General features: G+C 30.7%; 15 protein-coding genes across 15 annotated transcripts; 7 read left to right on the forward strand and 8 right to left on the reverse strand.

The window, feature by feature from the left end:
* Nucleotides 1-13,118: 13,118 nt before the first annotated feature.
* Nucleotides 13,119-14,795, reverse strand: HELRODRAFT_168397 (hypothetical protein; the record flags this gene model as incomplete). Its single annotated transcript, XM_009014259.1, has 1 exon — nucleotides 13,119-14,795. The coding sequence occupies one exon, from the start codon at nucleotides 14,793-14,795 to the stop codon at nucleotides 13,119-13,121; it is 1,677 nt and encodes a 558-aa protein (XP_009012507.1).
* A 13,259-nt stretch (nucleotides 14,796-28,054) lies between these two features.
* HELRODRAFT_168398 (hypothetical protein) lies at nucleotides 28,055-30,936 on the forward strand (the record flags this gene model as incomplete). Its single annotated transcript, XM_009014260.1, has 4 exons — nucleotides 28,055-28,139; nucleotides 28,219-28,291; nucleotides 29,557-29,642; nucleotides 30,764-30,936. 4 exons carry the CDS (start codon nucleotides 28,055-28,057, stop codon nucleotides 30,934-30,936), a joined length of 417 nt encoding a protein of 138 aa, XP_009012508.1.
* A 1,242-nt stretch (nucleotides 30,937-32,178) lies between these two features.
* HELRODRAFT_168399 (hypothetical protein) lies at nucleotides 32,179-33,740 on the forward strand (the record flags this gene model as incomplete). Its single annotated transcript, XM_009014261.1, has 3 exons — nucleotides 32,179-32,330; nucleotides 33,439-33,560; nucleotides 33,637-33,740. The coding sequence occupies 3 exons, from the start codon at nucleotides 32,179-32,181 to the stop codon at nucleotides 33,738-33,740; spliced, it is 378 nt and encodes a 125-aa protein (XP_009012509.1).
* An 855-nt stretch (nucleotides 33,741-34,595) lies between these two features.
* HELRODRAFT_168400 (hypothetical protein) lies at nucleotides 34,596-36,239 on the forward strand (the record flags this gene model as incomplete). The annotated part of the gene is made up of 2 exons (XM_009014262.1): nucleotides 34,596-34,735; nucleotides 35,174-36,239. The coding sequence occupies 2 exons, from the start codon at nucleotides 34,596-34,598 to the stop codon at nucleotides 36,237-36,239; spliced, it is 1,206 nt and encodes a 401-aa protein (XP_009012510.1).
* Nucleotides 36,240-48,954: 12,715 nt separating this feature from the next.
* Nucleotides 48,955-51,427, reverse strand: HELRODRAFT_109648 (hypothetical protein; the record flags this gene model as incomplete). Its single annotated transcript, XM_009014263.1, has 9 exons — nucleotides 51,321-51,427; nucleotides 51,017-51,163; nucleotides 50,663-50,758; nucleotides 50,337-50,480; nucleotides 49,892-49,994; nucleotides 49,763-49,825; nucleotides 49,526-49,627; nucleotides 49,165-49,260; nucleotides 48,955-49,033 (listed from the first exon to the last, which is right to left on the reverse strand). Coding segments are annotated over exons 2-9 (819 nt in total), but the record flags the coding sequence as incomplete, so codon positions are not given.
* Nucleotides 51,428-53,599: 2,172 nt separating this feature from the next.
* Nucleotides 53,600-55,402, reverse strand: HELRODRAFT_156457 (hypothetical protein; the record flags this gene model as incomplete). The annotated part of the gene is made up of 6 exons (XM_009014264.1): nucleotides 53,600-53,647; nucleotides 53,826-53,922; nucleotides 54,373-54,458; nucleotides 54,688-54,840; nucleotides 55,035-55,181; nucleotides 55,322-55,402. The coding sequence occupies 6 exons, from the start codon at nucleotides 55,400-55,402 to the stop codon at nucleotides 53,600-53,602; spliced, it is 612 nt and encodes a 203-aa protein (XP_009012512.1).
* A 3,189-nt stretch (nucleotides 55,403-58,591) lies between these two features.
* HELRODRAFT_73772 (hypothetical protein) lies at nucleotides 58,592-64,483 on the forward strand (the record flags this gene model as incomplete). The annotated part of the gene is made up of 11 exons (XM_009014265.1): nucleotides 58,592-58,645; nucleotides 58,909-59,039; nucleotides 59,124-59,241; nucleotides 59,378-59,429; nucleotides 59,786-59,886; nucleotides 60,146-60,205; nucleotides 60,370-60,609; nucleotides 60,946-61,021; nucleotides 61,810-61,905; nucleotides 63,907-64,034; nucleotides 64,373-64,483. Coding segments are annotated over 11 exons (1,167 nt in total), but the record flags the coding sequence as incomplete, so codon positions are not given.
* Nucleotides 64,484-70,873: 6,390 nt separating this feature from the next.
* HELRODRAFT_168404 (hypothetical protein) lies at nucleotides 70,874-71,778 on the reverse strand (the record flags this gene model as incomplete). Its single annotated transcript, XM_009014266.1, has 2 exons — nucleotides 70,874-71,111; nucleotides 71,699-71,778. 2 exons carry the CDS (start codon nucleotides 71,776-71,778, stop codon nucleotides 70,874-70,876), a joined length of 318 nt encoding a protein of 105 aa, XP_009012514.1.
* A 779-nt stretch (nucleotides 71,779-72,557) lies between these two features.
* On the forward strand, nucleotides 72,558-77,084 carry HELRODRAFT_190489 (hypothetical protein; the record flags this gene model as incomplete). Its single annotated transcript, XM_009014267.1, has 10 exons — nucleotides 72,558-72,957; nucleotides 73,628-73,757; nucleotides 74,095-74,176; nucleotides 74,687-74,772; nucleotides 74,867-74,982; nucleotides 75,228-75,314; nucleotides 75,537-75,699; nucleotides 75,851-75,907; nucleotides 76,070-76,246; nucleotides 76,890-77,084. The coding sequence occupies exons 1-10, from the start codon at nucleotides 72,890-72,892 to the stop codon at nucleotides 77,082-77,084; spliced, it is 1,161 nt and encodes a 386-aa protein (XP_009012515.1). The 5' UTR covers nucleotides 72,558-72,889.
* Nucleotides 77,085-83,743: 6,659 nt separating this feature from the next.
* On the forward strand, nucleotides 83,744-86,846 carry HELRODRAFT_168407 (hypothetical protein; the record flags this gene model as incomplete). The annotated part of the gene is made up of 6 exons (XM_009014268.1): nucleotides 83,744-83,803; nucleotides 84,846-84,953; nucleotides 85,433-85,494; nucleotides 85,950-86,086; nucleotides 86,549-86,598; nucleotides 86,742-86,846. The coding sequence occupies 6 exons, from the start codon at nucleotides 83,744-83,746 to the stop codon at nucleotides 86,844-86,846; spliced, it is 522 nt and encodes a 173-aa protein (XP_009012516.1).
* Nucleotides 86,847-86,870: 24 nt separating this feature from the next.
* Nucleotides 86,871-89,999, reverse strand: HELRODRAFT_109653 (hypothetical protein). Its single transcript, XM_009014269.1, has 6 exons — nucleotides 89,699-89,999; nucleotides 89,359-89,603; nucleotides 89,062-89,181; nucleotides 88,761-88,936; nucleotides 88,275-88,406; nucleotides 86,871-88,109 (listed from the first exon to the last, which is right to left on the reverse strand). Exons 1-6 carry the CDS (start codon nucleotides 89,881-89,883, stop codon nucleotides 88,017-88,019), a joined length of 951 nt encoding a protein of 316 aa, XP_009012517.1. The 5' UTR covers nucleotides 89,884-89,999; the 3' UTR covers nucleotides 86,871-88,016.
* Nucleotides 90,000-99,692: 9,693 nt separating this feature from the next.
* HELRODRAFT_73826 (hypothetical protein) lies at nucleotides 99,693-101,177 on the forward strand (the record flags this gene model as incomplete). Its single annotated transcript, XM_009014270.1, has 4 exons — nucleotides 99,693-99,836; nucleotides 100,351-100,470; nucleotides 100,664-100,804; nucleotides 100,986-101,177. The coding sequence occupies 4 exons, from the start codon at nucleotides 99,693-99,695 to the stop codon at nucleotides 101,175-101,177; spliced, it is 597 nt and encodes a 198-aa protein (XP_009012518.1).
* Nucleotides 101,178-103,489: 2,312 nt separating this feature from the next.
* Nucleotides 103,490-103,651, reverse strand: HELRODRAFT_153783 (hypothetical protein; the record flags this gene model as incomplete). Its single annotated transcript, XM_009014271.1, has 1 exon — nucleotides 103,490-103,651. A coding segment is annotated over one exon (162 nt), but the record flags the coding sequence as incomplete, so codon positions are not given.
* Nucleotides 103,652-103,781: 130 nt separating this feature from the next.
* HELRODRAFT_73566 (hypothetical protein) lies at nucleotides 103,782-104,221 on the reverse strand (the record flags this gene model as incomplete). Its single annotated transcript, XM_009014272.1, has 2 exons — nucleotides 103,782-103,968; nucleotides 104,079-104,221. Coding segments are annotated over 2 exons (330 nt in total), but the record flags the coding sequence as incomplete, so codon positions are not given.
* Nucleotides 104,222-104,445: 224 nt separating this feature from the next.
* Nucleotides 104,446-105,003, reverse strand: HELRODRAFT_73497 (hypothetical protein; the record flags this gene model as incomplete). The annotated part of the gene is made up of 2 exons (XM_009014273.1): nucleotides 104,446-104,556; nucleotides 104,926-105,003. The coding sequence occupies 2 exons, from the start codon at nucleotides 105,001-105,003 to the stop codon at nucleotides 104,446-104,448; spliced, it is 189 nt and encodes a 62-aa protein (XP_009012521.1).
* Between the last annotated feature and the right edge of the window lie 10,733 nt (nucleotides 105,004-115,736).

A 115,736-nucleotide genomic window follows, 5' to 3' on the forward strand; every position in this document is an offset into this window, starting at 1 on the left:
ATTATCTTATTTTTCTCTCTTATTTAAACACTATCTCTCTCTTCAATTGCAGAGCATCGCTGTATATAAAGACCGTTGGAAGATTTTTTCACCAGAAAATTATAGAAGGTCGACGCGTTAATTTTTTTTTTGTGAAGAACTCTGGTCTATTCATAACTTTTAAGAAAAAACTATATAAAAATTATACAAGTCCTAGATATCTTAACATGTATCGAATAAAAAATAGTTTATTGAAGTTTGAAATGTTGTTCGTCATGGCGGGGGCACTTTGTGCCATCTCCTCCACGGACACAAGTTAGTCTCAAATATTTTTTTATAGCGGTTTCTATATTTAAAAGTTATTTCGATTTAATTAAATAAATATTATTTTGTTGAATTATTATAATTTAAACGATTCTTATGTTTTATAAATTTTCATACAATGAATAATTTGAAAAGCATTTTCTGAAATATGAATTTTATTTTTGTGTTTGCCTGGACGTGATGAAGAATTAATTAAAGGTTTTGTGTTGTCTTTAAAATAAGCACTCAGAAGAGCGATGTTTAAAATGAAATTTGAACGAACGTCCAAGGGTGCTGATGAATGTGTGCATATTTTTTCTAATTAAATTAAAAATTATACGGCCGTACGATATCTCTGAATGAAAAAAGTTCTCATTAGTTTCGATGTTTTAGTTTTTGAGTTGATAAATTTAATTTGAAATCGATTGAAGAATTTGCACACGTGTTTCATTAGATTTTCCTAATTAGGAAGGTTCGTTTGAGATTCGCTAGAAAAATTCAATTAACCATGAATCAGTTTCGCTCTGCATTCGTCAGTCTGTGACGTTTCTTTCATACTTCTTTGTTTTTGTTTGTTAGTTCCTTTGTTAGGTATGTTTTTTTCTTTATGTTTGTCAACGTATCGATACTTATGTAAGTGATTTCAAAGAACTTTCAAAATCTAATCAATATTTAATACGAAACATGTTTATAAATTTTTTTCAATATAACACTTTCATTCATTTTTTCTTATCACATGCTTTCCTGGTCCAAATGTTCAGTCACGTTTATTTCATGTGAAGTTTGTTGAACGCTCATTTAAACATTCATAAACGCTTTAAGAGTGTTCATGTTTCAGTTTTCCGAAACATTACAGAGCGCAGTATCAAGAACAAGACATGACATGGCATCCATCCTGACTGACCTCACCTGCCGACAACCGTTGAATTCAATCATTTTTTATTGAAAATATTAAAATATTAAAAATATTAATTTGCAAATTGAAATTTAAAAAGTGAATCAGTGAATGCCTGGTACAAAAAAATCTTTTCTAAAAGATAAAAAATATCCATTTTGTTTAAAAGATAAGAAAAACAATTGAAGAGCTTTTTTTGCTACACTTTGTTTACATTGCTACTTTCTTGCATTATCGATCTTACTTTCTGAGAGAAATAAATACTGCAGCAACAAATATGAATCATAATTTATTTGAACTTGAAAGTTTCAAACGTTTGTGAAAAGTTAAAGCGAAATATAAAGAACTTGACCTTTTAAAAAATAGACATAAATTTTTAAAATAAAAATTTAACTAAATTCTTGAATGTTGGGATAAGGTTCATTAGAAAAAAATCAAAGCCAGCTAATAATTGTTAATTCAACACTCCTTTTGCTAATTCACCACGGCATTTAGATGTTGTCATACGCACACACATGCAGTTTGAAAACAATTCTTATAATCATATTTTTGTTTCTTTATTTGGCAACTCGTTGAATCCTCATTTAGAAAAACCAGATATAATATTATCGTAATTTATATTTAGATTCACATTTCAACTTTACAATTAAAAATTACTTTTGATAGCTACACCTCAATATGTTTGAATGAACCAATGATGAGATTCTATCATTTATGAAAGTTCAAGAAAATTTAATTTGTCTCAGTAGTCATGATTCATTAGAATAATAAAGACCTGTGCACTGCACAACCACAGACCATCATCACTTTCCACACTATACAGCATTAACAAATCACAAAAACAACCACAACAGCCCATTAACACGCACCATCACGCAAACGAAACAACAGCATTAGCAAGGACAGTCAACGACATGACCTAACAATATTTTATGAGCAGGAAGAAATCAGTAAGAAAAAGGAGCAGCAATGTACCAGTAAGGATCGTAAATAATTTATAAATTACGTGCACGGTGAATGTGTCCATTTTTCCTGCCTGCCGGTTCACGCGCTTGATCATTGCGCTAACAGATTGTAATACAATCGACTGTATAATTAGCATTCAAACTAGCATTATTCATTATAATTGTTTTGTTAAATTTTACAAAATATACATCAAATTGACATCTTTTATGACTGAATGGTTAAGCTGGTTGTTTCTTATAGTGCACTGACTGGTTTCGAATGGAAAGAGATCCATTCTCTTTGTGTGTGATGGTTGATTCATGTATAGTTATATGCAGCGCTGTATGTATTGCTGATGTTTCTGGAACTATTTTGAAAAAAAAATAAAAATAACATCATCAATAATATATAAATCATTGTTGAAAATGTATTGTTTTCCTTCACGTTATTCCAAAAAAGTTCTGTTCATTTATATGTCGTTGAATTGTCATAAACTTGTTACAAAGTAATCAGAAATCCTCATTCATATCACCTTCACCTTGAGTTCTTATTAATTTGTTATCACTTTAACATTATTGTCCTTATCAGCCCCATCACATCATACAATTATAATATCATAACAACATACCTCCTCTTTACCAATCATCATTTCAACATCAAACATTATCCATCATTCATTAATCACCACGCGAATTTATCATTCAACGCAGTAATTAACCACGAGTGTTCATCACCATAATCGTCATTGTTGGTGAGGTGATTATTGCATTCATCACCTCAATCAAATTTATCATATATCTCCAGCTTACATCCACACATCCATCATATATCATTAGCCAGGGCCACCATTGCGAATCAATGTTAATGTGGGTTTATTTGCGTGTGTGTGTTTTGTATGTGTATGTTTGTATATATGTGTGTGCGTGAGAGGGAGAAAAAGAGAGAGAGAGAGAGAGAGAGAGAGAGAGAGAGAGAGGTGGGGGGGGGAAGTTTCATTATTGTAGTTGTTGTTTTTCTTGTATTTTCATTATTTTTTTAATTATTTTTTTATTTTGTTTCTATTAGTTGAAATTATGAAGAATTGACAAAAAATAAAAATTTTCTCCCAACATTCGGAAAAAGTAAGTTTTATTGTTTTAGAAGCTGTAAGCACATTGATTAAAAAAATTACGCATTGTATTGTACTGTACTGTATTTTATTATATTGTATTTTATCGTATTATATTATAATGTTTTGATTGTATTGTTTTGTATTGTACTGTATTGTATTGTATTGTATTGTATTGTACTGTATCGTATTGTATTGTATTGTATTGTATTGTATTGTATTTTATTGTATTGTATTGTACTGTATCGTATCGTATTGTATTGTTTTGTATTGTATTGTATTGTATTTTATTGTATTGTATTGTACTGGATTGTATTGCATTTCATCTTTACAACGCTCACAATGAATTATTTTCAGGTATAAATATTATATTAAAAACAAAATATAGCTGGTCCTGGTGATCATCGATTACGTCGAAACAGCATCTATCCATACAGGCTTTCCGAAGACACGCTGGCATCTATTCATCAGGGAACACCGTGACGTAATGTGTAGGGCGCTACATAAATAACAAATTATTTTTTACCCATTTCTATTATTAAATTCATCTTTTTTATTATTATCTTCATCATCGCCATCATCATTTTTATCACCGTCATCATCATTATCACCATTATGTTATTAACATGTTGCTGATCAACACTTATTTCCCTCCCTCTCTCTCTCTCTCTCTCTCTCTCTCTCTCTCTCTCTCTCTCTCTCTCACGTACGTACAACAGACACACATGCACATATATACCTCACACACACACACACACACACGTCTCACAAATACACGCACACACGCCTCACACATACACGCACACACCACACACACACACACACACACATCTAAAAAATTAATGATGGCTATATATCGTGACAGCAGCATGCGGCGGAAGGAACATATCAAGTCTCTTGCGTGACGTCATAATTTTGTTTACCTTTTTCATATTTCGATGAAATGTCTGTTAACAAAACAACGTGATTATTTAAATTGAAATCAAATAAACGAAATCAAAAATGTTTTTGGTAGTAATCGTCACGGCAGTAGCAGTAGTAGCAGCAGTAGTAGTAGTATTTTAATACTGCTATTTCATCATGCATTTCAAGTTTTTTTTATGTTTGATCTCCCTCATTAAAAAGAAATAAGTTTGTCCGTGATATATTTGCAAGCATGTCTCCATAGACCTCACGTAAATTTTAACAATATTTTTTAATCTGTCTTCTCCGCAAGGATGAAATATTTTTAAGAGTAATTCATTTTGGTATCAATATAAATAGTTGACATGTTTGAAGCTAGTTGGTTTGTTTTTACAAATTTATTGGACCTTATAGGAGGGCAAGCAATTGGGTCTCCAAACAATTTGAAGCAGGGCAAAATATGTATTTTGGCTTCAGCATTCAAAAATATTTACAATAGTTTATGAATTTTTTGCCACAAAAGTGATTTTGAAACATTTATATGAATATTTTTTAATTTTTTCATTTAATTTTTATACACAAAATCACAAAATATGATGCGTAAGTGAAAAATTTCATTCATATCAATTATAGAAAAAATTAAAAAGTAACCAATTATAGTTCCGCGAATATTTCTTAATACTGCAAACACACAAGCTGGCCATGGTCATTCAATATCAATCATAGCAATAATCATTTCATACGGTTTTAGATTCCTTATTAAAATAAAACTCTATTTTTAATTTAAACTAACTTGCGGTGAAAGTCATGACGTATGCGTTGGAGAATTTATTATAAGATCTCGCTACGATTTTAAATTCGTATTCTGTTAAGTGTACCTACGATGCAATAAGTGATAATGATCTAAGGATTGAATGGAATCATCGCACGCTGAACTCTTGAAAATACAAATCTGAATATTTCTACCAAAAGTAATTTTTTAATTATGCAAGTATGTGACCTTTCGTCTTTTAAAAGTTTTTGATTGAACTTAAAAATACTCAGCTTCAACAATAAATAACTTAGAACCTAAAACATGTGTCTCAGCAAGTTCATCAAATATTCCCAGCTTAGTTACTGAACTCCTGCTAGCATTTACTAAACCTTCTGTAAAACATGAGGTATTAAGCATATTATTTTTGATATTTTCAGTGGACGAATAAGAGACAGTTGAAACTCCGAATATTTATCATTATTTATTTGATTTTTTTTTGATTCTCTGGTCAGTCATGGCATTTTGACTGCTTGTCTATTATTTTTCTATATATTAGTTATTTTTCTTTCGTTACTTAAGAAACGTACATATAAGCGAAAAGATATAAAGGCACTCCATACACACACACACACACACAGACCACACACACACACACACACACACACACATTTGTTAAAACAAACAGACTGACACATACTCACAAACACACCTACTTACACACAAACATATATATATATATATATATAGAATGAATGAGGTATATATCGTTATTTACCGAACTCTTAAAGAACGTGCACATGAGGTGAGTGAGATTAAAACCATCAGAAAGAAAGATATGCATCACCTTACCGTATTTCTTACGCATAAAATATCTACATGATGAAGCATTAAATGACAATCCCACTCAACATTCTTACTTGCCTTTGTTCTCTTACCACCGATCATTATTGTTTTTCTGTTATTATCTTCAATTTTAGGATCACATTTTAATGTTGTGTCAATTCCTTTTAATACTTTTTTCAAGTAACAGTTAGTTTGTCGTTACAGATTTCATTCGCCCTGACAAACTTCTAAGTTTTCCTTATTCAATTAAAATTTTATTGAAATTTTGAAAAATGTTTGATGTTTCTATGCAGATTATGTTTTTATTCAAAGATAAAATGAAACAAATTAATTTGTTCTTGCTGCAATGGAAAACATACAATAAATTTGTCATAATTCAATTTGAATGCAAGTTCAATCAATTTTTTGCAATGACAAGGTTTTCCAATTTGTTATATTTTTCTATCAAAAAAACATTCTATTTTTGGTGGTATCGTCTCGTTTCGCACTCCACATAGCCGTGTTATTTCGAACTGCAATGCTGAATTGTCATTATCCAGCGCGTCAATAGCACGGCCCCTCAACCATTACCAAAATCAATAACCATTACCATAACCACCATTAATCATAATCAGGAGGCAAAAACTCTAGAGAAACTTTCACCACAATCATTGATGATGACGTGGTTGAACCATTTTAGACAGTTATGCCCCCGCGAATAGCAACTTCATTTTTTTTATAATTATTTCTCAATTTGGACATTGCTGTCAAACATGTAACTATTAAGAAAATTTTAATAAGATTTTTTTTTGTTTCTGTTTTTTAAAAGTAATTTTTGTTTGTGAAATATTTTTGATGGTTTTTTTCATTTCGAATTAATAGGTTGACGACATTATGACAAAGCATATTAGTGACGATGCAATTAATCGGTGACATCATTTAGTTTCAATCAGTTTTTTGATTGTTCTTTGCATTTTTATACTTGATTTAATAATAAAATTTGAATAAAAAATTACTTGGTATTGTTTTTGTAAAACATTTGCATGAAACCCTTTTTGTAAAATGTATTTTGCATAGTTAAACAACATAAAAAGGCAAATAAAAGTAAAGATTTTATTAGATTTTACATTACATTTTTTATATTGCTATTAGATTTCAAAAAAAATTTTCAACATAAAATTATTCTATCCCATAAATTTCCATGGCCTGTAATTAAAAAAAAATGTCACAGATGTGAAAAAAATTCAATAAAATGCTTGACTATTCTTGCTCCATTAATGACTCCCAGTACAACCCCAGTACTACTTTTATTACTATTAAAACAACTGCCACAACTGCTCTACTCGCACAGCCATTACTGTCTTTACTACTACTACTAATAGTGTCTACTCACTGCTACTGCTACTACTGTGACCACTACATCATATACTGCAACTACCACTATTACTGCTACTACTACTACTGCTACTGTTGTTACATCTACTACTAGTACTACTACTACTGCTACTGCTACTGCTACTACTACTACTACTACTACTACTACTACTACCACTACTACTACTACTACTACTATGACCACTACATCGTTTACTACAACTAATACTACTACTACTACTGCTACTACTACTGCTACTACTGCAGGTGCTGCTGCTGCAGCTAACTTTACTACTACTATTTCTCGTAATACTACTGCTAAAACCTAGTACTATTAGCACTGCAAATACTGCTAAATACCGTTAATCATATTATTAGACACATTAAAATTAATTTTCTAAAAGCATTTGGTTGCTTTTTAGCTTACCTCTCCTTTTTGAGAAAATAAAATATTTAAAATTAATATTACTTCCACTACTACAAGCCCTTCCAGTACCGGTACAGTTTCAACATCATGCAAGCAAGGTATTAGCGGAATACTTATTACTCTTCCTTTTCTTCAATGAGAATAGAATGTTCATGACACCATAGGTATCACATAATCGCACACACTTTCCTTATATTTATATACACATAATCTACATATATAACAATGACATATAAAATAACATCAACATTAAAATAACATCAATATTATAACATTCAAATTCAATTCAAAAAATCTTTTATTCAGCAAAATACATATAACATATGTATAACACAATATTAAACACGTTATATATTTATAATTATATATTTATAGTTTGGTAACTGTACATTAACGTTAATATTTTTGTAAAACTTTAATGGGTAACTTTTGGCAAAAAACTCACATCATCACATACTACCTGACCTCCATCATCCATGCAACAAACAACGTGAAGAATTGATAAACAAACGAACGAACGTCACCTCGTATCTGCCAGTCGTTATGTTGTTCTGAAAATAGTTTGATGTTTATTTGCTATGCATTCAGTACCTTTTTATGGCTCCCTTGATGTCTCCATATGTGCGAGCGCTAAATCATAACACTACGACGATGTATAAATATATACACTCATGAACGTTTATTTGGGTTTCGTTACGTTGTTAATATATGCGTAAAAAATACATATACATAGGTATAGATATAAGTATATAAATATGTATTTTATGTATGCGGGCTTTTAGTATTAAATATGTGTGTGTGTATGTGTGTATATATTCGTTTGTACCTAAGCAGTGCGTGTGTGCTTATTATTTGTAACAACAAAAATTAAGTTCTCTCACCTTAGATTATGCAGTATCTTTTAATCAACTTGTTCTTAATTTATCATCCTTCTTAAATTTCGTAATAAACTTACTGGAATGAAAATTGTAGAATAAGTGAATAATTTCTGCAGCGCTATAAATGTTTTAAAACGCAAAAACACAGTGTGTATGAATGAGTATATTATATACTTTAAGGTTAATCGAGTTAGTCTGTTTTGTTATTTATATAGTACATTGGATATATACATGAGTTTTGCGTAGTCAAATGTGGATGCGCTTATCTGGCAGAAGACGTGTTTACGACCGGTTGGTCGAAATGACCTCAATCACGTGATGTCTTCATTTCCGGTTTTATTTGATGAGAGTCCTTGTCCAATGTTAAGTTTGTTGGCTCGGCTTCGACAGACTACCGTATGTGCGTGTCAATAATAATCTGAATGTGTGTGTGTACGTGTGTGTGTGTGGGTCTGTGTGTGTTTGTGTGTGTGTGTGTTGCTTTATGAGGTCATTCTGCCATAATGATAGTTGTTGCAGGATCAGTTTCGGTTTCGCAAAAATCGACCATTCAACATTTCTTTTTATAGGAGGGTGTAGATGTGGTATAAGAAGGAATAAAAATAAAGTATGGAGAACGAGCATAGTAATGTCTTCAGACTGAATTAAGTTTGAATTAAACAAAACCGTAGACACGCACGCACACACAAACACACACACACACATACATACACACACATAATTTTGTTAAGTATTAGTTTCTACATCTCATCCGACAACGCGTAGACTAAAAATTGTACAGAATAAATGTAAGAAAGTCTCTTTAGTAATTCAATTCAGTTAGAAAAATTACGTTTACCAGAAAAATTATCCCAGCAACAGAATGTGACGCAATAAAAAGTTTGTTGTTGGACAACACGAGTACCTTTGCTCGATTCATTATCTTTTAAGATGACGTTTAAATGACGTCATATCTTCATCTCCTACTACATGCTGGCTTGGCTTGTCCGTGTCTTCATTATTTGCTGTTGTTGCATTTGTTTACAGCCTATATATGTATAATTGTATAAACATAAAAATAGCGTTTGTACACACTTCTTATTTATGTTATTTATATATTTTAAATAAATTTTAATTCTATTATAAATTTTAAGATAGGGTGCAAACATCAAAGTTTTTGGGATAAACATTTAACCAAACTGGTCCAATCATGAAATATTTTTAAGAGTTTATTGTTAAAATTTGATATTATTTTTAGATTTTCATGTACCACAGTCCCCTGAAGAAGTCTACATTTGCATCCAAACAAAAAAAAACAGTAGCGTTCCGATAGATTTTAGCATCTGTGTTTCTTTGAAATGTTTCACACTAATGTTGTTAGTTTTGGGATAATTGATTTTTCATTTTTTCATTTTCATTCATCTGGTCTGCCAGCAACTTGTTTATCAGATTTTTTGCTGACAAAGTAAAAACATGAAAAAAAAAGAGAAAAAATCCTGAAGAAAGAATTTTTCAATATACTGCTTGTGACAACTAAATAGTTCAATCTTAAGATACGATCAACATTTCTAAACATAACTATCATCTTCACAATCTAATTAACTCCACATAATTCGGCTTCACTTATTTCATGCCGTTAATCCTAGTTTTAACTTTGCAGCTTGTTCCTCCAATAGATTTTCATAGCTGTTAAAAGGAATTGTAACAGCTCTGTTTGCAAACTATATGACAGATATTCAACAATTTGCACTCCAGACATTGTTGCCATGGTGACTGTTGGCGACATGGTGACGAGTGCATTAGGCTGCGCATACGTGCTTGTCAAGTCTAACGATGCTTGAAGTGAAGTTTCTTTTAAAAAATGTGTGGAAGAACTAGCAGTGATTTGCTCCACTGCCTACTCATGCATAAGTGCCTTCATGCTTTTGTGCATGTGTTAATATATCAGTCGGTAGTTTTGTCTGGATGCCTCGAATGCATGCATCAAAGTTCAAGTGTGCTTATGTGTATGTTTTTAAAAGTTTTTATAGATGGATACGTAGAAAGGTGTGTTTGAATACTTTCCGTTTAGTATTTATTTTAGAGTTTGGAGTTGTTATATTCAGAAAAATTTGTTATAAATTGCAAGTTACATTTGTGTAAATGTTTATAAAAATGATTGATTATTGAACATACAAACAAATTTTGCGCCTTCCCCATGCTACATTTTTTTAAATTTTTGTAAAATGTGAATGGTAACAAGTGAAAAATGTTTTCAAATTGAAAAAAATTACGATGTATTTTTTAATCTACTTTTTCTTAATATTTTAAAACGCTTATTATGTTTTTCAATTTTGAAATTTTATAAAAAAAAAATTTTTTCAAGTTTCTGCATGAAACGTTAATGTGTTGGATGTTTTTTTTCTTTCAACAAGTCGGCTTGTCCTCATCATATGGTTGATGTGTTGAATCCATTACTTTTTTTGTTAGCGCTCTCTGCTGGGAGACGTAACATTGTTTCTGTTTTTTTTTATGTAATTTCATTTTGTTTACCGTCTCATTAGGATATTGTTGACTTTTTATTCATAACACAAATAAATTGTTTGATTGTTTGCTAGTTTTACAAAAATATTTTGTTAACTGCATTAAACATTAAATTATCTTGAGTAAATAAATAAAAATCTTGATTAAAAAACATACTTTTTATAGTTTTTAAAAAATTAAATCCCCAAATGATTGAATAACCGAGGTAAAAAAAATGGGTCTAAAAATTAAACTGAGCAGGTGTGGTTGTTTTTAAATTGCACAGCTCCTGGTAAACGTTAAAATTTGGCACTCACATAAGCAGGTACTTTTTTATATTAAACCTAAGTGACCAAACTAATCTAAGCGTAATGATAATAAATGGGAGATAATTTTGTTGATGATGAACATGACGACGATGACGGTGATGATGTAACCTTATTATCGGTGTGCTGATAATGCTGATAAATAAAATAATGGTGAAATAATGTTAATAGAAAAATGATAGAGATGATAACTAAAAATCTAATAACAAAAAAATGAAGATGATGATAACAAGGATGATGATGGTGATGATGATGACGATGATAGTGATGAAAACGACGCCGATGACGATGATGAAGAAGCTCATTATTTCACAAAGTAGCTTAACTCTGAGTAGGCAAATTATTTAAATTGCTCTAAAATTCACAAACTGCTCGTAGTTTCTAAGATTAAAAATTTTCAAAAAAGTCGCAAAAATTTAATTCAATTTTTAACATGAACGCTACTTAAATTTTCAATCTTTTAATTATTTTTTCAGAGGAAAGGCATTTGAAAAACATAGAAATGGCGTCAGAATACCTTACGGAGAAACTAGGTCAGCAATTTTTTTTTTCATTTTGTTAACTCAGTTTTTAATTAATTTAAACTATTAGGTACATCTTCATCACAGAATTACTTATCAAATTTTATCCTTAGTTGCAAAAATATTTTGTTTTATGTTTTACAAATTTTTTTTCCGAATAAATGTTTTTAGCTGTTTACAAAGTTTGTCATCAATCAACGCGGAATAATAAAATCGAATGAAAATTAACATTCATATAAATAACATGCATAATGTACGATGGTAAAAACTATTTTTAAAAAAATTGTGTTCTTCTCTCTGTAGGAAGAGCAACACTAATTTTCAATGGTATAAAGTGTTATGATGTTAACTTGAAAGATTTATAGGTTCATTTCAGGTCTCCACGAGATAGCAGGTTACAGAACAACAACTTTGTAAAGGGTATGGTCTTCTCAAATGCGTTCATAACTTTTAATAAATTGAAGATTTTGAACTTCAAGGCAGTTGATTAAAATACACCGCTGAAAATTTAACATTTAGTTTCTTATTATCTTTCTCACTTGAACTCAGAAATTTCTGACGTAAAATTAATTATAGGCTATAATTTTTCAATGAAATAATTTTTTAATTTTATTTATAAAATAATTTCCAAAAATTATTTAATAATATTTTGAGTGATGACAATGACAAAACATCAAGACAAATGAGTCTATATTGATTTTGTTCATGTTTTTGTCATTAGCTACTATTAATCCAGTTACGATATTTGAATGGTGTTAATGCGTTAACAGTGTTAAGTCGTCAATAAGATTGAGCTGTTTTTGTTTTGGCTGCTAAAAATAATAAGTTTGGCCACCTTTTAATAGCTTTTCAACTCGCGGCACAGTTTGTTTTCTATGAGCAAACATAGGCAGGATGCAGTTATACCGATGTTGTCAATCCCGTTCATCAGACGTACGTGTTCCATTTTAGGCTGTTGTTTGGGTTGTTGTTGTTTTGGCTGTTGTTGTTGTTTGAGTCGTTGTTGTTTTGGTTGTTGTTGTTGTTGTGGATGTTTGATAGGGTTGCTATATTAAGGACATGATTCTCATGTCCTTAATATATTAATTAATGGGTTGCGCCGGTTTGCTTAATAAATGTGCGATCGCTTTATCGATTACACTATGCAACAAGTTTTTTGCTACTCAGACTTTGTTAGTTGTTCTAGGGTAATTTGGGTATGCTGATTACAAATCTGCTATTCTTTTTGTCATAGGACGTCAGGTTATAAAGTTACAGCTAAAAGATTGTGAATTTTAGGTGCTAAATTAGTCCATTTTCAGCTGTGCTCAAGAATACTCAAAACCAAAACATATTCATAATCTGATTGTTTTTTTATTTATTTAAATCAAAATTATTACATAGGTAAAGTCTCAAAGTTAAATTAATAAAAATAATTTGTCGATAATGATCTTTTGCGCTTATATTGACTTTCACTTTCACGCTGTAGAAACCAACAGAAATCCCCCATCATGTTACTATCAAAACGACCCTGATACCGGTGTTCCATAACAGAGATTTCTTGATGGAATCTTTCTCCCTGTTCATCACTGACAGCTCCTAAATTGGCAGGAAAGAAGCTAAGGTGGGAATGGAGGAAATGGATTTTTAGGGACATTCTACAACCCATGTTTTGGTATGCCATTATGAAGTTTTCTACCAAGTTCACATAGTCTTCTGATCTGTGGTTTCCTAAAAAATTCTGAACCAGTGCCACAAACGCTTCCCAAGCCAGCAACTCCACAGGCTCTAGTTGTAATTTGAAATTTGGGTCACGAATAACTTCACGTATCTGTGGTCCAGTAAAAACTCCTGCAGCTATCTTTGCGTTTGTGAGAGTGGTTTTGAATTTATCTTTAAGATAAATAAATCCTTTCGAATCAGTAGGTAGCGCCTTGACAAAGTTTTTAAATATTCCTAATTTGATATGAAGAGGAGGAAGGAAGATTTTGTCAGGATTCACCAACGATTCGTGAAGAATGTTAAATTGTCCAGGTACCGGATCAATTCTCGCAGGCCAGTCTTTGACGAGATAGTGATTTGCATCATCACGACTGTTCCACAGACACAAAAAGCACATGTGTTTCGTGTACCCCAATTGCATCCCAAGAAGAAGAGCAACAACTTTGAGATCCCCACTGATATTCCAGTTGTGATCAGTGTACTTTATAACTTTAAGAAGTGTCTTCATAGATTCATATGTTTCTTTCATACCCACTGCATGGGCTACAGGAATGGATGGTTTAACATTTCCGTTATGTAGCAGAACTGCTTTTAGACTGACTTTACTAGAATCAATAAACAGACGCCAATCTACAGGATCATACTCATCATCCAATTTTGTCATTAATCCAGCAATGTCTACACAGTAACATATATTGTCCTCTTTGTTGTAAAATTTTGCAAATTCGGTGTGCCGGTCACGAAAATGGGATATTTTAGTTCCTCTGTCCAGTAAATTCCATTGCTGTAATCTAGACCCCAGGAGTTCTGCTTTATTTTTAGTTAACCCAAGGTCCCTTACCAGATCACTAAGTTCTCCCTGCGTGATCATGTGAGGTTTATCTTTGTCGTAATCTGGTTTGTATTCAACATCAACCTTTTCATCACCACTTTGTTCTTCTTTGCTATAAAGAACAGTGTCTGTAGGAGGAGTTGGAACAGGATATTCAACACTGTGGGGAACTGGTTTTATTGCAGATGAACAGTTAGAGTACACAATTGATGCTTTGGTTTTCTTAGAATGTCCTTGTATATTTGTCATGCAAAAGTAGCAGTCTGAATGGTGATCTCTTGGCTCACGCCATATCATTGGAATGGCAAAAGGTATTTGCTTTCTTTTCCCATTTAACCATTGAGTGAGACCTACGTAGCAAACACTGCAGCAAATATGTGGAGCCCAGGTTCTTTCTTGATCCGCCACCTTTACTCCAAAGTAATGGTAGTAGGCAATCTTTATTCTGTTTGACAAATTTTTTCGCTGATCACGAGGTGTAAATTGCCCACAAATATAACAAAAATTGTCTGGTTCATTCAAACAACTACGGTTAGATTTCTTCATTTTTATCACTGGATAAATTTAAAATTAATTTAAAATTGTATATTTATAATATAGTTCTGGAATAGTGTATTTATATAACAAAATTGAACAAAAAAAGAATAAAAAGAAGAGATGACTAATAAAATTTAAGGGAAACAAAATAGATTCAAAGAATAAAAGACAAAGATAATAAAATAGAACAAAGAAAAACATTTAGATATTTAAATTTGGTATGAAAAACTTGAAATTGAACATTAAATACAGCAAAATTTAAAAAAAATAAAAAAAAGAAATAACTAAAAAACTGTATGTGCTACAAAAATTCTGATTACATATTTGAAATCAGCATCAAAAACCCTATATGGATAATATAATTTTGCTCAAGTAGCAGACACAAAGTTAAAATTTGTTGTCTAGTGTTATGTTGTTATTTATTTGTTGATGTTGGCCGTGTCAAAACGGATTTTTGTTTGTGCAGTACGCTAATGAAGTTGCGGTAAATGTTGAAGCTGCTGAATTTATAGTTTCATTAATATTTGATAATTTGTTTACACCAAGTTGTCGTTGCGAACTTTTTATTCAGCAATATAGGCTAGTTTTTGCCAGCCAGAAACACACGAAAGATTCAATGCAGGTTCCAGGGACGCTGTGGATAGAGTATGAAGATGACGTTGCAAATGATAATGTAAATGATAAGATGATAATGATTGCAATGTTATTAGTGATAAAACAATGATGATAACATTATTTATAACGATGATAAGGTTTAATAAAAGAACAGTAAGCATGGCAACACATGAATGTTAAAAAAATTGGCAGAAACTTACAAATTACTCAACTCAAAAAGACAAAAGAAAAAATGTTCAAACAGTAACTTCCAACGTTTGATCATAAAATTAATAATATCGGGAAAAGTCAAACACGTAGATGATGGTTCTGGAGTGAGGTAGAAGAGGACTTAGATGGCAAAGATTATAGGAGGTGAAAATTATATTGTAATACCATTCACAATCGTGACATATGGAATGAAAACATCAATTATTAAATTATAAGTTATTTTAATTTTTGAAAACTTTTCGAAAGTTCTTCCAAAAAAATATATTTATCACCATGCAGTTTTTTGTTGACTAAATGTATGAATGCAATATTTGAGTTGGTTTGGTTAAAAGCAATGAAAGAATCGTCATGTTTGTTCACTGATGAAACAAAAAATGAGCAAACACCTGTTGGAAAAAGTTAAAAAGACAGCATACGTCATAAACAATCATTCCAACTCTAAATTTTTTCAGACGTTAACTAACCGGAAATGATTTTGAATTCATCCTGGAGCGAGTTTTGTTATTTGTAAGTTGAAAAACATCGAATAACAAAATAAGTAATGCAAAATCTCATTTCCTGACGTGAATGTAAAAAAATTCGCAACCAGGTTCAATAAATGACAAAAAATAAATTTATTTCGTCGTTCTTTATGATGAAAAACAAAATGAAAAATAACGGTAGAATAGAAAATAAAAAATTATTTATTTACAGAAAAGAACAAATGAAAATTAGAAAAAAACAGGCACCAGCCTGGCCTAATGAAGACAAATGCAAAATAAGCGGAAATAATTAAGAACTGTGCTAGCAAAACATTCAAATAAATTAGGAAACACGCTTGTTAGAAAAATTTTCATTCCCGTCAAATAAGAAAAAAAATATCATTCACGATAAATAAATAAACAAAGAAAATGCATTGAATTCAAACAAAGGATGGTATAAATCAGAATGTTAATTTCTTGCCCTGTCAAAGCACAAATCACGTTTTATATTTTCTAGTTTTTTATTCAAATTACCTATGTAAACATTGAACAATATATGGAAGTAAACAGAGTAAAAGCCAATGTCACTGACGAGGCAGATGGTTTGATTTATGTCATTATTTTATAAATAAAAATTGAGAGCTCAATAACAACAAATAAATAATTAACACCATGTTAAACGCCATTTCAAGTTGAAAAAGCATTTAATGGTATGCCTTCACAGTAAGCTAACTGACGTTTTAGCAAATTAAAAAGATTAAAATACTAAGCAAATATGTTGATGAATCTTATTTTCAGATACCAATTTTCGAGTTTTAGCTGTAAAACTATTTTTTGAGCCAAGGGAGAGAGTGTGCCTTTCTAAAAATGTACGGAGCCACCAAATAAAAGTAAAATTTTGAAAATGCAATAACTCGTTAGTTTAAAGATTTGTGTCTTAAAATGGATTGAATGTTTCGAAACCTAGGCTCTTTTCCTTCGACCTGTCGTTTTTTTATTCATGTATTTGTTCAGTTTTTCAAATAAATGTTTAATAATTTTTTTTCACTTAGTAAAATTGTCAAGTAAGGTAATATTTACGACTTTAGAGTTTGATTTATTGACAAAGTTTGAATTGAATTAAGTGCCTTACAAATCTTAATGTAGTACGTACGGATGGTAGTACCATAGCTTTGTTTGATGGAAACTTTTTTATATGTGCGTGTCATGTGTTATAGTTATCGAAAATAATTAACAAATTATAGATCAACGAAACTTTTTAACAACATCTGGCTCAGTGTGGAGGATTGCAATGATTGTTTGTTTATCATTCTGTTTGTTTATATGTATTCGATTCCGATTCATCTGTTTATCAAAAAATTTGTTATTCATTCGTTTCTTCGTCATCGGCTTTTATTCATTTATCTCGTTACTATCATCTCAATATGATAATTTAAAAAAAAGATTATTCTGCATTATATATGATGAGTGATGAGATAATGTCTGTACCTACATAAGATGCCCTACAAAACAGCATGCGGGCATTAGATAAATAGCTCCTGATAAAAACATTGACTTGCTTGTAAACAATAAAAAATATATGTATCAGTTTTCTGATGATATATTTTGAAATTTAGATATATAATTGTTTGAAATGGTTTTAATAAATGGTTGGTTTTGTGATTTTGATGTGATCAACAGCTTGTGTGTGTGTATTCTTGTGTCTTGTGTTTTTTTTACAAGAAACGATAGAAACTTTAATGTTATTCCTCACATTTTAATTTAACATTCGAACAACAGTAAGATTAAATTAAGTGAAAAAGTAGAAAACATTTTTTGATGAATGTTTTGAATTTCAATTATTAAATTAGAATTTTTTGGATCGGACATTTTTTGTTTAAAAAGTTAATTATGATACTTCATTTTTATGTAGTCAGATTAATAACTCCATATTATGTTCTGGGGTAAAAACCAATTTTTCAAACTTTTTAATTAAATAATTTGCTCCTGTCTTCTGTTAGTCTAGTATTTTATTTCATTTGTTTTATCACAATTCCCTATAATTTTCAACTATTTTACAAACCTACAAACTTAAATAAACATTAAAATTATTATTAATTAATTATGATTTTATTTAAATCTTCAAATATATAAATTTTCATTTATTGCTTGTTCATCGATTCACGTCCTTGCAAACACAAGATAACACTGATAGTTAGTTACCCATACACGACCAGCAGTGTTGATGAATAAAGTTTCTTATAAGCCTTTTAAAAGGCATCAAATGAAAATAAGACCGAATGTTTAAAGTAATGGTTTCGAATGTTACAAATCATCTCTTTTTGCCAATTTCTTACTGAAATTATACAAAAAATTATTACTTCGAATTAACTTATATAAAAATTACAAAAGTCCTAGCAGTTTAAAAGTTTATATTTTATAAAATTTAATTCAACCAAAGAGTTTTGTTGAAACAAGGAAACGGTTAATTTACAACGACAAGACAGATAACAAACTAATTTCAAGTCTTAATTAATTTAAAAAAATTTCACTCGCAAATATTTTGTGAATATTTTTGCAAATATTTCACTCGCATAACAAATGATGAAATAAAAAGCAAAAAAGGGTCAGTTAAGTAAGCACCTTTCCACTAATTAAATGCATCATGAAGGTGTCATTTTCATTCCAATTCCTACGTTGTTTAATTGGATCCATTCAATTTTTTTTATCTTTAAAGTAACAATAGAAGTAAAATATCCTCATTAAGGGTAATCGTACTTGAACGTGCAAATTGAGGAATGAACGAATGCATGAGTTTGAAACATATGTCTCAAGCAAATTCCTTATAAAAAAAACATTCAGAAATTTTCTACTAAATATTTCATAAAAAATATTTCTTTCTGAGATTGTCAGCCTAATCTTATTATCAATCATTGTCAGTTTATAATTAAATTTTTTATCAATTAAGAACTTTTTAGCTGTTTCAAACGGCTGACCTCAAAACTTTTTATTAAACTTGATATGTCATTAATTTTGCTTGAATGCATTAATTATTCAAACTGCTTTGTCCTTAAGGAAAAAATCCTACTCTAAAAATAAAAAAATTCTTCTGCAGACATGCGCATGAACGAGGAACGTTCTTTACTAACAAGCATTCCTTACAAAAAAATCAAGCCCAACTAGGCCCAAATAAAACAGACAAACATTGAAATAATAATTTTCTTCAATCGTGGGATAACACGCATGGAAAATTGAAAATAAACAACCTAACAAAAAAACGAGACCACTTTTTTTCATCCGTCTAAAATATTCTCACTAAAAATATTCTAGCAAACTGAAAACAACAAAAGAGTATAAATATAAAGAAACAATATCACGAAGGAAAGGAAAGGAAATTTAATTTATTGGAAGCACTTGAAAGAGAGCGCCAAGGTTCTCTGACTTTCAACTATCCAACATCAATTGAGCGTTAGTTGTTTCAGACGCAAAAACGTCGAAAATAGATATGTGCGAACTTGCAATAGGCTTTTTCTTTGCGTGTACGTGCAATTTATTTTGCTTTCATTTTCAAATTTGCCAAAAACATCATTGACAAGTGCAACATGTTAGTTTGCTTATGTCTTCGTACAGTTGATTATATTGTTTGAAAATTATAGTAAAGTAAGTGATAGAAAAAAACAACAAACAAATGGAAGCTCATAATCTCTACCGTCAAATTGTTGTAAAATAAACAAACGCAAATTTATAGATCATTTCAAAGAATAAAAATTCCTTAAACTTTGTTCAATTCAAACCAAATGACGTCTAAAACAGAATTATTCCAAAAAAAATTCAACTTTTTTGAAATAAAATTCATATGCCTCTCAGAAAAAATTATGTTTAGTATAATTTTATTAAAACAGTTTTATAATACATTGCAATTGTCAATATTTTCTTTTGTAATAGTTAGAAACAGAACTTTCTTAATGCAGTCCTGCACCGTAATTTACATTGGAATATGTGCAAATGCATATGCAAGCACGTCTGTATGTATGCAACTGCAGCAAAAACATGTATAAAGTCGAGTGAAGATAGCATATAAATCAAACATTATCTCGCACCCTTCCATACATCCTTCACTGAAACTCTTTGATGAGAAAACGTTTATTGCTGGCTGTAACATTGGCTACAATCGTCTACGTACGTATGTAATGCTCTGTAAACTTTATCTGAACCTCGCTAATTTTGGAAAATGTTTAAACTTCTGAATATTATCATTGAATGTTTAATATCAGTATCTCTATATATTATAATAATTATAATAATATATAATAATAAATATTATAATAATGTTTAACTTTCTATTCAAAATATTTTCATTTGTTCGTCTGTTCAATTAGGATGTATAAAATAAATATCGCAACGTGATAGGATGAATATATGTTGTACATAAATCAAACAATTAAACATAAAGTTTCTATTAAATTTGTTATTGTTTGATTGTAATATACCAATACATATTTCACACGAATGTGCTTTTATATAGTAGTAAAATTGTCAAAATTTATAAACGATAGCTTCATGTTTGGCAGTATATTGTGTTATACAGATTCAAGATTTTTAAATAATTATCAGAAAAAAGTTCAGTCTCCGATTCAAAATTATTTATGAGCCAACTCTTTCACTAACACAATTTGAATCAAAATAATTGCGCATCTCTTCGTAATACTTTAAATCTTCTTGTTCCCGGCATTGCTTGCTATCGCATCACAAACGCAAACAGAAACATCTAATGAGTTCTCAAAAAAAATCTCGTAAAGATTATTAACTACAACACAGGACCCAGAAAACGAGATGTATATGTGCTTGCATGTAAAAATATAATTAACTTTACGCTTGTGAACAGATCACAGATCAGTTTAAAATATAATTTGTTTTCAATAAGATTTATACTATACTCATTTTGGCAAAGTTAACAGTTCCGAATTTTGCTTTGGTTCTTAAAATATCATTAACAAATCTTAAATCGTTTGAAAGGTAGAATTTTATGTAAATATATGCGTAACTAAAAAGTATACATAGTATAATACTATTTTCATTGCAGATAAATCAGCATTCGTTTTTTTGAAGTTAAAATATAATTCATAACTTTAAAGATGATTCAGAATGATGGTTTATTTGAAGTTGGCAAAAAATATACCAAATAATTTGAAAATGATTTGTGTTTTTTATAAATCATTCATTCATTCACTTCGTTTGTTGATTAAATTTGTATCAAACTTGTCATCAATTAATAACAATTTTTAGAGACATCTGTGTGTGTGTGTGTTGGGTGTGCGTGCGTGCATGTTTGTATGTGTTATTTTAAATCATTGGAGTATAATAGTTATCTTTCTTGTTGTAGCTTCTATCTTAACATCCTAAAAAATATATGTTCTTTAGCATGGAGCATGGAAGATTTTTAAAGAAATAAAATTAAATGCACAACCAGAATATTCCTTTTTACTTCGAAGCAGCTTCTTTGTGGAACAGTTTAAACCACCAATTTCTTAAACCTAAACCTCTTTTAAAATGTAAATTTTTGTACTTACAACGTCAGTTATTGTTGATGTTTCTATAAAACTGCATACTCCATTATTATGTCAATGTAAATTTTTTTAGTTTTTAATTTTCAAAAATTATAAAAGTATTAGAAAGATGTACAAATGATATACACACGATATTGGCTCACGCTCACTTACAATACTTATGAATGTCACTTCGAATGAGGAAACACATTTTTCTAGGCAGAAATAAAAATGTTTTCATTACCAAGTTTATTGAATTTAATTGTATTTTTTTTGTTATTTTAAGCGTTCACTTCGTCAGTCAGTTGAATGTGCAATAAGATGATATTTATGTGGAGGTGCATCTTTTATCGCATTTACTGGTACTTCCTTCATGATGTTATGTGGAGAAGAGACATTCATGTATGTATTTCTGTCCTTTCATCTGTCTTTGTTGGCTGGCTTTGTTTATGTGTATCTTTGTGTAGTTCTGTCTGTCTTTGTGTATTAATTGCTGCGTGTTTGAATGTGTACATGCCTGATTGTTTTTGTTTATATGTAAACATTTGTCGGTATACCTACCTGTTTCATTTGGTGATTGTTAAAATTTTTCTCTGAGTTTTAGTGCGGTTTTATGTATTTTTTATTTCATGCATGTGCATTCATGCGTCAGCTGTTTATCATATCGGAATGTGAACGTCTATTTCAAACTGCCTCGTATCAACATTTTTGTTCAAACTGGAACAATTGCTTCAGAGAGGTTCATATGCAGCGAGTTATATCACACTATGGTCTCAAATTTTGAATGTAATGACGACTTAAGAATAGTTATTCATAATTTTTTGAAGTACGAGGTAGGAATGTTAAACGAAAGCGCGTAAACATCAGCGTCAATAAATTATGCTCCAATGTCTTCAATAGTTCTCGACAGTTTGATTAATTAGTGTTACTCCCCAGGCCAAATCAACAGCCAGACATGAAAAAATATGAATGGTGTTTTTATTTCTTTTGTAAACAACTAGTTCATCAACATGATAGCTGTAATCAAATCTTAAAATAAGGTTGTGCTATTTACAAAAGTATTTGATGAAGATTTTCTGAAAAATATTTGAATATTCTATCTTTTCTTTAATTCAATAAAATATTATTGGAAAAATGTTGTTTTTTTTAAACACACTCACAGGCAGATTTGAAACATGCATCACACACATACTAAGTTACTGAAGAGCTTACAACAAAAATGAAGAACGCATACGTGTTAAAATTTTGAAAGAGCACGTGGGCCATCATACATGATGAATGATTGATTGTTACAAATTTGAGTGAGTAGGATGAGTTTTGATTGACAGCTGATCGTTGTGAGCATTTGCAGTCTTCCACATAACAGCATGCCACTTGTAACCTTTTGCGGGGCATTAGGAAATTTATGACACAGACCACGTTTGAACTGACCTTCTAACTTACGCAGTCCACCATTTACTTTGTTGTTGTTAGTGAAAGCTCACAATTACAATTATATTTGTTTTCTACTAAATGTATTTTGTTGTTGAGCTTCGTTTATATAAAAAAAAACTTATTTTTTTCATAAATAAATTATTCATGAAGAAATTTTGTTTAATGTTACAAATATTATGGCAAATATACTTAATAATTGAAATTTGTTGAAGAATGACAATTTACTGAGCATACATTAAACTATTTGTGGCAATATTATTTCTAACAAAAAAATTTTATATTCAGGCCAAAAAATCATTTAAAACTTTTTTTTTTAAATTATTGTTCTTTGGATGAAAATAAGGCAGTCACATGGCAAACATGAAATCATTAATGTACGTGAGATAGAAAAAATTAATTATTTTTTGCCTTCTTTTTCTTCGATCGAGTATCTGATGGCAAATTTGACTTACTTGTCGCCAGGTGCTAGAGGAAGGTGTTGGTCCATATGTCCTTCATCTCTGCATCCTGCTGCTGACTTCTGTTATTGAATTTCATTTATTTTGTTGCGTTTCATTATTTAAATTTTGGTGAGTTTTATGTGTTTTAGCGGATTTTCAGTTATTTTATTAAAAAAAGTAGAGTGTTACAGTATAAATATTTTTGAAACTGAGTAATTTTACACCACGCTGACAAGAAACTGCTGACAAACAGGCGGGAATTATTAACAAATATTTAACGCCATCTGAAAAAGTGGAAAAAATGATTATACAGGCAAAAACGCACAAACGTCTGGAACGTCAACCAGTAAAAAAGTTAAATTTTTGGAAGAAAGAAAGTCATTCTCCTCAACTTTGAAACAGGTTGTCCAGAGTAACGTTACAATCTTTCTTAATCTTCATAACCATTGCCGTCAGAAACAACATTTTCGCTATAATGCGTTTGTAACAACAGTATATTAATAATATGAATAATAAAATGAGTTCATAAAAACTTATAATCTAAACTAAATATCAAAAAATGTAAGCAATTTTTCAAAAATTTTAAATTTTTTTTATAAATTGAACATAGTTTTAGTCACTCAGCGTATCTTTTTTGCGTCTAAATATGATTCTCCGGAAGAATATTTCTCAATCATTGAAAACAGTTTCTATAACTAAATATGTAAATTAATAACATATTATGTATGTTTTTTTTCAAAATAAAAATCTGAACTTTCATGGCCATTTCAAACTTGACATTGAGTAACAGATAGTAGTGGATGATTTGTTATCATGTGCTGACTGGCTTATGGTGCTCAGTTTGTGAAGATGGAGATAAAAAAAATCCCACCAATTATAATGATGATTTTTATTTATATAATTGAAATTTATGATAACAAAATGCATTGAGATGATAGTGAAGATGATAACAAAAATTTTCTATTTTTATATTTATCATTTCCTACAAAACCTTAAAACTACATAGGTTTGGAAAAATGTTCTTCAAAGGTAGTTTTCTAACAAGCGTTACTTTAAAAAAAAGTATTATTTACTGTTACCTTTCATTTGCTTTTGTAAGAAAATGATACAATTGTTTGAAAATAACTGAAAATACTTAAAAATGAAAGAATATTTGAATCTATATCTGATATCATAGTGGCTCAACCTTGAAATACAACTCTTTAATCATAGTCAGTTTTTTTTCACTCTAAACGATTAACTGCTGAACGTGAAAGTTGATTGATTTGTTTGAACTCTTGTTAAATTTTCTAAGCATTGTTAAACATGCATCCCACACAAATGCTGCTAAGTATTGTAGTTGTTTCATTTGTTTGTAATGGATATTATTAAAAATAATGAACATTGTGAAAGTTCATGTTAAATCTTTTTTAATTTTATGTTTTTCTACTCTGTTCACATTTTTACGCTCACCTCAACGAGGATTCACAAGGATGATGTAAGTTGATGATGACGACGATTCACATTCACAATGATGATGTAGGCAGTTATACTCTAGGCGGCAGTTAATCAATTTCTAATGCAAACAAATCAGGAATATTAATAGGAACGTAACTCTTTCGCAGGAAATGTAATTGTGTAAACACAGTTAAAGGTAGTTAGTTTAATTTTGAATCCATCTCTAAATTTGTGAGCATGTAGTTTTTATATATCTGTCTGTTTTTACTACATAATGGAGATAAATTATTTTTTATAGAACGCATAAAAAAATAAGAGAGGTGAACTTAAAAAAAATGTGATAGCACGACAACTACTTAAAGCTCTCCACCAGAATGTGCTCACTTGGGTGGATGGGTATCAATCATTTAGCGTTCAGCCCACGGATGCAAACAATCCATTGAACGAAACGCGATGAAAAACTCATTATTCATTTTGTTTGCCCGCTTGTTGGCTAGTTGCAAATAATTATTAGTTGCACACTTCATGAGTATTGTGTCTTTGAGGGGCTGATTATTTTTACTTGGTTTTTTCATAAAAGCGCCCTATTAGGCATCTCACTGAACAAACAGGCTCTCAATGCAGCTCACATTGGTAAGGATTGAAATAAACAGATGAATTTGTTTTCAACAGTTTTCAAATGTAAATCAAACATTTCAAGTTTAATCTCGTCTCATGCACGTTTCAAAATTTTAATAAATAAGTTTTCAAACAAAAGTGAAACAATTGAATTCGCAAAGAAGTTTGTCCAAAAAGAAAATATCTAAAAATTTCAAAATTTGAAGATCGTCTGCGAAGAAATATTTTTGTAGTTTTACGTTGCGAAGCACTTTTTGATGTTTGTTTACTCTACTCGACAGTTTCGATGGAAAGAAAAGCTAAAAGAAGCCGTTGAATTTTTCTTCAAACGCATAAATTTGTTTAAAAATATTTTTAAGCATATTTTTTCTTAAGATTTCAAAAGAGTTTTCATGCATTAACTGCAAACATTAATGAGAAAATTCAACATTTAGCAACATTTCATTTGCACGACGTTTCCCAAGGGAAGAACGTGTAAACAAAAAAGAAGACCCATATGTTTTTCAGCCATATTAATATGCTCATCAAACAAAATGTGATTCGACAAATTTCTCGGTATATTTAATTTTAATTTTTCCTTTTGTAACACAAACTAACAATTGTTTTTATTAAATCAATGTATATTTTTTCAAGTGTTGTTATCTACAAACACGTAATCAGATTTATTTGGCTTGTCATTTATTCAACATCGTTTACAACTTCAAGTTTGTTTGGATCGGTTAATTGATAAGAATTTTTCTTTAAATAGTTTTTTTAGTTTCATTTATAAAAATTTGAAAATTTAAAATTCAATGAGAAGAAAGGCAATACGGAATAAATATGCACCTCTATTGAGTTAGAAAATTAAATAATTTCCAGACTTTTCCAGACCAAGTGGCTTTTATATTCTTTTTTAACAAAAATTGAAAAAAGATCATTATGCAATTGTGGGTGAATTGACGAATTTGAAAATTTTCCTTCAATCAATTTTTTCGCTTTTTTATGGAATTATTACATTCAATATTTTGTATTCTTACTTTATGATTTGCTTACAGAAACATTTAAAGCAAACAGTTTACTATTTTTCCAAATATAGACAGAAATGCTTAACAATTTAGTTTATGTTAAAAATGTTGTCTAAAAACGCCGTAATCATAGAATGCATTTCAAATGATAAGACAGTTCTTAAAATTCAATTTTTCTCTTCAAACCATTAAACAAACATTTTAAATATAACAACGCTATTTAAAAGTATTACTACGCAAAGTGCATGATTCATACAAAAAGGCGATAAAGAACTACGAGAATTTAAATATAAGATTCAGGTTGTACATCTATTTGCTATTTATTTCAGCTGTTTACATCTTGAAATAGTTTTAATTTTTTCCTGAGTCAGCTGATTCATACTCATTATATTTAATTTATCAATTCATGTTTAGTCATTTGCATATTTTTGCAGTTAATAGAGAACTATATAAAAATCTGTAGTAGAACTAAGTAAAAAACATGCAAAGGCAAACGTACAGCCATACAACAACATGCATGTTGAATTTTCATTAAAAATTCAACAGTAAAAAATACCTCCCAAGTGTAATAATGAAAATTGGCTAACAATGCAGAGTATTTTGCTTGTTGGTTGAGTTGGAATGGTCGTTAAATTGCCCAATTATTTGCCCATTATCATGTGTTATAAGACGAATTTGGGTAGTGGGCCCTATGTTGCGGTAGAGTTTTTATTTATGGTCTTATGTTGGATAGCGAAAATCTAGTGTTTAATTTTTTCATGCTCTCTATAACACCAATCCAACTATACATATTCAACATCGGCTCTTAAATGGATAATTTTTTAAAAAATGTATAATTATTTCTATTTTACATAATTGAAATAAATTGTTCATTTTTAAACGGTCGTCAAAATTTTTATATCAATTACATGCAGACTAATGCCATCACATAAACATGGTTTAACGTCACTTCTCCATTTAATTTGCAGCTATAAAAATAAATGATATACACAACACATGTATGTGTGTGTATGTGTATGTGCTTGTGTGTGCGTAAATACTCTGCACATGTTTATGGTTATCTATAATTGTTATCATAAAATGGAAAATCAAATTATTTTAATATAAAAAGTAAAATCTTCAAGGGTTTTAAATTGTCTGGCCGCTATTTAAAAAAATTCAATTAAGTCCAAGGACACAAACCTATTGTCATCTTGTTGATATAAAAGCGACGTTCATTGTGTAAATAAAATGTCAATCAACATCATCACACGCATGCAGAAATAAATAAGGAAATTTTTTCCACACACACACACACACACACACACACACACACACACACACACACACACACACACACACCTACATCAACCTACTCACACATACATATACACACACACACAGTATCAACTTGGACTATAACAGTGTCAGATTAATTTACATTCAAATCCTGTCCTCTCTACAGTGCATGCTTCATTTTGATGATATGCCAATAGTGAAAGATTTATTTTTGGATTTTTATATTTTATGCGATAAGTATAAAAAATGTTTATTAGTATGAGCGTCATTTTTGTCGTCAATGGAAGAAAAATGATTTCTATTGCTCAGCGAGTTTCGTTAACAAAATTATGTTAGTCATTAATTAATAATGTTTATGTCATCGTCAGTATGATTTCGTTAACGTCACGACCAATTCCAATGCACTGCAGATAGACACGATAACAATTCACAAAGTATGCTTCTTCCCTATTTCGATGATGACCAGATGGATTATTTGTGTCGGTGAGTTAACTTTCATTTCTCTTTCTACTCATGAATTGGTAGTTTAATTTCTGCTCTGAATGTGCTATGTGTTACATTATCTGGTCTGGTGTTTGTGATAAAAATAATTAAACAAATGAACAGATGATGTCAATTCATGTGTTGTATTTCATTTTAGCCATTTCTAAAGTGTGTTATATAATTATAATGTATGTGTTAACTGAATAAACTAACTGATTGATTTATTGATAAATTACTTGAAAAGTTCAAATTAGGAAACAACTTGTTTCAGAAAAGCGATTAATTCCACGCCAGCCCAACCGTCAGGCCTCCTATAAATAGAGATGTTCATTTCGTTAGGAGAGCAATCAATCAATCACCGCAGATTGCATATTTATTGCAAACATGCAAAATGCATGTACAGTACACGGCACACGCACAAACACACACGCGCACACACATAATTGTAATATATAGCACGTACGTACGTATACACTCACAGGCAAACACACGCACACGCACATTTACATATATGTATACATAAATATACATGAATATTTGTACATTTATTTACATTTGAATTTATCAGTACAAAATAAAATAAAAAAAGGTATCATTATTTTATTGTTGTCCTGGGAATGTTCAAAATGCAGTTGTCCTACTCATCGTCTTAATGGGATAGGATATTTTGAGATGGTTGTTGACGACAATTAAAGTTTTGTAAATCATTATTTACATTTGTGAATGTGTGTGTGTGGTGTGTGTAGTGTGTGTGTGTGTGTGTGTGTAGTGTGTGTGTGTGTGTGTGTGTAGTGTGTGTGTGTGTATGTATGTATTTGTTGATATAGAATGACAGGTTGTTGTACATTGAAAAATTACGCCAGTTCTCTATTAGGACAGTTGATAGATGTTCAACAAACAAATTATTAAGTGGAATATTTGCTAAGAGAAAATTCCAAGAATTAAAAATTGAAAATAATGACATTGTTAAATTCGTTCAAATGAAACTTTCATCTGTTGAAAATGTTAAAACATTTTAAATAACATGAAACTGACAATTATAAAAACAAATTTGATGAGAAGATTTTGTGAAAAAGAACACAAAAAAATAATGGAAAAAACCAACTAAGTCATTTTTGATTGGATGGCTGGCAAAAATAAGTAATGGGATGTAGGACTTTTTTAATTTATTCTTTAATAACGGTTTCTACAACTGTTACACACATACACACACAAACACACGCACACACTCAGACTCACACACACACAAATGCACATTGACGCAGCATAGTACGTAAAAATGCAACACTGGAGGAGTTCTGTAATGGAAAATACCAATCCGCATTCTACTGGTGCTGCAACGAAAAAGGTGGTTTGTTTTGTTTCACCATCATTTTGTATCACACACAAACACACTCACACACACACGCACACAAACAATCGTTTAATGCTGATGTTACCTTTTTTTGCTATGAAAATAGTGTTAAAAGTGTGTATGGAAATTATGATGTGATGGTGTTAACATTTTGTATCACACGTCACACACACTCCATGCATGCATATGCACTTAATCATGAAAATTTTAATATAATGTTGATTTTAGATTTTAATTAACTTCGGTGATTATCTGATAATATTATCATCTGCATGTATAATGTCCCATCAATGTTATTTGCATGAAGCACATAACTTGGTTATGTTACCATTTGATATACAGGCAGATGATGATATAAGGATATTGGTGGTGATGCATTTTCTGCATCTATAACTATGTAAAAGCAATTGATCATATTTCTTAAAGTTTAATAAGAACAGAAATATGGATAAAAACAAAAAAAATAATTGCGTTGAACAATAACATGGCAATAAAACATCTATACTTACATTACACTACAACAACTACTGTTAATAATATCTTTATAGTGTGGTTGTAGGTTAAGCAGAAATAAATTGAGCTGTTACCACAGCACGTGCAGATGAGTTAGTGGCTTCTGCCCTAATAGCACGCATGTATCTATCTATAAACCAAAGCCGACCGTGGAACGGGTGTGCGTGTGTTGAGAGTATCAATTAGGTGTTCTACACGCGTCTATGGATATATTTGGCCTACTTGTAGGGTGTAATTTATAGATGGGATGTTAACGACTAATGTATATAAATCATTTGAGAAAAATAAAAGTTGAAAATGTGATACAGTCACAAATTTTACCTGTTAAATGTAGATGGTTTGTAGCCATGGATTTACATTATAAGAAATGCCATATCCGTTAAAAAGTTCATTTTAAAGCGAGATCTGTGCCGATGCCACACTCTTATTGTTGTGAGCTTCCCAGTTAACGTTTTAGTTTAATTACTATAGTTCAATTTGCAGGTTTTTGTTTGAAATTGAGAAAACTTGAAAATAAAGTGATTAAGTCATAATAAAATGACAAACTAAATATAAACATTACCTTGATTCATTAAAAACTGATAGCTTTATCAAAATGTCACCAGAATACAAAAATGTTAGATGGTGTTTTGCGAAAGAAGAGCTGATCATGGATTTAAAGCCCTGTATGAAGAGATACCAGAGGGAGCTCTTGAGACTGATACTGAACGATAGTAGCATGAGTTCCAGGGAAAAATATCGCAAACTTTGCAAGTATGATTTCACATTTTTCAATTAAATTAAATTAGGTTAAATTAAGTTTTATATTACATTTTCAATATAACACTTACTGATTTTTCTTCAAGATGTGAAACATTTTAGTCTTTGATGTGATACAGTTTAGTCAGACACATGATTTATGAGAACGTTATTTTATTTTTCACTAAAATTTGAAAAAAACGAAAAAAATCAAGTTTTGTAGAAAAAAATTAGGTTGACATATGGGTTTGTTCCTATCCAACTCTATTTACTCCGAGAACTTTTCATTGACAAAATTTCATCGGTGATATTTTTATTTTTTCAATGAAAAAAATTTTTTAGGTCAACAAAATTTGTTATTTTGTTTAAATGTCCAAACACAGAAAAGTAGCCTAAAATACAAAAATAAGCTAAAACATTTTGGTTCAATTTCAATTATTGTGAATATTATTTTACAACTGGCGTCTGCTAAATATTTTAACAATTATTTTAATCATCGAAAAGTTGTAACTAAACTTTCTAAAGGAAACATCAAAATTAAATAGCTTGATTTAAAATTGCTTACATTAAAAAAAAACATTTTTTTAGGAAAATTTATTTTTATTAATTCTTCACCAAGCCTAAAAGACATAAAAGGAAGTGGCATGATCAAATGAATCAAACGCTCCCACCACCATCGTCGTCATCAATTCATTCTCTATCGTAAATTATTTCAATTAAATTTTCACACATAAAAAAAAACAATTAAATACTTTTCCAGCCGTGAAGAATTTTTCCCAAAAGAAAGAAAAATTTTTTAAATGTTTGACATTTGAAAAATTCATCCTTGAAATTTTAATCTATTTTTAATTTATAATCTATTTTCAATTTTTAAACTATTACACATTATAAGGTGAATTATGGTTCTTAGTATTATCAAGTTTGCTGACGGGGTGAGAGTTTAGTGGCGCCGTTTAATTTTATTAGGCAATACAAAGCTGACTTTTTGTCAAAACGTCTCATTAAAACTTCAAGACCATTTACGCTTCATGTGAACGCCTATTACTATTGTCCGTTCGTGTAGACTAATAAAGATTTTTTTATGGAAAAAATTTCTTCGAGAAAATTTTATAAAAAATATTTTCAGTAAAGGTAAAAAATTGTAAATGTTAAAAGTGGGAGGCATCAATCATGATATATAAACGAAACGTTATCGTGAAGAACATACTTTAAATTCAGCGAAAGTTAGTTGGAGCATGTTTTGCTTGATCACCTCTCTGGGAGTAAATGTTTGCAATTAAAAATGGATCTTCATCGATTAAAATATAATCAGTCAGAAAAGTCAAATAAAAAAGTTGAATATAACAAGAAGAACGAGAATGAAAATAGTTTTAGTTCGAAAATCAGAGTTTTTTGTCACCTAAGCACTTGCAAACTTGATCCAAATGATCAAACGTGTTAAACAAAACATCGCAAACAGAGGAACCATTAAGTCACAGAAAGATTCAAACTCTCTTGCGATAGAAGATTTAGTTTGAATCTTAAATAGAGAATTTGCATAAAACAAGCGAGAATGTATTGACGGGCGGGCATTTTACATTTTCCAGTTTGCCGATAAATTGTTGAATTATACTGTTTAATTCGTTCAAGTGCTATCGTTTTATAACGTTGAACGCTGTTGCTTCAATTTCTTAACTACGAAATGTAGAAATAAAAAAGGAGTCGTCTTCTTGGTTTGGTTTGTGCTGGAGCATAAAACAAGGTTAAGGTAAAAAATCCAACGCCTACCGACAACGTTATGTACGATCTATGTCGATGTTTAGCGTACGAATATCTAAACATACGATCAAGGTTTACGTGTACATGTCTTCATTTTTTTTTATTTACCTGCATGTATTTATTCGGCGTGCAGTTGATCAATTGGAATCATTCATCTAACCGATTGATGATCTATTACAAATGAAAATTATGAAGATTGCAACGGTCATGATGAGCGTAACAATGCGAATGATGATGATAAGTATGTTATGATGACGACGACGACAATGCCGACGATGAAATTTATATGGATGGCAATCTTTGTTGAAATAAGTGATAAAAATTTGGTTGTCATATTGGATAAATTGGCGGGTTTTTTACAATTAAATGGATTTTTATAACAAAAATAAATTGTTCTTACACTCTTCAAAATAGTTTCAAGACTAAAATTTGAATTAGGAATTGAAATTGCATGTTATGCACTGTAAACCAGTGATACAAATTTGATAATTAAATTGACTCTCGAAAATGTTGGATTTTAAATGCCAATTTTCCCTGTTTCTTTGGGTTGTTCAGTTTTTAACTATTTTATTCAATTTTGAATTAGTTTGTTAATTATGTTTATATATTATTTGCAAATCGGAAACAATTGAAGATTTTCAATAATCATCATACATGAATGAAAAAAGTAGTAGTTTAAAAAACTAATACACACATAATAATTATAACAATCCCACAAAACCAACTGCACACAAACGATCCATTTCGAGACACCCATCAACCATCACGTTTGACATTAAATCAGGATCGATGACTTGAATATAAATTGTCAGTTGTCCGCCATCGACAAACATTGTGGTGAGGCCCCAAAAAAATGGGCCAACAATTATTATGCTCTCTTGAAAAACATGACTTTCAATTGTGAAGGTTACCAACTTGTTATTGTTATTAATTTTTTTTATCTTTTTTAAGATACATCAACAACACACACACACACACACAGCGCATGAATCCACAGTTCACACATTACACAGATATCATGTGATAGATTTGGATTTCTTCTGTATTCGAACACAGTCACTGCAACATCATGGTCAGGCATCATAATCATATTTATTGTCACTTATTTGTTAATTTCTAAATTATTTCAAAATTTTTTAGGGGAATTCTTTTATAAATTTTAAAAATTTACTAACAATGTTAAGGCCGATATTTCATGTTAAACTTTGCAAATACTTTTGTAGAGCAATTGTAATGCTAAAAAAATTGTTCCATTTAAAAAATTATAGAAGGTTGTGTACCCGAATTCTTTTAAATTGAATTAGAAATCATATAAGAAATAAAAAAGTTGTAATCAAATAAACAAAACCGGCTTCCGCACAGTCAGTCCTATCGAAGGACAAACAATGAGTGAGTTGAGTGCATTGGGTTAAATGTTCTTAATGCATTACTCTGTGTTTGCGTGTGTGTATGTGTGTGTTTGCGTTTGTGTTTGCTAGCGTGTCTGTGTGTGTGTGTTTGTTGTGCGTGTTTGTTTGTATGTGTATGTATGTTTGTCGCATCAATTTTTCACCCGGCAAAAAAATGTTGGGTATACAAAAAAAATTGATTTGAGATTTGAGCAAAATGGAGCAAAATTGTAGGTGTCGTTGTATAAGTAATAGATACAAACCTTCAACATTTATAAAGCTATAACGATATAATACTGCAATACATTCTTCATACAACAAGTTGCAGAAATACAAACAAGCAAATGAATCAGTTAGGTCAAAGAAGCTTTACTACGATGAACATTTCAGCAACATTTAATAAACTGACAATTAATTTATGTCATTTTACTGAACATAAAAAAAAACTCTTGAATTGAATCCAATTGAATCGATCATGTATCAAATTACATTAATTTTTTAACTATAATAAAAATTTACAAAAAAATTGGTTTTAGAAATTCATGAGCAAAAAATGAGAACGTCCAAAATCTTTTTCATCTGCTTGCTGGTCACCATCCTCATCATTCCGTTGTTCCTGCTGCTCTGTCTCATCTACTACCGACACGTCAGACTCAAGATGGCCAAGAGTAACAGCAATTTGGTGCCAAGCAAGTGAATGGGATGATGGGGATGGTGATGACGATGAAGATTGTGATGACGATTGTCAAGATGAGGATGGTGATGATTGATGATGAAAAAAAGGAGGAGAAGGATAATTGATGAGGATGATGATGAAGATGATGATGGTTGTCATGACAGTGTGAACATGGTGATAATATGAGATTTTGAAAATGATGGTTGCCATAGAAAACTTTATTAATAAGGGCGAGAATGAATTCTAACATCACAACATTTTCATATTAAATAATGCATTACACATTTGTTAATAATGTGAAAATTCATAAATTTATATATCACGCAAAGATAAAAAAATTATATAAAATAACGCGCTTCAACAAAATCTGCTTGTAAGCAATTATTGCGATCATTTAAATTCAACGATACATCAAAACTATAATGATATAATCAACGACATTCCCATTTTGTCAGAGCCAGCCGAACATCGCTAAACAATTCAAGGACGCGTCTCAACAGTTCGCAGAGGAAAGCAAACAATCAAAAACCACAATCAACACTCACTCCATCCAACAGCAACAACAGCAGCAGCCACAGCTACCAGCAGCACCACTACAGCCACAACAACAACAGCACTGACGAATACAAAGATAGTATCAGTCTTGGCGGAACATTGAACAGAAGCACAGACAAAACACTTTTGAAGCTCACCCTTTCCAGACAGCATTCCTTACAACATCAGCAGAAAAAAAATTCCTTGAAACGCCAAAGAACGACATTTTCTGTCGATATGAACAGTGATTCACAAACGACATCCTCGCCACTAATACTACCACTAAACGCGGACCACAACGAGACGCAACCACAAATACCACAACCACAATTACCACAACTAGAAGTACCAGAATTACAAGTACTACAACTACAAATACCACAAATACTCCAACCACAAGTACGACAATATCCTACACAAGAAAATGAACAGTTAGCCCTATCACATCAACCGTTACCGAAAACGGACGAGGTTGGGATGAATTTGCCGCGGAAATCAGAGCTTCAGTCAGACGGGAAACTTGAGAAGAATAATTTGGAGGGTGACAATGAAAATGTAAAGGAAAAAGACACTAATATCACCATCAACTTCGAAGTGAATGATCATAATGAGGAATGTGAAATTAACGCTGACGATGTTGATAAGGAGGGGGATGAAGCTGGTGCTGAGGTGTGGGGGAACCCTGCAGCAAAATATGGAACAGTTAATGAGAACAAAAATAAAAAGGCTGATACAACCAACAAAAACGACTGTTCAGCTGGTGACGAATGCACCGCTGAAAATGAAAACCAAACTGATATAAATAAGAAAAAAGAAATGAAAGGTAACGAGATCACTAATGAAAGGGATGGTGGCTCATTCCTTGAGGACCCCACGCCTGAGTACGTCATTCAAATTGAGAGGTTCGATATGCCTAATGGCGGGAGACCACTGATAAATGAGGAAGCCACTAATGTTCCTGCTTCGATTCCATTCTATTTCGTTTGAAAAAAAATCATTCATCGCGTAAGTACGCACGCAAGTGATGTGATGATTGCATGATTGATGTGATGATTGCATCGCATAACGTTCAACGTTTTCATTACTAACTCCATCGTCGAACATTTTTTAAATCACCTAATCGTTCATAAAAAGGAAATTGTTCGAATTTATCTACCTAAAAATTGGTTTAATAAGTTTGTGTAAATTTTATAAATAAGCGTGTGTGAATATCTAATCATGTATTAATATGAATTTTTTGAATATATAATTAATTTTATATGAATGAAAATACCAACACACACAACACACATACATTGAGCCAATTTAAAGTTGATGAATAATCATGAGTTGCATATTTAACTGTTGCTTGTTAATTATCCACCACCACACGTAAGAAGCGACGAGCGAGCGAGAATATTATGTGGCCCATTTATTAAACTTGAATTTTTGTGCTATTGATTTTGTGAGTGAATATTGTAATTTTGTCGTTGTTTCCATTGTTCTTGTGATTCAGTTGTACAGTTTAAATGAAAAAAACATTTCCTTAAAGACTGTCAACTAAATTTTTTAAGCAATTATTATAAGCTTCGTCAGCATCATGGATTAATAGAATTACAAACACGTCCTTGCCAACATTTGAATTTTCAAAAGCGGGACATTATATATATATATATATATATATATATATATATATATATATATATTTAACTAATGAAATGAACGTTAAGTATTCACTTTAAACAAGGAATTAACATTGTGGGAGACACAGTATGTATATATACTTGAGCATTCGGCCACATACACAACGTATCAGTTCGAACATCGAAGATGGATAGGTATACCAAAAAAGCTTTTTTGTTCTATCATGCTTAAAATAAAAGTTTTGGTTTTGAACCCAAGAAACTTAAAAATGATTTACGATCTACTGTTAGAAAATCGAAAAGAGAGAAGATTTTCAGTTCGTTCAGATGATACGTCAAGAGTTCGTTTCATTTTCTAGTAAAAATTTAGATATGATAATCGCAAGTTATGGCTTTTTATGCTGGTTAGTGCTATGTGCATGTTCTTTCTTTACGTTACAAAATGTTAAGTATTAATATTTGACACTCGTGGAAAATTGGGACGCCCCAAACACACCCGAGAAGTCATGGCGGTTATTCTTATGCAAATAAGTAGCATACATTCCGCAAAGTGAAAATCGCTTTTCACTCGTGAAGCCGCATAAATATGAAAGTATTATACGCTTAACTGTAACATCCACTTCAGGGTTTTATTCATTAACTGTAGCCATTCTTTAACTTCAATTCAAATAGAATCAAATTGAAAAAGTCAGACAGGAAAGAAACCTCCGGAGATCATAAATTTTCAATCTTTGTTTCAACTATTTTAACCACGATTAAAAAAATTATAACCAAAAAGCGCTTATTACAACTGGTGATTAAATGACAACGAAAATGAGAATTTATTACTTTCAAATATACACAGATAAGATTTACAATAATAAGCATACAATGAACATCACAAATCATTCATATACACAAATTATAAAGTTGTTGAAAAACTGTGATGAAATTCAATTCAATTCTTCAACCTGTTATATAAACAATTAAAACATATAAACATATAAACCGACAGTTTGTTCACACTCTTCGGTCTAGTCAACACAATGAAAAATGAATGACGAAAATTAAGGTTGAGTCCTATAGCTGTCGTTTCACTACAAGGTCTGTTTAGTTACTTCACGTTCGTTTCAATCTTTCTCAACTATTTCGATCGGCGGATACCACATCCAAATAAAAATAAATAATGAATGAAATAACTTACTGATTCAAAATTAGAAAATAATATTGGTAATAAATCAAATAATTGAACGGTCATAAATATGCACATCGCAAAAACTTGATTGATGTTGTTCGTGATAAATAAATAAAAACAATACTTATTCAGCAATAACTTAGTTGAAGAAGGTTTCATAACAACATGAAATTAAAAAAAATCGTACAATACAATATGGAAACAATAATCTGACACAATACATCGCGACAAAATAAAAAGTTCCTGGAAATTCCATGAAAATGTCACTTTTCAAGAGGATCAATAATTTCCTTCGCCAGCAATACGAGGGATGGGTCGCTGAAAAGAATAGAAAATAAAATAATTTGCACTGCTTGAGCGGACCACACAGGAAACAAATTTACAGACTATCTATTATTAAACAAATGAATCTTTATATTAAACAAACTAATCTTTACAATCATTTAATTGATCATTAAAGTGTAATAATTAATTCTTAACGTGCATGCATCGTTAACCTGGTAGAATTAGCTATGAAATTCAACGTTTGAAACAAAGACGAGGTCTCCTTGTTCTTTTTCAATGCATCAAGATGAGTTTCATCAGTCTTCATCTTGAATTAAAGAATGTTTGTTTGAAAATGAATTTTTCTAGTTGAATTAACTTCAACTTTTATAAAATGGAGGGTTTAAAAGTATTTAAATAAAAACCATCAATAAAACAAAGTTGAGCATTGCACAAAATAATATCTACATACGCATGGAAAAGAAGTTGAACTTACAAATCTCCTGATAAATTTTAAGACTAGTTTCTTTGTTTTCACATCACACTTTTGTAAGTATTTGCTGTAGCATTCCTTCAAAAGCACAAAGTTATACAATTCATTCATTCGCTAAAGAACAATTGAGATAAAAAATTAAACAAAATATATAAGAGTAAGATAATCTTGGTTAAAAGTTCTAAAAAAGTGATAAAATACTAACTTGATTGTCAAGACAGAGTGATTGTTTGTGCTGTCCGCCATAAAATTGAACGAGGAATGCCAAACATTTGAGAGCCTCGGTCGATACCTTTTCATCCTCATGTAGCAACTTCCAAGTTTCGATAGATGGAAAAAATAAAATCAAAAATGTAAGACCAATAAAATTCAGCTTAATATCAATAATAGCAACAACATTATAACAGAACAAGACGATCAATCAGACAATCAGCTAACAACCAATCAGCTACCAACCAATCAGCTAACAGCCAATCAGCTAACAACCAATCAGACGACAACTTACTAGATGTGTGAGCAGTGGCACGAAGATACAGAACACCTTATTTCTCAATAATAACTGTTCGGCATCATTTTTTGCCGAAGAAGAAGAAAAGGAAGACGGCGTCGTTGATTCACACGTCGGTGATACAATAGGACTTTTAACCTGGACGTATTCATTTAAAAAAAAACATCCCATCAAGGTAAGGCGACTTTGGCATATCTTACATTATTTAGTATCATCCGAGCTCATCCGTTTGTTTGAATGAAAAGGCTCAGCAGATATAAAATAAAATACGGATAACACTATGATCCCTTTTACTTCCTTGCTTCTAATACACCTTAATCTAATTTTAAACCTAATTAAAGTAAAAAAAAATAAAAAGTTTAAAAAATGGCCACCTCTAAAACATTTTTTATGACTTGAGAAATTTTTTTCAGAACAATGTGCAGTATGTTTAGAAGGTCTAATAAAATTTCTACGGCATTTCTGTTAGACGTATCAAAGCCGACATCGTCGTCGTTGTTGTTGTTGGTGGTGGTGTTACAAAGTTGGGAAATATCATCAACGGCGTTATTATGGTAGGATTGTATGCCCTCTGTAACGTGAGATTGACGCTGCTGTGGTTGCTGTGGTTGTTGCTGCTGCTGCTGTTGTTGTTGTTGCTGCTGTTGTTGTTGTTGTTGGGTGTCTTCGAGAGCTGACAAGCAAACTGAACTTAGTTGAATAATGGAGATAATAAGAAAGTCCGCGAAACCTTTGAAAATAAATTTTAAGGCGTTAAATAACGCATTATATGAAAAATTAAATTAAAAAAGTTAAAACAATTAACACAAAATGAAAAGATAAACTAACAAATTTACAGCAGCAGAAACATAAACAATACAAAACGCAAATAAAAGAATAAATAAATAGGCAATAAGATGAGATACAATTAAAATTGCACAAACCTTTGTCATAGAAATTGTTGACGTCAATCAGCTTATAATAAATAAGATCTTTAATGATGGAGACTGTTATTTCGACTTGATCTGTTACTAGGTCTGCTTTGTTTTTCTGTGGTGGTGCATACGCGTCATATTTTTGAAAATATAGCCATTTATAAAAACTTAGAAATGAAAAGAAAACACTGATAAAACTGTCAGCAAAACTTTGTCTCGTCAAAAATTATTACTGCATTATTTTCAGATAACCTCATGATATGTTATACAATCACTTATTTAACCAATATTCTTTTATATCAATAAAATTGAAAGATTTATAAAAAAAATAGTTATACAAATTTTAAAATATATAAAAAACGTCTTTTAACTAGCTTCAATTATAATTGGTTTTCTAATTTAATTAATAATCTAAAGTATTTAATAATAAGCACTTAATGAAAGGGTTTACTTACATTGATAATATGGAAAAGAGAAATGATCAGTTCATCCGGAAAATCTACGCAGCTTGGAAGGTTAGTGTTAACAAATAAAAAATAATTCAGGCTAACAAGGAGATTATCTTAACGAAACAAACTTTACTAAACTTTAAGATCAATCACAAACCATTTATAAATAATATATGAAATTCGTAACAACTTTTTATTTAACTCCATAACTGGATTTGATATAATTTGTTTCACCTTATAATTAAACAATCCTTCTAACAAATATATAGCCAACTTTTTATAAAGGGAAGACTTTATAATGATCCTGTCAACTATGAACATGAAGAGTTTGACTGACTGACTGGAGCAATACGCATCAGAACTCAACAGTAATTCTGTTAAACTACAAATTATATTGAATAAAATATTAAATATATATTTTGCACACGTAACTGTGTGTACACACCTGTCACTCAATTAACGAATAAATGAATTTAAACAACAGGTTAGTATGAATAAAACTGTAGTATTAATAAAACCATTCACGTAAAAAAAAATAATAACTAGAAAAATATTTAACAGGAAAAAATTCATAAACAACGTACACACGTACCTAGGCATCAAATGATGGTTGATTACACGACACATAGCTCGTCTGTGATCATCAGTGACAACAAGATCACCAGCTGTAGCATCATAAACGCCATCAACCACAACAACATCATCATCATTGTTGTTGTTTCTACTATCCAATGTCGATTCAGTCTGCTCATCACCGAGGAATAAGATGATCATATCGCATATCAAGGCAAACAACATGCACCTTAAACCACCTGCTTGAAAGTTGAATTTCGACTATGAGAATTGATCAAGAGAAATAATAATTATTATAATTATATTAAATATATTATTTTATATTATATGTTATAATAATTATTATTTCAATAGCACAAATCAATGAGCAATGACCCTGCAACAAAGCCAACAGTCTGAAGAGTGTAACAATTAGTCCATTGTGAACATGAAGTCCTCTCTTAGGACTGGCCGATGAACATGAACCCACAATATCATGCATTTGTCCTCTCATGTAAGATGGATGTTGTATGAATGCTGACAGACAGGCAAACAAGGAACGTAAGAAGTTGTTACAGTCAGTCTGGCCTTCGTTGATTGACAGATTAGTTGATTGAAAAATAGGTTGATTGAATGATTTGTTTATTTACTGAGTGATTTTACGATTGATGGATTGATCGACTGATTTTGTTCAGTAAATTTTTAAATGAATGAATAAGTAACAGTAGCTGATGATTATTTTAAATTTACTGCTTACATACAAATCATCAAAAAGTCAACCAGCCAGTCAACCAGCCAGCCAACCAACCAACCAATCATAGCATGCAACTTAAAAGGTCCTCGTTCAATGTCCACCAACACACTCAACATTCCAATCATATCTCGAGCGAATGTGCAAGGCATAACCATCCTTATGAATGCCTCTGCGTTCATCATCTGCTTGTTATTTTGAAAAGTGTAATATAATAATCCTTTATTATTATTATTATTTAATATTACTATTGTTAAATATTATGATTTATAACAAATGTAAACACACCACAAACCACAACCACAACAAACAAAATGTAAATCAAAACAAACCACACTAACATCAGATAGAAGTACACACTGAACAGACTCTAGAAGCACAAGTGAGGATCTGATACGACTTAAATGACCACCTGTCCAGGGTCTCCTTACTTTACTCCCTGACAACTTCTTTAAAGTGGTTTCTACATTTCCTTTAATGTGGTGATGGTTGTTAGATGGTGTTAGGTTACTGTTTTTTGATCTTTGTTCAGACTTTTTGAATGCGAAGTTTCTTTGAATTTCTATGGACAACAGGCGTACTTGCGTTTATTTAGTAAGATACAACCATAGTTTTATTGCTTATGTTCAATAAATAACTTTAAGATTATTGCTCTTTTATTAATTTTTAAGAATTTAAGTTTAAACGCATTTTAAATGGAGGTAAAATACTTGACATTGTTGAAAATAAAAGGCATGCAAAAATTTTCATGTAAGATTGTAAATCAAAATTTATCTTTAAAGTTGGGAATTTTAAATCGAAAAGTAAAACATCCACTGAAGAAAGAGACAAAAAACAATGAATAAAAATGAAAAACGAACTGATAATCAACTGAATCAATCTCTTTAAACTCTTCAAGAGTAATCTCAAACAATCAATTAAATACTGTTGGGGTTGATGACTATTCCGTCTTGCTGATAGACTTAATTGCTGTTGTCGTTGTTGAAATGTTTGTTTTTGTAGTAATAGTTGTTGTTGTTGTTGTGAGTCTTGCTGAATGAGGTTAGCGTATGGAGTATTCATACGACTGTTTGATATAAATCTCGTTGTTGTTGCTGTATTGACTGTTCTATTTGTTGCAATAGTTGCACCGGCAGCAAAAATAAAAGCGGCAGCGGAAATATTAGCAGCAGCAAAAGTAGCATCAACAGCCGCAGTGGTATTGGTAGTTGTTATTTTAGCTGTAGTTTCTTGGAATAGTTCGTCATTCCCCACTCCTTTCAGGTCATTTTTAATCTTTGTTAGTAGTCTGTTTAAAATTTAAGACAACGTTTACAAACATTTATATAAAAGAGAGTTTATACTCATGTGCAATGTGGTTAAAAATCCCATAAAAATAGTTTTTACTTTAATTAATTAATGTTATCAATAAATGATTAGTTGATTTAAAAATATAATTTTACATGATTTTGCATAATTAAATTACGTGATTGAAATTATTTCACCGCGTACACACACAACTCAAAAATTATCTAATGAATTAATAAAAAAATATAATGAAATGTTGGAGATGCTGTCAATGTTAATAATATTATAAAAGTTATACAATAAGAAAATGGAATTGATGGTGATGACGACGACGATGATGAGATGGGCTGGAATGGGATGATGATAATGTTAATGATAATGAGCAGAGCATCTAACTTGTTTTGACAGGCAAACAGTAGGAGATCCTTGTGACATTGAAAAATGACATTGAGAGTGAGGTAGAGCTTTCCTTTGATGATGGATTTGTTGGAAGAATTTGGAATGTTGTTGTTGATGTTGTTGTGGATGTTGAGGTGGTTGTTGTTGACAACAAATACACCGCTTGGACGTCTGCTATTGTTAGATTCCAACATCCTCAACAAACATTCTACAAGTTCCTGACAGGAATGTAAGTAAATGGAATAAAACTTGGTCTAAATAACCAGATGAATATTATTTAATCTAAATTTATATAGCGGTTTTAAATTAATGGAACTGAATTACTGTAAAGGAAGAATTATTTGCAAAGCTTGTATTAATATCATAGATACTAGTATTAACAATTTCATCAAACTATTAGCAGTAAAGTAAAGATTATTACATTTTAAATACAAAAGTTAATAAACATCAGCTTACATTCAAAAATCTATTTAAATTTTCATGAAATCATAGGTCGTTACATCAAGTCAAGCCAAACCTTTTTACACATTGCAGTCAAAGTAGCAGCCACCCTTGAAGAAGATAGGAGCAACAGTAGCAATGTAACAGCTGACTGTTGCATTTTGTTGCTAGTTGATAATTTTGATATTAGCAGAAGATTTATCAGTTTGTTGGATTTTTCAAAATATTTCGTAACAAACTGCTTATTCAGTTGAGCCAGTCTTAAAAGAGCCTGTAATGGGAAATAATTTGTAACTCAATAAATTAAAAACACTCAGAAACCATAATAGAAAAAGAGAAGAAGAAATGATATGATTGTTTGATTTACAAATACATGAAGCAATGCAAACAAAATGTTAACGTTAATAGCAGAGGCTTTCAAGACTTCATAGGAAATTCTTTCATAAACAGACCACAATTTATCTATTAAGGCCATCTTGAGGAATTTCTAAAAACAAGATAATACACTGAAATAAACCAAAAAAAAAAAAATTCTAAATTTATTTAAATTTACGAGCAACTATAAAATCTACAGTCTATAATGAGTTTCATAATGGCTATACAGTGCAAGTATTAGAAACAAAGATAAAATCTAACATTAGAATGTCTGCCACTGTACAATGCAACCTGCTCTATAATACTACAAGCATATTCAACTGATGTATCTGAACTCTTGGGAAATTTAAAAATTATCAATATCATGATTCAATTATCAATATCATAATCAAAATGTAATGTTACAATATATCAATGAAATAAATGAACTGCTTGCACAGATAAATTATAAATTAAAGGAAAAGTGAAAGTGCATGGCATGCATGTAAGGTGCTCCGTTGTTTTTGCAAAGATTTGAAACAACCTATCCGTCGAACTGACATCAACAGCAGCATCAAAATTAGTCATGATGCATTCAAGAAGCAGCTTATAAACCACATGTTCAACAGCACAGAGTCAAAAACACGCCTCAAAAGTTTGTTCATAAAAAGCGCCTTACAAATCTTGGATACGATGCGATAGGAATTTTTTTGAACAGTGTGCTAAATTTAAAGGCTGACTTTGGCGGATGTGTAACCTGCTGTCCGCGATGAATTCAGTTGATTTAGGATAGATAAACGTGATAAGAAAAGTGAGACAACTACTACATTAATAATGTAATAATTTACATTAACATTACATTAACAAATATTATCACCTGTAAAAAACTTTCAACGAACGAATGAACGGTGGGGGGAGATGAGAATGTAAGCCACGAGACTGAGGCGTCGTTCTCCTACCACACATTAATAATGATTAATTACTTTTTAAATATTAAAAATAAAATTGTCTTAATTATCATCAAACAAATTATTACAAGCTATATCACATTTTGAATTGTACCGTACTTGAAAGTTTTTTTTAACGGGTAAGTGACGTGAATTCTATCTAATTTCATTTAAATTTACATTAACAAATATGAAAAAAAACAAATAAATGCACTAGTAGGCTTAACGTTCAAAATTAAAAATTAATTACAATTAGTTAAAAAATTAATATTTAAAATAAGAAGATGAATGAAAATGAGAGCGTACATATTTAGCGGCAAAGAGCAGTAGATGTCCAACGGTGCAGAGGAAAGCCCGTGCCAGATTGGGATTCGTTCCACTACGCCGACCTCCATCGACCAGGTTGGAAAATATCTTAAGGGGGTTTCGTTCATTTGACCGAATTAGTGAATGAAATTAGTGTAAATTAGTAAATTAGCAAATTAAATTATTATAAACGTGATTAGAAAAACCGTAGACCACCAACAAAGAGAAATAATTCACGATGCCAAATCATTGAGTAATTAATGAAAAATAAATTTAATGTTATTAAGAAAAGCAGCAAAGATAAAATCTTAACACTTATAGTTAAGCCCTACATAAATTAAGATTAATAATTCTATCAAATCTACTACAAATCATTCGTCGTACCTCAGTTAGGTTGATATCTTGAGTTACCTTCGTAGGTGTCAGTTTCATAATTATCATCATTATAATCTGACAGGATAGAAGCTGGCTGGAAAATAATTAACAACTCTAGATGTGGAAGAATGTTTTCCACACATACATACACACGCGCACGCACGCACACATACACACGCGCACACAGAAACGCAAGCAAAAATAAATCTAAACAAAAATAATCACTTGGCATCTCTGGTTGATTCCTTAGCAAACCTGGACAGGAGTGAAAGCACTTTGGCACCGACCATCCAGTCACAGATCTCCACAGAACAGCACACAACATGACCAACGTAGTTTAATATTGACAACATCCTCTGCACTGATGTGTTGCTTTTACTTTCGGCGATGTGTTGCGTTAGATTTGTGTGAACGCTTTCCAAGTGGCTGTGAAGTTCTTCAATCTCAAGTGACTCTAATTCTTCCGCTAATATTGAAACAAATTTTTTTTGTGTTAAAGTTTTTTTTAATTTAAATAAAAATCATATTTTTCATTTTTTAATTTATTCCATATATATTTTTAAACAAGAATATGTTACACATTTAAATAAGATGAATTTACCTGTGTATGCGGTAAATGGAAGCAATTTTGGATCAAATTTAAAGTTGATTTGTTTCGTGAATTTCTGTGGTATAAAAAATATAAGTGATATTCAGATTAGTTTAGCTGTTTTTCATATAACCATAAATATAACGCTCATTTATATCATTTATTCTGTCTTTCTAATTTTCAAAGGTATCAACAACACACAGAAACCACACATAGCATATGATAGGTATGGATCTTTTTACAGTCGAACCCAGCGACTACAACAACAGGACCGGACGCCTTAACCACTTAACCATTAGACACAATTATTTAACATACTAAATTTCCCAGAATTACTAATATATTAATTCATATATCGATAAAAATTATTCACAGACCTTACAAATTGGATATGATATAAAATCAGTTTGATGAAATATCAGAGATAGAATATCACTATCATTTTCATTATCATTTTCATCATCATTTAGTTTCATTAGATCCAAATCATAGTCAAAATCATCCATAACTTCATCACCACCACCATCATCGTCGTCGATGTTGTATTCATCATCCACACCGTTATAAGTGGTCATGAAAGAGTCAGTTATGTTGATGTTGCTAAATGTATAATCATCAATTTTATTCTCATCATCATCAACATTATTATCATTAATGATATCACCCTTATTATCATTAATGATATCACCATTATTATCATCAAATATATTATCATTGTTACAATTTACATTATCTTTGACGTTATTATTATTACTATTAGGCTCATATTTATATTCAAATTTTTTTTCATAGCCAATATTTTTATTTTGGTTACCAGTACCGTCATCTTCATCACTATCATTACTATCGATTTCGATATCTTCCATGATATCTGGACTCTCATCCTTAGCCCCAGTTTGATGATTATGATGAGGAGGAGGAATTTCAGAGGTGCATGATATGATAGTTGTATCAACGTCATCATCTTCATCATAATCCTCATCATTACCATTATTATTATTATTATTATTATTATTATTATTATTATTATTATTATTATTATTATTATTATTATTATTATTATTGCAATAAACAATAACAGAATCAGTAACTTTTTCGAATTTGTCATCACCAATAGACACAAAAGTTTCAGAAGTTTTAGAAGCATCATTTTGATTCAATAGAGACTTTTTAGTACAATTTTCAAGCCCTTTTAGCTTTTCATTTATTCGATCTGATGAATGCTTGCAAAACGTTCCACTATGATATGATGTATAGAGATATGGATTAGTTGTTGGAATGGACTGTTTGATGCAAGCATCTGTAATGCTTGGAAGTGAATGCCTGGATGTTCTACTTCTCTGTGGTGTTTCTGGTAGTGTTGTCCTTGTTGATGTTATTGTTGGTGAAGATGTTGTTGTTGTAGATGTTTTTGTTGATGTCAATTTTGTTGTTGTTATGGCTGATGTTGTGGTTGTTGTTAATTTGTTTGTAGTTTTTTGTTGGACATCCAAATTATGAGATGAATACTGTGTTGAGAATAAGTTACAGTTGTTATTGTTTAATTGTCTTTGTTGTGTAAAATATGGGTTTTCATCTTTTATATGTTTCTGTAGCGGTGGTCGTTGTAGATTTTGTGGTGGATGTTGTGGTTGTTGCACGATATTCACGTATTGTAGTTGCTCAATATTTGATGGTTGACGTTTTTGCTTATTGTTTATGAATTGCAATGAATCAACATTTGCTTGTTCTTGCCATTTTGGCTGCGGCTGTTGAACATTATAAAGCTGTTGTTGTCGTTCTTGTTGAATGTACATTTGTCGCTGGATATCATAATCATGTTGTTCTTCTTTGTTACAATGCTGATATTGTTGTTTATTACGATGAATATTCTGTTGTTCATCATTATAAAAATATTGTAGTTGTTGTTGTTGCTGCTGTTGATTAGAATCAGGTTGCCCACCTAACTCTGACTCTTCATCAACCCCAACAAACCCTCCTCTTTGCCATTGTGGTGCAAATTGTTTTTGTCGTTGTTGTTGTTGATGGTGGTGGCGAGAATATTCAATTTGTCTGTTGTTCTCTTCATACTTCCCACAACATCCAAGCATCCTTCTATTTCTTCTATTCCTATGTACAAGCAGTACAGATCTATTCAACTGATCATCATCGGCAGTTTTGGTAAGTAAGGTAGGTAATTCTTCTACGTAATCATCTCCAATAACTTGAGACCTCTGCACCAAATGGTCCAACCTACCCTTCCAAAATGGATGACGGATGACGATGGACCAGTCAAATCTCGCATCTTCATCCTTGCGTAGTAGGCCTCTCATAAGATCAACAGCATCAGATGATGGAGGAAGGTATGGTACAGCGGCTGGAGTTTAAAGTTTCAACAAATTCTCAATTCATTACACATATTTAAAATTCAAATACATACCTGCATTACAAATAAATTTCAAACTAACAGTGAAAATAAAAAGTGGGAAAATTTAAAAGTAGATGAACCAGAAGACATGGAAGAAACTTGTGGATAGGGCATTTCATCTTCAAGAATTTTCTTTCTCAGCTGCTTGTAAGTGTCAGCAGTGAAAGGTGGATGGCCTGTCCATTATTGTACATCATTATTTTATTATTTTATTTTACTATTGATGTTTTTCTATTCTTATAGTATAAAATATTCATAAAAAGTTATTACATTGTTAAATTTTTTTCAATAAAATAATATTATTTGTTTTCTATTCATCTGTTATTTATAGAAAAATTATTCAAACTTATGCCAAGAGATAAAAGACGAAGAAATTTAAAATAACAAAGAATATTATGCAATGTGAACAAAATACAAAAAAAGACAATAATATAATAATACCAGAGAACATATGATACATAATGCAGCCCAAGGCCCACAAATCACTGCCCTTTGAATGCTGATGCCCATTTAATAACTCTGGTGCCAAATATTTCACATTGCCTAATTTTAAAAATCATCTCGTCAGTATAAAATAATGACAGGAAGAAATTAATAAAGCAAAATTAACAAGAAAGCCAAAAATAGAATTTAAATTTCGTACATAAAATAATAAATAAAGTTCAGTTATGTACAAACCATAATTGCTCAAATAATTTGGAAGATCAGGATACACATTGTCTGTGTTCCTAGACAAGTTGCCTATTTCAAAAAAATATATAAAAATTTAAAAATCTTATAAAATAATGTTTATGGCAATTTGTGTACCAGATGTTGAAAATGAGTTGAAGACTTGCTCAAAACTTTCATCCTCCATCTTGCTGAGACTGAAGTCTGCTAACTTCAAGACACCAAGGCTGTTGAGCCAGATCTGCATATGAAGACCAGTTGGGCATCCATTATGATGCTAACCAATTATTACTATTACTAATTATTACTAAATTGATTGACAATGTAATAAATTAATTTTTATATAAATTTTTATTTTAAAAAAGCGACATCTTAAATGTGGGGTAAAACAAAATTTCAAACTGAAAGTATCTTATTCTACAGCGCTATCTATTTTGTTACAATTTTACGAGCTTAAAACTGAAAATTATCTACTGAATTGAACATGGCCAATATGTTTATTCACATTTATTACCAAACATTATCATTGTTATGAAAAAATTGACTAGGTTACAAATTTCAAATCATTAGATAAGGAACAAACTTTGGATGGCTGCAGATCTGCATAGATGACACCTAATGAGTGGATGTAATGCAGGCCTTCTGCAATGTTCACTGCAAAATCTCTCACACACGACTCTGGTAAGCATTTATCTTGCTCTATCACCATGTCAAGACTGTCTCCTGTAGTTTTATTAAATTTTAACAAAACATAAATTTAATAATAATTTAAAGTAATACAATTGGCAATTCATGATTTGAGAAAAAACACTTCAAAGTAACAGTAGTTACAAATAAATAATGAATGATAAAAGATAGCAATTATGACTCACATAATAACCAAAGTAATATAATAGCATATAAACCTGCACATAGTTCCATAATAAGCCAGTAATGCTTGCTGGTCTCATACCATTCTTTGAATTCAACCACATTTTCATGCTTCATACTCATCATCAACCGAGCCTTCAAGTGTTCAATTGTTAATGTTTCATTAGTATAGTGAAAAATAATACTTGATGATTATCTTAATAGCTGTTAACACACAATGTAAGTGCTGAATGATAAAAAATGTAAATTTGTTATGTAGAGATTCAAGATAACTATATATAAGAGTTAATTAAAATTAATAATTGTCATGCATGGTGATACATTCAGTGTAACCCCCAAAACACTTGAGTGACTGGCTTTAAGTAGCAAATTAATGATTCATAATTAAATTACCATGTTGTTGATGTAAACTCCAAGACATTTGTCAACACATTTTATTACCAGGTAGGTTATGGTACCTTTCCTTCGTCCTTTGTACAAAATTGAATGCTCTGTCTTTTTTATTTCATTATACAGAACAAAATTCTCCATTAAGAACAGCTGATCAGAGTAATTTAATATTTGAAAATCAGCCATTAAAATAAAAAACATCAATCAAGTAAGTGCTCTTTTTAAAAAAATTTCAAGTAAGATTTATTTCTGATGTTTTTTTTATTAAATAATCTAACTAACTAAAAATAAGATAATAAATTTTTACCTCTGTTTGTACTTATTATTTCATGTTGCATAAAATTATTTAATTAAATGAAGCTAATTCTTTGATAGAATTTCAAGAAAAATAAATATCACCCAGTTGCCACTGAAGCTAAAGTTGTCAACGAAAGTTAAGTTCGCAAAGATGTTTTAATGCGAGTATCGGTTCCATGCTAGGTATTGTGCATCATTTAAAAAATCGTGTTATTATGTACCAGCGCTGGTTTACAGGCCCCTATCTTGGATCTTACACCATCTCACCAGAGAACCGCAATAATATTAGATGCTTATAAAAAAAATACACCTCATATGGTTGAAAAAAAAGATAAATAACACGAGAAATGAGTGTGAGACAAAAGTTGATATCAAGAAGGAACGTGATTAGAAACGACGACTGTAATACAACAACACACGTTTAGACGGCATTTTCCCAGAGATCGGGGGTTGCCGTTTGGCTACCTATGATGAAACCGAAATACCCCTCGACGCCATCCACATCTGTCACTCGCCTCAGTATCACGCAACCCCGCTTTCACCCTGTCCTTCTCCACCTGCTCTCTCCATCCCAATCGCGGACGACCCCTTCCTACCACTCCTTCAACCTCGAACTCCAACGCTCGCCTAATCCCGACCCTTTCATCCCTTCTCAACACATGTCCATACCACCGCAGTCTCGATCTCCTTATCAATGTCACAATGTCCTCATTCAGTCCCATCATTGACATCAGCTCTGTCTACTCCTCCTATCCTTCACTTTAACCCCACACATCATCCTCACCATAGCTCTTTCAGCCCTCTGCAGTACACTTTCCTCCTCTCACCTCAACACCCAAGTTTCACCACCATATACCATCGCTGCTCTCACACATGCTTTATATACCCTCCCTTTCATCTTCACTGACCATTTCTTTCCACACAATACCCCACCCAGTTCCCTAAATTTCATCCATCCCACACGAACTCTAGCCGTAACTGCGCTCAAACATCCTCCATCCGCATTCAGCTTATCCCCTAAGTAAACAAAGCTTTCCACTCTTTCAATACCACCACTCAACCCCGTCCTTGCGTCCGTCCTATTAATCACACTATGAACACATTTCTTACATTTGAACGTGCCTTCCACCTTTTTCAGTGCCCCCCTCAAACCACTACATCTCTTATGCACCCATTTCTGACATCCTATACACAACACCGAGTTAGCCTTCACTCTCCTGTCACATACCCCACAGGGGTCTATTTTACTTATCACTCGCTCCCCACCTTCCCCACTCACCATTACCTTCGTCTTACCAATATTAACTTTTAACCCTTTCTTTTCAATAACACTTTTCCATCTGTCAAATTTTAACTGCAATTCTTCCATGCTATCAGCCATCAAAACTAAATCATAAACGACGACTGTAATAACTAACTACATACACGAAATACATGTATCTTACTTTAAAATTAACAGATAGGTGTTAGAAATGGCTTGTTTAGCAGCTCAAAAAACAGTTGGATGTCGCTCTTTCCATATAACAGACGAATTAGATTGTTTGGAAAGGATTGCGGCATTTCAAACGCTGACTCAATGATACACTGGAAAATAGAAACAAATAAAGAAAGCTCGATTGATAAGTAGCTCATGTGGATAAAGATGGAATCCTGTATAGATACATATGTGTAGGCAATGAAAATGTAAACGCTGAAAATGCGGGCTTGATAAAATCGGTAGGTCAAGTCTTTCCTGGTAGATAATGTTTAGTAGGCAGGAACGAGGACACCTAACCTTTGCCAAAAAAGTCCTAAGAGCTAACTCTTTATCTATTATTCCTTTATTTTCTTTAAAACTTTAACTGTTTGTTTTAACTGTTTGACTTGAGAAATATGAAATAAAATATAGACAGGTTTTGGAATAGATAGGTTGCAATTGTGAGCAGACATTTTGACCTCTGAGCAAAACTTTGAAAAACTCGCTGGTGATGATTTTTAATAATTTTATAGATAGTCATTGAACAAATTTGTTTGAATGATGCGATGTATTCAGAATTCAAGTTCCATGATTAATAAAAAGATACAACTAAAAACAAATGCGTAACAAACTAATAAGTTAAATATTGAAAGCATGCAAATTTAAACTGACCACTGAATTTGATAAAAAGTTAAATAGAAAGACCTGAACAAAATCAATTCAAATGAGAAATTTAAAATTAGACAGATACACGCCGTTACTACAACCCCAAATTAAACTATTAAACAACTACATCAAATTATAAGTGAACATTTTCATAGATTCCATCAATTTTATTTCTTTTTCAGGCCGACAAAAATTTTCCTAACATCCTCAAAAACCTGTTTAGTGAAAGTGTTACAAAATATCTAGCTACAGAAAATAATAAATTACGAAAGAATAAATCTTAAAATCAAAACAATAAACAAAATAATAATAACAAAAATATTATAAATTTAATAAAATAATTGAATAAAGAAAAAGAATTTTTTTAAATATTAATAAACGCAAAACTTCAACCTCATCAGGACTCCTACTGCCATTAACTTTCCTGACCAAACCTTTGGCTTCATAGAATTCAATGATCGGCTCGGTACTGGATATATGTGTTCTTATTCTAAGAAAATGAAATAAGATCTTAACTATCCCAAGAATTTATTAGACAAAATTTTTTAATCAGTTGTTTAACATAAAAATCATGTCACAAATCAAAATGTGATCAGTAATTTGTCTCCCTATCTCTGACACTGTTAAAACAATCCATACGCTGTCACACTTATAAATATAGTAACATTTCTGTAGTGCTCAACGACGATTTTCCACTTTTTACAAATACAAGGCATATATATGCACTGTGTATATGTTGGAAAAGACATCATAAGCATTTTAGCCATTTATAAGAAGATGGAATCTATTTGAAATCAAACCCGATCACTACAACACCAGACTGCAGGTTCGCCATAACTCAGCAATAAATGTGATCTGAGATGCAGTGTGTTGGTTTTCAGTAGTAGAATATCTCAAAAATTAAACTATATACAAATTATGATTATAATATTTCAAACACAGTTGCCTCTTTTGTAAACTTTCGATGTTATCATCAGTCCTACCACTGCCTGCCTCTCCCCTTGATAAACATCTTTCAACACATTCCTGAAAAATTATTTAATTATTCATACAATTTGAGAATAATTTCATAAATGTAGCCCTAAAATCTAAACAACCCAATATCTATTTATAGAATATCTACTTATATATTTTGTCAAATGTGATTTTCACTTGGAGAAATTAAAGATTGAAAAGCAATAAATGAAAATACTCAAACTATAATACACAGCTTATAATTCAAAACCAATCGTTTTAAAAATAAAGAAGTAAATACCTTTTCAGTGCACTCAAAAATTAGGACAAATTGAAGATCAGTCTTGTGTGACATTTCCTTCTGCCATCCATCCATGTTGTTTTTGTTGCGAGGGAATCCATCAATTAGAAATGTATCTTTGGCTTTATCAGCTTCCATTTCTTTCTTCATGGACTGAATTTCATTAAAAAAAAACAAACCAGGCATTTTAAGTATCAGCTAACTTTCAAATACTTGAAATAAAACTTTTAAAAAATTATATATTGTATAAAAGAAGTTTTTTTCATAACTAATAAATAATAATGAATTTAAATAAATAAATTTTAAATATATAAGTCATGTCATGAATAAATAAAATTATTTTAGACCTGTTCGAGAAGACTGCATGTAACTTCCACAGGGACAATAGTTCCTTCTTTGATGTGCTTTTCTATCATTTCACCAAATTGAGAACCAGGCTTGCTCCTTTCAATTCTCAATAATTCTCCAGCCGACAAGTGTACACAACCAAATTCCTGACCAATTTTAAACCAAATTAAATAAAATTCACTTATATAAAGTTATGAATATAAGTTCTTTTGTAAAAAAAAACATCTTTAACACAATAAAAACTATGAGAAAGATGTGGAGGAAAAAAAAATAAAAAAAATCTGACCTGAACAATCTTCTGGCATTGAGTTCCCTTGCCTGAGCCTGGCAGACCAAGGACAAAAATGACTTTTGGTAGATTAGTCATTCTGGTTTGGATCTGATTTGTTATTGTTTAAGTTGAAATAAATGTAATTTAATAATAAAACAACACAAAATGAAAAATTTTTGTAATTAAATTGATTCATGTAATAAACAGGTACCATTCTAAAGAAGGACTGAATCATGATTTTGATTGGTGCTGCAATTAATCTATAAACAAAACAAACTAGAAAACAAAAACAAAATCTTTTTAAAACTTGAGTATAAAACAGTTTTTTTTTAATAAAAACAAATATTTAATAAATAGTAGTAATTAATGATTAGTCTATTAAAACTCTATTATACAATTTACGTAGCCAACTCTTACTCTTCTTATTCTTATCTTATGTGATTTTGTTTTTGCTTTTCCATTCTATTTTAACTTTTACTAACTTGTTCTAAGAATCATTATCAAATCAATCAAATTATATTTGATCTCAAATTTTAACTAAAAATTTCAAATTAAATAAATATATAATATAAATAAATATAAATAACTAGAAAAAAGTAAGTAATAAAAATAAAATAACTAATAATAATAATAATAGTAATTAATTTTTTATAAAATTCAAAATTTCTTTTTCCACTATACCACCTGAATCTCCTAGCAAAACTATGAAAATTAGTAAAACACTAAAAAGTCTAAAACCTAACTTTAATTTAATAAAATTGAAATGCGGATCTAATGACTAATTTAGAAAAAAAATATATATGAAACGACAACACGCACGCACACAATACAATTTAAATGTATTTACAATTTAATACAATTTAAACGAGCAATTTAAATTTATTTATTTATTCAATATTTGTTATATTTGTCCGATGGCGTTACAGATATTGACAGCTAAAACGAGATTCAAATTTAATCACCAAACGGTCGGTAAAATGTGTTTCAGATTTTTAATCATATTTGATGGATAAATCATTAAAATGAAGAATTGTTACCAACGAAAATTGTCAAAGGTTCAATAGAGATACTTCACTATTTCATAATATTGGAAACAAATCTGCCAATTCTGTCATTACGGTTGGAACTGACGATGTTTTTGTAGTCTGAAATACATATGCTAACATGCATATAAATTAAATATGAAGCATCGTAGCAGCAAAAGCGAGTTTTACGCTTCTCTTATAATAAGTTTAATAATATAGAATAAATATATATAATAAATACAGTGTAATATTAGTAAGAATAGTAGGAGACTGTATCTATGAATGTATTAAAATAGAATTTGACATACATTTTAGTTTATTATCAATTTTAAATTATGACAAATCTTGGTAACTTTAAAATAGCAAATAAAAATGAACTGCATTTCCTTGTCAAATAGTATAAAAAGTTACCAACTGCTCTCCATCAGTGTACTCAGTCAAAAGGAAAAAATTGTGGTTATTTTAAGCTCAAGTGTTTAATGCTTTATTTTGCAACACATTCCATAAAAATCGAATTAAAGTGCCTGTCTAGTACTATTATTCCGACATTTTTTATATAACGGTTAAAATAGGCTGGACTGGAGTATGTGTGTGTGTGGAAACTGGAAATAAGCAATAATTTGATGTCAAATAGAGCTTGTTATGATTTATTTTATACTTGTTCAACGTTGTTTTGAAAGCCTTATGCAAAAAACGTTTCTTCAAACTATGAAGTTGACCATATATTATTGTGTATTTATTCAACATATATGTTTATCGGTTCATGGTGTTTTATTCTTCATATGATAGTAGATAGATCAATTTTCAAGTAATTATTAGATTTCACTTTTACACATTTAACAAGTAAATGCATCTAGATAATATGAGCAAACCAAACGAATGTAGATGTGTCTGATCTGAGTTGAGTTTTTAGTTTTTTGTTAATTAGAAATTAGTTGGAAGTTTCTCGATGGGGTTTCGCATGCAAGTTTCGTCTGCTGATCACCAGATAGCCTCTAATTTGCCTGAGTCACCTTTTACTCCAGGTCAGTCAATCAAAAATTCAAAATTGTTTTTCTTATTTTTTAATATTTATTTTACTTTTACTGTGTTTTAAAAATTGAATTATGCTAAAAAAATGATTACATGATGCCGTTATAATAAACATCATGAATTTTTAAAATTTACACATTCATGTATAACAGTAATATAACAAGTCTCATAAACTTAAATTATTTCTTAAGTACTTATCAGCTGGTATAGGACGGTATATTAATAAAAAATATTAATAATTAATTGAACTTAAGCTCCCCAGTTTATGATCATTTTCCTGTTCTCACTTCTTCTTAACTCGTGTTAAACATTTTTTTGCTAAATCTGCATTCACTTTTTTGGCCCTTTTCTCTGGAATTCTCTATCTCCTTCTCTGACCTCTTCCTTTTCCATCACTTACGAAGTTCAAAGCAGATCTCAAGACCCATCTGTTTGCAAAATTCATTGAGGAGCACTGTTGAACATTGCTGAAATAGCGCTTTATAATATACTAAAATAATTGATTGATTGATCATTAACATCTATGTTCAGTATTTATATTAAAATGATTGCACATTTATTTATTTTTATATTATATGAGTTTATAATTTTTATCCTTTGCTACAAAATATTATTATTATTATAAAATATCAAAAATTATTATCAAAATTTTTATACTTTTTCGTTTAAAAATTAAACTGATGACTGGATCTGACATGTGATTTTTTTTAATTTCATTTTTATTCAATCTAACAATTTTGTTTTTTTTTTATATTTGAAAATTTTATAATTGGAATAATATTGAAAATAATTAACATGTTTAAAAAATTAAATAATTTTTTATTGTTTTTTTGTATTTGAGAGGCCAATATGAAATTTATCATTTTTCACGTGGCATCATTCATCATATCACAGTATGCGTATAAAAATCATTTCATGACATATGTCATATATCATAGCAATTCATTCATATTTAAACTTTTGTCAATAATTTTTTTAAGAATCATCAGAAAAACTAATTCTTACATCTAAGAAAAGAATTTCTGAGGTGATACTTTTTTTTCAAATTTTTAAACAATTTTTTAATTTTAATTAATATTTTCAGTATAAATAAGATGTATATATATATATATATATGTATGTCATTATTTTTTAGCATGAAATTTTAAATATTATAAATGGGATTTTGCATTTTGAAAAAAAAACTCTCAAACTCAAGACTTTTGAAAATGGATTTGGAAAAGAAGACAGAAAAATAGGACATAGACGTGTGCATGAAAATGGAAGTGTCACCTACAAGAAGGTTTTTAAATGTTTTATTTTAAAAAGCTTACATTTACGATACTTTGTACAATGCTGCTCTTACAAGAATTTTTTTTCTAACAAGTTTTTCAAAAAATTTTGCCGGTCAGACTATTTTTCCTGCAAAAGATTTTTGAATTTATACATTCATAAGTAGAAATTGATGTTAAACTTGATAATTTAAGGTTTTGATTCAAACAAATGTATAGGAAAAAAATATTTTAAATGTAAATAATGTTCACCTTTAAATTTCTTTTTCTCCAGAGGCCGACAACAGAGCTGATGACGGCAGTTCAGCTTGGCATAGCACAAAGCATTGGTAGTCTTTCAGCTAAACCTAGTCGAGATATTTTATATGAAGATTTCCATGTTGTTGTGACTGTGAATTTTCCAAGGTTCTTCATTTTTATTTTGCAACTTTTTTGCTAATTTTAATGCTAAAACAAATTTTTTTATCATTTTCATCACTGTTGATTTAGGGATGGAACAAACTTGACCCCAGCACATCACTGCAGTGATTTTCGATTCAGAACCTACGCACCAGATGTTTTTAGATACTTCAGACAGATATTTAAAATCAAACCAGCCGATTTTTTAGTATGTAATTTTCGAAATTTAAAAAAAATAATAATAGTTAATTTTGAAAAAATAATAAAAAAGATTCTGTTTTCTCGGATGATTTATTTATTTGATCTCCACAGAAAAATTGTCATATCTCTAAAATTGTTCACAGATGTCACTATGTAGTGATCCTCTTCGAGAACTTCCAAACCCTGGAGCATCAGGTACATTCAACAGGATAACTATTGCCGTTGCATTCTCACATATTCAGTCACTTTTTTTATTTTCACAAACCATGACTCAAGCAGATTAATGCTATGAAATATTTCAACTTCACTCTCAAGTATTGTGCTATCACACTCATAAAAATTTCTCAACTCCACTTATTATTGACAAGTTTATTAATCTGTCATCTCTTCACAAATTATTTAGCTCCCATCCAAAATTACTTAGCTCTTCTTACAAATAACTTCTGTTACAAATTATTTAGCTCCTCCCACATATTTGTCTCATCCTTCTACACCTTATTTGGTTGCTGTCACAGCGTATGTGATTATATAACTCATATAATTGTCAATAGGTAGCATATTCTACGTAACAGAAAGTGACGAATTCATCATAAAAACAGTTCAACACAAGGAGGCAGAATTTCTTCAGAAGTTACTGCCAGGCTATTATATGGTGCTGTTCCATTTTTGTGTATTTTGTGTTTGTGATACACTTGAGGGCTCATTTTCAAATTGATTTCTGTTTTTACTACTTTTTTATTGTACAGGAAATTATAAAATTATTTGTCATGGATACATATGATGATTGTCATACTCTGCAATGATTTGCCAACAATTGTTTATCAAGGACTAATAAATATTTTTATAAATCTTATCTCTCTTTTTTTAACTACTCTTTGCTAAAAAGAATTTATAAAAAAAATTTTTTTTAGAATTTAAATCAGAACCCATGCACCTTGTTGCCAAAGTTTTATGGTCTATTTTGTTATCAGGTGTGTGCTTTCAACATATTCTCGTTGTTACATGATTTTGTTTTATTTTCAACGAGCTTAAACATTTACGGATGAATTGTACAGATTTTTGGATATTTATAGAGTATAACTTTAAAATTTACTTGCTTTAATTTAAAATATGATCTACTAATCAATTTCAAAAGTGTGGTGGGAAGAACATAAGATTCGTTGTGATGAACAACATCATCTCCTCCGATGTTTTCCTCAGTGAAAAGTTTGACCTGAAAGGAAGCACCTACAAGCGGAAAGCATCCAAACACGAAAAGTCGAAACCGGTGCCTACTTTAAAAGATCTCGATTTCGTTGATATTTATCCAGAGGGGTTGATGCTCGAGGTTGAGACGTACGATGCACTCGTTAAAACATTGGACAGGGACTGCAGGGTCAGGATGAAGATGATACAAATGATGATACAAATGATGATACAAATGATACTATTAATTATGAAAATGTTACAAATAATTATGTAAATGATAAACATTATGATGATAAAAATGATACAAACATTTATGAAAATGATACAAATGGTGTTAAAAATGATACTAATAATGAGGAAAATGATACAAATTATAATAAAAATGATATAGATAATGATAGAATTGATACCAATAATGAGGAATAGGATACAGATTGTAATAAAAATGATATAGATGATGATATAAGTCATGCCATTGCTGATAGAAATAAATAGCCAATGTAACTCCACTCATTATCTCCAGGTTTTAGAGAGTTTCAAAATTATGGACTACAGCTTCCTAATTGGAATATACAACATTGATAATAATGAAAAAGTTTGTACCTACTCTAGCAATTTATTTACACGATGAAATATTTAGTATCAAAACATACAACCGCCTGAAACTTTTAAAATTGCTGCACCATTTCTGTGTAGCGAGATTAATTTTAAAAGAGACAATCTAGAAATAAATAGATGTAAAAAAAGGAATTTTATAACTTGTATGTTGTAATAGTATTCATTTTAATTGTTGAATAATAATAACTGAATTGTAGCAGCGACAAAGCAATCAGAAGAAGGCCTCCTTAGTTGAAGTAGCCAATGAATACCGTACAGTGCCTGATACTGACAACAAGAAACTGTCATTCGGTATGTTGTTTGTTTTTCACATTTTATATTGGCAAAAATGATGGCTCCTTTTGAAATATAGATACTTCGTCTTTTTACTAAGTCGTAGTTTATAAGCATTCTATCTTAGCTATTTTGTATAAATAAGCTTTGTTAATCTGTCGATTTAAGAGCAAACAAATGAATTTGTTTCTTATTATTATTATTGTTTCATTCATTTCACAAGGCTGATTTTTCTTTACAATTATCTTTTTAGTATTTTTTGGACATATCAACAAACAAACTCACGACACGTGAACCATCCCATCAACACATCACACATCACGTCATGTGATAGGTTGGGATCTTTTTGCATTTGAATCTGGTCTCTGCAACATCAATGCCATGCCTCTTCATCATTACACCGTTGCGCATACATTAGAATATACATAGAATATACAAATCTCAAAAAGACATTCTTTCTGAAAATTTTCATATCAAAATTTAACGTTAAACTCAGACGAATCAAAAGTGCCAAAACCAAGGATAGGCCAGTACTCAACTCCAATGGAGTCTATACAGGCGGGCAGTCAAAACATCACGTCAGTATTCAAGAGTTCTTTCATTTAGCTTTCAAACATTTTGTTTTTTAATGAACGAAACGAAAAACGAACATATTATTTTATACATTAAATTCACTTTCCCATGTATTTGTATCGATTTATAGTTTATAGTTTGTTTAAATACACACACCACACACACACACACACACACACTCTCTTGATCATTATTTAGTTACGTTGTTGAAAAGTTTTTGAGAGTTTTTATTTTTAATAAATTGAATATGTAAATATACTTTTTTTTGTTAATAAGTTAAATAGAGTATAATATGAGATGATATATATTTGGTTGGATAATTGGTTCTCTAGCTCTCAAGAAAATTTATTGGATGGGTTGGTTACTAATGCTACTATGATGATGATGATGATGATGATGATGATGATGATGATGATGATGATGATGATGATGGTGATAGTGATGGTGATGGTGATGATGATGATGATGACGATGAGAAAAAGGATCATGATGATGATGAATAAATAAATCTTTCTAAAAGTTGTAACAAGTTGAAGCATTGCATTAAAAAGTTAATGGCTTATTAAAAAATGAAAGAAAAAAAACAGACTAACTTTGGCTGACGTGGTGTGGAGTTTAAATAAACGATGTTTTTATAGCTAATATGGGTTTAACATTGGCAATTAATTGGCTATAATTCGTAATTATTATTTTTCAGGGTGTGTCTGGTGTGTTTGTGTGTGTGTGTGTGTGTGTGTGTGTGTGTGTGTGTGTGTGTGTGTGTGTGTGTGTGTGTGTTTGGTGTGTGTTTGAGTGTGTGTGTGTGGTTTGTGTGTGTGTTTGAGTGTGTGTGTGGTTTGTGTGTGTGTTTGTTTAATTGTACTTGAATGACTTTTACTCTAATAATAATGATAATAACGATGATTGTTTAACTATTATACATTCTCATGTTTAGGCAAGCGCGCGCACATACGCATGCACACCAATCACGCACACATACGCACACACACACAAAGTCGCACACAAACACACATACAAAACTTTTAAAAAATTTTTTTATTTATTAATTTTCTGTCATCATTATGATGAAATTGTCAACATATAAATTAAAGTTATTAGATGATTTTTTGATAATAATCTTTTCTCAAACATTCAAAAAATTATGCTTTATAAAATTTGTCATGGAAGATTTTTATGATTTGTTACATTTATAGACTCAATCAATGAAATGAAAAAACTATACATTCAAATGATTAAATGAGTTTTATTTAATTGAATAGATCAGTTCTTCTCTTATATATACATGTTTTTACATGTATGTTTGTTTGTTTACATATTTGTTTCCTTTAAAGTTTCTTTACATATTTGTTAACATTTGTTTTCATGTTTGTTAACTTATCTGTTTATATATTTCATAACATGTTAGGAGCGTTGATTTAAAAACATGATTTTTTTAAATCCATGTCTTGAAGTTATTTGGTGCGATTTGTGTGATTCAATGAGTCTTTATATTTGTATGGGTTTTTTTTTTTGAAAAAATTTTTCGTTCTGTTCTGATTTTTGTCTTCTAATCAAATGTTGTAATAAATGTTTTAATCATCATCATCACAATTGGGCAGTAAATCATCAGAAAAGAAATCATTTATTTTATTTTATTTATTTGTTTAACATTGGTTAATTGTTATTCTGTTATTCTATAACGTCCTACCTCGGGAAACTGGGTCTCTGGACGCTAAACGAAGATTGATTGATTTGATTGATAATTGTTACTCTGCCCAATGCATTTTTGCGTTTCATAATTTTTTCATCAGGAAAATCATCTTCATTGTGAACATCATCTTTCTACATCTTACCATCCTCTCCACCATCTTCATCATTATCATCATCAACAACAACAACAACCTTGCCATCCTTCTCACCCATCATCATCATCAATTTTATCATCATCATCACTACCGTTATCATCATCATCACAATCACCACCGTTATCATCATCTTCACAATCACCACCGTCATCTTCATCATCATCTCCACAGACCAGGTCAGATCCCTGCGAAGAATGGCAGAGGTGAAAGGTTATTGCTGTACGTAGGCATCATTGATATACTTCAGAGTTACAGGTTGGCCAAAAAGTTGGAGCACGCATTCAAGTCCCTCGTTCAAGATGGCGTTAGTTTATTCCGTGGGATTTTTGTGTGTTGTTTTGTATCTGGTTTGGTCTGTTGTATTTGTGTTGTTTTTTGTTGTTTTGTATGTATTTGTGTCATTTTATATAAAATGTGTTATTTGTATATCTTCAAATTTCCCTGTTCATATTTTTATAATCTGTTGGCTAATTTATTTTTTAATGGTTTATAAAAATTTTTACTAAATTATCTGAAATAAAAATTTTTAATCTGTGTAAAATATTTATTGAAAAAAATGTAACGTTGCGATATCATATTTATTCATTCATTCATCCATCCATTCATTCATTCATTCATTCATTCATTCATTCATTCCTGAAGGATACTGTATCAGTGCACCACCCACAGTTCTACGCTCACAGATTCAAAAAATTTTTCAATGAAGTTGTGTTTAAAAGTATGTTCTTCTTTCTTTCTCTCTATTTTGCCTAATTTTGTTTCTTCAGAATCGTTCACATATCGTGACTACAACTGAACAGCTAGCCCCAAATCCACACACCTACATTACACAAACACTTTTGTATGTAAATGCAATTACAATATATTTTGGTCACTTCTGGATGGACTGCATTTAAAAGAAGTCAGCAGGCAAAAAATATCTACACAGCCGTCTGAGCTAACCAGCCAAACCATTTCAACAATTAACATTAATAACGTTACGTGTAATTTTGGTTATTTTTTTTTATCACCGCTCAGCTGTTAGGCCACCAGTGAAAAGAAAATCTATTGCAGGTCGGAAATCCATCGTTCCTGCTGACGTGGAAAGCCTTCCTGGTCAGTTCACGTCTTTTAATTCTCCACATATTTGAATGTTTCATTGAATTACATTACATTACATTACATTACGTTGAATGTTTCGTCGTAGCTAGCACCTTTGATTCGCATAATTATTTGTGTGTTTCTGTTTTTTAATTAATACAATTTCTTTCGACGATCGTGTTTTTTATTGCATATATATATATAACGCAATTGACATCGCCACAAGATGTCCTGGCGAAACGACCCGACCTGTTAGTGAAGAGTAACAACATGAAGACGGCAGCCTCTTACAGCAGCGTTCACACGGCACAACTCTACGATAGGTTGGCGCCTCTATTCACTCCGTTCATTTTATTATTTATTTATTTATTTGTTTGTTTATTTATTTGTTTGTTTATTTATTTATTTAACCAAATCGAACAGCTCATCTATTCATGTTTTTGGAGTTTGAATTCTTTTTCCAACAAAACTCCAATAGTATCTCCCTTGTTGAATACTTTAGTGCACATATCACACTGGAACGTACTTAATACAGTTACAAAGTCATAGCTACCATATATTTTTAATCTCCATTCTCACACACAAACACATACATACCCACACACGCGCGCATACACACACATAAACACAAACACCCACCAATCAGTCAATCAACATTATGGAAAGATAGCTTGCATACCTACCCCACGCCACACCTCAGCGTAAATTCTCTACTGAGTGGTGGAACGTTGACGCCGACCAACACCCAACGAACGGATGCTACTGTCAGTTTCACTGAATCAAGTCCCAGTGTTTCGGCCGATAATTTGTTGGGTCTGTTGTTTTTTTTTTGTTGGGTCTGTTGTATTTTTTTGTCGGGTCTGTTGGTATTTTTGTTGGGTCTGTTGTTTTTTTTGTTGGGACTGTTGTTTTTTTTGTCGGGTCTTTTGGTATTTTTGTTGGGTCTGTTGTTTTTTTTTGTCGGGTCTGTTGGTATTTTTGTTGGGTCTGTTGTATTTTTTTGTCGGGTCTGTTGGTATTTTTGTTGGGTCTGTTGTTTTTTTTTGTCGGGTCTGTTGGTATTTTTGTTGGGTCGGTTGTTTTTTTTGTCGGGTCTCTTGTTTTTTTTACAATATTCTCTGGTTTTTCTCAGAAGTATCAATAGAAAACATGTAGCGCATGTAAAGAGACCCGCGTGAATCGGCTAATTGCTTGGGGTGGGCTGGAAGATTCTTTCTACATTCGAAGCCAGTTACTGCCAGGCAGCGTTCGTCGCACGTTGTTACTACTGACCATTAATATACATCCAACTCTCCAACTGAATTGAATATATGAGTCATATTGATGAAAACTCAGCATCAAAAAACTTAACTTGCAGATGACGGATCATCTTCCAACACGACACTCAATAGGAGATTCCGGAACATGAAACTCCAGCATTATGAAGCTGCCGGCCAGTATGATTACAGCAATTACAACGACGACCACAATCAAAATGACGTCACGTGGACCGACTGCTGTTCACCTATTCAGGTGGAGATCGAAAGCGCAGAGGGACGAGTCAGGAATGTTAATGACGTCATGAATATTAACGACGCCATTAATATTAATGAAGCCGTTATTAATAACAACGGATCATTGAGCAATAGTAATATTAATGTTTATAATAATAATAATAATAACAACAACAGTAATAACAACAACAACATCGGTGGGAGAATTAAGAACGAAGTGTTCAGTAATAGCAGCAATTCCAATGATCCCTCAAACATTCCATGCGTTGAACTGGAAGACTGCGTGGTTCGTTTCCGCGTGGCTCTTTTCCATCATGTTCATTTCATTTTAATTATTTCTTTTCAATATAATGAGTTAATTGAAATCAAATTTAATAAACTTTCATTAAAATAGTGCTCATTTGTTTATTTATTTTTCAGACCAGACTGTGATTGGGCTTCATCGAGACCACGTTCACACGCTCTTTCCATTCTTTATTCATTTCTTTATTTATTCATTTATTCGTTCATTCATCCATTCATTCATCCATTCATTCATTCATTCATTCATTTATTACAATTTTACTTTCATCTTTCAATGTTGTTACTTCCAAGTCAACTGATTTTTTGAAAATCTTCTCATATATATAAACTTTTTCCATATTTCAATATTCCATATTATATTATGAAAGCATATTGTTTTTAATATTCATTTGATTAGTGTAAACATGTAAACTACGTACATCCATACACACACGCACACACACACACAACACACATATCCACAGACGCACAAACACAACTCACATAGACAGAAAGCATATATACACATAAACAATATGCACATTCAACTCAACGACCATAATGTTAACAATAATAACGACAATATTACTATTGTCATTATTCCAATAATTTAACAATTAATGATAATTAACTTCACGACAACATATTTGTTATCAGAGAAGTTTGTTATAAATGTTCAGTTATTCTTTAATTTATTTTAAGAAACAATTTTTTATGGTTTCAATAACTTTTTAAGATTATATGTCTGAAATAGCAGTGTATTTAACGCATGAACCTTGCAATGATGAATAACATTTTTTAAAAAGTTTTTTAACAAGTTTTTAAATTGCACGCTGATTACTGAATAAGTCCTCTAGTCCAGAAAAAAAATCATATTTCTAATGCTGCATAACCTACTACACGGATAACTTTACTATCAACATTATATGTTACTTTAAATATTTTTATTGTTGATTTTAGTTGTACAACAGTGCTTATTTTAATAAGACATGTTTCTTTTTTCGTGTGTGTGTGTGCGTTAGTGTGTGTATGTGGGTGTGTGTGTGTGGTGTGTGTGTGTGCGTGTTGTGTGGTGTATACAGTGTGTGTACGTGTCAAATGTTAACAGTGTACCATTTTATGCGTGTAGTATTTTATGTGATCCATCGCGTTTATTTATTATTTTTTCTTACCTTGCTTCACGTCAGAAATGTCCATCTAAACCTAAAAAATCATTTTTTTTTTATATTTTAACGAATATCAAAATTACATTAAAAAAATCTATTTAAATATTTCGTCGTCAGTATATTTTTAAAATAAAATAATTTCTGTTTTTTTCCTCTATTATTAAATATTCACATATTTTGGTTGCTTTATAAAAATGTTTTCTTTGATATATATATATATATATATATATATATTTATATATATATATATATATTTATATATAAATGTGTGTGTATTGTGTATATATTCAATGCATTCATTTACTACGTATGTTTATTCATTTCGTTTGTTTATCCATTTCGTATGCTTATTCATTTTGTATGTTTATTCATTTTGTATGTTTATTCATTTGCATGCAACATTTAATTTAGAGCATATCCATGTTTCCATAGCTATTCATTGGTATTGTGAAATAGTTACTCATAAAAGTTACTCATAAATTTATTTACGCACACACACACATACACACATATACACACACATTATAGTTTCATAGTGTGGTCAATAATATTACGTCTTTCATTTTTATTTAATTAGTTGACTAATTAATTAATTAATCAATCAATTAATAGAAAACGAGAGATTTATTAATTTAATTATAACCACGCATATTCATGTTAGCTGTGTTGTATTTATTTATTTATTCTTAATTGTATATATCCTTTTATTAAGTTGTTAATTCATTCATTTATACACAACCTTCATCATAATCGTTAAATAATTTTCAAACATTATATCTTCTTTCTAGACAAAAAAATTAATTTAATGAGTAAATTAAGTCATTTAAGTCATTAATTTCTTGTGTAAATTCACATAGAGAAAAATTGTGTAAAGTCAGATCTATATGTATTTGAGTTGTTCGGTTGAAGTTGCACAGTATATGTATTTGAGTTGTTTGATTGAAGTTATACAATATATGTGTTTGAGTTGATCGATTGAAGTTAAAAATGTAAACAATTTTTGTAATGTAATACTAGCTCATCTTACTTAATAATCTCTACATTTTTTTGCATCATCTTTACAAAATCTTTACAAGGTCGGTAGAGATGCATGCAGAAAACATTATCACAGAGAAAAATTGTTATTAACGTTTGGTCTATATCGTCATCATCATATCAACATCATCTCTATTCTCATGATTGATATTTTTATAGAGATTATTTTTAAAATTATTGAATGGAGAAATTGGGTACATATTTGACCAATAATTAAATCATATTTTTCTCAGCAATAAATAAACGTACGTTTTTATAAGATGTGTTACTATTTATAATTGTAAGATGTGTTACTATTTAACTATTATAACAATGAATAGTAAAATTTATTATTTTTATTCTTATTGTTAAAAAATGTGTATTTCATGTTACTTTGTGTTTTAATTAGCTAGAAATAGTTTTCGGAGTTTATAGTGAATGTACAAACACATGATGAATGTCCTAGATTCAGAGTCGTTGTTTTGTGTTTACGTGTATTATAAGTGTGTGTTGCTGTTGTTGTTGTTTCCAATGTATTTATACACATTTTTATGTATTTTATTTAAATATTCAATTTATTTGTATGTTTGTTTGTTTCAATTATAATCACATGAGATATGTCGGTTGCGTGGTTATGAAAAAAACCTGGTGAACTATTGATAAAATTTCATCTAAAATTATTTTAAATCTATTTTTGTTAAATCTATTTTGACAAATATTATTTGATTAATTATTTAATTAATGTAATCACACTCAACTTAATTTTAATCATTTGTTAGAATCTATAGTTTTGGACCATCACCACCATTAATAATAATAATAATAATATGATATGATCATTCCATATTAACTGATTAATTTGTACATTCTTGTTGATTCTCATCTGATTCATTTTCTTCTATATAACTCTACGCCTATCATCTTCTCCATTTTGTTTTTAATTATTTTACGTGTTTATATATATACACATATATATATATATATATATATATATGTATATATATATATATATGGGTAAAAATAGTTGATTGATTGATTGTCATCAGTTATGTCGGCCATATATATATATATATATATATATATATATATATATATATATATATATATATATATATATATATATAATATGATTCATATATTCTACATGTGCATTGACTAACAATGTTTAATCATGATCATCTTCTCGATTAAATTAAATTAACCTCTGTCTTATATCTTTGGGGTGTAAATGAATAACAGAAACATTAAACGATTTTACGCGCAGATATCGTATTATTAATTTCTGTTGACTGTATCTGTAATTTGTCATTTTTTTTTGACAAAAGATAATAGAAGATGGACTAGCCATTACCGCCCTCGGCTGGCAGACAACAGATGATGATGATGATAACGTAATTTATATGTCTATATTTATTTAATCTAAAATAGAGACTGTGATCAGTCATGGTCATGTTTTGGGTGGTCATCATTTTCGATCGAGGAATGTAATGGAATTAATGGACAGACCACGTGCTTATGTCACTAATAACAGACCTTATATCTATAATAACTAACAACTTTGTGTGATATATATTTAACAGATATGCCGACAAACAAACAGTCAAACGAGCAAATAATTCATGCCCTAATGTCATTACATTGTGTAGCGTTTCATAGAGTTATTTTAATTTAAACAATTTAAAATTTTAATTTGTAAATTTTGTTTTTTTATTTAACGCAAGAAGGTTATAAAAAAGAAACATTTAATAAATTTATTTTTATCAAAGAAACAAAAAATTAACATAAAGTTGGTTTTTAAACTTATCTTTTTCTAATTAGCTATAAAAATAAATTGTTGACCTACCCACCCGTCCACGTGATACGTGACGAAGTAACAACGTTAACACGAGTAACGTTCACAACTTTGAATTGTTACTTCAGCACATTGTACTGGTAATCACCGACATAATTAATATACCATAATGATTGAAAGAATAGATAACTAATAACTTAAATTTTGTTAAAACTAAAACGTATATAACAATTTCATAATTGTATTAGTTGTATTTTCTAGTTGTACTAGTAGTTGTATTTTCTAGTTGTACTAGTAGTTGTATTTTCTAGTTGTACTAGTAGTTGTATTTTCTAGTTGTACTAGTAGTTGTATTTTCGACGATATATTCCTTGGACGGATCAGGAAATCCCATAATGGTCACGAGTTTCACAATTTCCAACTTGGCCCCACCTTCGAATGGTAATAAGGGGAATCTGTTCAACACCTCTGACGCTAATTTTGTTCCTTTTTGAGGATCGCAATTGAGAGCTTCTAATGCTTTTGGAATAAGGTCCAGTGGTAAATTGCTGTGTCTGTTCAATTATGGATGCAATATATTTGATAAATAAACTGAATATCTAAATATATATTCAAGATACAAGCAAATAACTAAATTAACTAAAGATTATTTCAAAAGATTTTTAATGATGTCTTTATATTATATCTGAGAGCAAGAAAGTTTTTAACTAAAGTAAAAATATTTTTAATATAACCAAAAAAAAATTAAAACATACCTTCACATCAAATCAATGTACGAACAAAATAATAAGCACAAGACAAACGATCAAGCAAACATACAAGCAAACAAAACCATATACACACGCATACATGCTTGTAGGTTACTGTTGAATTTGCTAAACGTTTCTCATGAGTTGACTATTGAAGCAGCGTTTTTGTAATTATCATAACTTTTTATTTCTTTTTTTTTCCTTCAGGAAGATTGCTTCCACGGGTTTAGATGAAACATATAAATAGGTGATGGATGTGTTAAATAACTGTGGGGATAAGCAAGGTCTAAGTTAGGTGCGTTTTTGGGTAAGTACTATATAAAAATTAATAAGTAAGCAAAAATAACTATCATATAGGAAGAACGCACTTCTACTGAGTTGTTAAATCAAACGTGGCCTTTGATTGTTTAATATCAACGTGTAGTACTTTGATCACATTTTGTGTATAGGAATTATTCAGATACTTTTCCATATTTACAAGTCATATGTTTAAATTTACATTTACTCACATAGTTATGATTCATCGATTTATATATTTGTGAGTGTGTTCGCATGGGAAATCCAAATGTTTGTATCCAAAAAGCGTGCTAGGTATTGATTAATGACGAAATGAATATAAAGTTCATTTGTTGAGACTTGCTGAATGACAAAGCAAAATATAGCCAATATACAATATTTAATAATAACTTTATGACAATAATCAGCCTGAGTACTTCTAGAAGTACAGGCCATTGATCTGTTGGTCAAAAAATTTAATAAAATCGTATTTCAAAGTGCATATAAATTTAATAAAGAAAATTTTAAAATATATATTGTACTAATAATTTAAATTAGCAAATGAAATAATTGCAGGTTTAATTTTAAATGGATTACGCAATTTCTGTACTTATTTCAGTAGTTAAGTGAAGAAAGAACCTGAAATTATAAAGCTGTACCATCCCTTATTTTTATTTAAATTATTCTTTATCTAACTAACATCGCGACATAACTAAACAAATTTTTTTTATTTAAACTGAGGTTTCTCCGAGGCGTTCTTTCTTTTATTGTTTGGAACATTACCCGCCATATTTTTTAGTGCTTATCGACGAATATATTGCTCACAAATGTACAGTTTAAAATTTTGTTAGCTCTAATAAGGATTGTTCAGTCTGCAACAATAAGAAAACAACTGCTGGGTACAAATACAACAACACAATTCATTTAGTTTTATTTAATTAATTTTACCTGCTAGGTTATTTTTATTTATTTTATTTTTATTGTTATTTCTTAGTTAATTTTATTCACTATTGTTTCGAGATCCATTATGATTAAAATAACAAATTTGAAGATTATGAAGATTATTTTAATATTTAATTTTAATATTAATTTTTAATAACTGTATTTTTATTTTATTTACTTTTTTTATCACAATATTAAATTTTGAAAAATTTTGTTTGATAAATTAAAAATATATTTGTTGGAAATTTGCATCAGTGAAGAAGGACCAAAGAAAGGTACAAAAAGTAGCAACAGAAAGCGAAAAAGAACTTAACAAAGCTAACTAACATATAGAATAGACTGTTTAGCAGTCGAGACATCCAAAAATGCTGCATATTTTTTATGTAAACATTGGTGTCATGCTCAAGTTTGAGATGAACTTGGCTATACAAAGGTTGTTAGGATTCTTTTGTTCTCTTTTTTTTAATTTATAAATTTAAAATAAGTCTTCGACTTCAAATTATTTGACAAATAAATCAAAAAGATTGTTGTTCAGTTTATTCTTCTTATGCATACCATTGCATCCTCTTTAGCCCATAATTACATAATTGTTTATAATGTTTTGTTTGTGTTTGGATTATAAGTTATGTCCACAAAGACGAAACATTTCTTAAATATGACAGTGCTTTTAAAAATATTTCAATTTTCTAAAGTTCATTTTTGTGAGCTTAGGTTATATAAGCTTATGCTTATAATTTTTCTAATATTTTTTCCTTTCAAGACATGCTTCACACTTATAGAGGGTCTATATTAGGATTCATTTTATGTAGCTTTTTATATTTTTCAAAGTTTATTTTTAAATATTTCTACCCTGTTTTCCAATAAGCCAGATGTTTCTTTTCACAAGAACTAATTTGATTACTTATTAATATTGTATCACTCATGGCTAGAATTTAAAATATGGAAATAAAATTGAGAACTGAACATTCGATTTCATTTGATGGGGATCGAGGAACTGCCGAGCATATTTTGTAATTATTGTCCTGGTTTTACAAATTTAAATTATAAATTTCATGTTTAATTTCAATAAAATGTCTAGAATTATGAAATAAATTTTTGTACAGTGTTCTCAAATTAAAAGAAGCAATATTAAAGAAGATGCAAATTGCAGTTGAAAAACAAGTTCTGCTAATTAGCGGGGGAGAATGGATTAATGATCCAGAGAGGAAAGTCTGCAGCTACAATGCTGGAAATGTGAGCATGTTTTATTTTCCTGCAGAGATGACTATTTCAATTCTACATATTTAAAATAACCTGGTTTTGTATTCTTTTCATGTTTTATTTTCAAATTTTTCTGTACATTAGAAAATTTTCCAACTAGTTTGAAGTTTTAGAAGTGTGATAGAAGAAGACCAACATTCTATGTTGCATAAAATAAAATTATAAACACTAATAGATTTGTGGTGCTGGAGTACTTACTTTATTAGCTAACTGTTCAAATATTTTCCAATTCTACGTAATTTTTTCAAGAATGATATCCTCATTAGAAACAATCAACTACTACAAACTTACAATTGATTTATTTCACCAGGATAGCAACCCATTTTTCCTGTTCAATTTAGATCTATTGAAAAAACCTTTGCCCCCATTTGAGCTGCCAAACTTTTCCACAGGTTGTTTCTTGGCCAATTCGTTTGTTTTAATTTAAAGATGACGATGAAATTTTCATAAGCTTTGTATAATAAGGCTGATATGTTAGCAATGTATTTTTGTTTGTTATATTTTCAGGACATCAAGTATATTTTTATTATAATTAAGTTGGTGTTAAATGTTTTTTATTAACTAAAATTATGTAAAAACTGATAAAGTTCTTGAAAAAAATTAATGTTATCTACTTGTGATCATCAGCTGTGGCTCGTTCATTCTTCGCGTAAATTTATGTAAATATTTCTGGAATTTTCTATTGTGTTTACGCCATGCTTTTATATTTTGTTGTTATCACAGTTATTCAATTTAGAGAAAGATGGATTATGGTGATAATAACATTGTTTATCCATTTCTTGATTGTTTTTCATCATTTATTTATTATTATCAATGTTTTATGTTTTTTTTTCTAATAAACTTTTAATTTAATTAATTAAATTAATGAGCTTAATAAATTTGTAATATTTACATATCATTAGACAAACAGTTAGAACGTAACTTACAAGAACTACTAAATAAACCTGCAACATTTGAGGTTGTCACACAGAGGAAACAAATTGTTCAGGTGCCTTTTTTGAGAATAAAAACTAATAATAGTATTATTATTGTTGTAATATTTCACTGTTGTTATCGCTATTGTTATTATTGTCATCAATTAGGCTTTTAGTGAGTTAGCTCATCAAAGAAGAGGGAAATGCCAGGAGCTGGTGCACAGCCAACATCTACAGCACCAGGGCTGGTCTGCTGTCATTGCCAACATGCTGGAAGTAATGAAGTATGTAGTGTTGCTGGGATGTAATTTCGTTCTTTTCCAATTCGTGTTTATTTATTCATTTACTCATTCATTGATTATTATTTCATTGTTCATTCATTTATTAATATCTGGAGTATTTGTTTCTTTTAGCCTTTTCCGGTGTTTTATTTATTCTTATCAAAAATTTAAAAAAAAATTAATTTAATTTATTTATTATTATGAATAACTGTTATTCACTCGAAATTTATATCAATTTTGTTTTTCAGCATTTATGAGAAAAAAACGAATATCGTTGCTAATAGACTTACTGAATTTATAAGCCAGCGAGACGAGCATGTCAATTTAATTGAAAAGTTGGTACTTTTATTTTTTCGTCATTTCTTTTGAGTATTAAATTGTATTATTGGTTTAAGATTTAAGTTTCGCATATGAAATGTTTTTGTCATCCATGCTGTTAGATCTAAACTGTCAAAATATTAGCTTATCTATTTTTTTAAATAATTGTTTATAATTTATTAATTAAAGTGCCGAAAATGCTTCACATGTGATTGATAACGTTGAAAATTTTTTTCAAGATTTCCATCGGCGGTTGAATTGTTGAAGAAGATCCCAGCATTCCCATGCCTCCCATACAATAGTACTGATTCGTCACCTTCTCAGTCTTCTTCCTCGTCATCTTTTCCACCCAGCACGTCATTCAGCTCTATCCTGGATTGGATTGCTGCTACACATTTTTCTGTCAGATTTTAATATTAATTTTTGCTGTTTGTTCTTAAGAAATTTTGTCACAAACATGTAATCATTTTAAGATTATTTGGTAGTTGTACATGCGCACACGTACACACACACACACACACACACTTTTCCTTTTACACACAATCGCACACAGGATACAAATTTCACATTGGAAGAGTCAGTTGAGATATGCAAGAAAGGGCTTCAAGAAGTTGTTCTTCTCTTTTTATTTGTTTTGTTTTAAATATTTCTTACTCTGTCAGCATTTTTTTTTATTAAGTTATTTTAGAAAGATTTAGAGAAAAATTGGATAGCAAATTAAAGAATGTATTAATCATTGCATACATTACTTAAAAAACAATTGAAACAACAGTGCAACAAGGAGTTACTGCAGAAGATGTGGGATGATCTGAATAAGATGATAGAGCTCGTGGTCATCGACAAGAAGGAAGCAAAGAAAATTAAGGGCCTGGAGGATAGGTTGTCGGGTCTGGAGAAGTTGATGGCCAACGTGCAAAAGGTTGCAAGCGAGCAGGATGAACTTGCTAAGGTTCGCCCTAATTTGCCAGCTGCTTATTTATTAACTTCGTTTTAGAATTATTTGAATTGTTGTATGACAGTTGACAAATGAACTTCAGGCACAACCATATCTAGATGTTTTGCTGGTTAAAACTATATGATATTTTTAATCTCTATCATGATACATTTCAAAAAATAATTCATGACGTTATGCTTTAGTAAACCTCTGAGGTTAAACATTAGAGATTTACCTAACAGACTGTCTTTTAAGCAATAGATGCACTTTTATATGTATAATTAAGTACAGTAAAAATATTTACAAAAATTGCTTCCATGCAAAGATATCTTTGCAAATATTCAAACTCAGTAACTCTACCACTCCATCTTACCGTTAATACTTAGAAATTTTATTTATACTATAAACCACACAAGGTCAGTGTGATGATGAGATCTCTTTATCTGTGAATTAAAACTTGAAAATTCAAAGTAGATTTTACGATGATATATATATATATATATTTATATATATATATATATATAAATTAAAACTTTAAAGTTTATTCAATATTGGCACCTCTGATGCTATGCATAGGGCGCTGCACAAATGACGTTATTATTATTATTATTTAGAAAATAGATTGTTCAATGGAGATATATATCAAAAACTTCCTCAGATGTTTACCAACTTTGAGATGCGAGTGAAGTCTCTTCAGGATTCATCCATGCTGCCTGACGTCTGTAGCAGTCACAACCAGTACCTGGATATCGTGTTGAGCAATCACCAGATTCTGGTCGATGCTGTCCAGAAGTGCACCAAAGCTAAATACGAACTCTGCGAGAATCTTCACAACAGGCTAAAGTCTGTTTGAATGTTGAGATGGATGAATAATTAAATTGATGAGTGCATGAATTAATAAATTACATTGATGTCTGTTTATTAATAGATGAATAAATTATGTTGATGAGGTATGCTTATGAAAAAATTATTGAATTATGTTGATGTGTGTGTGTTGTCTATAAAACAAATTGTTCATTAGGTAAATTTTATTAATTATTATTTTATTAATTATTCATTTGATTAACTATTAACTGAGACTGATTGGTTAATTAATTATTCAATATTGTAGCTGGTTGATGGTAACTGAACAATCAATAGCGGGCTTAGACTCGAAGGTCAAGCTGATATACATTACGTTGAATAACTTGAAAAGAAGATTTCTGCTCCTAGACCGTATCATTATCTGCCCATCCTATTTTTGTAAGACAGTCACGGAAGTCGTTAGGAGAAAGAAATTTGCTAAACATTTTCTCAATGTATGTACACGTTTGGTTCGTTTTCAATGAAGCTGAATTTACTAATGCCATGCTGTTACTAATTTTGATGTGGTCATTGGTGGTTTGGTTTTCTGGCTCCACACATTTTTGACGCTCGTTTGTTAGTTAAAACACGGGCATTTATGTACAGAAATAAAGGCATGTACAATGTACAGTACATGTAGTCATTTTAGCAGCTGTGTTATATAATCAGTTAATTTAAATATTTTCCAAAATTTATTATAAATCATAAGGAAATAATTATGAATGAAAATAATTAATTCACGTGACCAGCAAGCCAGTAAGATGTCGTCATCGTTCACTGAGATGCACGAGATGGAAATGAAGAAGAGGATGGAGTTTGATGAAAATGTTCCACTTGGTTAGTTTTGATTTTGGTATTTTAGTTTTGTTTTTTTGTAGCCTTTTTTTGGTTTTTCGATGCTGGTTTAGTGAAATTATTAAATGCGAAGAGAAGACCTTTGAATGATGAAACACTGTCCATATTTGTTAAGTTGAAATTGAAATCAATAACGTATGTTTCTTGTGATGGTGAAAGCTTATGAAACCTAAAATATCTTCAAGTCTTTTTTTTAAAAATATTAATTTTGTTTGGGGCGGTACATAGCAACTATGTTGACTGCTTTACAAAAAATAAAAAATTTCGTCAACTGCAATTTGCCTGTTCGCTATGTTTGTTTGTTTGTTTGTATGTATGTATGTATTATTGAGTAAGGTTTTATTTTTGCAAAAATGAATTAACTTTATATGAATTAAATTTTTAAATGTTTTTGTTTTTCCACAGAGAAACACTTTTTGCAGCTTTTGTTTCCAGGCATCTTCGACAAGCCACCACGTTTTGCTGTAAGTTGTTTGTTGTACTGTTGCTGTTGTTGTTTGTTGTTGTCGTTGTTGTTGTTAGCATTTCTGTGCTTGCTCCTTATGTTTTTGTGAATATGAAATGCCAAGTTTTAAAGCTAGTTGTTTTATGTTCATTTTATAGACTTTGAGACATTACTTTTTTTTACCCACGACAGTTCAATTAATAAACTATACTACTTTGTTAATTGATTTGCAGATGAAATGTCCCACAGAGTGTGACACGTCACTGCCTGATATCAAGCCAGAAGATATTGTACATCTCTCTAATTCTCTTCCAACACTCACATCCTATCTCAGGTAGCCACCACACACACACACATACACACACACAAATACACACACTACATCACCGGCAACACAACTTTGATAGTGGTTATTGGATAAAACCGTGCTCTATATTTTGCATGTGTTTGAACATTAGTGATGATGATTTGTATGTATATTTACTTCGTTATTATGCTTATTGTCATGTTTAAGTTTCTAAATGTTTACACGACAGAGTTGAGAGTTCCACGTCTGAAGTCCACGAATCAACACTGATGGTAACGGATGGAACAAGCGACGCGACCGCCGGCGACGTTGCAACAGCAGCGACAGATACTGCAGCGGCCACATCGACAAACAAAGTTATCAGTTCATGCACATCTAATGATGCAGTCACACAGACGGAAATCAACTTCACATATTTTGCTGAGGCTACTGATAAGCTCCACAGTGACAGCCCACTTTCTCAAAGCTTTGAAATGCTGCATCGAAAAACTTCAACAAATAAATTAACTCAACTGTCACCTCCAGCACCATCGACATCGATCACCACATCTCTTTCTACCACGTCTACTGTGACAACAACAACAATAACAACAACAACAGAAACGGTGTCATCCATGATACCGACAAGCAAGTCGCAGCAACAACAACAACAACAACAATCTCCAATGGGTACGTCTCAAGAATATGAAGATGCACACAACGACGGGTTCTCTACAGCAGATTTTTATTTCGACGAGTCCATGCATTCAAGTGCCACTACCGACCCAGCATCCTCTAAAAAGGATGCTCGGGTTTGTTATCATTGTTATTGCTGTTGTTTCTATTATTTTTATTATTATGATTTCTATTATCTGAAAGATTTGTTATACTGGTTTTTTTTACTTTTGTATATAGTTTGTATCGAAAGGGTTGACAAGTAAATTTGTTTATGAAGTTATTCATTTTAAAATCGAAATTTGATATTCATACCAGTTTATAGAAATTTATGTTTTCAATCCGACCAGATCCTGGAATTGCAGACACTACTGCAAGATCGAGATAAGGAATTTAACAAATTGAATCAAAAGTTGGATAGTTTGAATAAAACTCTGTCATTTAAAACTGTAAATTATACAAAAATTTATACATCAGTCATGTCCGACCTAAATCTCATCCTGAAGGATGTTAAACACGGTCAACAATCATTTTTGTCATTAGTTTTAGATGAGATGTTAATCTATGATACTTTCAATAAAAAACTTAACAGCATGGTGCTTGGTGAAAAGGAGGATTTATTGAAGATGTGTGGCACTCAACTGCAAGACGCCCTCTCCCAAATCGAACACCTCAACAAGCAGGTCAAGGTGCTGAGAGAAAATGTTGAAGATAACGAGAAGGAAATTAGAGAAAAGGACGAATTTTACCGGAAGGCGTCGAAGGATAAGGACTTGATTAAAGCAGAACTGGAGGAGAAAATTAATTTCCTAATACTGGAGAATGAAGTTGAATTGGGGAAATTGAAATATGATTACCATGCTGATTTGCAATTAAAAGAAAATGTAATAGCGGAGTTGGAAACGAAAAACAAATTCATGGAAGAAAAACTGAAGAGTTGCGTGAAACCTGATGTGATGAAGAAGATGCAAGATGAGTTCACGATGAAACTGAACGATCAGCAGATGAAAGTCAGGAGTGACCTGAAAGAAGAATATGAACAAATCTCAGAATGTAGGATAGCCGAAATTGAATGTCAACACAGAAGCAACATGAACCTATTCTGTAACCAACTGAGAAATTTATGTACAGAGTTGAATTCGTTGCGCCAGGAGATATGGTTTAATGAATACAATGACTCACTAAGATCTGGTTCGACTGAGGTGTTGTCATTTTCTACTGGGAAAGACTACAGTGCAGAGCTTTCTAGCCTTATACCAGATCTATTCGCCGAATGTTCTAATGCTTTGAAGTTCATTAGAGAAGATAATGTAATTGATCGATCGAAATTCAACAAGCTGAAAGATAAGAAAGTATGCATGGCAACATCTTCAACACCATCTGTTGGAGATTTTGCATGGGGGAGCAAAAACGATGCAGCAAGACAACCTGAACATGCATCAGTCGAATCAAACAACATAGAGATGGCAGAACATCAGATAATGCTGGAGAAAAAGATTGCTCAGCTGAAAGAAGAGCACTTAGAATTTGTGTTGAAGGTATTTCATTTGATTGTTTTTATTTCTTTTCAGACAATTAAATAAAAGCAGTTAATTAATTAATATCAAATCTCATTATAAGCTTACATTCTTCCATTCATTTGTTATTTATTTCATTATAAAGCTCGAGGAAGAGCATAAAAAAAGACACGACGAAACAGTTGAGAGGATGGAGAAAGAGAGGCGTGAGTTACGTGAACGCATCACAGTAGAGAACGAAGAAGGTAGGCAGGTCTCATTCAACTTGGCACTCAGACAGGCCACCAAAGCCAGGGATGAATACATAAAAAGGCTTGAATCATCCATAATTGATTTAAAAGGTGCTCATTTTAAAATTTTCTGAAAAGTGATTTTTAATCGTTGCTAAAGGTTTAAATTATTTTTTTCGATTTTTCTTTATTCATTAAAATTTCCATCTTTTAAAAATTAGAAAAACTTATGAAATACGGCGAAGTGCCTTCGGATGGCGGGATGCCCAATGATGCCGAAAGGTATAATATCATTCCCATTTTTTTCTGCATATTATCTGTGATATTAGTATTTTTCCTCTTTCCCCTCTTAATTTTCGCTTGGATAAAATTGATTGGACTCCTTTAAAATCTTATGAAACAACAGATGTATTAAGTTTTCCATTGATTAAATGTGTTTTGTGTTTACCAATGGATATTTAGTATCGTACTTTTTTAACTTAACGTTCGTCGAGAAAGGTTTTTCGTCGTTATATAATCACCGGCGACCTATATTCTTGCCTACTGTAAGATAAGGGCTTCACTTTGTATTTCTATAATTAATCACCTGTTACTGAATTTTTTAGTAGATCATAAAAAGTCAAATTATGGATTTACGAATCAATTCGCGAAAAGATTCGCGAATCAATGTATTTATTAATTATATTTTCCATGGTTTATAGTTTACTGACAATCGTGTTTTATATTATGATTTTGTATCGTCTATCGTTTATGTCTTTCTGTTTATACTTGTTTGTGTATTTATTTTATTTGGCATTTTTCATTTTGATAAAATGGATTTGATTCCTTTAAAATCTTATGAAACAATAGATGTATTCAGTTTTCCATTGATTAAATGTACTTTTTTAACTTGAAGTTCATCGAGAAAGGTTTTTCGTCGTTAAATAATCACCGGCGACCGATATTCTTGCCTAATATAAGATAAGTGCTTCACTTTGTAAAATACAATGTGGTAATAATTTCAGTTTTTTATCCTTTGTTTAAAGAACACTAACCACTGGCTGGTATCAAAGTCTGAAATTTTTGTTAGAGTTTTTAGACGAGCCTGAGATATATCATTCGATTCCGGATAGCGTTATGAAATTGAAAATTTTTTGTTTATAATCTAAAAATTATTTTTCTAACTTATGTTTTTTAGAATCTATATTTGTTTAGCGATGCGTAATCTTTTATGTTCATGTAATAAATTCTAACAAACTTACCTACAAGGCAACCATGTTGGTTTTTAAAAGGTTATAAACGGGTGCACTCTTTAGTATGCGCCGCCGTGTAATGTTAACTGTCTTGTAATATACTCGTAATTTACCTGATTTAATGCTGTAAATATTTTTAATATTTATTTGCTACATTATTTATATGAATGGAAAATGATAATTTTATAATTTATGTTTGAAAATTGTGTTCAATTGTATCTATCAGTTTCGATGATGCAGCGTATTTGTTGATATTTTCTTATTTGTAACCATTATTAAAATCACAATACAACCAGGATTTGAATGAAATCGTTATTATGATATACTCATTTGAACTCTTACATCTATATCCAAAATCATTTCACATCCTAATTATTCACCTTATTAAAAATAAGCTTAATCAGCTTATCGGACCAATCGTTTAATGAAACGGCGTTACTTCATATCCTTGATAATGTGTTTAATTCATGCAATAATAAAAAAACCACAATTCTTGTTGGACTGGACCTGTCAGCTGCCTTCGACACAATCAGTCATGACATATTACTTCGTCGACTGGAGGTTGAATTTGGTGTCAAGGGTTCCGTCCTTTCCTGGCTATCTTCATACTTAACTGGTCGCAGTCAATTTGTCAAAATATCCACACACTCATCTCCAATAGTTCATCTGTTTCATGGTGTCCCACAGTGGTCCGCACTTGGACCACTCTTATTTACAGCTTATATTTCACCTATCGGCAGGATCATTGAAAATGATGGCATACGTTACCACCAATATGCAGACGATACTTAACTCTATATATCATCAAACGTTAAAGAGCTTCCTTCAAATATCAACATCCTTATTACATGCATCGCATCAATGGAAGAGTGGTTCCTACATAACTATCTACAATTCAACTCCAATAAAACCGAACTCATAATACTGGGGTCTTTCTACTCAATAAATAATGTACATAACTTAACATCAGTCCAACTAGGAGACACCTTAGTCCCGATATCTGTCACACTAAAGACACTTGGATTAGTCCTAAATAAAAAATTAAGTTTTTCAAATCACATTGCGTCTATAGCAAAATTCGGTAATAATCATTTAAAAGAAATATGACATATTAGACAGTTTCTTTCTACCGCTTTGGCTAGTGATCTGGCACGGTGTTTGATACTGTCCAAATTGGACTGCTGCAATTCTGTGTTATATGGAATATTTAAAAGTCAAGAATTACGTCTCCAGAGAATAAGGTATAGAGCCGCTAGAGTAGTACTCAATTCAGATACACCGTCGTCATCGTCTTCAAACTTTCAATCTCGCATTCACCGTCGTATCTCAGTGATCTTCTACATATTAATACAAGCAATCGTCAACTTCGCTCTGCCATCGTTTTGTCAGCATAAAACAACAAACAATATTGCTAGTCGTGCATCCCAACATGCTGCTTCTCACGTTTGGAATTCGCTTCTACACAACCGAGCTCTACACAGTCATTCAAGTCCTCATTAAAAACTTTTTATTTTGATAAACGTCTGACAGGATTTTTTTCTGTTTCCAGGGCGCTTTTTAAGTCAACATTATCATCATTATATTTAATGTACAAACAAATCATTTTCAAAATTTGGTCGTATCGTATCAAAATCAAATTTTTATTCGACAAATTCAAACTTTCTTAATTCCCAATGTTATCTTGTCAATTTCCTTATTCATTAAAATCACAATACAACCAGGACTTAAATGAAATCGCAATTATGATATAATCATTTGAACCTATTTTACCAATACAGAAGATATAGTAAATGCTTATCTTTTAAAAACTGTTTTGAAATTTTCCAACCGCGAAATTTTTGCGACGTTTCCGAAATAGCGTTTTTTGCAACGCTATTTTTGATAACAGCCACGAAAATCAACCAGTGCCCAATAATGTCAAAAAAAGTTATCTTTCAGTATATTTTATTTAAAATATGAATATAGAATAGTTTTACCGAGGAAGATAATAGTAGTGGCATTTATTTTAATAAAAATCTAAAATAAAAGCAAGCTGAAAAATTTGTTCTGAAAGTCGAAACCCGGAGTTAGAAATTTTTCCAAAAATCGGAGTCGGAAAATTTTTACTCAAAGACAATTTGTATCCGACTCCGACACCCTGCCACCTTCTAGCATTAGTAGTGCTTCGTTTGCGTTAAATGGTCACGGCACTCGTAAGGAGTGCTTCGTTTGCGTTCGATGACCGAGGTACGCATTATTAAGAGAGCAAGACGTTTTCAATTGTTTTAATCTACCGCTCTGATCGGTTTTATTTTAGATTCATACACGAGACAACAGCTTTATCTTATTGCTCTTTAACACTGATTATTTAAGAAATTAAGTTGATTATACTGTTTGACTATATTTGTAAAATTTATCATGCTGATCAAAACAGCGAGCAGAACTTAGACTTACCATTGGCGGGAGCACAGAGAACAATTGAAGATCTCGAGCAGCAGATTATGAGAAGCAAGTCATCTGACGTTGTTGTTAATCAACCAACCACTACACAGGCCGCCATCACTTCGCCCTTAATTGTCAATCGGTTGACGATGGACCAATCAATCATCAGTCAGTCTGTTGATCAATCAACTTTCGAAAGAATCTTCCAACTGGAAGATGTTAGAATTATTTTTGTTTAATAGCGTTTTTTTTGTTTTTTATTTTTGATAAGTGTATTTTAAGCACCTTTGTTTGCTGTATCGCGTTTAATTTTCCCATGTTATTTAAAAAAAAGTTTCATTCAACGTTTTAAAAAAAATTTTAGAATTTGAAAAACACGAAACAGGAAAATAAAAAACTAAAAGATCAACTTGTAAGCATTTTTGCTTTATTGTTGCTATTTTTAATTGAAATTGTCATTATTGTCCATTTGTATTCGTTGATTCCATAACGCAAACAAACGCACTTTCATTGCAGTAAGTAGTTGAAAAATTGCCCATCATTTGCTTGGACTCTCAACAATATGATAAATGACTTGACTATGTTACATTTGAGACTGACTCGTCTATTTTTTTACTAAGTTGATTAGTGTATGTTCAGTTTAGAGCAATTGTGAAATGCCACACATCAACTTATATCTTTATAATTTATTCTCTAGATGAAGCTCAACATGTCACAAAGTTCTCGCAAAGACCTCCAAAACAATGTCAACGTTACTAGGTGTGTTAATTTTTCAGAAAAATTGCATTCATAAAAAGAATATAGAAATTAATAGTAATGTAAAATATGTTACGTTATACAATAAAAATTCAGCGACGAGATGGCGTAGCGGTTGAGGGGCCTGTTACTTCTGTTGCAGTAACCGGGTTTTAAGGCAGAGAGATCCCTACTTATCACAAGCAGTGTATGTGATGTTGTAGGCGATTCGTGCGTATTTACGTGCGCTCTGTCTTGTATGCTTCTTATTTGTGACCTCTGAGAAAAATATTAAAATGAGAATGCAAAAAATATTAAAATAATGTTTGCATAGTGCACTCATTGTGCGTGACGCTAGTGATGATTAATAATAAAGACATTGTGATGTCATGGTATGACAGTACTAATAAAACCAATAGTTATAATATTAACAATGAAAATAACTCTAATGCACGTGTATGCTGATGTATCTAAAACAGTTGCAACGTGGGGAGCATAACGTTGTTCGTGTTGGACCAGCAGACCGGACATTATGTTGCCTACCTGACCAGTTCCAACAACAAACACTTCCTGCATGTTGATTCTCTCGAAGGACTGGGACTATCTAGCACTGAAGGTCTGCCAGTTCTCTGTGCCGTCTTTCATTTCTTCGTTTGTTTCAATTTAAAAATTATTCAATTCATTTTCAGTGATATTATTTAGAATTATAGCTAGGTTTAATTTCGTCATCTTCAGTGAAATTTTTAGCTAACTTATACACAGACTCGATAAGTTGACAGCCTAATATTAATATTAGTATTCATACCTATACAATGCAATTTTGTTAACTGGTTATGTAACGACAAAAACATGTAGTTTAACAAGCCAGATAAATAACTCTAACACCTTTGACATCACCGCCATTTATTTATTAATGTAAGGCCTCAATGTTTCATATAAATTAGTTATGTTTGGATATATTTGTGTGGTTATTTAACAATTTCAATTCATTAAGTTTTGTATTTTATATCCATTCAAGCGTCAGCGTCGTCATCGTCCTCATTATTTAAGTCATCGTCACCAACGTCTTCCACGTCAGTATGGATCGTTGCCGAAGTTACCGAAAGAGAGCAATGTCAAGTTAAAAAAGTTCGTCATGGCAGAAATCGTCGCCAGATTTTTTAATTTTTATAAATAATTCAATATTTATTTTTAAAACTGGTTTTCCGTTATGCTTTTCGTTTATTTTTAATCAAATAATAGTTATACCAACGCGTATTTTTATACTGCAGTCAAACAACCGTTTCATGTTGCCTGTTGGCACGAGGTTCTACAGGGTCAAAGCCAAACCTTGGAACCCTGATACATGTAAGAAGACAGGCGGTCAAAAGTCTTAATATTGTTCATTAATTCGCATTTGTTCATCACTTATGTTGTTTATATTTTAAACCATTCAACTGTTAATTGTATTATAAATGAATCGACCTTTTCAATTAAATTCTGTCCAGTTAAATCATTTTTCAATCTAGTTATTATTATTTATTGATGTTTTTAAATTGACATTTAGAATAGCGAGTTAATTTATTTGACATTTCCGCAATTTCACACGTGAAACGCGACTGACCTCCTAACACAAACGCTGTACATTTCAGTGCTACCATTCTTAAACATCACACTTTCTTAGAATTACGGGGCTTGCCACCTGTGCACCCCACATGAGATGCAATACAGACTTGTAATGTAGAAAATTTTGCAGCACTTCTTACCATTGAGTAAAAACAAAACTGTAGGAGGATCTTTTTATATTCGGGGCATTTCGAATTTATTGCTTGTTGTATCAGATGAATCGTACTATAATGTTTGTTTTTGTACACTCTTATCTGTAAAAAGCGTGTATATATTGTATTGTATAAAATCGATGTGTATGAGTGCGTGCGTGTTTACTTGTGCATATTTACATGAATAATGGTTTTAAAATTTTTCAAATATTCATTATGATTCATACTTTTCTGATCAAATGTTTCCTTTTCTCGGTTACTAATCATTTATATGCTGTGTGAACTCTACTCTTAAATGGACACTTAAAAGTTTTTTCAGAAATTAACAGTCACATGCAACTATATCACGTTATTCTAACAGTTTGTTTAAATTATTCGTGAATGTTATTGATTGATGCACCGCACCTATCGAGTCAGCTGATCAAATGGTGTATGTATTATATAGTAGAGTAGATGTGAATTATGAACGTGCACAAGTAATGAATGCACCACTCAACAAATACCTTTCAAATGTTTATTTAAGTGGTTTTATTATCTCAGTCATTCAAATGTTTTCTTCTGTTCCTTTTAATAAAAAAGTTTGTTATGATGAATCACGAAAATTCACAAGACTCTGTTGTTTAAAAGGCACGTCAATTCAGTCAGCTGGTAAGCGAAAATGGACATCTTGAACTAAATCAATCAAATAAATAGATTGAAATAATTTTGATAGCACCAAATGAAGCAGCGGCAATAAATAAAGAAAAGTATATAATATAATTTAAACAGGATAAAAATAAGAAATGCCAGTTAATGGTTTGATTTTTTGATGTTCGAGCTTATTTCTTCGAGTTCATCAATATCTGACCCTTCTAAATTCGCATAGTCGTAATTTACGGTCGTCTGCATTTTCAAAATAATAATTTAAAATTAAACATCATCATTAAATGTTTCGTTTAAAAGGTTAACTGGTTCAAAAGTTAGCGAAAAAAGTTTAAATATTTTGCGTAGATTTCGAACGGAAATTTTAGAAATTAATGAAAACAACGTGCGAAAAATAGCAACCACCTTTTTTCTGCCTGGAACGGTGTCGATAACCTTGATGGGCAATCCAGGGTGGTTCTTCTTGATGTGCTGGTTGCAGTTACCTCGTATGGCAGTGAAGTGATCGCAGTAACCGCACTTGTACGGTTTGAATCCCTTTGATTGCAATTTGTAAATTCATTACTACTTTTTTTATTTAACGGTGATGTGTGGTATTTTGTCATTTTCCTGCAGTGAACAAGTCCAACTACTTTATAAGAAGATAGTCACACTGAACATTAAATAAAAAGAAAATACTGAACATTAGTAAATAAGGAAATAAAAATAATACAAAACGGTCAACCAAACCACATAACAATCGCGAGATAATACAATGTCCTTAAAGGGCATTTGATATTAAAAGTCTAAAGTGGATGTGCCACGAAACAATTACGATGTTAATTTAATTGAACACTCGATAAATTAATCGTATTAACGTAAAACTATAAAATGTTCGTTGAATTATTTGACCTTTTCTAAATGAATAAGTTTCATGTGATCTGATAATTTTGATTTGACTTTGAACTCTGCAGTACACATGGTGCATTTGAATGGTTTGTTGGCACTATGGTACTTCAGATGAGTCTTCAGTCCTCTTCGAGTTGTGTAGGCTTTATCGCATAACGAACATTTGAACTTCTGAATGCCTGGGAAAATGGTTCATTCAAAAAAATGAGTTGCAATGATTGCTCAGTAAAGTTCATTTTCGAAAAAACGCGTCTCAACAGCATAAAATTAAATGAAAACAGATTATGATGATGAATTAGACAACCTAAATGCATGGCCTCGTGTTCTTCAAACCTGTACTTGTCAATACATTTGTACTGACAACAACTGCAAACATAAATCTTCACTCCAGTGGGCTGATCGCCGTGTTGAGACAAACAATGAGCTAACATTTAAACGAAAATACAACATTCATAAATCAAAAAAAACACCAATTAAACTATCTCTAAGATGCATCAAGTTTTTGTTCATTATTTGCTTGAAGTCAAAAGATATTTTGTAATGTAACTATGAAATGTAATTAAAGTGTAATTAGAACAGCGGATTGTAAAAAACGAATAACCTTGCAAATCTTTCTTGCGAGGACTTCTGAACATACAGTGCTTACAGATGAAAAGTTTTCCTTTGTGGTGCTCCTTCAGTTGATGAGCTTGCAGTTTATAACACGTACTCAGGACCTCTCCACAATCATGACAAACAAAATTTGTCTGACGCTTTACCGGTTTTGATTGCGTTTCATTCGCATCATTGCTTGGCAACAAAACACAATTCAGTGATGAATATGTCGGGAGAGGAGAATTTTCTTTTCTTCATTCAAAAAAAGTGAAACTTATTTAAGAAATAAAGTTAGAAACAAGTGCTTTGTAATAAGACCAACATAATGTAAAAAGTTGAAACCGAACCTAATCAGAGTATCATAAGTTTCAGTTGTGACATCAGAAGAAATCGTATTTTCAACTATCTTACTGTTATCATTAAAATTATTAGCATATGAATCAAAATTATCACTCCCTATCGAATTAGACCAAGTGTTAGAATTGTAATTAATGTCGTTATAAGTATCATCACAATAAATGTCATAGAACATGTTATCATCGCTATTATTGTGTTTATTGTGTACTATAGATGTCCAGTTGAAACTTTCATTAAGATTATTCACTTCTGCCAAAATTTCAACATTACCACAATCCCTTGTATATTGACTATATATTAGTGAATTGTCAAAATCGTTATCACAATTTTTCTGAGTAAGCAAGTTAATGACGCTAGATGCATGGTTGACATCACGATCGACACATTCATCAACCTGATTATAACCATGCATGCTGCAGCTGAGTTCATTGATTGAAGTTAAATTACAAATAATTGAGTAAGGATTCGAACCATGATCTACTAAAACATTCAAACTAGATTGCAAATCTATGTTAATATCTGAATTCAAAGTATTTTCGTTGCCGATTTCTAAATTAAATTTCTTCTCAGTCATGTTGTTAGATGAGCCAACTTGTTCACCAGTTTTTACGGTACAATTATTACTGACTGTTGTACTGCTAGTATTGACAATTTTTAAGATATGAGAGCTGGCATTGGTCTCATGAGTGTCTCTTGTAATGAAACTGTTAACTGAATGTTTTTCAGTAAAGTTAGAATTCTTTTCACTTTCAACCATTGCAATTGAAGCGTCATTCAAAGACTGACAAATGTCATTGGAAAATGAATTATTAAAATATGTCATGTTTTTCAAATGTGGGCACTCAGAATTTAATGTGAGATCTGTAAATGAAAGTTCAATCAGTTTGTTGCAGTCATTGTGGTAACTGTTTTGTGAAGAATAAACATCAAGATTATCTGACTCATTATTTAATTTTAAACCATTTTCTAATTCAAATCCATTTTTATCAATGCTATTATTTGAATGAACTTCTGAGAAGTTGAATGGTGCATCTTTGATTGAGTTCATCTCTTCAATAACAAAAGGAGCATCTTCATAGAATGAGCAAGAATGTTCTGAATTATTGAAAATGTCATTTGCATAGTCACTCTCTTGCAAAACAATACTAACCATATGTGGATCAAATTTCATTCTTAATATGTTTACCAATTCTTTATTAAAATTCACTTGATGCAAACAGTAGTTGTAAGCTTCATCCACCTCAAGTATTTTTGACCCAACCAATAGATTTAATATTTCCTCATGTGAAGATGGCTTCAATCCATATATGAAATTCAAAACAACTTCTAGAACATTGGAATGAACACTTGACAACTCCAAATTTAATTTTGATTCAACAACATGAAAGCTAGAAAAGTTATTTTTTATAAAACATCTTCTAAACAATGAACTGCTGGCAACAAGAATTAACGAATGAGCTGTGAAAATCTTGCCATCAGAAGTAGTAAACTGAACATCACAGAATTCAGTTGATTGCCTCATGGTGTTCAACTCAAACCACAGTTTCTTCCAGTAGCAAGCAGTTGGTGTTTGAGATGGGAGAGTGTTAAAAGGAGGAGGTGGCAAGTTGTGCAAAACATCAGTCATTGTGGTTGTTATGCTGTTTTATTAAGGGGTATGTTGATTCAGCTACAAATGTTGTTGCTCCTGTTAAAAAATCAAACAAATTTATAGTTTTAAATTACAAACATTTAAGAAGTAAAATAGAAAATCAAAAACATAAATTACCGTCTAATAAACTAATAAAACTATCATTTTAAAATAAAATAATCAGTGATTACTTTATGAATGGCAATATATTTGAATACTTAATATTATAATTTAATTTTAAAAAAATATAATACATAAATGCCTGGAAAACTATAAATGTTGAACAGTTAAATAAAAGGAGTCATTGGTATTCTCTTTTTGCTTGGCAAGATCTCAACACGAGTCACTCAGATCACTATGGTCACAAGGAATGTCTGGAAGATCAATATTTCCAGCAGCATTCAGCATTAATCGCTTCAAAAAAATCTTGTCTTATCTTAGGTTTGACAACTGTGATATAAGTACAGTATAAGTACTTGATAAGTTTTCTCCATTCTGTAAATTTTGGAATTTATTCATTGATAATTGTAAAAAATCATATGCTGTGAGTTCTTATGTAATGTAATCATCGACGAACAACTGATAACATTTAGTTTAGATGAAGGGTGCCATCCAAACAATACATGCCAAGCCAACCAGACAAGTATGGAATGAAGTTATTTCTTTTGTGTGATTGCACTTCTGGTTACACATTCAATGGGATGTCTTATGTTGGTCGTGAAGAAAATAAAAGACATACTGGTCTTGCAGAGCATGTTGTGTTAACATTAGTAAAACCAATCTTCAACTCTGGAGTCAACATAACAACAGACAATTAATTGGTTTAAAAGTCAAGAACACAACACTACCAAAAGAAAATAAATCTCACCAGTTCAGTTCAGATCAAAAAGAATAAAGATCAATCAATAAATAAGCAATTTTAAAACACATATATAAGATACAAGCTAAACATAAGTATATTAAAATTAATACCTAACCCTTGTCCTAACACTAACTCTTCTTTTTAATTTTAGATTTCGATATCAGGTGATCAAACTGCCAAGCCAGCTTCCCACCTGGGCTTTTCCAAATAAACAAAATTAAAATCTGGCTTAATTATCTATGGTTTTGAGCCTCATTAACTTTTAAATTTTTTTATTTATTATTTAGATGGGTGTTTGAAATTTTTATTTTGATTGAAAGTTTTTTTGTTATAAAAACGAGAAGGTATGTAAAAATAATTTTATTAAATTAAATTAGTTTTTAACGTTGCGTTACAATAAAAATATTTACCACTAGTTAAACAATGTTTGAATTAAAATTTAAATGGCATCAAATGACACTAACTTAGTTATAGTTATATATATAGATAGACACTCACTCATCACTCTGTTTCTAATTTTTGGTTTTCTTTTCTTTTATAATTGTTTAATGTTGTTAGGTTAGTTTTTGCTTAATAAACTATAGACATACTGTAGTGTAATTAAGATATAAAAAACATATACAATAGAGACTTTTTTCAATTTTGACTGAGCAATGACATGGGACAAGTTGCACATGCAGGATTTCAAATTTCAATGAAATGTAATTTTAAATAAAATGATGTATTATTTTTTTTCTTTTTATATAATTTAGTTGTGAAGATTTTATAAATTTTATTTAATTTTAATATATGTTGAATCTATAATTATTTATAAATATTAATATAGCAAATATGAATATTTATTTTTATAGTAAATTAAAATTAATTAAACTAACAAAAATTAGCCTTTTTCAAATTTAAATTTTAAAAGATGCATCATTAGTAGAAAGCTAAAGACCATACTTTAGACACACACACACACACAAAAGATAAAAACACTGCATTTGATGGATGATAAATCGAAAGAGAAGGTCGTCTTGTTAAAGAATTTACTGAGTGCCGTTAATCAGGTTCATTATTATTTCTCTTTGTTTTTAAATTTTTTGATTTAGTTTTTATATTTTTATTTTATTATTTGGTATTAGTATTTATTCATTTTAATCCCCTCTCTGCAATAGTAGTGTCAGGCACCTTAACCATAACACCACTGCAGTATTTTTTTTAAATTTTGTATAATCATAAAATATACTTATTTATCAGTATATATATATATATATATATATATATATATATATATATATATATATATATATCTATATATATATATATATATATATTACCATTTTTTATCATAATCAGTTCTGATAATGTTTCATAAAAATTTGACACTTTGTTTTTTAAATGAATTTTTACATTTCTTATTAGTGTCAAATAGCATTTGGCTATAAAACTGAACTTGCCACAGAGAATGATGAAAGGTTATTGTAAAACTGTTCATACATTCATTCATTCATTTGTACATTCATGCATTTATTCATTCATTCATACATTTATTCATTCATCCATCCATTCATGCATTCATTCATTTATAAAAACGTTTATAAAATGCCAAAAAAAAACTGTAGAAATAACTCTTAAATATGTAACAATTGATTTATTAATTTGTTAATTTCTACAAATATTTGTTTATATTTTTATATATTATATTATTTGTTTATATTTATATTAAATTATGAAAAATTTATTATGACCAGGATCCAACTGCTGTGTGAATCTTTCGATAATGTCTTTAAGCATGGATTAAAACAGCCATCACCATCACATCCAGCATCATCTATTAGGTTTTTTTTCTATTAGATTTTATTATTTAATTATTTATATTGGTAATGTATATTTTAATGGGTGGGTGGATGAATGAGTGGATAATTAATAAATGAATGGATGGATGAATGAATGAATGGCGGATAAACATATACATTCATAGATTTATTTTAATACTCTAAATTAAATGATTAGGTTTAATTAATCAAGATATAAATAGAATGGGTGTACCTATTTTTGTATCTTCCTTTCTTTCACAGGCACTTGACGGATGTTGCCGGCTTATCTCGGCTGACTGCACTCCTACCATTTGTTGATGATAAACTTTATGAATCTCCGACTAACAAATGTATTTGTTTTCAATATTATTTATAATTTATTCAATAATTTCAATATTTGTCTTCACCTATTAATTTTAATTTAAAGATGGGATTTTTTAACGGTTTTTCTAGTTTTATGTTCTGTATATCTTACATTCAATGTTTCAGATTTCAATTTCAGTGTCTATGTTTTTTAAATAAATTCCAAGGGTTCCTCTAAAAAATATGGCATTTTTAGTTTATTAAAAAATCATTAAAATTTAAATTTAAATGCTTCATTTATTTATAAAATGCTAATAAAAACTATTTGAACATTAATTAACGTAAATTAAACTAACAATGCAACAGCTTATTGGGGTGTAGTAAAAACGCAGCTGAGTCGACATGAGTTGGAAAGATTTGAGGGTTTGAGACACGTGAACACGGACGTTGGAAGATGCCGTGCATGGTTGAGATCGTCGCTGAATGAACGAATGCTGGAGAACTACCTCCATGCCATTGTAAACATGGATCATCTACTTCAGTTAGTAACCCATTCATTCATTCAATCCATCCGTTTATTCATTCATCTATCTATCTATTTACTCGTTTATTCATTCATTCATTTATCCATCTAATGAATCATTCATTCATTCATTCACTCATTCACTCGTCCATTCACAACGATGTATTGCGAAATTTTAATTTTATATTTATAATTTATTAATACTTTTACGTCACATCATTCTACATCCAGGCAACATTATGAGGACTGGTCATTCATGTTAGACGTTGAGAAATCCATCACCCTGCCAAATATGGCCGCAGGTCAGTTTGGACATAGTGAACTTAATCTTTCTTTTTTCTCTCTTTTTTTCTCTCTCTATCTCTCCCTTTCTCTCTCTCTTATACGCACACACACTCATGATGACAATTCTCTAGGATTATCGACAGTCTTATTTGCATTGAACATTGATAAAGATGAATTCAATGAAGCCTGTCAATCAACTTCACTACTGGCCATAACTGCCAACATGTCCAGCAGCAATCTTTCTCAACCTATTATCAGTCAGCATTTGCTTGTTTTTGTTTTGTTTGTATGTATGTTTGGATGTTTGTTTGTTTGTTTGTCCGTTTTGTTTTGTTTAATATTTTTATAACGAATTGTCACATAATTTTCTGTTGTTTTGCTATTGTTATCATTGCTTGTTTTAGTACTATAATTTTGTAACATTCTACTACATGCCTTTTATTCACAAGTGACTTTTTATAAAAAAATTTTTTCATTTAGCAACTGTTAAAAGGAAGAAAAAAGCAGCGAAGATAATAAATTTTGATGATGACGGTGTCTCGACTGTTACAAATTCATCTGAAGATTCAGCCCTCAATCCAAAAACATTCCAACGCCCAGCTGAGATTTATCAATCAAATGTTAACCCTTCCACATCTTCGACCAATCACAGCACTTCTTTAATCCTTAAAGACATATCGTTTACCAATCATAGTTCACCGTCGACCAATCAATCAACTCCGATCAAACGATCAACCAATGAGAAACCTTCAATCAGACACTTACACACCTTCATTCCATCAGTAAATGATAGGAATTGTAGTAGTAATCTAAGTAGTAATGGTGATACTAGCAGTAAAAATACTAGCGCAGTATATAATATAAACTACGAAGAACACGAGAGCAATGACAGCTCATATAATGATAGTGTTTATCTTAAGACAGATGATATAAACAAAACCGAAAATCATGCCCATAATATTTTCAGATGTAGTAAAGATAACATTGTGAATAAATGTGACGTTGATACTGAGAACATTAAAATACATGACAATGACATTAAAAAATACGATAATTACAAGAACGGTTATGAACGCACCACCAAAGAAAATGATTGCAACACGAATTTTAACTCGGATAACATTAATAACCATGGCATAAAAAACTTTAATGACATTCACGAACAGAAATCACGGAGAGTAATTAGTAAAACAGCAGACACAGCAGAACAACACGACGCGTTACTGTCACCAACTAGTTTGAATTTTATATCGCCTATCACACTCAACAAAGACGCCGGTAATATATTTTTATTCGATGATGAGGACGACGAAGAAGATGACGAGGATGATAATGTTACTAATTCTATCAAAAGAGATGATGCTAATGCTACATCAGCAGGTATCTGTTATCTTTTTCTTTATTTAAATATTATCAGTTCATTATTAATGATAACACAAAATTACTTTGCCAATGTACTTAATATTATTAAGCATGTGCAGTTACAGTTGTGGATATAACAACATATTTCTTGTATATATATGTTCGTTTTTCCATTATTATTATTATTATTATTATTATTATTATTATTATTATTATTATTATTATAATTATTATTATTATTATCATTATTGTTATTATTATTATTACTATATATTTAATGTAATTTTGACCAGTTACTTTACGACCCTTTCTATATGAAATATTCTCCTCACTTATAAACCACAGAATGTAAAAATTTCAAGAATCCAACAAATTCATAAACAACAATAATTTTCATTAGAATAATATATTCATAATATTATTATTATCTTTTTTTATTCCACAGTTCCTGATGACGATATCTTGACTGGTGTGAAATTATTCAGTGGCGAAAATACAACAACCACCAAGCAGTCACAAAATGAATTACTGAGGTCTATATTTATAAACTGAATTTTTTTTTTAATTTAAATTTTTTTTTCACTATTTAAGCAATTAAACTTAAATAAATATGTAATTTTCTTTTTGTTTGTGTTTATTTTCAAATAGTTATTTCAACGGTTTGTACTGTTTATCATTTAATTTGTTATCTCTTTTAAAAAATACGACGTGTACTTCTGATTTTCATTAATAAGATCAATTTGCAATGATCTAGTTTTTTCAAATAGCTTTGATAGAACACGTTTTTTTTTCACAAAAAAAGATTTCTTTTTTTGCTTTTTTCTATTTACAACAGTTGCAAACAGAAGTTTAACAAGCAAGATGACAGCAGCAAACTCGACGACAACCAAAACGCTAACAACAACAACAACATTAGCTGCAGTAAATCTAACAACAATAATTACATCAACAACAACAGCTGTAATGTCACCAATAATAGCAATGGCCATGCGGTCAATAAGTTGTCATTAGTTCCGCTTAACAAAAATGGTCTTCCATGTAACTTGAATATGGTGCACGTTCTGAATGGAGATAACGCTTCGGAGTCCTATGGATCATGTATGCGTATTTAAATTCTCTCTCTCTTTCTCTCTCTCACCCTCTCTCTTTTTCTTTATCTCTCTTCCCCTCTCTCTTTCTTTTTTCTCTCTAGTTAATTTTTTGATGGTTTTTAATAGTTTGTTCTATATTTACTTCACATGCAATGTGTATGATGTGGGCTTTTCACGCGCATATTCACGTACGCTTTGTGTGTGTGTGTGTGTGAGAGAGAGAGAGAGGGAGTGTGTTTGTGTGTGTGCGTGTGTGAGAGAGAGAGAGGGAGTGTGTTTGTGTGTGTGCGGTGTAGGTGTATATGTGGTGTGTGGTGTATATATGGTGTGGTATATATATATATATATATATATATATATATATATATATATATATATATATATATATATATATATGTATATATATATATAGGAAGCAAGCAAGTGCAATAAAAAAAAATTTGTCATATTCCTTTAAATTATTAAACAGTTGATTCACATGACATTCCATACAACGAGTTGCTGAGAGAAGCATATTGCGCAATTCAAAATGAACAGCAGCCAACGTCTTCGTCGTCACTTAATCTCTCAACATCATCCTCTTCATCATCGTCACACAAATGCCAAGACGCTGGTAATGTTTACTGTCCATTTATTATTATTATTGTTGTTGTTGTTCTTTTTCTTATTATTGTTCTTCTTATGATTTATTTTGTTATTATTGCTGATGGTATTGACATTATTAATTTTTGTTATTTGTTTCTGCGAAATTGTATGCTTCAATTTTTACCTCTTTTAACACTTTCAACCTGAACAACAGATGAAAAATGCCCATCCTCCATGATGAATGTGTAAGTCGAGTTATGAAGGAAGTTTTTAATTTTTTATAACATGTTCTTATTATACACGTTGCATTACTTTTATTATCAGTTCTTTCCTCTAAAGAATTATTTTCAATTAGTTAAATTCTATTTAAGGTTTATTATTAGGTAGATATATTAATTCACTCAATCACTTATCACTCACCCACTCATCACTCACTCACTCACTCATTCACTCACTCACTCACTCTCTCACTCACTTATTCACTCAATCAATTACTCATTCATTCATTTATTTCATTATTTTATTTCATTTCCTTCAAATATTCATTATTTCATTCAAACGCTTTTGGTAGGGACTTACTGAACCTGGCTGCTTCATATAGAAGCACCATTGAGTCAATGAATGAACAGATGTGCAGTCTAAAAAATGACGACCTTAAAAATAAATACAACGAATTACTCAGGTTAGTCCAGAAACTGTGCTGTTCTTTTTTTGACGATTAACTCTCTTGAAGCGTTTTTTCAGAGGTTTCAACGACAAACGCACGATTTTTACTAATCTTTATTTTATACCATTATTCTACATCATTGATTTCTTTATTGATATCCTTTGATTTTTATCATTATATAATATGGTTGTCATTACTTTTTTTTCATTTCTGAAGAGAAAATAGTTTATTGAAAGAACAAATGAAAGGTTACTTGCAAGCTGTCAAGTTCAAAGGTGAAATTTTAAATATTTTTAATAGTTTTTATTTTATTATTCATTAAAATTTATTTTACATATTGTTATGCCTCCTGTTATTAGTGGTTTTTTTTCTACGTCTTCAGAGTGTGCATCAGACAGTGATTCATCTAAGGAAATAAAAGAATATGAAGACAAACTTTTGCAGGTACAAAAACTGACTGAACAGTTGCGCTACTTTCGATGTTTGCCAATTGTTCAAAATTCTTTCAAAAATTAAGGAATGACGACTTTAGGATGGGTTATCTACGTTTTGTTTTGTATCCGCCTGGCTCAGAAGATACAAAATAAGATAAAGATAACACCCAGATTGCCATGCCTTGAGTCTAATAACATTAGTTATTTGGTATATTGTTTCACAGTAACCATTGAATAGCCTAATTTCATTTAGTGCTGAATATTCATTTTGAACGATACATTTAATTAATTAAATTAATTGTCTTCAAGATATTTTAAATATCATCAAATCATGAGGAAAAATACAAACATAAACATTTCTCAAAAATCAAATTTATTTAATTATCACCTATTCAGTAGTTAAGTGACTCATAAAAATGATTTATTTTAATTTCCATGCTTGCATGCAGATAGCTGAGATGCATGGGGAATTGATGGAGTTTAATGAGAAACTTCACAAGAAATTACTGAATAGGGAGAAGCAGATGAGGACCATGCATATCGTCATTGAGGATCTAAAAAGAAAAGTTGTATTTATTTGTAAACTAGTTCTAATTGGTATTCTGCAAGTTTTTGGCGCTTTATTTTACAGCTGATTTGAAATTATAAAATATCTGATTTATCCATGATTTTTTGTTTAACTGCAACTGCCTGTGTGAAATTAAAATTTATATATTATTTTTTACTTCTGGTTGGTTTTGTCACTCAGTTTTTTTTATTATATATAATTAAATTATATAGTTTATGGAAGTATTAATGAAAAAATTATATGCCTTTCGTATTTTAAAATTGAAATTTGTTTGTCATATATCTATTATTTTATCAAAAACAATTTACAATGAATTTATTTACAGCTCTCTTCAAGGCAGATATCTGATGATATAAGGTGAAAAACTGTTTATTAACTTTTAATTTTTGTGTGTATATATATATATATATATATATATATATATATATATATATAGTATATATATACCCACCAAGCTCATATAATGTTGGTGATCCATAGATTTACGCGTATTTATGCGAGCTATGTGTTTGTTATTGATACCGGCTTATGAGAAAATTGTAGAAAAATTATTTTTTTTACGCAGTAATTCATTGTCATCTCAGTCGATGAATCTGATTATACCAGCTGCATTTCTTCAAGGTTCATCAAAGGGTCCCTACCATGTATATCAGGTACGTACTGCTTTGTCGGTAGTTGTTCCTACTGGCATTTGTGTTGAATCAAAACATTTTATTAAAGGTTTTTGCAAAACTGATCAAATTCAGATTTTTTTGTATTGTGTGAATCAAAACATTTTATGAAAGCTTTTTGTAAGCCTGATCAAATTCATAATTTTAAAATGTTGACTTTGTTATCAAACTTAAGATCTACATAAAAATAAGAAATGAAGAGTGGATAATATACAGAAGGTACACAGACTTCTTTGAACTTCATCACAGTTTGAAGAAATATTTCCAAATTGTCAAACAATTTAACTTTCCACCTAAAAAGACTTTTGGAAAAATGGTAAACACTTTGTGTTTGTGTTCTATATATGTACATATTTCTGTGTATGTTGTGTACGTGTTTAAATAGGTATGCAAAAAAGTTCGTGTAACATATGTAAATAAGTTTTTGTGTATATTGTATGTTGAACATTTGATTAAAATATTCTCTCAAATTCCATAAAAATATCTTGCAAAAACAGGACCCGAAGTTAGTTGAGGATAGAAGGAAAGGACTTGAGGACTATTTGAGAAAAGTGCTGTTCATGTTGCACGAGAATTGCCCACAGTTTGCCAATTCACCATGCAGGATCACTCTCCTTACCGTTCTTCCTTTCTTCAGGTTCACTTCGCTTATTAATTTCAGTAATTTTTCTTATTTCTATCTACATTAATAGGTACGTTATATATGTAGTTTTGTTTATCTTATTAAGCATAAACAAAATTCGTTTATTGGAATACTAAATCTAGTATCATTGTTTGTAAACCAAGGAAAGAGTGACTAAATACGAATAAGATCTTGCCCGTATATATTCAATAGACATAGTCTTGTCATAAATGTGCGATTAATTTTTATGTATTTAAAGTTGAGATATTATTACAATGTATACACACATCTATCTATCATCTATCTATAAAATATATACTGATATAATTATTTACCCTTTATAGCCAAGAAACGACTCATTCTTCAGTCAGCAGGTCAACAAAGAAGCACAGATTTGTATCTCCTACAATTAGAAACAATCTTACCAGCAATCCTTAGATATCTCACCCTTAGATATAGTACATGTTTTTGTGTAAATAATAATTTATATTATTTTATGCTCCCGTTATTTATTTCATTCGTTCGTTTATTTATTTAATCATTTATTTTTTATTTATTGAGTTTGGTTTCTACGGTTGACTGCTTTGTCATTGTTACTGTAATTGTGATTATTGTTGTCGTTCATTATTATCGTTAATATTCATTCATGTTTTATATTCATATTTAAATATTCACTTATATAATATATACAAATTCAGATGAGCTCAGACTTGTACATTCTTAATCAAGCAACAAACGATGTAGATATTTTTATTCACTTTTTGCTTATCCGTTCATTTACCCATTCGTTAATTTCTATTATTCTTTTCATAATTCTTTTGTTAGCTTGAATTACTCAATTTTATGTTTATGGAGATTATCATGTCTACACAGAAGTAGTCAATAGAACTATGTGAGAGATGCAGAAAGAAAAAATTATTCCAAAGCAGTGCTCGAATCATTTTTAGTTAAAGTAAAGAATAGAACCGTAGCACTTGAACTTAACGCTATCGTCATTATATAATCACGCAGGACCAATCAATAGGCCGTTAGGCTGGATGATTCCTTCCATTAAATATAGCGAATGCTGTCTGCTCTTACTTCAAAGCGAACCTTACAATTGAAGAAGAATATGGTGGGACATTATTAGTTGAAATTGCCATGAAGATCGCCCATTGTGAGTTATAGAAGAGAGCAGAGGATGGGTAGGATTTTTAGGTAAATTCACTCCTGACATTTTTTTTTCAAATTTCGATTCCGTATCAAGATAAATTTATCTAGTGATGAACAACATTTACGATTACACACTGCTTGCGGAAAATTATTCAAAGATTACGCATTAATTTGAAATTTTCATCCGACAATCATATTTAATCTTTTTGTTTGTCCTCGCTCATGGGACATGTTCGTTGAACTGACACTGAAGTTTTTGAACGACATATTTGAATATTAGTGCTTTGTTTTATACTGTAATTGTTGCATTAATGTCATTGTAGAGTTGTTGTTTATATCCTCACGTAGTGAATTTTTAACAGAACGACTTTTTGCAATTAATTGTTTCAAATTATTTTATAAAGAATTACGAACAAATACGTTGCACATCTATTAAAATATCTACTAATTAAATTATTAATCATGATTAGTGTGAGACTTCTTTAAAGTTCAATATACATACACAGTAAGTAATTGACTTGGGACAAGCTAGCAAACGTTCAGTTTTAGGCTATTTTGGAAAAAATGAAAAAGATAATAAATTAAATATTTTTATGAAATAATAAATAATTTGAAGTTTATAACGATATTCAGTAATAACTGTGAGCTAGTTGTATCAGGGTTAGGTTAAGGAACGTTTGTTGAACGAACGTTTGCTGACTTTGGACAAGTCAGTAAATGTGCGTTATAAAATGCAATAAATGACATGTTATTAAATAGCTATAGTGAGCAAAAAACATGTGACCAAAAGTTATTGATGATGCGAACAATTTAAAATATAGACCAAGGAATGCCTCCTCAAAAGTTTTACATTAAAATAAAATCCAATTATCAAAAAAGAGTCTAGGTCAAAAATATATTTTGATTTAAACACTATTAAACAATGTTTTTGATTTATAATAACAATTGAGTAATATCGCAAATCGTCATCTGACATGAAGAAAATATTTAACATGGTCTATAAGGCAGTCCAGAAAAAAATACAGGCTGCACGCGTAGGCCAATAATGTAAATATTTTATAAGTTGTCATATTTTTTCAGTGGTGAAAATAGAAGTTCCGTCATTGTAATGTAATGTAAGTCAAATGATAGGAAAATAGGTAAAACTGAGAGACAAAATAAATGTAAAAAATAAATAAATGATGACAAAATGATGAAATAGCAGGAAGATTATTCGGTGAAGACAGTTACGTATGTTTTGGGGAAGAGGCCTCTGAAGACCTGGCTGCCACGTACAATCTCACCAGACCACCAGTTAGGGTCCTTCTTGTCAATAACAAGCACAATATCTCCCCTCTTCAGTTCCAACTCCTCGGGGTCCTGGGGCTTGAAATCATAGTTGGCTACAACTTTTGCCTGCAAAAAATTTATTTTGTCATTAGTTAGAAGATATTTTTTCAAATTTTTGCGAACTTTAGTATCCATTGTTATACGCATATGTTGTCAAAAATTAATATTCTATAGTTTTTGTAAAACTTGTTTAAGAATAAAGTGTGAAAACCCAACAAACCCTGTTCATATCTTGTAAATAAATTGTTTGAGTTCGACTGATGGATGATGTTCTGTGAAATTTGATCAGCTCATTGATGGAGTCAAACCTGGTGGACCAGACATAGTAACCACCAGTATCTCTCAAGATTTTAAAATGTTGAACTTGATCTGCAAATCTATAAGATGATAACATAATCTCATTATACTGAAACACCTTGGACATAAAAAAACCATATACATTTTATCATCAAACCTAACAAAAAAAATGGTGAAATTAATATCTTACTTGACAGAAACAGAAAAATCTCCTTTGACAGCTTCACTGGGTCTAACAAGGAAGGCCCCATCTCTCTGGGTGTAGGCACCTGTCGAGTTCCTCTCAAGTAACAAGTCTTGGGCCTCATTTCTTTTTATGCCACCAACAAACCACCTGGTGAATGAGTCATTCAAATGCTATTAAAGATTGGTGCTTATAGGAGAACATTTTTAACAACTTAAATTTACAGTAGACTAAAGGAATAGGGTGTGAATTTTTAGCTTTAAAACTATCTGTAATCGCTTTTCAATTATATTCAGTCATTTTGTAAAAAAATTACTTTAAATGCTAAATAAATATCAAAAATAATAGAAGAATAACGGTTATTCATTATTATTCAGCCAACATACGATGGATAGTTTAGTTCAATGTAGTTGCTTGGGATGAAACCTTCTTGCCTATTTAATTCTGCTTTGTACCAATTTTTGTCTTCTTCTGTGTTAAGGATCTGTTTTACATTTTTATTTAATAATATATAAAATAATACCGACCAGCTTATTTAAAATTTCATAAATTCTATAGGAAAAAAACTTAACTAACAGTCTAAAGAGGGAAACCCTAAGTAAAGTCAAATTTTATGAATAAAAATGGGTAACAAAAATTTTCATTTCTAATTAATTAGCACTAGTTACACTCGTAGTTAAGTTTAGAGTTGATCTGAATGTTTATTGTAATAAAATAAAACTTATGAAAAAATTCACTTCTGAACCTTAACATGATTTCAATTTAAAGATGGAACAATTAGATTAGAATTTAATTTAATTATTTAATTTATAAATTTAATTATTATTAATTAAATTAAATTATTAATAAATACCTTGAGTTTGGTACCCCTTGTGAAACTAAGTTCATCTGGTGCCGTGGCCGTGAAATCATGCTTCGCAACCGCTTCCATGTCAATAATTATGAATAATAAATACTGCCTTTTTATAAACTTTAAATTACTAATTTGAAATTTACTCTTAAATCAAATTTTAAATAAGAAGATGAAGACGGAAGTTCAAACAATCATAAGTCGTCAGCAGCGAGGATGAAAAAGATAAAATGTGACAGTAGAAAGAAATTTTGCTATTGACGGAAATGTTTCTCCACGGAAAAACAAAATGGCGTTTCTAGTAATTCCCAATTGCTGCTTTTAAGTTGGTCTTTTAAAAGAAATTTTTATTAACCGAGCGGAACTTTTCGCTAGCACTCCCTTGAACTTAAGTTAGAAAAACCAACAAAGATTATAAATAACAGGGTAATCGCAAAAATTTTTTATAATGATTGAAGATCGAAACCACGTACGCATAACTAAAGTGTTTCTCTAAAAAAACATGCTTTCCATATAAATTTAGATTTAGCATTCTGACAACCAAGAGTTCTTCTTTCTCGTGTCTTATCTTTTCAGGACATTGGCCTTTGTAGGAGTTTAAATAGAGTGATATTCAACAATTACATGTATGAATTCAACCTTCACTTAACTGTAACATTTTCTGATAATTGCATTCAATGATTATTCTATTTATTAATAAAAACATTATCGATCAGAAAATGACTGCCAAAAGCGTGTTGCGGTTGCGTTTGATGATGAGAACACCGAACCAGAAGAGCAGTGAGCGGGAAGAATAGTATTCGTTTCTTCTCCCGAACCAGAAGAGCAGTGAGCGGGAGAAGAAAAGAATAGTATTCGTTTCTTCTCCCGCTTACTGCTCTTCTGATTCGGTGTTCTCATCATCAAACGCAACCGCAACAAATTGGTGATCGAGAAAAAACACAACCGTAACAAATTGGTGACCCCGACGTGATCGAGGAAAAACAAGCAACGAGAGTTTCCACTCCAACGCAGATCTTTCTTCGATATAACAACAACCGGCAATGCAACCTCATCCATCACGTTCGCCAACACACGCTGCGACGATCGGATGGGAAAGTATTGTCGGATTGAAAATCCTAGCGATTAAAAAGACTAATAAATAAAACACCACGAAATAAGGAGTTGATTTGTGCGGGCTTTATAAGAAACTGCGATAACTATTCTGATAGGTATTCGGGTTGCTGATGAGTCCCCGGTAGGGACGAAACACGTGTCCAGCCTATCCAAACGAATACTATTCTTTTCTTTTCCCGCTCACTGCTCTTCTGGTTCGGTGTTCTCATCATCAAACGCAACCGCAACAAATTAAAATTTGAATTATTAATATTGTTATAACTAGAGATGCACCGGATTCAGGTTTTTCAAAAAGATTTTAGTTACCATTTTACATACGTTAGAAAAAATACTCACATTTACGGTTATCTACATGTTGAACATCAAAAAATAACACCAAGCAAATAGTTATATAATTCAAATATATGAATAAGTTGTGTGATACGCCAAATTCTGTACACAAAGATCAGCTTATAATTTATGCATATTTGCATAGCCCAAGTTAAAGCACAAAGAAAATTGTCCAGCTCACCGCACAATTAGTGATGTTGTAATTATTTGTCATGTATACCTAGCCTAACCTTTAACATACCATGTTCTTAAATTATGTGCTTATGTATCTCTCTCTCTCTAAATATATATATAGATATAGATATATATATATATTATGTAGCTATATGATCCGTCATGTGCAATTATCAATATATAGTATATACACGTGCACAAGTTCTTTTACACAAAGATCAGCTTATAATTTATGCATAACCCATGTTATAGCATAAAGAAAATTGTCCAGATTACCTCACAATTAGTGATGTTGTTTTTATGTGTCATGTATGCCTTTAGCTTAGCCTTAGCCTTTAACTTATTGACATAAAATTAAAAATTTTTTTTCTATTTCTAACATTTTTAAAATAGATAGACGCTTAAATCCGGCCCTAAATCCGGCCACCAAATCCGGCCGGGGCCGGATTCGACCGGATTTGAAAAAAAAGCCGGATTTTGGCCGGAGCCGGGGCCGAACTTCGGTGCATCCCTAGTTATAACTGGCCGGCTATAACAATAATTTTGTAGAAATATGCTCTCCCCTAGCAACAATTATGTGGTCTCATAAATCACACAAAAAAAAGCTTATAGGTATAGACGTTTTTTCATTAAACCTAGTTGTTATAAATCATTTGAAGCCAAATAACACATAAATTATTTTTTGGTGAATCATGTTTTCAAGATTTACTAAATTTGTATTGTTTGATTTTAACGAATTTTTTTATTGAGTGTTCATAAGTAACTCTTTGAGTGATGGTATTGAAAGAGTGGAAAGCTTTGTTTACTTAGGGGATAAGCTGAATGCGGATGGAGGATGTTTGAGCGCAGTTACGGCTAGAGTTCGTGTGGGATGGATGAAATTTAGGGAACTGGGTGGGGTATTGTGTGGAAAGAAATGGTCAGTGAAGATGAAAGGGAGGGTATATAAAGCATGTGTGAGAGCAGCGATGATATATGGTGGTGAAACTTGGGTGTTGAGGAGAGAGGAGGAAAGTGTACTGCAGAGGGCTGAAAGAGCTATGGTGAGGATGATGTGTGGGGTTAAAGTGAAGGATAGGAGGAGTAGTACAGAGCTGATGTCAATGATGGGACTGAATGAGGACATTGTGACATTGATAAGGAGATCGAGATTGCGGTGGTATGGACATGTGTTGAGAAGGGATGAAAGGGTCGGGATTAGGCGAGCGTTGGAGTTCGAGGTTGAAGGAGTGGTAGGAAGGGGTCGTCCGCGGTTGGGATGGAGAGAGCAGGTGGAGAAGGACAGGGTGAAAGCGGGGTTGCGAGATACTGAGGCGAGTGACAGATGTGGATGGAGTCGAGGGGTATTTCGGTTTCATCATAGGTAGCCAAACGGCAACCCCCGATCTCGGGGAAAATGCCGTCTAAACGTGTGTTGTTGTTGTTGTAGTGTTCATAAGTAAAGGATTTATATCCAGTTTTTGTGAACATCATTCATTATTTTTTGATTGATAATGCGCTGTTTATTTTACTGTAAATAATGTAAAATTGATTTGAACACTTAAATTTATTATTAAAATATGTAATCTCTGTCTTTTTTCTACTGAAATTCTGTAAATATTATCTAAGATTTAATCATTTAATATTATTAAATTTTAGGTTAAGAAAAGGATATTTTATAATAAAAAATAATAAAAAACTTAAAAAAATATAAAAATGAAATTTGAGCAATTTGACATCAAATGACAACCAACAACCTAGATGAGTGGCATGACGCTAGGCTTCATATCAAGTTGCAATCAAATGACAGTCTCTTCAGCAGATCGCATCCTATTACATTACATTACACTACATTACATTATATGACAACTAGATATCACTGATTACATCACATCACATTACATTAATTGGTCAGATAATAAGCGAATGCATAAGAAAAGCTATTACCATACTACATTTTCGTTTATGGATTGTGAAATTTCAAAAAATAAAAAACGTTAATTTAGTAAAAAATATTAAAATAAATGTTTGATACAGCATATAAATGTTAACTAATCAATTTTATTTTATTACAAAATTCCAGTTTTATGAAATTAAATTGTTAAAATGAATTTAAAAAAAATCACCCAAACTATTTATAACCTTTTTGAAATCTATCAATGGCCAATTTTATAAAATTGATAAAAAATTTTATTTTATCCAATGAAAAATTTGTTCGTATTTTACTTGTTTTCTCATTATTATTAACATTTTTGCGAAAACGCTTTTCAGAGAAAAAGTAAAAGAAAAATTGCCAGAGTAGAGATGAAAAGAGATCAGCATTGAAAATTGAATGAGAAGCTGAAGGAAGGTGAACACAATAACCATAAAACAGGTCACTTGAACGTTATAAATCAGTCAAAGATGACCAGCCTTCAGCGAAACGCTGCGGTGATAAGCTCTTTGAGAATGTACGCTCATGCAAAATATTCATTCGGTGTTTTTATTTTCTGGGTTGTTGCAACACACATTCGCTTGGGAAAATGAGTGATTTTTATAGTAAGTAACATTAAGTAGCCTAAGCATATTACTCTTTTTAGTTATTTGCAATGTAAATGGCGGCATCCTATTCCAAATTTTTTATATGGATCAAAAGTTTGTCACAAACTATTTCCAGGAAATTTTTAACATGTAAAGAACATCAAACATAATATAACACTCCACAAAATCAGCACATAATAATAAGGATTATTTTTCCCATCCAGTATAGGCCAGCAGCACTGATCGTTAGGAGTGGCAGGCAGGCATATAACAAGGAGGCTTTCGACCATCCAAACCATACAGCATACATTTGTGACGAGAGAGATATTGATTTACCTGAACGCCGAGTGAGCCTTATTTACAATAGTTCATCATTATTAACGATTCCAATGCATTTGTCGCTGAACGCCATGTTTATAATAATTTATTTATCGCTAATAACTGCTTATCATGCCCAATCTTTGGATTTGATAGCGTATCAGACATATGACAAATATTAAACAAACACACAAAAATTATATATATGTATATATAATAACATAAATATATTTATATAATATATATATATATATATATATATATATTGGATTAAGACAATTTTATATATATATACGTGCTGGTAAAAGACCATAATTAATATATATATATATATATATATATATATATATATATATCTATCTATATATATATATATATACATATATATATAACACTCATAAAAATCCGCGTTAGTTAACTTGCTGTTAAATTTTTCGATTGTTCCAACAGTGGATCATAAGCAAATATACTTTTTGAATTTTTTCCTTTATTCATTTTAACGTTTTTATATCCGTATAGGTTAGTTTCAAATAGCAAATATAAATATAAGTTGATGATACTACTATTAGCGGAGGAGTAGGCTTGCACAAACAAACACAAATGTTTGCGGCAGTCACAATGTATGTACCTTACGTAGAACAACGTTTAGATGAGACGATGCACGGTGCTTAGAGTTGCATCAAAAGCATTGAATATGACTCTATAAACATTATTTGGAAACACGAAGCCCACACCAGAACATTTTTAGAAGCAACCGATGCTGTTAAACTTGCTTTCGATTAAAATAACTGAGAAATTTTTTTAATTAGTTCAAGTGTGTAATTTTTATCAGATATGAATTTTAATATCGTAACGCACGCGAATGTCATACGAAAAATAACAACGTAGATATAAACTGAACAAAAGAAAAAAATTTGTTCACAGAATAAAAAGTAAAAAATGGAGTATAAACAATTTTTGGCAAAAATAAATGAAACAAAACTAGTTGTGCTCAATGGTTTGGCAGAGTAATTAAACGATACAATAGCAGGACAACTGAGACTAAAAGCCTCAATTTGAAAATTGGTTGCTTGCGACAGTTGACGACGGTACGTCGTTTATAATGTGCCTGCTTACACGTCATGTTTAATGTGTATTGTATTATTTTTTTAAAAAATAAAATCTGCCAAACACAGAAACCGTTACAACGTGCAAGGCAATAGTATAAAGTGATAACGAAAAATAAATAACTGAGAAAAAACGTATAATGTACACCAAGTGACATTAAATTTTTTTTTTAGATATATGTTGTATCTTATGTATCGTTGCATCGTATTTAAAAAAAAGTTTCCAAATAAATGTTTAAACATAAATGTTTAAACATCAGCTTATGACACATTTTCTTCATTCATGTACATCTACTTCAGACTGATTTTTTTAATTTGGATTTGATATAACCAATTCAAACTTGTTATTTCTCAGTCTGATTGCATGACCGGAAAGTTTTGTTTTCATAACTTAAAATTCTATACCTAAATAAAATATATGATATGAACTAAACATTTTAAGAACATTTTATTTCAATAAGTCATTTTAACTTTGATTCAAACTTTAAATTTCCGATAAATATTATGCTTAAAAAGAGATGTCCATAAAAGATCTCAAGTTTTCAGAGTGGGAAAGGATGAACAATTTGTAGCACTTTGTGGTAAGGAGCTTTGAAGAGGTTAACATTTTTAGAGATATCTCGTTATACTCTATATCATTATAAAGCCTGACAAAAAATTGTCTAGTAATAATAAATACACATATTTTACAAAAACTTTTCTGTCAAAATGTTCATAAAATTTCAGACGTGTCCAGTACGCATAAAAGTAATTTTCTCCTTGTTGTTTTTTCCTTCTAATGAAGGGGTTAGACGAAATTGCGACACGCTTTCTACGAAGGATTTCAACAATTTCTGATGACAAGGAGAGATTGGGGGGGGGGAGGGAGATCAAAAAACGCACATCAAGCGTGGCATTCATATCGTGACATCGTGGACAGCCCCTAACTAATAAGTTACATCATTACCTGACGCACACCTTATCTACATTACCATCTCAATTTTGAAATAGGAATGTTGAAACGGATGTTTGTAATAAAAAATTAGTATTAGGAATTTTGAAACAAGAATTTTTTATGACCTAGCAACGAAAAAAGACATGACGCGAGCGCGAGCAATATAATAAGAGTGAAAGAGAGAGAGAGAGAGAGAGAGAAGGAGAGAGAAGAGGGAGAGTGAGAAAGAGAGGGAGAGAGAAAGAAAGAGAAAAAGACAGCAGGCAAGCACGTGAGACACGAAACAATTAGGCTCACTAATTTTCAGACGTCAGTTCATTCGTATCATTGCTCATCGGAAGATGATTGTTAAAAAGATTACTTTGAAAATATAAGAAAAAATTTTTATCAAGCTCTTCAACGTCGTCATTTCAATGTAACGTAGTTTGGTTTTTAAAATAAATGTTACACAAAAGGCTAATTACGTGAAAAATATTTTTAAATTTAAATGCTAGTTAAAAAAAATTTTTTTTTCCAAGTTTTTCAGCGTTTGTCATTTCAACGTAAGGTTTTATGGATAACAATTGCTACACGGCACAACAAAGCCACCCTAGCGAAGAATGTCTTTAAATTTAAATGCCAATTTTATAAAAATGAATCATCGAGATACTTTTGCAAAATTAAACGAACCAACAGCACCAACGTTTGAAATTTATGTTTGAATAAGTTTCATTTTATTAAACCACAAAAAAATGTTCGTTGTTTATTAAAAGTTGAAAATTTTCAATTACGTTTGTCTAGTTTGAAATGAAAAAAAATTTTTAAATAAACAGCGGATAAATGCTTTAAATTGCTTCAAGTTGCGATAAATTTTTTATGAAGAAAATGTAATTGTTTTTTCTTCTTTTCTTCTTCTTATTCATTTTAGCAATAATTTAATTATTATTGAAGACGTATAATTATTACTATAATTTTTTTTCTTAAAGATTTCGGTGATTATATTTCAAAAGCTTTTAACGGTTTCATCTTCCAGTTCTTTAAAAATAGATGAAAAGTAAGATTAAAAAATTAATAAAAGTAATCTCTAGTTTCTGAAGTGATTCCTTGTTGTATTTTTTAAATTTCGCCATTTTCTATTTTAAATTCAAACTCGTAAACATTTTTTCAAAGATTATTTATTCAACGACGTTGAACAAAGAAGCTTTTTGAAAAAAATACCACAAAACAAATTCTAAGCCATAAAAAATCAAACGCTATATAAAAATGTTTGCAATAAAAACAATTTTTGTTGTTGTTGGAAATAACAAAGTTATATGTCGCAAAATTGTTTATTACGAACATTTTAAATAACGAAGTTACATATCACAGAAAAGCCAAATAAGTATTGAATAACATGTTACGTAACTACGTAACAACAACAACACGAAAAATTTCGCGCCCGAAATGGCTGCTAAACAAAATTCGATAATATTCAATTGTAATCATTGACCTTTTCATTGATTCATATCCGTAAAAAGTTTATTTAAGGCCAATAAACATGACGATAGATTAAGTATACTGTTACACATCCTTATTCTCGAGGTAATATTAAAACATAGTAATAAAATTAGTAGAAGAAGAAGCAGTGACAGAGGCAACAGAAATATCAGTAGCAGCAGTAGTAGAAGTAAGTTTTAACTGACTATAATATAAATTAAGACTTTCTTTTCCATCATATTTTTTCTTTTTATTATTTTCAATATATCATTGTTATACGCGCAAAACTCACGACGATTTAACGATCGTTTATTATTTAAACACAACTGAGTTAGCGATCTTAGAAGTCGATCAATCATCCAAAACATCTTTCTCTTTCTCCACACACGCACACACACACACACACACACACGCCAACACGTACACACACACAAAAACAAACACACACATATTTATTTATTTGTTTGTTTATTTGTTCATTTATTTTTTATTACACCATTTTGATTTTACGGAAATAAAATTTAATGTATGAAAAATGAACTCACGTTCTATGATTTTTTCAATAAATATTTTTTTAATTTTCGTATAATATCTTCAAAATAATATGAGGGTTTTAGTTTTTTTCTTCTTCTGAATAGTAACGAGTGGCGGTCGTCATTTATAGCGCTACTTTTTTGAGAAACTTCTGTGGCTCTGACGTCACCTTCCATATCTAATGGTGCTACTTTTTATGAGTAGGTAGTGCTAAAACCTTTAGATGTTTTTGCGTGTATATGTGTGCGTATGTATTCATGTGTTAGGTTTGTATGTGTAATATGAATATTGTATATTCATGTGTGAATGTGTGTGTGTACATTTTCCTGCGTCTGTGTGAGAGGGAGAAATAAAGGGAAAGTGTCGAATGTCTGTGTGTGTACTGTGTATGTACTTGCATGCGTGTGTGTTAAAGTTATCGGCATGTGTCGAACCTTGTGTCTTTGTCTTAAGTTGTTGAACGCATAGTTTTTCAGCAACTTTTTACTCACTTAAACACCAATATTATTTTTCCAGTGTACCAATCTGGTTATCGTCAGTTCCATTCGACTGAGAGGACTTTATTGGATGTTTGTTCTAATTTGTAATCACTCAATACTTTTACGCAAGCTCCAAGATTCATTTGGAGTATCGGGTGTTGTCCTTCAATGGATTCAGTCATATCTTTCTGGTCAAAGACATCAAATTTTGTTTAGATCTAATTTGACACATGTTGAAACTGTGTCATACAGTGTTCCACAGGGATTGGTTCTTGGCCCCCTCTTGTTTGTGTTGTACACGGCAGATTTTTTCAAATCACTGACAGATATAATTTCAAACATCACGGTTTTGCTGATGATAATCAGATCAGTGCTAGTGCCCCTTTGTCGTTTTGGTGATCTGGTCTGTAGACTCAAATCATGCCTCTCGAAAATTAATGAGTGGATGATGGCAAATGGGCTTAAATTGAATCAATCAAAAACTCAGTTTTTACCGGTTGGCACTAGGCAGCAATTGAAAAAAATGAACATTGAGTCAACCAGAATTAGCGATTCAGACATTAAGTTTTAAGATATGTTTAACGGTATTTAAATGTATTAAGGGGTTGCCCCAAAATGTTCAACTGATAGAGTTATTCCTAGAACAATGCCACTGGTGAGTCAAACATTGCGCTCTGACAATTCAGGTTTACTGTTTGTACCTGACACAAACTTGGCTCTTTGTCGAAGGGATTTTTCCGTAATGGGTCCTGCTGTCTGGAATTGTTTACCTAGAAACCTTTGTGATCCTGCATTGTCTGTTATTCAATTTCGTAAAAGGTTGAAACACAATCTTTTTGTCCAAGCTCACCCGTTCTAATGTTTTTTTCTCTCCATTCATTGCATTGTCTTAGTAAAGTGCTACGCAATGTATTACAATAATCGTCAGTGCCTCAGAAATCTTTTTAAAGGGCGCTTACAAACACACCAATAATAATAATAATAGTAATAATAATAATCTGCGTTTTTCAATGTGTATCTGTGTGTGTGATTGTGTGTGTGTGTGTGGTGTGTGTGTGTGGTGTGTGTGGTGTGTGTTTGTGTGTGTGTGTGTGTGTGTGTGTGTGTGTGTGTGTGTGTGTCAACCCTGTTTGCCAAGTTAATTTGAACAAGAGAAGTTAAAAGAAAAAAAATCCTTTTAAAATATTTTGAAAATTGAGTCACTGTACGGACATGATGTATTTCATGATATATATAAAAAATGGTTCTTTATTGAGGAGTTCGCGTTAATCTTTCCAGTAATGAAATGTTGGTTGTGGTTTGTGATAGACACCTATTTAATTATTTATATATTTATGCTAATTTATAAATTTGAATATAAATAAAAAATAACCTTTTAACGTTTTTATTATACAAAAAATAAATTTATCTAAAATGTTTGAAAACGCGCGAATCAATATAATTGTCCAATAAATATTCTAATGCACCATAATACAACATTGAAAATGAACGGCACTACACACGCGCCAGGTATATTTAAAAAAATTTTATTCAAGTCTCTGAAAAACAAATAAGTTATAATAGGGGCTGTTTGTTGTTTATGACACACACACACATGCATACGTACACGGATATATATGTATATATATAGAAAGAGAGAGAGAACGTTTATACAACATATATATACATATATATATATATATTGGGTTTAGACTATCATAGATACAATTATTTATAAAGATCACTGCGTTTTCGGCATTATTCAACTTGTAGTTGAGTTTCTCAATTTTTCTAACGAGACTTTTACCATCTTGATGAAGTTTATTAAGGTTAAATAAAAAAACTTTTAATAAATGTCAAATATTAAAAGTTTTTTATTTAACCTCAATA

Source organism: Helobdella robusta, assembly GCF_000326865.2.
Source record: "Helobdella robusta unplaced genomic scaffold HELROscaffold_13, whole genome shotgun sequence".
In the NCBI taxonomy this organism is placed as follows: domain Eukaryota; kingdom Metazoa; phylum Annelida; class Clitellata; order Rhynchobdellida; family Glossiphoniidae; genus Helobdella; species Helobdella robusta.

Bases quoted from the DNA above. Each gene is read 5' to 3' on its own strand.
- HELRODRAFT_109653 (XM_009014269.1), bottom strand. From the start codon at position 89,883: ATGTTCTATGACATTTATTGTGATGATACTTATAACGACATTAATTAC. The intron at 89,182-89,358 runs GTTATTCGTTTT...TTTAAATGTTAG, and splicing joins TCGCAAGAAAGATTTGCAAG to CTCATTGTTTGTCTCAACAC. The intron at 88,937-89,061 runs GTTGTCTAATTC...CCATTTTCCCAG, and splicing joins ACACGAGGCCATGCATTTAG to GCATTCAGAAGTTCAAATGT.